The sequence below is a fragment of the Zea mays genome, chromosome 9 (assembly GCF_902167145.1).
Source record: "Zea mays cultivar B73 chromosome 9, Zm-B73-REFERENCE-NAM-5.0, whole genome shotgun sequence".
Lineage (NCBI taxonomy): Eukaryota > Viridiplantae > Streptophyta > Magnoliopsida > Poales > Poaceae > Zea > Zea mays.
This window is the reverse complement of record NC_050104.1, coordinates 22,063,502-22,206,991: the sequence shown is the minus strand read 5'-3', so window position 1 is coordinate 22,206,991 and position 143,490 is coordinate 22,063,502. Positions and strand designations below refer to the sequence as shown.

General features: G+C 46.5%; 4 protein-coding genes, 2 long non-coding RNA genes and 2 other non-coding genes across 12 annotated transcripts; 4 read left to right on the top strand and 4 right to left on the bottom strand.

Annotated features, from left to right (window-relative positions):
• Positions 1–21,060: 21,060 nt before the first annotated feature.
• sfp5 (sulfate transporter5) lies at positions 21,061–25,982 on the bottom strand. The gene is made up of 10 exons (NM_001154707.2): positions 25,423–25,982; positions 25,179–25,227; positions 24,823–25,030; positions 24,534–24,705; positions 24,338–24,403; positions 22,756–22,863; positions 22,554–22,670; positions 21,770–22,460; positions 21,601–21,677; positions 21,061–21,514 (listed from the first exon to the last, which is right to left on the bottom strand). The coding sequence occupies exons 1-10, from the start codon at positions 25,837–25,839 to the stop codon at positions 21,374–21,376; spliced, it is 2,046 nt and encodes a 681-aa protein (NP_001148179.1). The 5' UTR covers positions 25,840–25,982; the 3' UTR covers positions 21,061–21,373.
• Positions 25,983–50,827: 24,845 nt separating this feature from the next.
• On the bottom strand, positions 50,828–58,609 carry LOC100303788 (uncharacterized). 3 transcript variants are annotated; one of them, NM_001361384.1, is made up of 15 exons: positions 58,363–58,585; positions 57,326–57,383; positions 57,113–57,208; positions 56,021–56,051; positions 55,877–55,933; positions 55,305–55,400; positions 54,837–54,959; positions 54,622–54,726; positions 54,485–54,531; positions 53,429–53,554; positions 53,213–53,315; positions 53,049–53,111; positions 51,741–51,824; positions 51,573–51,636; positions 50,828–51,411 (listed from the first exon to the last, which is right to left on the bottom strand). In NM_001361384.1, the coding sequence occupies exons 1-15, from the start codon at positions 58,463–58,465 to the stop codon at positions 51,092–51,094; spliced, it is 1,476 nt and encodes a 491-aa protein (NP_001348313.1). In that variant the 5' UTR covers positions 58,466–58,585; the 3' UTR covers positions 50,828–51,091. The 3 variants fall into 3 exon arrangements, with proteins under 3 accessions (NP_001348313.1, NP_001158896.1, XP_035818192.1); NM_001165424.1 differs by having other exon boundaries at positions 54,622–54,694; XM_035962299.1 differs by having other exon boundaries at positions 50,836–51,411; positions 54,622–54,694; positions 56,021–56,074; positions 58,363–58,609.
• A 90-nt stretch (positions 58,610–58,699) lies between these two features.
• TRNAG-GCC (transfer RNA glycine (anticodon GCC)) lies at positions 58,700–58,770 on the top strand. The gene has a single exon. It is a non-coding gene; the product is annotated as a tRNA-Gly (tRNA).
• A 600-nt stretch (positions 58,771–59,370) lies between these two features.
• Positions 59,371–60,310, bottom strand: LOC118473288 (uncharacterized). The gene is made up of 3 exons (XR_004852578.1): positions 60,277–60,310; positions 59,564–60,184; positions 59,371–59,437 (listed from the first exon to the last, which is right to left on the bottom strand). It is a non-coding gene; the product is annotated as an uncharacterized lncRNA (long non-coding RNA).
• Positions 60,311–63,603: 3,293 nt separating this feature from the next.
• LOC103638093 (uncharacterized) lies at positions 63,604–67,487 on the top strand. Its single transcript, XR_002266003.3, has 6 exons — positions 63,604–63,738; positions 64,438–64,756; positions 65,234–65,280; positions 65,358–66,279; positions 66,996–67,177; positions 67,279–67,487. It is a non-coding gene; the product is annotated as an uncharacterized lncRNA (long non-coding RNA).
• A 9,553-nt stretch (positions 67,488–77,040) lies between these two features.
• LOC103639798 (uncharacterized) lies at positions 77,041–108,105 on the top strand. Its single transcript, XM_020546259.1, has 8 exons — positions 77,041–77,421; positions 77,654–77,927; positions 78,004–78,106; positions 78,227–78,357; positions 78,424–78,505; positions 78,599–78,722; positions 107,488–107,532; positions 108,055–108,105. The coding sequence occupies exons 1-8, from the start codon at positions 77,041–77,043 to the stop codon at positions 108,103–108,105; spliced, it is 1,191 nt and encodes a 396-aa protein (XP_020401848.1).
• An 18,293-nt stretch (positions 108,106–126,398) lies between these two features.
• On the top strand, positions 126,399–126,469 carry TRNAG-GCC (transfer RNA glycine (anticodon GCC)). The gene has a single exon. It is a non-coding gene; the product is annotated as a tRNA-Gly (tRNA).
• Positions 126,470–126,580: 111 nt separating this feature from the next.
• LOC103638092 (translation factor GUF1 homolog, mitochondrial) lies at positions 126,581–133,781 on the bottom strand. Of its 3 annotated transcripts, none has more exons than XM_008661079.3 (12): positions 133,364–133,781; positions 131,598–132,336; positions 131,253–131,409; positions 131,091–131,145; positions 130,588–130,655; positions 130,408–130,512; positions 130,237–130,308; positions 130,037–130,150; positions 129,060–129,200; positions 128,727–128,786; positions 127,079–127,354; positions 126,581–126,988 (listed from the first exon to the last, which is right to left on the bottom strand). In XM_008661079.3, the coding sequence occupies exons 1-11, from the start codon at positions 133,673–133,675 to the stop codon at positions 127,180–127,182; spliced, it is 1,998 nt and encodes a 665-aa protein (XP_008659301.1). In that variant the 5' UTR covers positions 133,676–133,781; the 3' UTR covers positions 126,581–126,988; positions 127,079–127,179. The 3 variants fall into 3 exon arrangements, with proteins under 3 accessions (XP_008659301.1, XP_008659302.1, XP_020401847.1); XM_008661080.4 differs by having other exon boundaries at positions 132,626–133,740; XM_020546258.2 differs by lacking the exons at positions 126,581–126,988; positions 127,079–127,354; positions 128,727–128,786 and having other exon boundaries at positions 129,079–129,200; positions 130,008–130,150.
• Between the last annotated feature and the right edge of the window lie 9,709 nt (positions 133,782–143,490).

Sequence of the window (143,490 nt, the reverse complement as noted above, 5' to 3'; positions counted from 1 at the left end):
GAATGGCAGGGTATTACCGCCGTTTTATCAAGGGATTCTCCAGCATAGCAAAGCCCTTGACCGAACTTCTCAAAAAGGACAATAAGTTTGTGTGGACTCCCAAGCGTGAAGAAAGTTTCCAAATCATTAAAGAGAAACTTACCACTGCACCAGTCCTGACTCTGCCAGACATACACCAGGATTTCGTCATCTTTTGTGATGCTTCCAAGCAAGGCTTGGGGTGTGTCTTAATGCAAAATGAGAAAGTCATTGCTTATGCATCTCGCTTACTCAAGCCGCACGAGCAGAACTATCCTACCCACGATCTGGAGTTGGCAGCCATAGTGCACGCCCTAAAAATTTGGAGGCATTATCTGATTGGGAACAAATGCCACATCTTCACTGATCACAAGAGTCTAAAGTACATTTTCACGCAGCCGGACCTCAACCTCCGTCAAAGAAGGTGGCTCGAATTGATCAAAGATTATGACCTCGAAATCCACTACCACCCCGGAAAGGCCAACGTGGTAGCTGACGCCCTCAGCAGAAAACCCTTTGGGATTAAGGGAGCAAACTTTCTGGAAGATTGGAAGAAAGAATCTGCTCAGCTAAATGCATGTCTGGGAGACAACAGTAGCCTGGAAGTCAAGCCCAATCTAGAAGATCTCATATGCAAGGCCCAACGCATGGACGCAGAAACAACCAAGCTTATGGAAAGAGCACGAAAGGAGCAACTTCCGGACCTCAGGGCAGATAATCAAGGAACCCTCTGGTTCAGGGATCGCCTGTGCGTGCCAGTGGGAGAAACACGAGAAACCCTGCTCAATGAAGCCCACAACTCAGCTTACTCTATCCACCCAGGGACCACCAAGATGTACCTAGACCTTAAGGCCAGATATTGGTGGAAAGGGATGAAGAGGGAAATAGCACAGTATGTGGCCCGATGTGACACCTGCCAGCGAACAAAGGCCGAACATCAGAAGCCTGCAGGCCTACTTCAACCCCTCCCAATACCCGAATGGAAGTGGGAAGAAATAGGCATGGATTTCGTAACCGGACTACCCAGATCGCAAAGAGGAAATGATTCCATATGGGTAATCATCGATCGTCTCACCAAGGTGGCCCATTTCATTCCAGTGAAGACCACTTTTGGAGGAGCAGCCCTTGCCCGATTATACCTCAAAGAGATAGTCAGGCTACATGGCATTCCACGGAAGATAGTATCAGATCGAGGAACGCAGTTCACTTCAAAATTTTGGAAGGGCCTTCAGCAAGCAATGGGCACCAAGCTAGATTTCAGCACTGCTTATCACCCCCAGTCAGATGGTCAAATAGAAAGAGTCAACAAAGTCCTCGAAGATTTACTCAGGGCCTGCGTGTTAGCCTTCGACAGAGATTGGGAGTCTAGTTTACCGTACGCCGAATTCTCATACAACAACAGCCATCAAGCCAGCATCAAAATGTCACCATTCGAAGCACTGTATGGAAGAAAATGCCAGACTCCCTTAATGTGGTCCAATGTAGGGGAGAGGACACTAGAAGGACCCGACTTTGTTAAAGAAGCCGAAGAAAAAGTTGCTTTGATCCGCAGAAGGTTACTTGAAGCTCAGAGTCGACAGAAGAGTTACGCAGACCATAGGCGAAGGGAACTCAGATTTGAGGAAGGAGATTTTGTTTATCTCAAGATTTCCCCAATGCGTGGTGTCAAGAGGTTTCAGATGAAAGGAAAGCTAGCACCCCGTTTCGTCGATCCTTACCCTATCATTTCCCGAATAGGACTCGTGGCATACCGTCTTGAGCTACCAGAATCCATGTCAGATATTCACAATGTGTTCCATGTGTCCCAACTCCGCAAATGCCTAAAAGTACCAGAAACCCGTATCGAGGCAGAAGCAATTCAGATTCAAAAAGATCTCCAGTACCGGGAAAAGCCAGTGAAGATTCTTGACTCAACAGTCAGAAGGACCCGCAATTCAGAAGTAAAGCTCTGTAAGGTTCAGTGGAGCAGAGATGGAGAAGAAGAAGCCACCTGGGAAAGTGAGGACTCTCTGAGGAGGGAATACCCTTACCTTTTCTCGAGCCCCGTCTGAATCTCGAGGGCGAGATTCCTTTAAGTGGGGTAGGTTTGTAGCATCCCAAAAATCCTAATCTAGGTTTGAAACCCTAATCCACCTTTTTCCCTCCCTTCACCCTCTAATTCTAAGCTCTTCACTAAGTTTTTCTTTCATCATATGCATACATTTTGTTTGATCACAAGCACCTCACTTAGATTCTATTTTCTAAACACTTAGAGTATCCACAAAATATTTCTTTTCAAAAGAAAAAGGGACAAAATGGGAAATAGAAATTAGAAAGTAAAAAGAAAAAGGGGAAAAGCTCTCTCCCCCCCTGCTGGACCGAATTCCGGCCCAAGCCCGCGACCCCCCCCTTTTCCCACGCGCCCGCGCTCCCCGCTTTCGGCCCAACTGCGGCCCGCCTCCGCGCGCGCGCCAGCCCGCTCCTCGCCCTCGCTCTCGCTGACAAGGCGTCCCCACCCGTCAGCCGCTCTCTCTCTCGCGCACTCGCTCCCTCTGACCAAGCGACCCCACAGGTCAGCTGCTTCGTCGTCCGTCCGCCGTCCCCTCGCCGAAGTCACCTCCGGCCGTCGCCTCCGTCCTCCCCTCTGCCATCCTGCCGCACAGGGAAGTTTGGCACCGCTCCGTCCTCCTCCCCTTGACCAGCGTCCTCGCCGGTACCACCTCGCCGTGGCGTCCCCTCGGCAGCGCTGTGCGCCATTTATGGCGGCACTGGGAAGCTCGCCGGAGTCAGGGAGCTCCACCGCCCCCCCTTCCCCCGCGCGCCTATAAAAGGCTCGCCCCGAGCCCCTCCTTCCTCGCACTAGCCCCGGCCATCCCTCTCCTCCTCTCCCCTGAGCACAATTCGCGAGGCGCCGACGTCGTTCTCCCCTCCGGTGAGTCCCTCCCCCTCTTCTCTCTTCCTCTCTGTTAGCCCAGCAAGCGATTGAGTTAGCCTAGCAGCTTCCTCACTTTACCGCAAACGCAATACACCACTCCCCCACCCCGATTGCTCGCCCGGAGCTCACCGACGGCAACCCCCGCCGCGAAGCTCCGCCACCTCCCCGCGGGCAGCCCCCTCCCGACCTCCTCTGACCAAATTGAACCCACCTCTAGGTCCGCCATCCCCTCCCCATGCTAAGCCACCTGCACATTGCCCAAGAACCGGGCCACCGGCGGCGAACCGCCACCGAGCCCACCGGCGGCCGAGTCCTCCCCGCGGACGGCCGGTTCACCCCCCCCGTCAACCGTAACGCCGTTCCCTCTCTTCCCCCCCCCCTCTCGCTGGCAAGTGGGCCCTATGCGACGCCGTCACCCCCTCCCGCGGCCGCGCCGTTCTCCCCGCTCGTGGGCCGCCCCTGGGCTGAAAGCGCCTCAGCGCGCGCGCTCGCGCCCGGGGTGGGCCAAAATCCTTGCCCCTGGCCCAGATAAGAGGGATTCCTTTCTCTTTTCTTTTTCCACCCCTTTTTCCCATTTAATTAGTATTCTTCAATATTTTATGCACCAAAAATTATCCAAAGAATTTCTAAAGATCTCATACAACATTGATATTAGAAAATGACACACTATAATTTGTAAATCCCTGTTGATGTATTGTTTTATTGCCTGTTTTCCTAGAAGAAGCAGGGATCGTTGATCCGGAACCCATAGCCCCGGAAGAGGGACCAGAGCCCGAACTTCCGGAAGTAGGTCTTCTGTGCCAGGAAAGCTTCGACGAAGGCAAGTCCATCCTTCCCTTGATGCATAAATTACCTATTCTCTCTACCACTGCCTAGGCCGGGAACTATGGGGGAATATTGCATTGTGAGTAAGAGATGGCCCGCATTAACATATTATTTCCGATTACGAAATGTGGATCTGGAAGTAGGGCAAAGTGTTTCTTCAAATAAAACCTCTTTCTGAAAAGTTATGCGATGAAGGGTACTCACCCTCATCACCTTGAGAGTGGGGTGATCAGGGACTCCCTGGTTTAGGGGAGGGCCTAAGGTGTTGGCTCAGCTGGTTTAGGCGTGAGCAGAAGGATCGTCCCCTCATATAAGGACCGGCTTGTCATTTTTTCACTACCTGTACTCCTTTATCGTACAACCACTCGAGACTGTGTGGGCAGTCACTCGATCCGAACTCGTACGGTCCAACCCCAGGGTTAAGAAGGCTGGGGAGCACCGGGAGGATAAGGAGGGGGAAAGTTTTGTCCGGTTTGGGCATGGTGGTGGCCTGACTCCTTCCGGATAACCGTTAAGGTTAGGACGTACGGGTAAGGAAAGAGATCCGGCATTCGGGTCTCGCGACGGTGAGATCGCAGAAACCGGGCTAGTGGGTAAAGTGTACCCCTCTGCGCAGAGTTGAAACCTATTCGAATAGTCCGTGTCCACTGGTATGGATGAGTCCGGTGTGGTATGACAATTAGAACTTTCTCTATGAATTTCAAGAAAAGGGGGAATGTGCGAGTGAATAAGTGTTAAGAAAGAACTAAGGCCACGGGAGCGGGAAGCTCAGTGGTGGTTGAGTTTTGGTTACTTTTAAAGACAATGGGTTAAACCTTCAAGCAACTTCCTTTCTCTAAGAAAATGATGAGTGACATCAACTCCACCAAATTGAGCATGTACATCACAGGTCTCTTTCTCTCTACGGGAGCGGGGTGGGCTTGCGGAATACCTAGTGTATTCACCCAGATTTATTTATGTTTTTCAGCAGCCGAGGACTTCTTTTCTGCTATGCTTGATTAAGAGGGTTGTGTCTGCACCCAGTTCTGCCTGTGGCTTGGGCTAGTGTATTTTCCTCCTGCGCTTCTCTATTTGGCTCTCTCGAGCTTGTACCCCGGTATTGTAATAAATTTATCTAAACTCTGTACTATTTGAAGTAAGGAATGTGTTTACTAGCCTCCTGGGACTAGTAATTGATTCACATTTGAGTCCCAAAGGATCGGGACGCTTCAGTGATGTCGTCGAACGTTCCTGCGTCGGTTCCTCCGTCGGCGGGATTCTCGTTGAGGTGGTTCTTCTCCAGGCGTGGTCGGTTCGTCGTCAGAGACGGCGGGCGACTCCACTCTCCCGATGAAGAGGACGTCGGGGTAGAATGGTGCTGCTGTCGTGGCGACTTTCTTTCCGTTCTCCTTTGAGGCCGGAGGAACGGAAAGAACGACTTGCCTTTCCCTGGTCTCCTTCTTCCTCGTGATCCGTGTCCATTCTTTTGTCGGGGAAGTAGACAGCGGAGTCTCCCGGGTCAGCGAGCTTCCAGCTCCAGCCTTTCCGGAGACGATCTTTTTCCGAAGAGCCGGAGGTTGCGTCTTTCCAGCATTTTCGGAGTTCGTTGGAGGGGACTTCTTTTCCGGTGGATCTGCGATGCGGTGTAGAATTCCCTCTTCATCCGCTACAGATGAGATTGTCCCGAAGCAGAATACAGATCCGGGACGCACGGTGATCTTGCTGTGGAAGGTGACGGCCATTGAGCTAGCTTGGATCGTCGACACACCCCCTACCTGGCGCGCCAGCTGTCGGTGTTTTGGGGTCCGACCGCACACCCGGGGTTGCCCCTCAAGGTGTTTTTAGGAGTAGGACGGTGTCAACGACTGTAGCAAAATGGTTCGTGCCGATCGCACGAGGGACATTGGACAAGATTTGCAGGTTCGGGCCGCTTAGAGATGCGTAACACCCTACGTCCTGGTGAGTATACGAGTGTGGTTACAAGAGGGCTCTCTGGATTGAAGGCACAGAGAGTTAATGAGGGTGGCTAAGTAAAAATAGGGTCCATCGATCTGAAGGGGTGCCCCCTAGGCCTTATATACTCGACCGTGGGGCAGTACACGTGGATATGATAACAACAAGTAGCTAAAAGGTAGTGAACCTCTTGAATTTATCCCTACGTAACCCTCGTCGACTTATCCTCGCATGGCTCTGTTGCATGGGGGCTTTAGCGCGGGAAAGTCGGGTCTCTGTTGCGATTTACTCGCTCGACGTTGTGGGCCGTCCGGGTTTGCATCAATCCGGTCTTACGTCTTCTCTGCTTTGTTGGTTGTTTTTCCTCAGGCCCACGAAGGAATGACCTTACGATTTATTGGGCCCTTGGGCCTTTCGTGAGGTCTTTTACTTCTTTAGTGGACCCGGGGGATATCCATCCCCCACACCCTTGGGTTTCAGACTTATCCTGCAAAAAGAATACCCAAGTGAAGCGAGAAAAATTATCAACTATAACAAGACCATACTTACTTCCTCCTATGCTTAGATAGGCGACGGGTCCAAAGAGATCCATATGAAGCAACTCCAGAGGTATTGATGTTGTCATCACATTTTTGGCATGATGAGAGCTTCCCACCTGTTTACCTGCTTGACAAGCTGCACAAGGTCTATCTTTTTCGAAAGTTACATTAGTTAGACCTATCACGTGTTCTCCCTTTAGAAGCTTGTGAAGGTTCTTCATCCCCACATGTGCTAAACGGCGATGCCACAGCCAGCCCATGCTAGTCTTAGCAATTAAGCATGCATCTAGACCAGCCTCCTCTTTTGCAAAATCAACTAAATAAAGTTTGCCATCTAGTACACCCTTAAAAGCTAATGAACCATCACTTCTTCTAAAGACAGACACATCTACATTTGTGAATAAACAGTTATATCCCATATTACAAAGTTGACTCACAGACAACAAGTTATATCCAAGCGACTCAACTAAGAACACATTAGAAATAGAGTGCTCAGATGAAATAGCAATTTTTCCTAACCCTTTCACCTTGCCTTGGTTCCCATCACCGAATATGATTGAATCTTGGGGATCCTTGTTCTTGACGTAGGAAGAGAACATCCTCTTTTCCCCCGTCATGTGGTTTGTGCATCCGCTGTCGATAATCCAGCTTGAGCCCCCGGATGCATAAACCTGCAAGGCAAATTTAGGCTTGGGTCTTAGGTACCCAACTCATGTTGGGTCCTACAAGGTTAGTTACAATAGTCTTAGGGACCCAAATGCAAGTCTTGTCTCCCTTACATTTGGCCCCTAATTTCCTAGCAATTACCTTCTTATCCTTTCTACAAATAGCAAAGGAAGCATTGCAAGCATAATAAATTGTAGAATGTTCATTCATTACTTTCCTAGGAACATGAACAATATTTCTTCTAGGCATATGATGAACAACATTTTTCCTAGCCAAATTTCTATCATGCATAATAGAAGAACTAGAAGCAATCATGGCATGAGAATCAAAAGCATCATAACTTCTATAAACGTTCCTAGAATGTCTCCTATCATGATACATGAAAGCATGGTTCTTTTGAGCACTACTAGCCATAGGGGCCTTCCCTTTCTCCTTGGCGGAGATGGAAGCCTTATGACTTGTTAAGTTCTTGACTTCCCTCTTGAAGCCAAGACCATCCTTAATTGAGGGGTGTCTACCAATCGTGTAGGCATCCCTTGCAAATTTTAGTTTGTCAAATTCACTCTTGCTAGTCTTAAGTTGGGCATTAAGACTAGCCACTTCATCATTCAATTTAGAAATTGAAACTAGGTGTTCACTACAAGCATCAACATTAAAATCTTTACACCTATTGCAAATTGCAACATGTTCTACACAAGATGTTGATTTATTAGCTATTTCTAACTTAGCATTAAAATCATCATTTATGCTCTTTAAGCTAGAAATAGAGTCATGACATGTAGACAATTCACAAGAAAGCATTTCATTCCGTTTAATTTCTAAAGCAAGAGATTTTTGTGCCTCTACAACCTTATCATGTTCTTCATACAAAAGATCCTCTTGCTTTTCTAATAACCTATTCTTATCATTCAATGCATCAATTAATTCATTAATCTTATCAACCTTAGTTCTATCTAGGCCCTTGAATAAACATGAATAGTCTATTTCATCATCGCTAGATTCTTCATCACTTGAGGAAGCGTAAGTACTAGTATTATGAGTGCTTACCTTCTTTTCCCTTGCCATGAGGCAGGTGTGATGCTCGTTGGGGAAGAGGGCCGACTTGTTGAAGGCGGTGGCGGCGAGTCCTTCGTTGTCGGAGTCGGACGACGAACAATCCGAGTCCCACTCCTTTCCAAGATGTGCCTCGCCCTTAGCCTTCTTGTAAGCCTTCTTCTTTTCCCTCTTGTTCCCTTGTTCCTGGTCACTATCATTATCGGGACAATTAGCGATAAAATGACCAATCTTACCACATTTGAAGCATGAGCGCTTCCCCTTCGTCTTAGTCTTGTTAGGATGCTCCTTGCGACCCCTTAGCGCCGTCTTGAAACGCTTAATGATGAGGGCCATCTCTTCCTCATTGAGTCCCGCTGCCTCAACTTGTGCCACCTTGCTAGGTAGCACTTCTTTGCTCCTCGTTGCTTTGAGAGCAACGGTTTGAGGCTCGTGGATTGGGCCGTTCAACGCATCGTCAATGTATCTTGCCTCCTTGATCATCATCCACCCGCTTACAAACTTTCCAAGTATCTCCTCGGGCGTCATCTTGGTGTACCTAGGATTCTCACGAATATTGTTCACAAGATGTGGATCAAGGACAGTAAAAGACCTTAGCATTAGGCGGACGACGTCCTGGTCCGTCCATCGCTTGCTTCCATAGCTCCTTATTTTGTTGACGAGGGTCATGAGCCGGTTGTACGTTTGGGTTGGATCCTCGCCCCTGATCATTGCGAATCTCCCAAGTTCGCCCTCCACCAACTCCATCTTGGTGAGCATGGTGACGTCGTTCCCCTCATGTGAGATTTTGAGGGTGTCCCAAATCTGCTTGGCGTTATCCAAGCCGCTCACCTTATGGTATTCATCCCTGCACAATGAAGCTAGAAGAACAGTAGTAGCTTGTGCATTTTTGTGAATTTGCTCATTAATGAACATGGGACTATCCGTACTATCAAAGTGCATTCCATTTTCTACTATCTCCCATATACTTGGATGGAGAGAGAACAAGTGGCTACGCATTTTGTGACTCCAAAATCTGTAGTCCTCTCCATCAAAGTGGGGGGGGGGGTTTACCGAGGGGAATGGAAAGCAAATGAGCATTGGAACTTTGCGGAATACGAGAATAATCAAAGGAAACGTTTGAATTAACCGTCTTCTTTTTCTCGTAGTCGTTGTCGTCGTCCTTTTGGGAAGAGGAAGATTCATCGCTGTCGTAGTAGACTATCTCCTTGATGCGCCTTGTTTTCTTCTTCCTCCCGTCTTTTCTTTTGTGGCCCAAGCCTGAGTCAGTAGGCTTGTCATCCTTTGGATCATTGACGAAGGACTCCTTCTCCTTATCATTGACCACCATCCCCTTGCCCTTAGGATCCATCTCTTCGGGCGATTAGTCCCTTTCTTGAAGAGAACGGCTCCGATACCAATTGAGAGCACCTAGAGGGGGGGGTGAATAGGTGATCATGTAAAAACTTGAACTTTAATGCCACAAAACTTTGTTAGGAGTTAGCACAATAAAGCCAAGTGGCTAGATAAGAGTTCTTGCAAGACACGATAACCACAAGAAGATCAACACAGATAGACACAGTGGTTTATCCCGTGGTTCGGCCAAGTCCAAAACTTGCCTACTCCACATTGTGGCGTCCCAACAGACGAGGGTTGCAATTAACCCCTCTCAAGCGGTCCAAAGACCCACTTGAATACCACGGTGTTTTGCTTTTTACTATATCCCGCTTGCGAGGAATCTCCACAACTTGGAGCCTCCCGCCCTTACAATATGATGTTCACAAAGAATCACGGAAGTAAGGCTGGGATGAGCAACGCACACAAGACACAAAATCAGAGCACAAATACACAGACAAGTCACAACTCGAGCTCACAACACAACCCAAAGAGTTCTCTACTCAAATGGAGCTCTAGTTGCTATCACAAAGAATCGAATGCGCGGAATGGGAGTCTTGGTGCTTAGGAATGCTTAGAGAATGCTTTGTGTGTTCTCCTCCATGCGCCTAGGGGTCCCTTTTATAGCCCCAAGGCAGCTAGGAGCCGTTGAGAGCATTCCAGGAAGGCAATTCTTGCCTTCTGTCGCCTGGCGCACCGGACAGTCCGGTGCATCACCGGACAGTCCGGTGCATCACCGGACACTGTCCGGTGTGGATTTATTTCCTTCTTTGGCGAAGCCGACCATTGGATATTCAGAGCCATTGGCGCACCGGACACTGTCCGGTGCACACCGGACAGTCCGGTGCCCCCTTCTGACCGTTGGCTCTGCCACGCGTCGCGCGCGGATTACACGGCCGACCGTTGGCTGGGCCGACTGTTGGCTTACCGGACAGTCCGGTGATTTATAGCCGTACACCGCCGTCGAAGTCCCGAGAGCAGCCAGTTGACAGACACCAGCCTGGCGCACCGGACACTGTCCGGTGCACTCAGACCGAGCAGCCTTTTGGCTGTACATAGCCGACTTCTCCATAATTGTTTCTCCTGTTTCTAGCACTTAGACACAATACATTAGTCTTCAAAACAATGTACTAAGTCTAGAAACATACCTTTAATCTTGATTTGCACTTCTTGAGTCCTTGGCACAATTTAACACTTAGGCACTTGTGTTGGACACTTAATCACCAAAATACTTAGAAATGGTCCAAGGGCACATTTCCCTTTTAGAAACATAAGTGTTAATTGAAGTTATTCAATGATCAAACAAACAATAGATGCGATCAAAAGAACAACATAGGCATTAGATTTTCAAACAAGCTTAAAACAGGAGAGTCTAGTAAATATGCTACTTTAACATTGAAAGTTACAATCCTTGATAAAGGTGACATTACTTTACCATGATGGATTGAAATGTAGAAGCATACTTCATGAGAACCTTATTCTCATACTTGAGACTATGTGAGATTACTAAGATGAAAAATTAGTCTTAATATAATCAAGATATAAAAATAGGTTCCCCCTAAAGATATGCATCAAAGTTTGAAAGAATTGGACATATGCACTCACTTTTAAAGACAAATAGGGAGAAGCATTATTCATCTTGATCAAGGCTTATAAGATTTGCAATAAACAACTTATGCCTAGTATTCTCACAATGAAAAAGATTTAGAATGCTTACAACCACACCATTGATTGTTTTGAAGATCTTATTATCCAAGTAGGTGTTGTTGTTCTTGATGTCTTCCTTTTTGATTTGAGTGTCCTCCCTTTGTAGTTGTCTCTTTTTCCTTCCAAACTTATTGAAAATACTCAAGAGAGATGTTAATAGCACAAGGGAGTATATGATGAAGGATGATTTCTTTTAGATAAGGAATATAAATAATTCATCATTCACAAGTCACACAGACATGAAGTAAAATCCTTAACATTAGTGCACATCATTGGAAAAGAGGAATATGCACCTTTTAAACATTTTGATCAATCATAGGAAATTTACTTCTTCATATTGAATTTATTATCATAATTTAAAAGCGTATCAATATGAGAACAGATATAACAAATGCATGAATTAGATTCTAATGGACAAGTGCATTTATGAACGAGATTGAATGCACATCTAGCTGATTTAAGTCCAATAAAGAATCTATTCTTCACATAGGTAGAATATGATAAATTAGAATAAACAACCATTGATGGGAACTATATTTGATTAAGAAGATGAGTTCCCATACCTTTGCTTTTACCTTTCTTCCTTTGGGTGAAGAGTAACCCTTAAGGCTTGTGGCTTGTACTTACTTTCTTATAGATTTTCATAAGTGAGCTCAAGAGATATGTCATTAGTAACACAAGCACTATTTTCCCTTTTTGTAATCATTTTTGACAAGGAATGAAAAGTAGATTACTAAAGCACGAAAACTTTATAATATGAACTAGATTATTCCATGATGTATGCTTAGTTTTAACTTATAAAACAAGCATAGTTAATTCCTTAAGATTATGGGAACAAATCTATTTCTTAACATGGAGAGCGATGAATGAAGAAGAATCATATCCAATTTAAGCAATAGACAAAACAACATAGATCATTGGATTGACTTTTCTTTTTATGTTAAATTACACATCTCCATAGAGAAACTTATTCTCTACATGTGAGACTACTTAGGTTATTTAGACAAAAAAACACTAGTCTCATGATTCTAGATATAAATAGAGATTCCCTTTATAAGTATTCTAAGGATTTGGACTACTTACATGACACCTTATTCGTTTAAGAACTTAGAATATCTCTCTATATCTAGAACATGGCTTTTATAGGATAATTAGTGTAAAACATGCCATGAGGTTTTTACAATAATTTCAAGCATGTAGATTGCCATAGTATAGAAATGATGAATACACAATCTATCATATGAGAGGAATTTCTTTTAAAGAATGGTGACATAATTTACAAACATTTGAACTCCTTCATTTTCTTATGTGACTACACAAGACACATAAGAAATGGTAATTTAAGATACTTGCACTTAAAAGCATAAATGTTACCATCCTTTGGCTTTCCTCCATGTTGTAGGCCTTGATTTTTCCGCACAGGATAATTCTTTATTTCCTACAACATCAATATCTTCCCCAAGATGATATGAGTTTTAGACATAATAATTTAAAACAACTTTGGATCAATCTTGGATATATAGATCATTGAAGATTGATAGCTTGAGTTAATAAGAATTGAATTTACTCTCTCAAGCACCCCAAAGCATCATATCATCTCCTTCTCCTTCAAAGCTTGTCAAGCATATTTTGGTACCCAACGCTTGATGGGTCCATCAAGGTTAGTCAACAAAGATCTAGGAACCCAAAAGTCCTTTGTGTTAGTACTTGGTAAACTCATTACCTTTCTAGCACAAGTTGCAATTTTGGGTTGCCTAGTTACATGTGAAATAATTGACAAGCTAGAAGTGGAGTAGTTACCAATGTGACAATCCTTGCATTGATGTCCCTTCTTTCGGCATATGTAGCAAAGGCGATCTTCAAGTCTTGAAGATTTCTTCTTTCCTTGTTTCTTGCTTGCTACATGGTTAGTTAATATTTTATTTTCTAACACTATGCCTTTTTGTTTCAAATAGGGACAAGACTTAATTAAGTGTCCCCTCTTTGAGCATTTAAAACAAAGTTTATCATCCTTGTTAGTAATCAAGTCATTTTTAATATAGGGACATGACCTAATCGAGTGTACCTTTTCAAAGCATTCACTACACTTCTTACTTCTCTTAGTGTGAAGTGTGACTTGATTATTACCTCGAATGTTACCTTGCATGGAGGCATGGTTGAGGCTTTTGGCAGAGGTATTGATTTTCTTCTTTTGTTCCTTCCTCTTGACAATCCTCAAGTCCTTGACATTTTCTTCAAGGAATTTAGTGCATGCCACGGTTGTTTCCGTCTCAAGCTTCTTCACCATGTGCTCACGGTTATCTTGAGAAGGTTGAGCAATGCACTTCCCTTTTAGTTGTGTCAAGCTTATCTTTAGCCTCTCATTTTCTTCTTTGAGCTTTTGATATATATCATCTTTTGTTCCTGCAAATTCTAGCTCAAAGGAAGATTTGCTTGTCGATGGACAACAAGCATTAGCACATGGTAATTTTGTTTCAATTTGAATACATGTGCATGAGTGAGGTTGTTGGGATTTTAAGTTTTCTATCACAACCTCATGAGCAATGTTTAACATGATATGATCATCCATAAGATTTTCATGAGAACATAGTAGCATATCATGTTTTTCTTGAAAAGCTAGATTTTCAACTTTTAGCTTTTCTACTTGGTCCTTAAGCAAGGCATTCCTATTTACTAATTGAGCGATGCAATATAAAGAGTTATCTTGCTCAATTGAAATAGTTTCATACCTTTGGACCAAATCAACATGAGAACGCTTTAGCTCCTCATGTTCTTTAGTCAACTCGTCAAAGCTTAGCATTTTTATGGAGAGAATATCTTCTAGCATTTGACGAGCTTCACTTTGCTCTCTCTTTCTTTTTAGAAGTTTGAGCATGACCGCCTTATCTTCTAGGCTTAGATGAGCGTAGAGTTGCATGGAGCTTCTTTCATTCATCTCATCCTCATTTGTGCTTCCACTATCATTTTCATTAGCCACACAACATATGTGGGAATTGAAATTGGAAGACAAACCTTTTGGAGAGGTGGATTCATCGTTTGGTCTCCATCGTTCATTTTCTTCTTCTTCCTTTAAAGTGTTAGTTTCACAAGAACTAGAAGTAGAAGTATCAAATGAACCATTATGTTTGGACTCATCAAATTTGATTTTAATTCTAGTCCAAATATCATGCACATCACAAATAGGTTCATCATATCTCATTATGAAGGCACGATAATCTTCTTTGCTAAGAGATTTACTTAAGATGTCATAAGCTAGATAGTTTAAGCGAATACATCTTAGATCTTCCTCGGAAGCATTTTTCCTATCATAGCCAGAAGGAATGACACTCTTGTCTAAAATTTGTTCTAATTGTGGATCTACTGTTCTAAAAGCATTTAGCACCCTAGTCGACCATGAATCATAATTAGAACAATCAGAAAGTAATATCTCAAGAGTTACCTCATTGTTTTCCTTCGGAGGTGTATTCTTGTTCTTTTGGGATCTTCTACGAGCCATCACTTCGAGTTGTTAGACTCAATATGAAGTGCCTAGCTCTGATACCAATTGAAATTCGCCTAGAGGGGGTGGATAGGCGAAACCTGAAAATTATAATTCTAAATCCAAACTAGATCCCTTGATTAGTGGTTAGAACAAGATGCACAATTATCGAAGTATAAAACTAAGTCCTTTGCTTGCAACGAGTATTGTTTTCAAAGAGCGCGGAATTTAATCAATAGCAATACTACTAGAAATGTTAGTGAAGAATAATGCAAGAGGGCTTAGATAAGAAGAGGATAAACACAAGTTGTTTCTTGCAAGGAGTTGCTTCTCTAAATGAGAATTTAACTTGAAGCAACACAAAATAATATTAGCAAAGAGTAGCGCAAGAGAACTTAGAAAGAGAGAGAACAAACAAATCATAAGCAATAAACACAAGAGACACGGGTGATTTATTTTACCGAGGTTCGGCCCTCGAAGGCCTAGTCCCCGTTGAGGAGTCCACTAAAGACGGGTCTCTTTCAACCCTTTCCCTCTCTCCACCGATCACCAAGACCGGCGAGCTCTTCTTCTTCTCAAGGATCACTTAAGATCCCGCAAGGATCACCACACACTTAGGTGTCTCTTGCTAGCTTTACAAGCCTCCAAAACTTTTGAGAAAGTTCAATGGGAGTCAAAACTCCACGCACAAATGAACACAAGATGTAGCACGCACTTTATCTCAATGAATCTCACAAGGCACTAGTGCTAAACTCACACGAGTAGCTCTCTTTTGCTTGCTCTCTCTTTTGTGGCACTTGTGTAGGTTAAAGTGGTATAAATCTTGTGTATAGGATGGATCAATGAATATAGGTGGTTGGGAGGGCTTGGATATGTCAACTATATGACTTGGAATGTTGCTTGGGCTCCCACACTATGAAGTGGCCGATTGGGGTGGTATTTATAGCCACCAACCAAATTGTAGCCGTTGGAGAATGCTACAGGCGATGGGCGCACCGGACAGTCTGGTGCGCCGCCACGTCACCCTGTCATTAGGGCTTGGAGCTGGTCGATCGTTGGAGGCTTTGTCCTCATGCGGCACCGGACAGTCCGGTGCCCCTCTGACCTTTTGCTCTGACTTCTGCCGCGTTACTGTGCTGAACTGTTCACTCGTCAGAGTCGACCGTTGCGCGCAGATAGCTGTTGCTCCGCTGGTGCACCAGACAATCCGGTGGCACACCGGACAGTCCGGTGAATTATAGCGGAGTTGCGCCTGGGAAACCCGAAGCTGAGGAGTTTGAGTTGATTCACCCTGGTGCACCGGACACTGTCCGGTGCGCCAGATCAGGGCACACTTCGGTTTCCTTTTTGCTCCTTTCTTTTGAAGCCTAACTTGTTCTTTTTGCTGGTTTGTGTTGAACCTTTGGCACCTGTAGAATGTATAATCTAGAGCAAACTAGTTAGTCCAGTTATTTGTGTTAGGCAATTCAACCACCAAAATTATTTAGGAAAAGGTTTGACCCTATTTCCCTTTCAGACAGCATCTAGGTTCAACGCACAATCAGTCTATGTCCCGCTCTATTTGTTACACCTTTCATCTTTTGGGTACCTTCTATACCTCGATGTCCTACCACGATGACACCCAATATTATCTAGTCCACGAGTGTTAAGACTGTCGACTATCCCAACAACATATCTTATGTATTGCAACAACACATCTTCATTGGAGGTTACCAGAAAATGGTATAGAACAGTATTGTCTCGATTCAAAGGTGCAAAATATCATTGCATCACTTCCTTTTTCTATGGATTTTTTGAAACCAATTTCTATACCATTGAAAGTTGATACAATAGGGACTAGAGTTTCTATACAACCATAGAAGAGGTGAATAAATGGACAAGGCCCATATTCCTTTTCACCTTAGGGTTTATTTGGATCCTTAATATCAAAACTCAATCCATATGTGTTGGGTGTGTTGATGTGAAATTTAAACTAACTTACACACCAATTTGCCCTAACACATGGGTTTAGATAGATGCATATGCATCCATACAAGGTCTTAGTTTGTTAGACTTAGATTGAGACATACCAAACTTCCAAGTGTCAACAGTTGACCTTAATTTAAGGATGAAACATAAATTTGGTATGTACTTTTAACACCAAATCTAGCTCTACTTATTGTACAAGTAGTTTTGCATCATCCACTTGAAATTGGAACGTGTGGTGAACATAAGTATATGTTAAATTTAGAACTTATTTGCATTGTCACAAAACAAAGTCACAATTAAAGGAGGATTTTAAATGGATATATGTTTTTTATTTTCACTGAGATTAGGAATTGATGGATTTTCATTAGGATCTATTTTACTGTAGGATTTATCACTACTTTATCTACTTGGCGGCTTGACTCGGAATTTGCAGTTATACTATTCACATATAGCGGTTAAATATGATTTTTATGGAACATTTTACCTTTTATCATGTGAGAGTCAGAATTACTTTCGGTTTACTGTCGTGGGAAAAGAGGCGACTGTGTTCAACTACTAATAAGCCTCTACTACTATAAAGCACCGGTTTTCAATGTCGTCATGCGTCAATACTTTAACAAAAATCCCTTATATTTCTTTGTAATCAACCCGTGGTCCCCACTCGCCTCTTTCTCTGGGATCTCCTTGCCTGCTGTAGGCTCGTACCTGTACGTGAGATCGGACGGCTGGCTAGAGAGCAGGTGAGGAGAGAGAGAGAGAGACAGAGGGAGGACAAACATAGACACATCCTCAACGCGAACGTTTTTTTCGACTTGTTGTCCCAATGTGCGGCTGACTGGCTGAGATGGTACGAATTCGTGAACTCAGTGGAAATGAGTAAGTACACAGAAGGTAGTAAAGATACAACTTTTTGTCCAAATAGATTGCTAGAGTCATTCATCAAATATTATATGTCGTCGCAACGCGCGAGCATTGTATTTGTTTATTTCATATATACTGTAGTGATATGATCTAAAAGAAAGTCACATAACTAGAGCCATCACAAAGATATAGGTGAGATGCATTTCATCACATAGTTTGTAAGTATTGCATGGTTGGGAAGTATTGCATGGCCAAAGGACACATTGTAGGTAACTCGACGACTACCTTTTCCAGTTTTCCCCAGCTACACCGAGGAAGGCAACGTTTATACCTAAATGGACATCACAAGATCGCAAGAAAGAGGATAACACACGTGACGGTCCAAATTTCATAAAAGGATCCCATGGACTTAGATTAGCACATTTGCTATTGCTATTTTTTGGTGCTCCTGTTCCATATGCACGCTTCTATCTATTTGAGGGTGAAATTGCTGGCCGACGGTTTCATGTTGCCTAATATCGCATCCCGACCAAAATTAGGGTTGACAACAGATACTATAAATACATGCATTTTAGTTACATGGTGTGGCTGCTAACTCTTTCTTGCTAATAGATTTCATTCTCGCTGCCAATATTAAAAAAAAAATCTCAAGATTTGTTAGAAAATTTAGGCATGCAGTACTTTTGGGACTTGGAAGGAAGGTACAACTGTCTTTTTTACTCCATGCATTGATATAGATGTAAGTTGCACTACTCCATATATGATTATGAATTATGATACAAGTGATATGCATGCCTTATCATCATTCAAATGTAGGTGTTGGTATCGTGGCTTCGCTTTGGGTACTCTTGCATGCCACAACTAATGGTTCAGAAGCTCTACCTTAACATGAGTCAAGAGAAAGTGCACTAATTATTTGCTTGCGTTTGCATTATTTTCCTAATCTTGAGATTAAGGCTAATAAGTTATTCTTATATTTTTCATGCTAGGATGTTTAAACAAAAGGAATACAATTCCTTCCGATTAAGTAGCACATATACATAATAGGGTGTATCTGTGGTCAAAATTTAAGAGTATTTAGCAAACACTACCGGAGAATAATGATTTCATCCGAGAACATTAGTATGGATTGCACTAAAATGATACTGATAAAATCATCAGTATCGATTTTAGTCGTCGCGTCCTCGTAGAGGATATTAGTATCGGCTGATGTTTCCAATCGGTACTGATATCAAGTCCTTAATATCTGTTGAAAACACCCATTGATACTCATCTACCTCAAGCTAACGCCAAAAGCTGAGAGTTCTTTAGTACATGTTCTAGCAAAGGATCGATAATAAATGTTTTTTCTCTGTTCGTGTCGAGAAGTTTTAGTTCCCAACCAAATGACTTTAATTTTGGTTCTAAAAGGGACCAATACTAAGTTTTTTTCTAGAGTATTTAGTACTGGTTCTTTATAAGAACCGGTACTAAATTGTCTCCACTTCCAGCCCAGAATTTTCAGCTCATACCCAAACTTTTCTACTACCACTGTTCGATGACAGAATTGATCTAAGCAAAACCTCATCCCGTAATCAATACAATTTTGGTTGCGTTTCTTTCCTGTTCTTGCTTGTGTTCTTGATTGCGCTTGCAGGGATAAGCCTTCGTGGCGAGGTCATTCGTGTGTCACGGGTGATAACCAACGGAGTCGTGGTGTAGTGATTGCGAGGAACCGTTCGCTCGGAGCCTTGGATCATCAACGTCGAGATCTCCACTCAATCAAGTTATCGTATCTCACGGATGATCGGACCGCGTCTACTATCAATTGGTATCGTTCTTTCTTAGAATCGTTACTAAAGTTTCTCCCCTATAAATTCATCTTTTCTCAAAACTTTCTCATCCGTGAGCTCGTCGAGCCCCATCTCATTGCATCAACATTGAATTTGAGCCCACCTTGCCATCGCTATTGATGGACACAATCACCCCCTATAAACCATCATGCTCTTACGAGTGATCAATATTCACCCCCTATATGTTAATTATGTCATTTCTTTGTGATATTAATCTTGTTTAAGCTATGCAACATGGTAACAATGTGTAGTATGGTGGTACAAATAGCTTATGATTTTTGTAAACTTCAAAAACTGCTGAGATATTAAATAACTGAGTTATAGTGTACATGAGGAGTTGATAGACGTCCTGTATGTGAGGAGAATATTTTTTAGGGAGATATAGTAAATACTTCCTCTGTTTTTTTATTTGTCGTGGTTTAGTTCAAAAATAAACTAGCGGGCGAAAAATATTCGAGAAAGTAGGTAATATAATAGAAAGTAAATATATATAGAGAAATATGGGAAGAATGGTTGGAGATAACAAACCCCTCTAAGGAAAGCAACTATAGACGGGGAACACTCCATATATATGCCCAGTACGTTAGTACGTACATGTGGCACACCCAACGCTTATTACCTGCAGTACTAAAATAGTAAAAGTTTGTTTCATGATAAATAATGTCTTGGCCTCTTGGGTATGCACACAAAGTAGTGAGCCTATGCTAATCATTCCTCAGCATGTTAATCTCATTATTAAATTTGGCCACCCCACTGATCACAAAAGGCCCAGGGAACCAAACCCCACCAAATGCATGACCGTATGAACCATGTATTCCAGAATCCAACACCCAAGGGGAGAAAAAATATGCACCTTCCACCGGGTATTCTTTTACATGGGTGATGAATCTGCATCTTGTGCTTCTTTTAGAAACTTGGGGCTAAGTGGATTCTTTGAAACAATTCCTATTAAATAAACTCGATATATAAAGGTAATATAGCCCTCAGACATTGTACAAAGGGCCATGTTGAGAAAACCCCTAAGAGCTAGTTTGACAACTCTATTTTCTCAAGGAATTTTCATTTAAAATAAACTAATTTCTCTTGAGAAAATAGAAATCCATTAGAAAGATAGAGTTGCCAAACTAGTCCCAAATCTATGTCCCACTCATGCACAATGATATTATAGCCTGTATCAACTACCACGGTCAGATCCAATCTTTAGTGCTAATTTGACAACACCATTTTGTAAGGGATTTCTATTTGTCCAAGGAAAAATAAACTAATTTCACTTAGAAAAATAGAAATCTTTTGGAAAAATGAGGTTGTCAAACTTGGGAACGTATCCTGTGCTCATGGAGCTCTTGTGCTCATATGAGCACTTTAAATCTGGTGCCTTCATTTCTCATCCAAGGGGTGAGGGCAGCAGTGGCACACAGAAGAGACAGGCGGCGCGGCGCAACAAGGGTGGCACACAGAAGAAACTAGGAAATGTCTATTCACACTTGGATGAGAAATGAAGGCACCAGATTTAAAGTGCTCATATGAGCACAAGAGCTCCATGAGCACAGGATATGTTCCCGTCAAACTTAGTCAGTAAGTCTTAGACTTGTAATTGTGTCGTGGGTTAAATGAGATTTTTTTTTTTGAAATCAGTTAAAGCATCTTTATGATCTTAGGAATACTACTCAGACCATCTAATTAAGCAACTCAGCTAGAAACCCCATTCACAAAATAGTTTCTAACAAAACATACTTGTTACAAGTTTGCATTAAGAAAAGAAGACGACAAGAAACCAGAATCCATAAAGGTTGAACTGAGAATCGTGTCTCCTTTTTCTTTTGTTTCAAGTTTATATGGAAGCTTCTTATTTTACTGGCAAGTAACTTGGTTCTAGTTAAAATAATCTCATCTGTACCAGCACTTATTTTTCCTTGATGCAAAAAGAAAAAACAGGCCTGAATTGCCACGCAGCAATTCTCGTTTCATTACTACGTACTTGACAACAACTACAACAGCAACTGGTCACATCCTTCAAAAACTCTTCTCCCCTCCCCTGCGTCGCACACTCGCATCGCATCGGAGTGGAGGAAGAGAGGCCATCACCATGTTATTCGTACGTCGTCCTGCCCTACTACCACTAGCAGCACCGGTAGTCTGTCTCTGACCCATCCTATTCCTATGCATGCTCCCGTGCGGCACCTCAGGGATCAGCCTGTCGTCGTCGTCAGGGCTGCGCCGCTTTGCACGCCCCCGCCGCGACGGCCTCCGCTACGCTGAAGAAGAGGCGGCCCGACCCGAAGCTCTCGCCCACCGCCGAGTTGAACATCCTCTCCGCCACCGACCCCACCGGGTTGGCAAGCACCAGCTGCAAAAATTCACCAAAGCTCATGCATGCATGTTACGAATGAACAGGAGTTGCAGCAACACCAACGCCAGCGGCGGCAGCTGTACCTCGATGTTTCTTTTGTCCAGGACTTTCTTGAGCTCGGACAGCGCGTCTAGACCGCTGGTGTCGATCGCCGCGACGGCTGCGGGAGAAACCAACAAGATCGATCAGCTAAAAGGTTCCTACTTGATCGATGGCATGGCCCATGGCGCAAGAAGCAGGCAGGCAGCTCACCGCCCATGTCGAGGACGACGCATCGGATGGAGGGGTGGTTGGACTTGAGCGCGCGCTCCTCCTCGTCGCGGAGGTAGCGCATGACCCGCTCCACCAGGTACATGGAGTTGGCGAAGTAGACGGCGGACTCGACGCCGACGACGAGGAAGCCCGGCACGCGGACGGCCTCGCGGTACTGCGCCACGCTGCGGTAGCTCTGCGTCCCCGGGACGAGGCCCTCCACCACGACGTTGGGGCGGGTGACCTGCAGCAGGACCTTGAAGAGCGAGATGCCGACGGCGACGCCCAGGCCCGTCTGCACGGACACCAGCAGCACGCCGAGGAACGCCGCCACGCACGCCAGGAAGTCCAGCTTGTCCACCTTCCACAGCCTGGCGGCGCCGCGCACGTCCACCAGCCCCACCACCGCCGTGATGATGATCGCCGCCAGGATCACGTTCGGGGTGTAGTGGAACAGCGGCATGAGGAACAGCAGCGTCACCAGCACCGCCGCCGCCATCACGACGTTGGACAACGCCGTCCTGCAGCCCGCGCTGTAGTTCACCGCCGACCGGGAGAAGGACCCCGTCGTCACGTAGCAGGAGGCGCAGGAGCCCGCCATGTTCATCAGCCCGATCGCCATCATCTCCTTGTTCCCGTCCACCTGGTAGTTGTTGATGGACGCAAAGGTCCTGCCCACTGCGATCCCTTCCTGCAAAAAATTTTTGTTCAGTTTTTTTACACATCTCTCGATCCTTCAGCTGCATGCAGGGTACTCAAAACCAAATCTTTTCATTTCTCTTACTGTTAAGGACAGGATGCCTGTCATGATCCCGGTTTTGATCGTCAGCGCCACGTAGGAGCCGCTGAAGCTGAGCATGTTCGCCGAAGGAGGGTTCACTCCCCTGGGGAGGATGCCGATCTGTGTTTACAAAAAAGTTTTTTTTTACAGAGATGAACTGACGAATAATGATTGGTGAGGTCTCAATGGAACTGAAGATGCTTACAACACTGATGCTGGGGGATTTCCAGATGAAGGAGAGGATGGTGGAGATGATCACCGACGCCAGGGGAGCACCTGCTGATACCCAGAAAAGCTTTGGATTCCTGGCGCTCTGAAAACAACAACAACAACAACAAAAAATGATTCATAAGTTTGTCTGTCATTCATTGGTTTGTCTGTCACTAATTCATTGCTTTTATAATCACAACAGGGCAAAATAGTTGGCTTTGCGTACTGTCAAACTAGAGATCCCGGAATTTCTTTGCAGAAGAATCGTGTAAAAAACAAAGGAGATGTAGATTTTGGCGCTCCTGATCTCTGAAGATTTCTCCGGCGTGGCCCCGGCCAGGCCCAGGCCCCAGCAGAGTGGAATCTCTCAGACTGACGCTTTTAACCATATCATACCAAGTGAGCAGGAGCGGCGTCGTTCTCAAGCGATTTTTATCTGCCGCTAGCTAAAGAGCGATGAAGCTATAGCCACTTGTCAGAACAGATTCTAAAGCCACGAACACATCGTCTTACTCCATCTGATCTGACCCATGTCGTTCAGTCATGTGAATGCTCTCTAACATTCTACCTACACATGCAGTTGCTACTTGCCAAGCTCACACAAGACGACTACAACTGCTCAAACAGAGCGTTGCCTTGTCTCAAAATATATGTGTGCTTCAGCAATATATGCTTGGTTCTTAGTTCTTACTACTCACTTGAAGAAGACAGTTGGAGGATTAAAGCAAAAGGGAAACTAATGGTGCTTTTAAACCGCTCCCAGTTTTTATAAACAACAAAACCTTAAAGAGGGACCACTTTCTGTTCTGCCGCCATGTGTTTCAGTCCATTGATAGCTACTAGCTTTGGAAGAAGATTAGGCACCTGCTGTTGGGCGAGGACAGCTTTCCTGGGCACACCAACTGTTTAGTCGATTCAAGTAGCTCTGAACCAAAGCCACGCTTTTTTGTTTTTGGTTATAGAAAACATTTCTTTTTACTAGGTCCCAAGAAGCAGGAGCTGGCTCTTAAGTCTTAACCACCCCCATGAATTGTTAGGCGTTTCTTAAACACCCCCCCATGAAGCTGTGGAGTCAAAAATTCCTCGTTAGTGGCAGGCACACTTTGGGGCCCTCCATGATGAACACGCCCCAGGGTTTGAATCGCCATCTCCTTCTACTTTTTTTTTTTGTTTTGCAGCCCCATCTTTCTTTCCTAGAAGCTAAGCTAGCCAACCAACCGTGGTCAGAGAAGTCGTAAAGAATTTTGCCGACTGGTGAGTGAGTGAGTAACCGGGTCTGTCAAGCTGCATCTGCGCTTTGGCAATTCTTTTCTGATGGGAGAACGAGAAAAAGTGACAGAGGTGAGATTCTCCCCGGTTTCACAAACGGTCCGCGCCACATTTTGTATGTGCGGCCATTGTTTTTCTTCAGCTTTATTTAACTTCTCTCCTGCTTATGATACGACTAATAGTAATTCGTAGTTGTTTAATCTCAACAGAAATTTTTTATAAAAAAATGGCCTTTGTTCTTTGATGGGGATGGTGATAATAATCAGATGGAAATGGAATCCGGTGCATGGTGAAGAGGTTGAGCTTACGATTTGGCGCGTGAGGAGGAGGATGGCGAGGAAGGCGGAGCCCATGACGATCGTCTGCCACTTCCACTGCATGCATCGATCGTCGGCGTCAGCGTCACGGGAAATTCTATTGCAGACGCAGACAGGATTGCTGCTCTGTCATTGCCGGCACCGGCGGGCGACGACAGAGCACAGAGCAGCACGGGCACGCACGTACCTCGTCGTGGCGGTTGACGACGGAGCGCATGACGTCGAGGAATCCCATGTGGGAGGTGAAGTGGGAGATGCCGAGCAGGCCCTTGAGCTGCTGCAGCGACACGATGACGGCGGCGCCGCCCATGAAGCCCGTCAGCGTCGCCTTGGACAGGAAGTCCACGATGAAGCCCAGCCTGCGATCATGGAAACGGACGGACGCGCATCCGTGAGCTCTGCTCTCTGCCGCCGCGTCGCGGGCGGCCGACCAATGGAACAAACAACAGTGATGCATGGTTCAGAATTAATGGCACCTGAGGAATCCCAGGGACGCCTGGAAGACGCCGGCGAAGAAGGTGGCGGTGAAGGCCAGCTGCAGGTAGAGGAGCGGCTGCTCGTCCGGCGACACGGCGTCCCGGAGCATGGACCCCATCACCAGCGACGCGATGGACACCGGCCCCACCGCCAGGTCCCGCGAGCTCCCCAGCAGCGCGTAGATGAGCGGCGGCACGAAGCTGGAATCTGCGTGCATGCGATGCGAGCACCGCCGGAGCGGCCCCCCCAACAAGATCCATCAGCCAACATGCGGCGGAGGTCGATTGAGATTACTTACTCCTACGATTTTGCTGGCAGGACGCAGGAGCAGGAAGGAAGGGAGGGAGGGACTCACATAGGCCAACGATTGGCGGCAGGTTGGCGAGCTTGGCGTAGCTGATTCCCTGCACGGCGACGGCAACGGCAACCAGTCAGTTATTGCGCGCCGCACGACGACGGCTGGCCGCTGGCCGGCCTGCCTGCCTGCCTATATTCTGGGCCGTGCCATAAAAAACCGTGCCAAAAGTAGCCAGGAATTGAATGAAGGCGAGAGGAAGCAGAGGAGGAGAGACGGGAACGGGGCACACGCGCGCACGTGCCTGCGGGATGGCGAGGCTGGCAATGGTGAGGCCGGCGACGAGGTCGGAGCGCAGGAGGCGCGGGCTGTAGGCGGACCCCCACTGGAAGATGGGGAAGAAGTAGTGCAGCGCCAGCACGAGGCGCCGCGCCGACGACTGGTTCTTGAACTGGTGCAGCGGGTCGTCCGGGAAGAACACCTCGGCCAGGCGCTGCCGCAGCGCCTTCGCCGTCGTCCGCCGCTCCGGCAGCGACACCTTGTGCAGCTCCAGCACCGACGCCGCGCCGCCTTCCCGCGTCACGGGCGCGTGGGTTGCCGGTGCCGGCGCCGGAGCTGGCGACGCCGGCGGTGGCGCTTGCCCCGCGGCGGCGCCGGCGGCAGAGGGCGGCGGCGCCTCGACGTCGTACGACAGGCTGTCCACCTTGTTGTTCACGACCATGCTGCCTGCCTGCTGGTCGGCAACGGCGGCGGCCGACGCGCGCGTGGGCGGCCTTGTCGGTTTGTGTGCCCTCGCTTGCTTCCTGCAACAACGGCAGGGAAGTGAAGAAGGAGGGAGGTGTTTGTTGTTGCCTTGTTGGCTCGCTGGATTCTTGCGGAGGGAGGAGGAGGAGGCCGCGGCGGCTTTTATAGGGGGAGTGAGGAGCGAGCGAGCGAGAGGGAGAGGCCACCCTGGTTTTGATCACATATTTCACACATTCACACGCTGAGATAGTGAGATGAGAAGAGAAGAGAGACTAGGGCGCCGTGTACAACCTCATTTCATAAGAGTTCTTGTATCTAAGGGGTTAATTAAAAAATACAAAATCGTGAAGAGCCCATCTCTACATGATTCTGCATACGCATTGTCTCTTAACTGCATTTATGATTTAGAGGCTCATGTTTATATCATACAATTTTTTTATTGTCTCTTATACTTAAAAAATTGTTCCACCTTCTCAGTGTTATACATACCCTAAGGTACTACTTATTACTGGTGCTTAATTTGGGTGCGCCTATTACTGGCGACATCATCTTGGAGGATTTGAGAAACATGGATGCATGAAGTTTAATGGAGCACATCTTTGGAGGATTTGTTTCATCACTTAATTCATATCATTAATTGATACAGATTGTACAAATCAACAAAGATATATGTTTGCTTTACCTTTTGGAGGCGTTTGCTTTTGAGAGGTTCAGATTCTATCTTTTAAAGGAATATTCCTTATAGATACGAGTCCAAACGATTACTACTTAAGATCGAGACCGAACCAACCGACTTCGGCGCATAGGTGTGCGTGGGTGATGACGGAGGCATCGTGTTGCAGGCTAGTATGAGCGTGGTGGGCATAGGCGAGGTGCTTTACTTAATTAGGTGGAGAAGTGTACATGTAAGCAAGCGAGTTGCGACATGGAACATTGGTAGATGAAGCGAGCTGGAACATGGGTGGCAGTGTCATAGAGTGATGTGCGGAAAAAAAGAAAAGCGTGCATGACGTGTGAGCCTTATTTGTCACATACCTCATTTAATCACCATAGTGTACCCACCCCCAAACAAAAAGCAAGAACAACTACAATCCCTCAACCCAAAAGACGATGGGTCAACCATAGTAGAAGAAAGGAACTGAGTTTTGTACAAACCCATTCCCATGTAGTCCCGAGACCAACCCATTCCCATGTTGTTACTTGGTTTTAACTATTTGTCCATAGTTCCACTGTCCGCAACTCCGCATCTATAAGAGCAAAGCATAATAAGCTGATGTATACGGCTGCAAGAATATCATATCAGATTTATGGTGATGTGGAAGAAAGAGAAGTGGGCAGAGAGAAAACGTGGGCTGCTCACTAGTAGGCAGTTGAGAGTGGGCTGCACACAGACTTCAAGACTCTCTCTATATGTGTGTGAGAGAGGTGGACTAAATTAAATGTACAATTTGTATCATGAGATGATTATTATTATATGGGTAAACTTTTAGTTGGCTATATATGACATGACAACATCATAAAATCCTCTGTAAGTTATATTGTTAAACACTTAAACTTGCTCTAAGGGAGGCATTAAGCAATCATAAAAAAATTGAGGGAATATTCTTATTGAATGAACATTGATTAGGGAAAGAGAGTTGATACACTACAATAATTATACTCTTTGACTACTTCGACAGTCAAATATTTTGAAATAGATTCTCCCGCGTCCTTGGACAAGCATGGTTTTGAAAGCAAACACCTCTCTTTTTTCCTCTCATGTGCTCTACAATTTAAGCTTAAGATAACTATTATTTTACCTCTCTTTTTTCTTAACACTAGTAGAAAATAGCTTAAAGCCTGTGATGGTGTTTAAAATTTTCAAGCGCCAGTAATATTATTTTTCTATCTTTGTTGAAATCCTATTTTTTCTAAAGAAAGGGACCGCCTAACATGCATGACTGTAGCACCCTTGGTTACTGATGAAAGAAATATTTAGTAAGCAAAGAAACAAAGCAAAAGTTGTAGTTATTTGAGGCATATATGGAAGAACACGAGTCTCAAATTAGAATAAGAAAAAAAAAGTGGTGCTCACAACTAACACAGCAACAAGGGCTGTTAGGGTGACATCCCGGCGGACTCAAAACCCTAAAACCTAAAATCCCTTAGGACATGCTGGTTCGGTTTTCAAAATACAATAGACAAATAAGACTGCATGATACAAGCTTGAGACTCTGGGTAATAAATATTGCTAAAGACAACATGTATAGAGAGTCGTGAAAAGCTCGTCTCTTGTATTTTTTCCACTTAGCCTCTTAAAGACCCCCTCAAGAGACTCCACTAACTGCCGCATTGGCCTAGAATCAAGCATAGCCTCTAGCTACCATTGAGGCATTGACTGTGCACTACATTGATCACTAGCGGTGGTAGGTAGAGAGGGCTAATAAGTAGCAGACCTACCTGCAAAATGACAAAGGCACAGCTAGCTACCCATTCCCAGCAAAAAATGGGTTTATCTTACAGTTGCCTCTCTCTCTCTCTCTCTGCTATGGAAGAGTCCTTCGCACACCATGAAACCACGTACTGTATTATGCCACAAAATCCAGAGTTTCTCCTACCCAATCTACTTGGAGAGTCCCCGTTAAATTTATTCTATAGACATAAAAAACCATGCATGACAGATCGTAGCATGCAGTAGACCACTGTGGAATTCCTGACCATTGTTGGTCGGCTTCTTTTTTAATATTTTCCTGATCAGCAGTCGATGAAAAAAAGGGCATCTCTCATTCTCTGCTTACTAGCAGGCAGTGAATCTGTCTCGAATCCAGTGCCACCCCTAGATAGTAAAAAAAGCAGCAGCAGCAGCAGATTCACCGCTCTTGTAAAAAAAAAGAAAGGGAGATGAGATACTCTGGTGGTGGAAGGTGAATACCTTTTAGGATTATTTGGCTCTTGGATGGATGCTTCAATGGCTGCCCGCAATTGGTGGGGTAAGTTCTCTTCTCCGCATCACTCCGCGTACCCAATTTTAACGGTCGTGTACTCGTGTATATCCAATCCATCTGGGAGTTTAGCTTTCTGTTTCTGCACATATTATATTAATATTAAATACTGGCTCCATTTTAGTTTATTTTAAAATTGAATCGTGATAAATAAAAAAGAACAGAGAAATAATATATATATATATAGTAAGACTCGACACGTGTACGGTTCGATGCAATCGCTACAAATACACGCCCGGTCAGATGTCTCCACGAGTTTAGTCCTGCACATATGCATGCACGTGTAGGGGAGCCAAACTTTCCATCTGGATGGCCATGGTTAATTATGAGCACAACCTTTGTTTAGTGATAAGATATATAATTGGCAGATCGATTATATTCACTCAAGGTAGCTCGATATCTATTCATTATGCTTACTCATCAGGAGTTCGATTTGTTTAGCCATATATGCTGTCAACCCATTATTATATATTTAACGTAAATCCCCCCTCCCCGTCCACCAAAAAAATTATTTGTTATTTGGCAGGGGGGGGAATCCTCATTAATCTTTGATACGGCATTGATGTGTGCACGACAAGTGTTTTTCTATACCATATAATGATAATGAGTAAGATCATCTTAAGTACAAACTATGGCAGCGGAATGCAAAGCAATGCTAGCATTTCCCTGTCGTCTCTACTATATAAAGCACTATTTTTTACCATGCGTCATCCTTCAGGCTTCACCTTCCTGTTGTATGTAAAAATAAAGTAAAGTTATACGTGCTGATTCGAACCTTGGTTGTAGGCTCCACATTCATACCCACTTAACCAACAGAACGCACGTTAAATTTATGTTTTATTATAATAAAGTCTATATATATATATATATATATATATATATATATATACCGTAGCAATGCACGTACATCTGACTAGCTAGTGATAACTTAAGCAAGCTGAACATCCCTCGCCACACCGGCGGAGAGTCGTAATTATCTGCTAATTACTTTGCTCTCTGTGCAAATGCTGCTACTTGTGTGACAGTACTTTCACATTTTTTAGAGACATCTATATATATTGAGCTACTGCCTTCTGAACCGTCGGTTGTGGCATGAGCACCAAGAGCCACCCATGATACCAACTGCTAACACTGCAATGACAAGGCACATCCATCCATCTATCTATCTATCACTCACCCCCCTCTCTCTCTCTCTGGAGTGGAACTCCCAATTACCCATCCTAGCTTGGAGTCAATAGGTAGCCTACACATGCAAATTGCAATGCCGTCGTCCCTCCAAAGGTACGGTGTCCTACGTGCCTACATTTTCCTGCAAATGTTGAGGAACATCTTGAACACGTAAGGGAACAAGGACGGTCACCAATTAATATATTAGCTAGTGGATGGTCATGTGAAATGCATAGGTATATATAGTGCCTATATATGCCCTAAAAATCATGGTGAGTGAGGGATGTGATATTAGAGGCCAATTTGGCAACATGGAACTGTCGGCCAGAGCAAATGCGCCCTCGATCGAAATGGGTACAAGAGTAGTAGCTAGTAGTGCGTGGAGCACCCGATTAGAACCGCAAAATTGATGGTAATTAATTTTATAGACCGCCGGTAGGCATGCATGCATTATATTCTCCATGATGTGTGCGCGTTGTGTTGCATTGCTTTGCTTGCTCAAATTCATCTCTTGTGCATTGTACCGTCGATCGGTCGTCATGCATGCATGTTCTAGTTAGACTGCAGCTTGCATATATATATGCCTAGCTTCTCAATTTTGGGGTTGTTCCTAGCTAGATATTGTGTAACAAAAAAACGTCCTCCGTCGAAGGTGACAGGCATATGTACGCACACGTACGTACGTGTACCTTTGCTATATATATATCTACTAGTAGTATGTACGGTTGATGCCCGTGGATGTAGCTAAACATTCCTCGTCGCCAAATTAATTTGATATATAGCATTGTGTGCTACTGCTGTAGCTAATAATAACATTGTTCCTCACCAAATTAAATATCACTAATTAACCTGCTCTCAGCTCTGTCGTCATGACTCACGTGCATCCTAGCTAGTTGCCTCGACATCTGCATGGTACGGTGTGCATCACGATTATCATATACTCCCTCCGGTTTCCTATTAGTTGTCGTTTAGGACAACGACACGGTCTCCAAAATATAACTTTGACCAATGTTTTTTGTTAAAATACAAATGAACTCTTAATACATTTATACTTTTATAAAAGTACTTTTTATGACAAATTGGTGCATATAAATATTAGGTTCCAAAACTAAATAACAAAATAGTTATTTGTAGTCAAAATTTTATAAGTTTAACTCGAACCTTATCCAAAACGACAACTAATAGGAAACCGGAGGGAGTATGTATAACACCCTATTTTAAATTTTCGCCGTTTAAACTATATATAATGGATGGATTATGCATGAGTACACAATAATTTTTTTTCATTATTAAGATAAAAACAAACATAAGAAGAAAAAAAATCGATTGATGTATATATACTTCCCTGCAATATCCTTTTGTTTGTGTGGTGAATTTTCAGATTTTCTGGAACTCGTTCTCTTTTATATCTGAAGTGTTTTTCTACTCATTGGAGGGTCTTTTCAGACCTTATCATGATCTCTATATATTTTATTTGAGTTTATTACATCAAAAAAAAATTAAAGTTTTTCCCAGATTTTTTGGAGGCTTCAGAATATTCTTTTGGGATTTAAATATGATTTTAGTATTTTCTTAATTTTTAGTTCTGAAAATAATAAAATATTTCATTTTTCCACCTAAAGCCCCATCAATATACACACACACATGAGAATTATATTATACAAAAGTTCTTTGACAGGAAAAGAATACTGATGAACATAATATACCAAAAACTTTTGTTCTACCTAATGATAATGGAGGGATTCGTTCTAAGAATATTGTACCGAGGAATCAACACATGAAAGTACATTTATTGATTAATCCAAGTTATTCACTCATATTAAATAATTGGATTTTTTTTGGATATTTCAATTCAAATTATTTCAAAATCTAATCATTTGAGGATTATTAAAAGAGATCCAAGATGTCATAGGAGGGCAGATGATCAGATCATAAGTAATAGCTACCATTATATAGAACATATGATATTATCTCACATCGAGAGTCAAACCTATCTAAATTCTTGTGTCTACTTGTGTATTTACCTTCAGTTAGTTCTTGGTCTCGTGACCTACACCGTAAATTCATTGCCAAAATAATCCTTGGCAATTTACACACCAGGTAGGGAAAGTCACCCTAATCATCAGAGATCTGATAGCAACCATATATGGGTTTCACGCAAGGGGACAAAATATTCTTTGGAACTCTCAGATTCATGTTGGATTCATTCGAGAATTTCGGGTTTGCCATGGATTGTTTGACGGTCCCTGTGTCCGTCGGACAAGCTTTCGATGATCCGATATACACCATGACAAAGTCAGGATGACCCAAATTCACCGCACTACTAACTCAAACTCGGGCTTCGCCCACCATCGACTCGAACCCTGATCTGACTCGGGTTTTGACTCTGACTCAGAACACTGCTTGTATGTCTTAGATGATTACTTCGTGTTTATGGCGGACTCTAGGCCCCAGGATGGTTACCAATCAGGTTATACCGACGACGAAGTTGATGCAGCGACAAACACAATGCTAGCTTGGAGTTTGGAGCTCTGTAAATCACTCGGACACGAATGCAGGACGACCACATGCTGCACGGTGCACCACCACTCGTGGTGAATGCAGGCCCTTGTTGCTTCCTTTTCACCATCTCTGCCTACCTAGCTAGCTAGCAAGCTCGCTCCTTCCCTGAACTGACGGGCAGCAGGTCAACCACGAGACATCGATCATGCATGCCCACACTTCCCCGTTGCTACAGCTAGCTCCAGAGCAGGATATATGAAATGGCCGGGTGAAACAACGACTCGAGCTTTCTGTGCCGGCGGTACGCGGTGCGCTAGCTCGATCATCTCCCCGCCGGCCACTACGGACGGACGAGGTGAACCGACGGCGGCGCGCGCTTGTGTGTGTGATGGAATGGATGGACGCAACGCAACGCAACGCAACGCGGCAGAGCTCGTAAAAAGCCTGCAATAACCCGGCCGGCTGGTGGTCTTGTCGTGTGCTTTTTGGTGGTAGCTATAGCTAGGTTAGGATTTGCATTGGTCACTGTCCACCACTATTCATGGTAGAGGCTCTAGCTCGAATGATTGGATCGGATCGGATCGGAGGAGCTAGCCACTCAGATCAGACACATGGTGAGCGATCGATCGATGCGTTATTAGTTCCTCGATCAGCTAGCTATATACTCCCTCCGTTTCTTTTTATTAGTCGCTGGATAGTACAAAATTGCACTATCCAGCGACTAATAAAAAGAAACGGAGGGAGTATGAATCATAATCACATCATCGATCGTTCAGGTTTCAGAGTCTCGCTGCGCGCTGGCACACTCTGCATATGCATGTGTGTGCTAGCTGCTAGCTCTGCTCGATCGTCCGGATCCACGTCGCCTCTATCTCTCAGCAGTAACAAATATGCTGGCAGCAGAAAGCAAGTGATGTACATGTACGTGTGCGAGAGTCGCCGTCCGGATCCATATCTCGATAGTCGCTATCTCTCCCTAGCTCGACGCTTGAGCTTAATTAAGCTGATCAAGCGTGAAGTGTCACGGGTGCACGCATGCTGCTAGCGGCCTGCAGATAGCCTTAGCCCCGGTCGTGATCAGTGCGAGATTGCACCTAGCTTGCACGCATCATCGTCTGCATCATCGTCTACCGCTCAATCAACGTAATATATATACTACTATTCCAGTAAGAATTCCTTTCGTCGTTGAGAACATGTATGTATGTATGTATGTATGTATTACATTACTTGTCAGCTGCTATCATCGCCCAAGAAGTCTTGCGTCTTGCGTGTACTGTACCAAGAAAGAATCCATCGACGACTGAGTGAGGAGTAACGGAACTGATGACTAAATGCTAGGCATATAATGTAATGAGGCACGAGCATGCATTAGCTCTGACTGACTGATCTGCAAGATCGATCGATCCATCCATCGGTCAACATCCGTTGAGATATCATCCGGAGAACGGCCGGAGGGAGTATAATAATGTACACGCGCGCGCGCGCGCGGCAGAGAACGAGAAAGATCGCCGTCGTCGATCGTGGATTGAGCCAGTAGTAGTAGCTACCGGCCGGCCGGTCTCGGTATGGCGAAAAGCAATGCTGGAGACTGGAGGCGGCCCAACGCGTTGACACATGGTGGGCGATCGAGCAAAGGAGAGAGAGAGAGAGAGAGAACGGATGCATCCGCCGTCGACGACGGATCGGAGAGCTAGCTAGCTCCGTCCACCGGATGTGACAGACCGAGCACTCCACCACCTCCACCAATAATGGCCGCCCGAATGGGGAATAATCAATCTCCTTTACTGTTCCAGTGCACAAGAATCGCCGGCCTCTCTTTTTCGGGGGAAGCGGCGAGTGGTAGGCGTAGACGACGACGCGGGCCGGCCTATCTTTTTTCCCCCGCGTTGGATTCCAGTCGTACTTGCCCGGCCTTTGCAAAGCTTTGTTCCGATCCCTCGGTTTCTCTCGTCTCAATCGATCGGCTGGCTAGCTAGCTGCTGTGCCCTTTCTTTCTCGGCAGATCATGGTCCTCGCGGCACCCCCCGTTGGAGGGAGAGGCATCTACAACCTAATAAGCATAGCATATATCGTAAAGCTATAGCTCCGATCCGTCGTTTTGAAAGAAGGGGACAGCTCTTATACTACTGTTGTATCATTGCCGCCGATCGATGTGCTGAATTTGTTCCCTCCGCTGCAGTGCGTGCGCGATTCCTTAGTTTGCAAATCTCTCTCTCTCTCTCTCTCTCTCTCTCTCTCTCTCTCTCTCTCTCTCTCTCTCTCTCTAGAAGTATGCATTTAAATGACTTGGTGTCGGTGGCACAAAATGCCTTTACGAAGAAGTTATGCAATCACCACAATGCTTGTCCTTTATGCTAAGAGACGCACAAGATTAAGAAACCTGTTCCTTTTTATTAGACTACAGGCTTTGAGCTTAAGTGGACATGTCGCTGCTATTGATATGCAAGGACGTACGGCTATTTTCACTACATCGTCATGTTTTTTTCTTCTTAAATTTGATCCCTTAATGAAGTAGTAACAACTCATTGATAATAGTGATATGGTGCGAGTATATTTTACCCACGGGTACACGGGTATGAGTAGTTGTTGGGGCGAAGGCAAAGACGCCACCCTTCTCTCGAGGCCTTCGCTGCAGCCGCTGGTCCGACGGAGGCAAAGCGGACAGGGACACCCTTCGCAGGACTCGGCACTTTGACGAAGGCCTGCGGCGACGTCCTCACACGGCGCGGCCTCGTTCAGCCCCAAGGCCCACGTGTGATCTGGCCCATTGTAACGGGCCCCGCGTGGCCGCCTCTGTATTACGGGCCCAACTTGTAAAGGCATACTTGTAATTACAGCTTGTAACCCTGCTTTATGGGAATATTCCGGGGATAAACTAGGCGTCTGAGGGCACATGCGTCCTTAACACAAGACGCTGGGCACTCAGACACCTATAAATACCCCCGCACAGTGCCCGTGAGAGGCTAGATGAACAGAGCTATTGCCCCCGTGCACGTAACCCTGTTGTCCCCATTGTTCACCCTCGTTGGCCTACTTGCAGCAGAGAGCAAGTTCCAACATTTGGCGCCCACCGTTCGTGCTACGACTAAACCACCCGCGATGGCACCCAAGAGAGCTAACCCCAAGGCTGACGAGGCTGCGAAGGCAGCACTGCTGGCCGCAAGAAAGGGCAAGGCCCTCGCCCTCACCCAATCCACCCACCAAGAGCCCATTGAAGACAATGTTCCCCACACCGGCGAAGACGACACCTTCCGCACCTGCGGAACCGAAGGACAGTCGCAGCCGCCCCCAGGCTTCGCCCCACTGGAAGGCGCCGACCTCACCGAGGACGGTGAGGCCCTCGGCGTCTCAACAGAAGAACAGCTGCAGCTGCGCGCCCTGCGCCTCAGGAACCGCAATCTCCAGAGGCAGAAAGAGATACTGGAGGCCAAGCGCCAGCGTGTTTCCGCATTAGCCAAAGTGCGGCAAATGATACGCGACGAGGAGCAGAAAGCCCAAGACCTCGAGCGCGAGATCGCGCTGATGCAGCGCGAAGGCCACCTCGGTTTACAGCAAGAGCCACCCCTCCAACAACGCGCTCAGCCGGAGGACATGCGCGAAGGCTACCTCGGCCGGCAGCATGGCCAACCCCTGCAGCACCGGGCGCAGCCGGAGAACCCGCGTTTCCCCCAGCATGACTACGCCCCCCAGCACGGCGCGCCATTCCAAGGGGTCAACTACCTCGACGAGCGAAGTCCCCTGGCGCCACACCTGCAGGTGACGCCTTGGCCAGCCAACTTTCGAGCAGGGGCATACCCCAAGTACAACGGCAGCACTGACCCGGCGCAATACATCATGAGTTACCAAGTCGCCATTGCATCAGCCGGAGGGGACGACGCCACAATGGCAAAGTCTTTCATCATCGCCCTAGAGGGCCCAGCACTCACCTGGTTCACCAGATTGCCCCCGCTGTCCATTGATTCGTGGAGAAGTCTCAGGGACAAGTTCCTCCTCAACTTTCAAGGGTACCGTCCAGACACCGACGCTTTGGCCGAGCTCTCGCTTTGCAAACAGCTGGAAAAGGAGACTCTGCGGGAATATTACCGCAAGTTCTTAACACTCAAGTCACAGCTGCCCTCTGTCGACGATCAGATCGCTATCCACTACGCCATCAATGGCCTTCGGGCCGGCGTCCTCTACAGCCATTGTATCAGAGATCCACCCAAGAGCTTGCAGGAGCTATATCAGCTCTTCGAAAAATATGCCAAATCCGAAGAGCTCCACCAGCGCAAGGTCGAGTCACAACGGAAACCCAACAGTCAGACTCCGCAGTCCAGCCGCACGTGGACAAGGACTTCGCAGCCAGACTCCAGTCGAGACGGCCGCAGTCAGCAGCAAGTCCACAACATCGTCAACCAACAGCCTGCTGCTGACCCCCCTCGCCGCCAGGAATATCCCCCCCAGGGCCGCGGAAATGGAACTCGCGGCAGGGGACGAGGGCGGGCGCCGCAGCCGCCGCGCCGGTTCTATTGCCTCTTCCACGGCGAAGACTGTGCCCACCAGACCAAAGACTGCCCCGAGACGAAGGCCACCAGAGACAGAATGGCAAGGGCGCAGCCAGCCGACAATCCCAGAATTGTCGCGCATAATTACCAGCCACCCCCTCCACCATACATCCACGCCCCCGCTCCGCATCCACCGCACCACGCTTACCAACATCATCAGGAAGTACAAATCGTACCTCCTCCACCCCCACCACCACACCAGCAACACCAAAACATTCCCCATGCCCCAAAGCAAGAAGACTTCGCCGATCAACCATATCGTGGAGTCATTCACATGATAACAGGGGGGTCGAGCACCGACTTCGACACCAAGCGGCAGAAGCGGGACCACTACCGCAGCATCAACCATGTCGCCGTCACTGGCCCAGTCGTGCAGACGAAGTGGTCCCACATACCGCTAACCTTCGACGCGCGAGACGTCGACCTGCGCAGCGCCCCCCACATCGACGCAATGGTCATCAACTGCAGCGTGGCAGGTTGGGACTTACACAAAGTCCTAGTCGACAACGGCAGTCAGGCGGACATCATCTTCCTCCACGCCTTCGACCGCATGGGTATAAGCCACAGCTTGCTGAAGCCTTCGGACAACCCGTTGTATGGTTTCGGCGGCAAGGGCACCTTTCCAGTTGGCAAGATAGAGTTGCCCCTCTCCTTCGGTGTAGCACCCAATGCCCGAAGTGAGCAAATAACCTTCGACATTGTCGACATGGTATATCCATACAACGCCATCATGGGCCGAGGCTCCATCAACAAATTCGAAGCCGCCATCCACGGGTTGTACCTATGTATGAAGATACCAGGCCCGCTGGGCGCCATCACAATCTACGGCAACCAGCAGACGGCGCGCAACATAGAGCGGGACTTCGTGCCCGGTCAAAGAAATGTACACTGTCTCACGACCCAGCGCGAAGTCCCTGCGCCGGCCAGCCCAACCGACAAGCAGCACGACAAGGCACAGTTGCAGTGCCAAGACGGGACCAAGACTGTCCCCCTCGATCAGGCCACGCCCAAGCAGACTGTAACTATCAGCGAAGACCTCACCTCACTTGAAGAAGAGAAACTTCTCTGCTGCCTGGCCAAGAATAAAGATGTCTTCGCCTGGTCTGCCCTCGATCTGGTCGGAGTCAGCCGAGCCATAATTGAACACAGCTTGGGGATTGACCCTTCGGTGCGACCCAAAAAGCAGAAGCTTCGCAAGATGTCAGACGAAAAGACAGAAGCCGCCAAGGCGGAGGTGCATCGCCTCCTGGAGGCTAAATTCATCGAGCCAGTGGCTTACCCCACGTGGCTCTCCAATGTTGTGATGGTGCAGAAGAAAAGCGGAAAATGGCGCATGTGCATAGACTTCACCAGTCTCAATAAGTCCTGCCCAAAGGACAATTTCCCGTTGCCACGGATCGACAAAATAGTCGATAGCGCGGCCGGATGCGAGGTCATGTCCCTCCTCGACTGCTTCTCCGGCTATCACCAGATATACATGAAGGAGGAAGACAAGGCTAGCACCAGCTTTATAACACCCTTCGGCACTTATTGCTTTGTCAGAATGCCGGAGGGTCTCAAGAATGCCGGGTCCACCTTCTCCAGACTCACCAAAACGGTGCTCGAAGGGCAGGTCGGCAGAAATGTATTCACATATGTGGACGACATCGTCGTCGCCAGCAAAAATAAGGAGGACCACCTCGCCGACCTGGCGGAAACATTCGCGAACATGCGAGATGCACGACTCCGCCTAAACCCGGAAAAGTGCGTTTTCGGTGTTCGCCAGGGCAAGATATTGGGCTACCTGGTGTCCCGCCGAGGCATCGAGGCCAACCCAACCAAGATCCAGGCCATCGTCGATATGTCGCCTCCGCAGTCCGCCAGGGACGTCCAGCGCCTGACAGGCAGGATGGCCGCCCTCAATAGATTCATCTCCAGGTCCGCCGAGCGAAGTCTCCCCTTCCTCAAAACACTCCGCGGCGCGAAGGACTTCGCTTGGGGACCGGAGCAAGCAGCGGCCTTCGCCTCATTAAAACAGTACCTGGCGGAGCTGGCCATCCTCACAAGCCCAGACTCCTCGCTCCCCTTATTGCTCTACGTCGCGGCTTCGCCGCACGCGGTCAGCGCGGCACTGGTACAGGAGCAGACAGTCGAAGGCGCAGTCAGACAGTGCCCTGTTTACTATGTCTCCGAAGTCCTAACACCATCCAAATGCAACATGACAGAGCTGGAGAAGATTGCTTACGCAGTTGTTATGTCCTCGCGCAAGCTGCGCCATTATTTTGAAGCATTCAAGGTCCGAGTCACCTCAGACAGGGGGCTCGGCGAGCTATTCAGGAACCCGGAGGCATCAGTGAGAATTGCCAAGTGGGCAGCCGAGCTCTCCGGCTACCACACTAGCTTCGAGCCCAGGACAGCCATCAAATCGCAAGTCCTGGCAGACTTCGTCGTCGACTGGACCGGGCCAGTAACACAGCCGGACCCATCCGCAGAAAAGGTCTGGTCTATCCATTGCGACGGTGCATGGTGTCATGCGGGGGCAGGCGTCGCTGCAGTAATCACCTCACCAGCCGGAGTCAAACACAGATATGCAGCACGCCTCAGCTTCGCTCTGGAATCCGACAAATGTACAAACAACATAGCAGAGTATGAAGCAGTCATCCTCGGCCTCCGCAAGCTAAGGGCCCTCGGAGTCACCACATGCATCATCAAAACAGACTCCAAGATAGTCGCCGGTCAGGTCGAAAAAGACTATGCAGCAAAAGACCCCGCGCTCATGCAATACCTTGCGGCTATCCGAAGTCTCGAGAGGCAGTTCAAGGGATTCACCCTACAGCATGTGGACAGGGCCAAGAATGAGGAGGCCGATGCATTAGCCAAGGCCGCCGCCAGGGGCGAGCCCTTGCCCTCCGACGTATTCTTTCACACCATCGGCACGCCAGCCGTCCGGAGCCCCGAAGGGCTCCAAATAACCAATGACAGCGAGGGCCACCGTATAGTCCACCTAATCATGACCGAAGACTGGCGGGCCCCAATAACCCTGTTTCTACAGGGATACTATCACCCAACCGACGTCAGTGAGGCGAAGCGCCTCGAACATCGAAGCCGGGACTTCGCACTAATCGAGGGCCAATTATACAAGAAGGGGGTCAGTCAGCCAATGCTTAAATGCGTCACCGAGACCGAAGGCATCCAAATCTTGCGCGAGGTCCACAGTGGCACGTGCGGCTCGCACGCGGGGCCAAGGGCCCTGGCTGCTAAGGTGATCCGACAAGGGTTTTACTGGCCTGCAATGATCTGCGCCGCAAATCGAGTCACAAGGTCCTGCGAAGCCTGCCAGAAGTTCTCTCCTCGGTCAGGCAACCCCTCGCAATACACAAAGCTGATCGCCCATACATGGCCTCTTCAGCGCTGGGGCCTGGACATTGTCGGGCCCTTGCCCACCGCTCAGGGGAACCTCAAGTTCGCCTTCGTAGCCGTCGAATACTTCACCAAGTGGATTGAAGCGAGGGCTGTGTCCACAATCACATCAAAGACTGCCCAAAAATTCTTTTGGCAGAACATTGTTTGCCGCTTCGGAGTACCGTCCGAGCTAACAGTTGACAACGGCAAGCAGTTTGACAATCAAGATTTCAAGGATTTCTGTTTTTCCATCGGCACCAAGCTTGCCTTCGCTTCAGTCTATCATCCGCAGTCCAACGGAGTCGTGGAGCGTGCCAATGGGAAAATCTTCACAGCCATCAAGAAGATGCTCCTCGACGAGAAAAAAGGCAGATGGACCGACTTATTACCGGAGGCAGTCTGGGCGCTAAACACAACCGAGTGCAGGGCGACCGGGTTCACTCCTTTCCGCCTTCTATACGGATCAGAGGCAATGACCCCGCAAGAAATAAAACATGGGTCTCCGCGCACAGCTCCGTCAGCCACCCCTGACGTGGATGAGCCAACCTCCAAAGATCTCATTGACGGAGACCGGGTCTTCGCCCTGCAGGCCTTAAACAAATACCAAGCCCAGACCAAAGCATGGCGCGACCGCGCAGTCATCCCAAAGGAGTTCAGCGCGGGGGACCTCGTACTCATCCGAACAGCTCGGACGGAGTCCAAGGGCAAGTTGGAGCCCAAATGGGAGGGCCCCTTCATAGTCAAAACAAAAGCTTCCCCCAGCGCTTACAGGCTCGCAACGCCAGATGGCGAGGACCTGGAGCACTCCTGGAACATTGACAACCTTCGTAAATTTTTTGTTTAATTCCTAGGGCTGAGTTCGCCCTTGTAATTCACCGCAAACAATCTTGTACCGGCCCGCACTCTTTTCCTCCCGGGGGGTGAGGTTTTTAACGAGGCGGAGCCATGTAATATATGTGAGAAAAATCCCCCGCAAAAGCATGTGTCGAAAAAAGACCGCGACAACGGTCTTCGGCATTCGACCAATTCGAAGTCACTGCGAGGCTAAGCACTAGCAACCCTCGCGTGCGACCAATCCGCGCAGAAGTCGCCTAAGGGTGCAGCCGGACTTAGCACAACAAGTGCGCAAAAATCAAAGTCTATCGCGAAGACTATCCGCGCAGAAGTCGCCTAAGGGTGCAGCCGGACTTAGCACAACAAGTGCGCAAAAATCAAAGTCTATCGCGAAGACTATCCGCGCAGAAGTCGCCTAAGGGTGCAGCCGGACTTAGCACAACAAGTGCGCAAAAATCAAAGTCTATCGCGAAGACTATCCGCGCAGAAGTCGCCTAAGGGTGCAGCCGGACTTAGCACAACAAGTGCGGAAAAAATCCGAAGTCTATCGCGAAGACTATCCGCGCAGAAGTCGCCTAAGGGTGCAGCCGGACTTAGCACAACAAGTGCGCAAAAATCAAAGTCTATCGCGAAGACTATCCGCGCAGAAGTCGCCTAAGGGTGCAGCCGGACTTAGCACAACAAGTGCGGAAAAAATCCGAAGTCTATCGCGAAGACTATCCGCGCAGAAGTCGCCTAAGGGTGCAGCCGGACTTAGCACAACAAGTGCGCAAGAATCGAAGTCTATCGCGAAGACTAACCACGCAGAAGTCGCCCAAGGGTGCAGCCGGACTTAGCACCACAAGTGCGCAAAAATCAAAGTCTATCACGAAGGCTTTTCGCGCAGAAGTCGCCTAAAAGGCGCAGCCGGAGCCTATCGCAAAAACCGCCCAAGGGCGCAGCCGACCCAGTATGGCAAAAGCAGAAACGACAGCAAGACCAATTATAATCACACTGGCACACCACAATCAATCACACCAGTCAAAGTACACAGCGCCCTCGCAGGCACAAGCACGCGAGGGCACACTACTCCATTTTACAAACCCTTGCACATACACAAGCGAGGGCACCACGCCCTACATCGGCTCAACCTTAGGAATAATCCCCATCTCTCTATAATTAAATAACATTATCCTAAGCTCCTCACCCGCAAAAAGGCTTCGCAGCTCCCCTTCCCCCACACCCGAGACGGCCGGCAAAGACAGCAGCTCCTGCCGACCAACCCTACTAACGCGAAGCCGAGCCCCTTCCTCCGCACTAATCCTACGCTTCGCAACCGCCCTTCGTCGTCGGTGCCCGGTGCTAGGACCGGGCACGCCTGGCGCGTCCGCAGCATGTAGCGCAGCCTCCGCCGCAGCCACGTCCAGGGCCGCAAAATAGTCCAAGTCCTCCTCCGACGACTCCTCGGTCCATTCAACCGAGCTCCCAGAGTCAGTAAAATCAAAAAACTCAGAAACAGACCCACCACATTCATTTCCACCTTCCGCGGTCGAAGCCGCCAAAAACCCAGTAGTAGCGGTTGCGTGCGCAGGCCCAAAATCTTGAACATGCGCAGCAACCAAAATTCAGTACATCATCCAAAAATCCCTCAACCCTAAACACCACCTACGCCACCTGCGAAGGCCCTGCTGCTGCGGGAGCCTCCGCCGCCGCCTCCGCCGTTGCCTCCGCTGGATCTTCAGCGCCCGGCACAGCAGCTGCGGGGGCATCAGACGCGCCTTCGGCCACCCTTGGGAGAAGGCCTTCGCCGGCCGCAGCAGGTACAAGGGCGCCTGGTGCATCTTCCGCGGTCACCGGGGTCAGTCCCGGGGCGACTCCAGTGGCGGCCTCCGCAGGGGTGGTCTCCGGCTCAGGCGGCGCGCTGTTCAGCGCCCCAAAATCGTCCACCCGCTCGCCGCGCTCCGCCTAAGACAAAACGCACAAAAATTCAGCAAACACACGCACAGACCGCATCCAGCAAGCACCGAGTAAACGACAACGTTACCTGAGCCCTCGCAGCCTCGGCCCGCGCCCGGACCACCTCTCGACCGTATGAACCCCACATCCGGTCATAGAGGGCCCCGGCGGACTCCTTCACCACGGGGTCTTCGACCTCAAAGATATCTCGCCCAAAATCCTCATCCACCTGGTCGAGGGCCTCAAAGTGCCGGCAGCCTTCGCGAGAGAGCGCGTTCATCGCTGCCTCGCAGGTGACCAGGGAGGTGAACGACATCAACCCCGCCAAGACAGTGGGGAGCTCCTGCAGTTCCTCCTGCACCCACTCCAGACAGCGAAGTCCGGCCTCTTGCTCCGGCACCTCGAAGTCGCCCGTCCGCACACCCAGCTCGCGATATGAAGTCATGAGCTGCGTGCGCGTCCGTTCGGCCTCCGCTCGCGCCGCGGCCTCGGCCCCCTCCGCGCGGCTCTCGAAGGCAGCAAGCCGCCGCTGCAGCTCCCCGGCGAGCTCCTTGGCGATATTGCCCTCCGCCCGCGCCAGCCTGGCCTCCGCCTGCGCAGACTGCTCCTTGGCGATGGCTTCGTTGGCCTCCCTTCTCTCCTCCATCAGCTGGCGCCGGAGGTCTGCCTTCTCCTTCTCAAGGGCGGCCACCTTCTCCGCCAGCTTGCGGCACTTGCTGTCGGAGGCCGACTTCTCACGGACAGCGTCCGCATGTTGCGTCCGAAGTCTCTCGACCTCGGCAGACAACGCCGCCGTAAGGGCCCCCGACGCAGTACGGCTGGTGAAGTCAGCCACCTGCAGAACACACATAAGGCCCGTGTTAAAAAAAAAAGTATAGCTCGGCAGACCTGACTCAGCGCCTCCATCGCTCCTTTCAGCCGGCGGGTCGCCGCGTCCGCCTCGTCTCTGACCAGCGCGAGGGCAGTCACCTCGCCTCCAGCGCCAAGGGTCTCTACCCCCGCCTTCGGCGCTGGCGCAGCCGTCGCGACCGCCGCGCCAGGCACAACTAGAGCAAGCGGGCCCTCGTCCAACCCTGCAACGCATCAACAGATTTAAAAAAAAAAGTGTGTATACATATAGACTCACCCCCAAGATAATCCTCCACGTCAATCTCGGTGCCGAAGTCGGCAACGCGTTTGCCGGGCGGCGGTAGCGATCGGGCCGCCTTCGCAGCCTCCGCCACTCCGCTGGCGGACGGCACCACCTTCGACAGCTTGGGGCCTCCGGCGCCCACCGTCGCCTCCGGCGCCTTGCCAGGCGCGGAGGCGCCCGCCTTCGCCGGCAATGGCGGCTTGCCTCCGCCGGAGGCCTCAGCCTTCGATGCTCCCCGCTGCCTTTTCGGCCGGGCTTCGTGAACCCTCACGGTCGCCTGGCGTTTCCGCGCCGCCACTTGGCGATCCTTGTCCATCACTGCCCACACAACATGACCGATATTTCGCCCATAAGGAAAAACTTTCCACCGACGAGCCATACGAGATGTAAAACAGTCCTCTTCATCCCAGGGGATAGGAATGCTTTTAGGCCAACAACCCCCGGTAACCCTCAGCATCCGAGCCGAAGACTCCCGGAGCTCGGGCGAAGACATCCTCTCCCCCGGGGCCGCACACGTCCTCATTAACTCTCTAGCGAAACTATCAGACACCCCAAGCCCTCCCATCGCAGTACCTAATTTTCTCTTTTTCGAAGAGGTGGCGGCCGCCGGCGCAGGGTCGCCTCCGGCCTCCACCGCCGGTTTCTTCCCGCGGCGGTCTGCTTCGTCCTGACCAGGGTAGCCGTCGTACGGCAGTTGATTTAATTCAAAGACCCTGTTCAAGCGATCGTTTGACCCACGGATATCAAAACTGCGCTGGCCCTCCGTCTTCGGCACGTAGCGCCCCACGAGTCGCACCGCCAAGTCTTCTGCATCACGCACAAAGGCGGCCGGGTCACGGTTCCGCAAACTCAGTGCGAAGGCAGGACTTCGCACCTCCCTTCCTCCGTGAAAGGGCATCTGGCGAGGGCATACTTCGCCCAGCGCCCAGCCGTGCGCCAAGGGCCAGACCCCGTACGCCGCAAACTCCTCAACCAAATCACGCCCGCTGCTCTGACCGGCGGCGTACCGAAGGGCCCCTTCGTCTGTATCCTCTTCTGCCACTTCGAAAGGCGGATACGCAGAGTAATAGTGAGAGCACATTTCGGACACGGGGAGCCCTTGATGGCCTTCGACAGTAGCCTCAGCAACATAAAACCAAAACTCATTCCAACTGCCCCACTTGTTGCGGGCGCACGGGACCAACTCCACTACTGGCATCGTGGTCTTGCCGGTCTTCGGCGTGAAAGTGCACGACCCGAACTGCGCAACTCCGCCCTCAACCACCCTTTTCTGCCAATGCAAGCAATAATTCTTCGCGAAAACTTCAACCGACGGCTGCCCGCCGTACGAAGTCGTCGCCCAGACATACTTCGCCAGCGCCACTATGGCGTTCGGTGTAAGCTGATGTATTTGAACGCTGAATCTGCGCAGGACTTCGCCGACAAACCGGTGCGCAGGCAAGCGGAGTCCGGCGGCGAAGAACGCCTCGAAAACAACCAACTCGCCCTCCGGCTCGGGGACTTCCTCCGTCCCCGGAGCACGAGCGACTCCGCCGCCAAAGTAGCCTAATCGCTGCATATCTTCAATACGGCCTGACGTCATCCGTGACACACCGAATTCAACAGAGTCGCCGGCGCAACTCTTCCACCATCACGTTACTCAACGTCTCCTCAGACGAGGCGGCGGCCGGCGGCGTGGCGGTGGCGGAAGAAGAAGAGGATGGCATTGCTACGTACCGTCGGCGGCGGCGGGCGGTTTGCTTCACTCGAGCCAGAACGACGGCGAGCAAAGGGAGCAGCGGAGGAAAAGGAGCAGCAAGACGGCGGGCGGCTAGGGTTTTACGGAGCGCGGAAAGCAGAATTCAAACAGCGCCGCCCCCGCCCCCTTTTATAGGCAGGGCGCGGCTCCTCGGGAAACCCACAACCCGACAGGCCGCGACGCTTCGGGAAACCCGCAATCCAACAGTACGCCGTCCATCAACGGTCACATCAAAAACCCCCGCGGAACCACTTCGAGCGAGGGCAGCGTCTCCGCCATCTAGCGACGTCTTCGGCACCAGGTGACTTTGTCGAACTGGTCCCTCGGAGGGCAAATGTTGGGGCGAAGGCAAAGACGCCACCCTTCTCTCGAGGCCTTCGCTGCAGCCGCTGGTCCGACGGAGGCAAAGCGGACAGGGACACCCTTCGCAGGACTCGGCACTTTGACGAAGGCCTGCGGCGACGTCCTCACACGGCGCGGCCTCGTTCAGCCCCAAGGCCCACGTGTGATCTGGCCCATTGTAACGGGCCCCGCGTGGCCGCCTCTGTATTACGGGCCCAACTTGTAAAGGCATACTTGTAATTACAGCTTGTAACCCTGCTTTATGGGAATATTCCGGGGATAAACTAGGCGTCTGAGGGCACATGCGTCCTTAACACAAGACGCTGGGCACTCAGACACCTATAAATACCCCCGCACAGTGCCCGTGAGAGGCTAGATGAACAGAGCTATTGCCCCCGTGCACGTAACCCTGTTGTCCCCATTGTTCACCCTCGTTGGCCTACTTGCAGCAGAGAGCAAGTTCCAACAGTAGTACCCAGCTATACCTGTTTATCCAACAGGTAGATATTCTTGCACACTAACGTACCCGCGGGTAGGGAAATCATCTCACACTCGCCTTCATATCGGGTAAAATCCGTCGGGTTTTCGGGTTTCGAGTACCCATCGGGTTTCTCTATTCTCAATTTACGTGCAACTTTTATCAAGATAGTTTGCATGCATATAGGTGATATGTCTAGTAGATTGGATGTGCTTTTGCTTTTGTTATAGCACATAATTAATGAAATGAATGAGATAGCTGTCGGTATAGTCGTACAACTTGTTTACTCCTACCGGGTGGAATCACCAGCGACACATATATAAGATCAGTTTGCTTTCTCTCTGGAACACTCGCACAACTTATCTCTTCCTATTGAAATCACACCACTCAGACTATAATAGTGCATGTACACTTATCATTCAAAACCTCATGCGACCGTCAATATGATTTGTAGTGAAAATAGACATTTGGAATGTCTCAGGGTCGGCTTGATATGATCAATTCAACGAGATTTTATAGATATGGTTGATGGAATTTCGAGAAAGACATGGAATATTTGATCAATATTGATCAATATGATTTTGTCAAGAAGTCACGAGCTCACGACAATGTGTCCTTTATGCTAAGAGGGTCATCTAACAATTCCACAAGATTAAAGCCAGTTGTTCGGACTGCTGCATTTACAATCTTAGAGACAAAACACTGTAGAAGTAGTAGAAGCTTCTATCTCTATGATGTTAAAGGGAGCCGCAACCATCACGTGTTGTTGCGTCTTCAATCAAGGCGTATTCAGTTAGGATATGTTAGAATAGGATATGTTAGGATAGACTAAAGACCGTCTGAGTCTCTGAGATCAACCCAACATCTCTATCGTCTCTCTCAACAATTAATAACAACAAATATGCTGCCAAAAAGAAAGTGATGCACATGTGTGTGTGCGAGAGAGAGAGAGTCGCCGTCGTAGATAAAGGGAACATCCGCCAGCTAGCTAGCTAGCTCTCGATCGATCGACGACGCTTGAGCTTAAGCATGAAGTGTGACGGGTGTTGTATCGTTTTCCTACGTTCAGAGAATACGGTTCTCTTGCATATGTATGCCAGCGGCCAGCCTAGCACGTACAAATGCATGCACAAGAGACCTGTGTTTCAATTCCCTCACGCCCATGCACACGCTAGCTACCTCCACAAAAATATACTATTCCTTCCGTGGAGAACATGTACATTATTACTTGTCATCAATCATCGCCTAGCTTGCACTTTACCAACAAAAAAAAAGAATCCATCAATTGATCGATGAGGGAGTAACGGAACTGATGACTGTATGTGTTAGGCATAATAAGGCGCATGGGCATTAACTCTGATCTGTACCCTTTGAACGGCAGAGAAAACGACCTTTGCTAGCTAGCATGCATGATCCCACGAGTCACCTCTCTCTATCGAAGATTCCGAGAGCGATCCAGCGTTGAACTGTCGATTTTGGGAGCGTGTCGTTCTTGCCATCGTCCCAAGACTTCATCAAAAAGTCATGAGCGCGTAGGCCTGCTGGACACAAAGGAAGAACAAGCTATATGCATGTACAAGGCCATTAGGGCAACATCCTTTCTATATGTTAAACATTTTTTTTGTAGATATTGTTTTTATTCTTTGTATACATTTATGATTTTCTTCGCCTTAATTAGGTGATGGTACGTCACACATGCTAGAATGACAACAATCAATGAAGATTCGCTAGATCATTCCAAAGTTGTTTGTTGATCATCTCGACATAATAAGGTGACGAGTAACGCTGCTATATATAGTATATGTTATTTGTGTGATAAACACACGTGATCGAGGAGGATCTGGACGAGATCGGCTGGACCGGCCGGGCCGTCGTCGGCCAGCTGGGCCCAGGCCACGCGCGGTACCTGAGCGGCCGGCCGCGGCGGCGGTGTACGTGTAAGTGCAGGTGCAGCCACTAGCTATATATAGTGCGTGCAGGCAGAGGTCAAAGGACGCGGAGGATCGGAGCGCGTGGCGCCACGTCACGCCGGCCGGCGCCAGTGCCTGGCTGCCTGCCTGCATCGGCAGGCACTCATGCCGACTGCCATCGATCGATCGTCTCCGCGTCGTCAGTGCCTGTGCTCGCCTTCCACTAGCTCCTAGTAGCCCTTTTCGGCGGCCGGCCGGCGCTTCAATTCGCTTCTGGATCGGCGCGCGGCCGGCGGATAGCTAACAAGAGTCAAAGGCTGCAGGCAGGTTCCCGCCCCGGGCGCTAGGCGTACGTACGTACGTGTCGAACAAATTAATGGCGCGTTTTCGTGCGAGATCAGATCGATCGAGTCGCGGAGGACGCAAGCGGCGCGGCCGGTGCGGGTGCGGTGCGTCATCAATGGCGCGCGTTGCCATGCAAATAAAGCACACGCATGCCGATCTGTCGTCGAGTCCAAGTGTCCAAGTCCAACAAACAGATCGAAGCATGCATGCCGCTCGCTATAGTAGCAGCTGGAGCGCGAGCGGATATTCGGGGGCATAAACCCGCGCACTTGCTCCGACACCGCATCATGCAGCACGTACGCCGCCGCCCCTCCCGACCCTCCGTTTCGTGCCTTTTGCCCGGCCCTTTACCCTTTGCCGCTCGGTCTCGATCGATCGCCGTTCACTCACCCCGGCCCGCCGATCCACCACCAGACCCGTCCACTCCACCCCCATGAGCATGACGATGACCTAAACCAGCAGCTACTACTATTTACCAATGCTCAACCTATAGCTAGCTTCGTCTCCGTCGCCCCTATGCACGTTTTGACCGCCGCCATCATGTATGCTAAACTATAGTATATATATGTGTTGCAGTAAGCAAGAGGAATAATCTATTCTTCTTCTTTTTTTGCCTTTTGACCTCTGCTACGCCGCAGCATTATATATGACTCCTGGCCCTTCATCTGTGTTTCTCTTTTTGACAAGGAGAAGCAGCAGTAATATAGCCACGCATATGCGTGACAACATCACTATAGTCTGTTGGGGGCCTTTGGCTTCCGAAGGTCCTTAAAAACGTAACTTAACTATGTTTTCCAAGAGAAATATGTGAATAGGTACCTTCGAAGTCAGATTGCGAGTATACAAGAACATGGTTAAGACGAAGCTTGACTGGGACGGCGATCACGACGAAGGATAAGACGATCACGAAGCTATGTGCAGAAGAGCTTCGGCATAACGACAGGAAGAGGAAACCGACTTAAAGATGAAAAGCCAGACCTCGAAGAATTACTATAGAGTTATTGATAAATGTAAAGGGCATTAATGTAATTTTGCATGGGCTGCGACCCGTGTCTATAAATAGGTGAACAGTATTCCCGTACTGTTCACGCTGACTTGGCATTTACTTTTGCGTCACGCCTGTATTCTCATTCCTTCAAGCCGAAGGTACATTTGTAATTCGCTATTGTTTACACAAGTAAAATGAGATAGAAATAAATCAATAATAATGTTTAAGATAATTATGTTATTCTCTCTATTTCATGCATAAATCCTTTCTTCTCTCTTATTATGATTATGAAGGTATGACCTTCACAACCTTCGTCCGAAACTCATTATACCTAAGGGGAAATAATGTTTCGAAGGACGAGGGTTTTGATATTTAATATTCTATGTTGTCTTGTTTTTAATTCATAGCATTTGAGAACAAGTCCCCAACATAGTCTAAAAAAAGTAGAGAACGACCAAGATAGAGATTACCAACTGGCTAAGGCTAACTGATGATGATCGTCTAGTTATTAGGCGTAGTACGTGTTCCAGGAGGTAACAACAGTGAGCATATGTGGCTAGTAGCTAGCCCCACCATCAGGGTCTGCACTTTCAGTTTTGTGACGTGTCGCTGCCTCCTCGGTGGGTAAATTAAGGCAAAGTGGAAAGTGACGCGTATTTCTTGTTGCTCATGTCATGATACCGCATTTCCTTGTCATCAACGCAACATGTATTTCATTGATTCAAAAAAAATGTCATTTCCATGGTACATTACCCATCCTTCAACTTATACAGCAACCGACCGTTTTGGCAAAGAGAAGACTAACTTCAGTTGCTCCTTCCCTCCGTTCTTTTCTATTTGTCACATTTTAGTATAAAAATGAACTAGCTATAAAAATTAACTAGCGGACAACAACTATTCGAGAACAGAGGTAGTACAAAACTATCCGCCTAGACCACAAAATTAGTTCCTCTTATACAGCAACAGGCCGTCTGAGTGACGATGAGTGTCTATACGCCAGCAGCCTCGGCACCGTTTTCCTCTTGAAGACTACGTAGAGGGCCAGGAGAACGGACACGATAAGGAGGTACAACCAGAGGTGAGCTTCGTGGACATGGAACGGCTTGGCGGCGTTGTCGTTGTCGCAGCGGCAGCCCCGGTCGTTACTACGGGGCAGCAGCTTCGTCTGCCCATCGGCTCCATCCGGGTCCAGGATGAAATCCAGGCTGACGGCTTCCTGCTCCAGCCTGATGCGTGTAGATTTTTGCCGGAAGCCTCGCATCGATGCCACCACTGCAGCCGAATCACGGGCAGAAATGTCGTTATGTAAAGTGAACAGACATGCCGGTCTTAGGTTTACTACTCTCTTCTGTTAACTGCAGGTGATATAACCATATATACAAATGATGTGTTGCATATGAGACAAAGACAATAAAGTAATGAAAAGGATTTACCTTCATATGTCTCACCAGGCGCAACAATTCGATGGTAATCTCCAAAAGTGCTGCTCGCGCTTACCTATAGCAAGGAGAGAGAGAGAAACTCATGTCAACAATCTATATTCGTTTTTTCAGTTAATCCGTTTTAGCACAACATAATTAATGCAGCCAAAATGAGCTCACCTTGGAATCAATGCCCTTTATCATCACTGAGCCGGGTACAGGCCTGCCCGTATCTGCTGCAAATATCCTTCCATGAACCCCTGACTAAAACTAGAGTCAATATGGGACAGCCAGATGCACCCTGGTAACTCTTGTGGATAGAACAAAAAGGGTAAAATCCCAGAAACAGATATGGGAACCACAAGAAGGTTTCTCAAAATACTTGACATAACTTTGAGAGGCAAGTAAATTTGTAGGGCTAAGAATGGACTGTGGCACCAGGGGGGCACCCGCACCCCTACGAATGATCATACATATCACAATAACATTAAACCAACCTAACCTTTGGAGGGTCACAAGTAACGACTTAACAGAATTCCTCCAGTCCAAATAGAATACCATTTTTTCGTTTAAAGAAAATAATAAGGATATCTTCTAGTGCAATTGGAATAGCTGCACTATTTATTTATTTTATTTCTTTTGACGGCAAAAGGCTGTAGAGGATACCCCTACAACACGATTTTATTAAAACAAAAAAAACAGATTTTACAAAGGAGACGGAAACAAACAAGGTAAAGGGGAAAGACTAGCGAGAGTTCAGCCATAATGAAATTCTGAAATTTAGAACGGAGCTAAATCTAAGCATTTGAAGCTTCAACGTGTCATTGAAGCGGTTCCGCCAAGAGGAAAACGAGGGAGCCAAATTCCTGAAGATCAAAGCATTTCTTTGTTTCCAAATGCCCCAAACAACTAAAGCCATTATTTCCATGAAAAATCCGAGCTGCACTATAACTTGATAAACTCCGTTGTTACCAAATAAGAAGAAATGCATCCCATGGCAGTCGAGAAGGTCTTTGGGTTATAGAACCTCAAAAACATACTGATCAGAACCAGAGACAGTAGTGGCGAAAACAGAGTCTCAATTAGAAAAAACAGTTATCCATCACAAACAGTGAAAGGTTTGTTGGAAAGGAAAGCAGGATAAGCTTCCTAGTGCTCAAGCCATTGCAATGACAGTGAATGCAATGAGAAACTCTAAGAAAAATTGGTTGGGCTTGTTCAGAACTCAGAGCAACTAGGCAACTAGCCAAAATGGGGTGCCCTGAACCAGCTTGCTTTCTAAAAAACTGGTTACCCAGCATTTTTACTTATAGGAAATAACTGGATAGCTACAAACATTATATGAAGCAGTTACAGTACATGATCCAGACTCTAGTCTAAACATAAGCGACCAAGTGCCTCAATTCACTAACCAACACCATTTCATTTCAATTAGTGCAAAAATCACCCTTTGCAGTGCATAAAGAGGCTACTGTGGAAACATATTACCTTTATTAGGCTTGCTAGAAGATTGAGCATACTCATCCTATTGTGTTCCCAGATGATAGGAAGCTGTAGCAAAATGTTAGGATAAACAACATTACAGAAGAATAATTATAAAATGGTCTGGGTCTGCAACAGTAGAAGTGGAACCTAACTCGATGCAAAGGTACCTCATCTGCTTTTGGCCACTTTGTGTCACTAATCTCCAGAGTTAACTCAAAGCAGCCTCCATGTATATAGTTCCAGTCCTGCATACCACCATATATTGGGTACCTGGACCACAAGCAATGATGTTGTTTGATTCAAAGCCAACACATACACAACCTACCTAGTACCTAGATAAAGGAAATCTCATATGAAGTATGAACTTGCTATTGTTCGTTTACCAGAATGCTCCATTTGTTATCCCTCCTTCAAATTCTTTGCTCAAAGACATGTTATAGTGAGACCGACTATACACAGATGCCATGTGCTGGAATGTCTTATCGTCAGGACATCCGTAGTAGTGTTTGCTGTAAGAAGTAAAATCATTGTTGAGGATGTTACAATGTGAAACAAAGTCATATTGGGCCCTAAAAACCAGTGGTGACAATCAGCAAATTAAAGAAAGCGACCACAAATAGAATTCAGAAACAGGCTTATTATGAGAGAGGGAGAGGGAGACTTGGAGGAGCGGGCGAGATACTGTGTGTAAATCCGGTTGTTTGTGACAAAACAGAATAACTCAAACTCTACATCATTAATGGTTCACTTCAGCCACAGCAGTTCGTTAACCAATTGCTTAAGACTACGTCAGGCATGAAGCAAATGGTAGTCTGTCCTGAAACTTGGCAGCCCCCCCCCCCCCCCCCCCCCCCCGAAAAATCTCGACTGTCGCCCAACTCAAACTCTTCAAATACTAGTAAAAACACCACCTAATGAAACTTGAATATTGTAACTTTGTTGCTGCCATAATGAAATTCAGTGTTACCGTGGTGAGAAAAAAGTCACCACCTAATGATTTGTCTTCGCCGTGTACATGTTCTGTTGCTGGTGCAAATTTGCAAAATGATAGATGCCAACAGACCTTATGATACAAAAGTATATCAGTATTTGAACATGGAGAAGGAAATAGAATATTTTCATTAGGGGGTGAACTGGCCCAGATTAAATAGTTTGGGAGAGCAAAATGAGTCAAAAATTTGTTTACGTGTCAAGAGGGCAGTGATAGTAAAACAGACCATTTTCATATAAAGAATAAAAATGCAACTAAGAGTGGAACGTGGAAATATCTTATTAATACATATTAAGGCACCTACTTGCAATCCAAACTTCAAATAACCATTAGAACCATGGGAAGATAGTTTTTGGGCAATACTTCATGAGAAGTTTTAGAGAGCAACACTATTAATTGAGAAACTTGAAAAAATGAATGCAAGTGATTAAGTAGAAGAAGAAATCACCTTGTGTCTCTAGTTCCATCCCATGGATAGTTGGCAACAAGAGCCCCCTGAAGAACAAAATCAAATAAGAGAAAACTATAGGATCTCATTTCAACAAGATAGGTGATATTATAGCTACAGTAGGTGAGAATAGTTACCCCATGCAAGCTAGCAGAAGCCGTGAAGTGTTCTTGCTTTACCCAATTCATAATGGCTCTAGTTTCAGGCTGTCTGTAGTCAATATCGTTGTTAACGGGGAAGAACTGTCAATTTTGGCTCGTGTCAATTTAATGGCTACAAGAAAAAAGGGGTACAAAAAGGGAAGTAGAAGCTTCCATAAGGAAAAGAGGTGTAATGTAAAGAAGTAACTCACTTGGTCAGGAAAATCCCTGTTGAGATCAATATTGTTTGCATTACCACGCCATCTAAGAGCAAACCCATCAGGGTTCATCGTCGGAAGTATATGAAGGTGCATGTTCTCAACAATGAGAGTTGCCTACAAAAATTAGTTCAGCCGCTGACCTTTCCCATATACAGTTAACCATTTTAACAGATTAATGAAAATATGTTGTGCTATACATCATAGTTACATGGAACACCATATCTTAATGTTGAACAATATATTGGAAACTAAGTAAAAACAGCGTCCTTTAGAATTTCATTTCATATTTCAAATAACTTTCACGTGTTATTGTATTTGTAGCAAAAGTATGGTATCATCAGAACAACAACTCAATAAAAACTGAAAGTAGTTATTGCAAAGCTAAAAATTACAAGAGATTGGCTATTGGTAAACTGCAGGGTGACCAAAGAGCAAGTAACAAAGAGGAATGTTGATTACCAGTGAATCTTTCAGATAGTTATCACACAGCCAATTTGCAAGATGCATAAGAACCTCTCTTCCAACAGGCTCATCACCATGAACATTTCCAATGAACTGCATGTGTACAACAACAACAACAAAGTCTTTTAGTCCCAAGCAAGTTGGTGTAGGCTAGAATTGAAACCCAACAGAAACAACAAATCAAGGTTCAGGCACGTGGATAGTTGTTTTCCATTCGGTCCTATTCAACACTAAATCTTTGGGCATATTACATCCTTTCAAAAAATATGTGTTTAGTAACTGCCAATATGGCATTACATGATTGCATGTTTGCCACTGCAGAAATATGTGTTAAGTGTGAGCCTACGCTACTCCGTGCTCTAGATGTGGCATCATGGAAGTTGAATTCAAGAAAATGATGTAAAGGCATTGCATTGCCATTGAACATAACTACCCTTTTAGACAAGGGTTAAACAAAAAAAAATAGAAGATCGTCACAGGAAATCTCCAACCAAGAGTTTATTTCCACTGTCGAAATTACGAAAAAGAAAAGCCACACTCAATAGCGTTAAGAAAATATCACCACAAACCTTGAATGCTGGTTCAGATTCCCTTTGCCTGGGCTTGTCTGATATTTCAATCACCCACTACAAGAATAATCAGAAGTGTTCCCCAGTGTGTAAATTTGATACTAAGAAAAACATACAAAAATGTAACCCAATTAAGTTACATACCAATGGAAAATGATTCACACTCTTTCCAATGCTGATAGCAGGTTTGTGTTATCCCTCAAAGAGAGAAGAAATAAAATGTAAGTGAAGTGTGGACATATGAGAAAACAGGAGGGCACAAAATAAAGAAAGAAGCAGTGCACTTAAAAAATGAGATATCCAAGGACAGTACAGAAGTTGTATAACAAACCAACAGAATAAAGAGATTGAAACCAAAATATTCTGTTACTCAGGAAATGCTTAAAATTGCTAATCATGACCAATGAACATGGAACATTTCAACAATCTGAAGTAAAACCTACATTTTTCTCCTCAAAAAACAATCTGAAGTAAAACAGAATTAATACATGTACCTTATGGATATAATTATGCTATAAGGCCTTGTTCGGTTATTCACATTATACATGGATTGGATGGGATTGGAAAAAATTTAGAAGAACTTTGACTTGCTTGGGATTTAAACCCACCCAATCTCACTCTAACCGAACAAGCCCTAAGTTGGCGCTTCATGATTGGTTTTCTTTTCAAAAAGATACATGTTTCATTTTATCCATTTGCTGTTACGGTGTTACCCATCAACATGACTGCATGCAATGTTGTTTCTCTCATGGTTGATAATGATTTTAAATCCTTTTTTTCCTCGGAAGCACAGGAGAGCTGCGCGTCATTATATTAAGAAGAAAGTGGTTAAGGTCCAAGCCGGCCGTTACAAGATAAAACCACTTACGATGGCCAAAAACAAGAATACAAAAAAGGGGGGGTCATACCTCATACGACTAAACAAATAATGGTGACCACATCGCTACTAAGGGGGCCCTACAACCCTGGAGTCGGAGCCATAAGGAGAGACATGCTCTTAGCTCCAGCCTCCAGCCATCTCCCAAAGCTCCCTCTCCTCTCTCGCTCTCATGACGATGCTGTCCATGCTGGGCCTTTGTCTGTCAAAGACGCAGTCGCTCCTGACCTTATATTACTACGGTACTACCCACCAATGACACAGTCATTTACATGTCCTTAAAAACTGATGGTCTTAAAAGTTTGTTTAGAAGCTCCAAATGTAATTATCACAGAAGTAAAACATTATACATCGTGTACCTGTACACCCTGGAGATATTGGAACAACGACTTCCAAAGGCATGTACAGCAGTCTCAAGCTCAGTGTTGCTCATATATCCACGGACCATTTCTTCTCTAAATGTATTTCAAAATCATACACAGCATAGTCAACCAATAACATCATCAGACTGAGACACACATTGTTTTCATTTTATACATTAAAAAACTTAAAAGTTCTAATTCTAAACATACGTGATCTGAGGCTTATCTTCAAGAAGTTTACGTGAAAATGGCCCGTGGGCTCCATCATCTGCACAGGGCCGACAAACAAAATTACAGATACCTCGGTAACTCCATAATGAAAATAGGCATGTATAAGCAAAATTGGAGAAACATACATCAATTTATTATGGAATATGAGTAATGAAACAGATAGACACTGAGGTTAGTCAAGAACTCAAGATAAGAATAGCCTGATCAGATTAGAGAAGGGCATGGGTATGAATCTGTTTTGGATGGAGCATGGACAAAATAAGCCACTACAAAACTCCAGCTTAATGATTAATCAAGCCATTATAAAAAAGATACCATTATTTTAATAAGCTAAATGCATGATGGGCTGTAGTCTTCAACAGTCAACACACGCATCATGTATTGAAGAAATTCTAGCTCATCCCTGGCATCACCTCAATCAGCGATCCAAGGCACCGGACAATTCCATCTCTTATTTGAATCTGTGAATCCCTTCTTCGATTTGATTACGTCCGGTCTGCTTTGGCCCAGTAGTTCCGTATTACATCTTACTATAGCATGTTTTACTATCTGTGTTTGTGTGTAAGTTGCGTATCCGATTGATGTAAATTGGTTGTTTATTATTGAGAATGATCATTTGGATTGCATGAACAGTTATCTGTTTGTTTCTTGCTGTTCTATTTTTTGTTTGTATGCATGTTTTATTTGGTTCCCCTCTGCAACCTTCCAATTTGGCTTCCATAGAAATAATTTGGTTATTTTTTTCTATCTGATATGAGAATTGAGCGTTCCATAGCCTATAAACACTCGATTCTGTTAGTGTTTTAAAGCCATCTGACAGTCGGGTGCCTATAGACCCACACCAGACAAGCTGCCGGATGCGCAGTGCCCCAGTCTCCCAAGTGGGACACCCACACCACCGCTTTCACACGGATGGGGGACGGTTATGAGTTCCAACCGCACCATCACGCCCCCCATTGCAATGCATATCCAACCCCGACATCACAGACACAGACGGAAAGTAGAGGGAGAGAAACCTGACGGATCGTGGCCGCCTCTCGCGGCGGCCTGCGTGGGAAGCGACGCGAGAGCCCGGAGCATGAGGAGGAGGAGGACGGGCTGGAGGTGCGAGATCCCCATGGGCGCGGGAGGACGCCGCCCACAGGAGAGGGACTGAGGTGGGGGTGGTCAGGCCCTGGCCGTTTAGGGGAGGTGGGCGGGGCTCCGGCGCTCCGCCTCCGGAGCGAGGCTGCGACTGCGAGGCCGGTGTGTGTTTGACTGGTTCGTTCGGGAGAGGGATCGACATCGACTAAACCGCACGGTCGGCATCGGGCAGTGGGTTTGTAAATAATCACACAAACTAAATACATGATTGCACCAGTGGTCTAGTGGTAGAATAGTACCCTGCCACGGTACAGACCCGGGTTCGATTCCCGGCTGGTGCATTTTTTTTATATTTTTGTTGCTCTTATTAATTTTACTAGGTGGGTGCCCGTGCGTTGCAACGGAAACATATCGTCAGTATAGGAAACGCGACTCCTATCAATCTGGTATCAAAGATCTCGATGATCATGAGCTCTGCCGCTGCCCCCAAGCAGCAGCCGCCGCCAGCATCAGGTGACCCCCAGCAACGACGTCCAGCGCGCTGGTCGCAGCCCCTGCTTCGTCAGGAGCCATGATGCTTCGCCAATACTCCCCTACTTCGTCGGGAGCCATGATACTTCGCCAATACTCCCCTAAATACCCAGCCTTCTTGCCGGGCAGCGCCACTGAGGGCATGCGGTCCCGTAGCCAATGGTATGTTGTACGGCGTGGTAGACGAGCTGCTCTCCCAAGAGCGCAGCAGCCTGCTGCCTCACGTAAATGGACAAACAAAAAAAATATTGTTACAAACTTATGATAAGCTAGACAAAAAACAATGTAAATGATATATAAAGTTGTTATTATGAGTAAGTTAGAAAACGCTACAACAATACGACAACCCATGAGGCCATGATGCACAATAACAGAGATTCAATATACATAAAACTCACAAGTGAACAACACCTGTGATGAATCTTCTACTGACGCTAGAGCTGTCAATGCTCTCCCGTGCACCATTTGCTTGCCATTCTAGAATATGAACATGAGCAGTTAGCATTGTTTACTAACCATGATAACAAATATATTTGAAGCAACATGAAACCTAATTCAACACAAGTAATTGCGTACCTAAAGAAGAACAAGTAATTTATTCACGATTTCATCCAGTTAAGGCGTCAAAAATTCTGGTGTACAATTCTCACTAAAATTCAAAATCGCTGAAACAACATGTGCCTATAAATAAGAAGAGCAATACAAGTGAAAATAGATTGCCAGGTCCTAAAATGTATGACATGAACATGTAATCTGGTATAGTAGAATATAGGCATACAAATTGTATAAACTTAATATCTCAATGCACACAAAAGATTTAAACAACATTCAGTTCAGAGGTCTGGCATACATAAAGTTAGTAGTTGCTTGGTAATCAAATTACTTTTTTATCGAAGAAACTTGTAAGCTCAAAGATCAAAAGGGATTTGTTTGACATTTAGATGTGTTAGCTGCCCACATATATTTATATTTAAAACATGTAAACCACACACAAACCATATTGGTCTACATCAACCTATTTATTGATGCAACCTCAATTAAAAAATGTGATGTCTTACAATTTTTAATAATAGGCAAATATGTCGACAACCGTACATTAATCTAATCCTTTTTAGCGATATTGATAAGTCTTTGTTGTATGTTAGCAGGGATGGCATAGCGGCATGAATTATCCTCGTAACTTAACAGATCAATTAAAAAGTTCCTTCCAAGAATCTTTGCATCCTACACACAAAGACATAAGAGAACAAAACGTCAAATTTATATTATGTAACTGAAATATATGTTTGAACATGAAACAAACGTACTCCACTCACCCTATCAAATTCCATTCGTTTAGCACTCCCCCACATGACCATAGTTTGTAGAACGAAGTAGCTAGTATTAACCCTATAGAATAATGTTTGGCCAACTATATCATATACAATGGTTATCATAGAGAAAATTTAAACTGTTGAGAACATGGTATTGAGAAAATACCCTTTTAAGTCAATTAAAACACCAGACCGAATTGTATGTTCCCACTTAAAAATATCATCTGCCCATCCAGAACGTTTCTTATTGTAGGCAATCTTATATTTCTTTGTCTAATGATATTGCTAGAGATGTCTGTGAATGGTTTGCGACCGGCATTATGTCCCATATGATCTATAACAAGAACAGTGCCCGAGAAAACATGAGCATAAAAATAATACTGCAAGAACAAGTGTGAAATGACCTGACTGCAATAAATCAAGTGAATAGAAGATCAAAAAAGATGCCCTTGGTAATAGAGGTTATAGAAACAAGCATCATAACCGAGAGTAAAGAGATAAGACCTAGAGAGAGGTGATAGGAGAACGATTTTGGTGTCCGTATAAGATACTAAAATTATATTCCAAGCTTGAACTGCATAGATGGATATGGGTGACGCGATAAGTAATTGTTTTCATAACTTTGGTGATGTGGAATATCTTCCAGGAGCACACCTAGCTCCTGTAGATGGGCTTCGGTATACCGAATGTACATTAAATTTGTTCCGGATTCGATTTGTATATTTGACATAATTTCACGAGCGAAGTTACGATTTCAATGTCAAACATGACACAACATTAAACCAATAGTGTTCTAAATGGAAAATGTACGGGCTAAACGATTTGATGTTCCACTTATTCATTGATATTTCCCAGTAGAACAAAATGTTTTACAAATCTTGACACATGTAAGTTGCATCAATAACAGTACATGTATTCCATCATAAAATTCAGTTTTGCAAAAGTTATAGACTCTATCTACGCCTTTGGTCGTCAAGATATCTAACAGCAAACTGACGATCGTTCCGCACCACCAAAGCCTTTTGAATTGCTGCAATGAATGCAACATTTAATCACATGTATACTCAGTTCACAATATAATGAAAAAGTACATAATGTTGATGTAGGTAATCTTATAAAAATACTTACGTTCAAAATAATGGGTGTTGTGATAGAACAGTTTGAAGTGTATTGTTGTATGGTCAATTGATTCGAGACTCTCTAGAATAGCATATTTAAATATTCATTACGAATCATTATAAAGGAAAAATTAGTGAATAATGTGTTTGCAAGGCGTAAACATATGTTGTACCTTGCAAGGCATAAACACTTATTTTGGACTGTAGGTGTGACTGTGATTAAGGCTTGTAGTTCACGAGTCTGCAGCTCATGCAGAGGTGGATGGCATGCATGTTTGCATCTAACGGATTTGTATTGCCCAGTTGGTGCTCAAGTACGGCGTCTGCAGCTCATACTAAATACCTTTGATGACACAATGTCTAAAACCTTACTGGCAGTTGAAAAGAACAGACCTAATACAGTGGTGCGTTTTCAGCCATTCCAAACAAACCAAACAAGGTAGATTGGCAATTTTCTAACTTCATGATGACTTCTGGATCATCAGTCCAGTGAACACATATACGTTGTATTCTGAATTTTATTGATGCGGAAATTTGTTAGTTAGATGGTGTTTTCTATTTGAGCAGTAAATAGTGTTTGTTCTTGTATTTAATGGCAGATCCAAAAAAGAAGGAAGAGAATCATGTGAGAAAGAGAATTGTGAACGGATGCAAATCACCGTACACAAATCATACTATTAGCTAAGCCTTCCCACTATCATTAGATAAATAGCATCAACCTCTATATACAGGAAGCATGCATATAAACTTTACACTAACCCAATAAATACCTGAAATACACACAAGTTTGGAATATTATAATAATTACTAAGTACTGTGTCAATTGATACTCGACCAATCAAGTGTTTCTAAATATTGCCGCTACTTAAAAACAAACACATTTGACCATTTATTAAAGGATCACCAATATTATATCACTAAGCAAAACTTAAAAATGACTGAATCGATAGAAGTTGATATATTTGGGAGCGAAAGAAGCATACTTTAAAAGGAAAGAAGTAGCAACAAACCTCAACAAGTACAAAATATATGTCAACTCTTTTGGGGTAAAATGATTGTTGGACCAAAGATCAATGCGAACTGCAAAACAAGAACAACAAACATGGAATTCATTTGATATAGATGGCATCTTTATAGAAATGTGAAATGCAAAACAAGAACAAAAAACATGAAATGCATCCACAAGGCAACAGATAACGGTTCCCTGGCTGGCCTCTCGCTCTGCACCTCGCGGGATAGTTCTTTGTTTGCTGAACACTCCATGAATCGGCCAACAATGTTTTTTTACATCAAACAGCTATGCTTATTTGGTGGTCTGAGTTTAGGGAACCACAGTTTTGTTTATTATTATGGTATTACATTTGTTCGCTCTGTTTCTGAAATGAACATGTGCCCTAAAAAGATAGAGATTATATGATTACGTTTAATTACACATGATATCTAGTCCTTAACCACGACATCATGTAGTGCTAGCTGACAGGTGAGGACATGATTGCAGCCAGCTCACACTGCAGCTACAAACCCAGCGATTCAGTCGAACTATGGCTTGTTTGGATTTCAGTCTAAAGTTTAATTAGCTAAAATAAAGTATTATAATTTTAGATCAGTTTAATTTACATATCGGATAAACTTGGGTTTTTTGTTTGAAATCTAAGAGCTCAAGTAATCTAAAATTATTGGGTACGTATACTTTGTTCCTCTAGTCACACTCCTAAATTTTAAGATTAAACTTTAGTCCCTCCAAATTCCAATTTGAAAGATGTATTTTAGTCACCCGTTTAGTATTTAGGGACTATCACTAAAGTTTAGGAGATGTGAATCAAACACCCTTTTAGTTAAAAAAATAGATCATGGAGTTTAGGCTCGGCTGCAGTTTTACCTGTGGTCATTGCCTCAATTTTGCCCGGTTCAGCAATCGCAGTCCGCCAGTCCCACACGGCGGCGATGGACGGCGGTGGGGTCGACATGTCTGTCTGTTAACTGCCAATCTCCAGCAAGAACAAGAGAGCAGAAATAGCAGAGAACAAGAGAGAATGGGCGAAGTGGTTGAGTATTTTCGTAGGGAAACAAAATTCTGTTACAATTGATACCCTTCTTCTCCACGCTTTCCTCTTTTTAACTAAGCCATTACATGACTCAACCACTCACACATACAACCTTTCTGTTGGTGACCTGACCAGACTTCTACGCCCTTACCCACTCCGGACCACCCACGCGCACGTTTGGTTTACGGATCCTGACCACCTTCTTGAGCTCGCCATCTTCAGCTTCACCACTTGCACGGCTCATGTCTTCGACATCATCTCTGGACGCCTGGTTGCTGACACTGTCTTCAAGGCGTTGGCTGGTCAGTATCACTGTCTCAGTCCCTCCATTTCCCCATCGACTGATGAATAAAGTTCTCGTTGTGTAACGCCTTCAACTGCGAGTATAAATTGACGTGGCTAAATACTCTACCAACAAAGTCTTGGAGTTGCTACAAAGTTAACGAAAATTAGCGTGGTCTGTGGACGACTACAGAATTGAGTGATCACTTGCGTGATTCGAGTCAGAGGTGGTTTTGGGACCTGAAAGCGTGGAGGTAAAAGATCTTTGTAGGTTTATACTGTGTGTGTGAAGATCTTGTGTTTCCAATGGAGTAGCCACTCTGAATGCTGTCATCCGGTTGACAAAAATCTTTTACCTTCACGCTTAGTTGACACTTCCAGTTGTGACAGCGTAAAGTGATGAAGGATCATGTTTAGGGAACTGTGTCAAAAAGAACTCAACAGTCCTAGTTGAGCATAGTATTCTGCAAGAAAATAAATATAACTAATAAAAATAAGAGCTACTCCGCTATATGATCTCAGGTTCTTTTAGTTGAGAGCATTTTGGTTGTTGATAATTACAAGGTAAATTGTGATACCTTGCAGTTGTCTATATAGTGTTCATTCTGTGTTGGTTAATTTTATTTCTGTGATTTCCTTAAATAAAATTCGTTTTGGTTATTATGAGTACTATGAGTGGAACAAATAAATAAATAGACTTGTTTCTTTGTCATATTCAGAGCCGGGACTATCTGTTTGTAAAGGGAATTGGTTTGTTGCATTTATAGCAAGTGTATTGCTCAAGCTCAAATGCTGCAAGCAATAAGAGAGCTTGGACATGGAAATTATCCTGGGTGGAGTAGCTTCTATCAGCAATGAGATCTCTTGGTTCAAGAATGAAGGTAACAGGTGGTGAAGCTGCGACCACCTTGGAGCAAACAGATGGTGAAACCGAAGAGCCGACCATTGTAGCACCTGCTAATGAATATACAGAGCAGGAGGCTGCTCCTCAGCAGAAGTGTGCAAAGATACACGACTTTTGCCTAGGGATACCTTTTGGTATGATTCCAACTTTGCAGCTAGCAAACTTTTTGGTGAATACAATTAAGTAGAAGTTGTTTTTATTGCTTCGGTACCACTGATATAGCAGCATGGTTTGTTTCTATGTCTTCTCTATTTCCACCCCCCCCTGACTAAATCTTTAGATAGGGGTTTAGGGAGCTTCTAAGCATTTTATCAATATCTCAACCTTTTTTTATAGCTTCTCAGTTTCTCCAATACTATGCTATCCATTCAACATTTTCTCTAAAGTATCAGGGAAAAAAACATACCGTCTTGGTAGGTTTTGTTGGACCAGGGCTTAGAGTTTGGATGCAGGCTGATATTCTCTGGATCTCATTAAAGTGCATTCTGAACAGGCAAACTATAGTGTCTGAAAAATGTTTGGCCCTGTTAACCAGCTGTCATAAGCTGAACTGAAATTCTGCACGTGGATGAAACCTCTGGTGATTAATATGCTACGCTCGTTGTTTGTAGGCATTGCCGCTGCTGTAGCATGGAAGCACGGCCAGGCGTACACCACTGTAAGTCAGACTGTAATTCGTTTTATCGAGGACCACTTGGGCTAGCTTTCTGATCAACCTCTACTCTTTCGTCACAGACGATGAAGCTGCTTCCGTGGGGATTCTACGTCACACATGCAGAGGAAATGCTGCTTCGACTTTGCACGACTTGTGTAGTAAAACACAACACACTGAATAATAATAGTTCTCTGAAAATAAAACGTTTTGCAATTTTATAGCCTTTCCGCTTTTTATAGATACGAACCGCAATATGCATGATATTACATTGGCTGGAATATGCATGATATTACATTGGCTGGATTTAGTTTTCTTGATGAGAGTTATTCAGACTACGGATATTATTTTCTAACATTGGTTGATTGGATAATTGGACAGATACTGCAAGTGATGGCCGATACCCGGCTGATTCCTCAGGCTCCACCTCTAGCCCTTCAATTACAAGGAGGAACTCATGGCCGACTAACAGGCAGCCCCAACCGGATGGATCGAACAATGCCATCAACAGAAAAGGCAGCCCTCCTTCAATCGTGGCTAAGAAAAATCTGCCTCCTTCACGCCGCAGCACAGATCAATTCAAGAAATCTGAGGACAGGGTTGTTGTTACTATGGCTCCAGACGCAACGCCAATCAAAATGGTGGCTGAGGAGAAGCTGCTGAAAGAAGGCAATGTTAAGGAGAGGCTTGAAGCGCGGCGGGTGCTGTTTCATAAGACTGGTGACAAAGGTTACAAGAAGGTGGCTGGTCCCAAGTCAGGATCCAGAGTTGTTCCATACAGTTAGGAAGGGGATGGTGACTCGGAAGAGACGGCTGAGACTGAGGACGCGCGCGAAGAATTTCAGTCAGCTCACGAAGATGAGGACCTGTTGAAGATCAGGATGCAGCTCGTTCAGATTGAGAATCAGCAGGCCAGTTTGCTTAATCTTCTCCAGGTAGTTATGCCTTTTTACAAGAATTCTGGAAGCAGAGAAGAACTCTGCTCTATCGTCAGATTTAACTAAGGTAAATTTATTTTGTTGAACCTAAGTGTTTGTATTTTTTTTGGTTCTCCTACTTCTGGATCATTTTATTTTTGCATCTTGACTTTGGAAATAAGATTCATAGAAGGTAGCAGGCAGAAGCACCGACTCATCTTTATTGTTCTGTAGATCAATGCCATGTATTCATGATAGGATTAGTGTTTTTTATTTCTTGCATGCTTATTGCTATTGTTTGAAGGAGTTAAACTTAGGCTCTGCCTGGCTCAGTAGTAGCCTTTTGAAAGTACCTTTTTTGTGCTATTGTATTGGAGCCATGACTGTAAGACATTCTAAACTGCTTCACGTGACATGAACCCCAAACTGGCTCTCAACTTCTAGCTTCTGACAGCACTATCTGATTCATTCTGGCTACTAATTATTGCATCTTAAACTTCATCAGTCAAACCATTGCCCTGCCACAAAACTACTTGTGTATAAACCTTATTAATTTTGCTTCAATACTGCTGTGCAAGAGACATGACAATCACATACGTACCATTAAGCTGCTACAATGATATTGAGCTTAATTATGCTTAGTGGATCGAGCAGGACATGTCTATTCTGCACTTCAGAGTTCATTACTATCGATATTCTTATATTATCTGATTGGTGATGACATTGATTTTCGGAAAGAGGTATAATGTATACAACTTGGCACCATGCATTATTTTAGTTTTGGTTTGTGTTCATGTGAAACAGGCTGTGGAAATTCACAAAAGAGTAGGAGCCTTTGCCATGGCTCTTCAGACAATAAACAAGTGCATGTCTGATGCAGTCTGTGCCATGGCACGGAGTATGTTAGATGGCGAGAGTCGTGCTGCTGCCCTAATTCATTCTGGCAATGAAATTTTGGAGACAGCTAGATACTCTTCTGAAGCCAGGTTATTTTCCTCTCCTATTCTGGCACTGGTAGAATGCTGGTTATTTTGCTGATTGAATCTGTTTTAATTTGTCTTGTCAAAACTTGCTTGCAACATTCAAGAGAAGGATCTCATTTCTGAGCAACAAACTGTGCTGAGACAGCTTGAAGCTATTCTCCATATTTATAGGCTAGTTCGAGCTGGGCAAACTGTAGATGCTTTGAGGGAAACCATCAGGCTACCCTTCCTTCATCTGGACCCTAAGGCTCCAAATGTGACTGTAGTGTAGTGTTCTGTAAATTTCCTCGATCAAAGATGCTTGGTTGCATAATTACAACCTTGCTTTGTTTGATTCTATTTTTTTCTTATCCTACGTAAAACATGTCATATATCAATGCATCAACTTGCAGCAGTAGAAAGCTGCCAATTTATGTGGTATGTTTCATTTCTATTATAATTACTGAATATATTGCTTCAGTGTTCTCGAGCCGCTAGGAATTAGGATAATGACTCCATAGTTCTAGCTTGCCTGCATATAACTCATCTAACGTTTCCTTTATGTCACCACCTATCAGATACCACAAAGACTTAAAAAACTTCACTGTAAATCCATCATGACAAGGAGCAGTGTTACTCTTCATGCAGTTTACTTTTTTTCCTTTTGAAACAAAGTTTCCAAATATTTTTTAAGCTACTTTGGTTCTCATTCAGTTAGCAGACATCAAGGTTTGGTACAAAAGCTGATTGATAGATTACTTCTGTTGAATTGCTAACCTACTAAAATGCACCACATATGCTAATCAAACTGATTTCCTTATGGTACCCTGACAAAAAGCGTGCTAATTTTTAGAAAATAAATGTTAACATGTTAACTGGTCTGATAGGTCCTAGGATAATTTTAGGTGAAAGGAACTAATCAAAACACCAAGGACCAAAAACTCTAAATCCTTCATGCATTACAGAGCAGGAGCTGTGTCAATTAGGGCCATATAGTAACCAAATAAGTCATGCATATATGTGAAAGAGGATTGCGACCAAATCCTACACCAACAAGCCAAAACTTCAAACTAATCAAACTAAAATTTACAATAGCATAATGTTGTGTGAACTGCGAGCACTTTAATGCTTAACACATGTTTAAATTAGTGAACAGTGAACATATCAATGTATTACGTATTCATATTAATGAAAGCACTAAAAACTCAATCAATAAAATTAAAACAAAGCCAACCAGCAGACAGTTTCAACAGCAGAGGCTAGGAAACAGCTTGATACCTTCACCGCAAGGGGACTTGTGAGTGGTGATGTGGAGAACCTTAATAGGGATCCTGACAGGTCCCTTAACCCTCAAATGCTTGTCCTTGGCTCCCTTTACCAAATCCGCACAAACTGAAATGTACCAGAAATCGCACACATTTGTCACTTCAATAATTCATTGAAAATAACTCTGCAACGACAGTCCAATATTCTGGTGTAGCTTGCATAATAGCCAATGAACAAATGCAGATTAATCAGCCTAATGATAGAAGGTAGTAAGTATATACAAAAGGAGATGAGTGCAAAACTTCGATTCTCAATTCCTTCCTTCAATACCATCCAACAGAACAAACAAAGCACTTAGGCACTGCACCACCGCTTGTGCATAGGCAAATAGCAAATCGAATCGCGCATAGAAAATGGGTTCGCACATCCAGTCATTGTAATCCACGACTAACTGTCTCAGAGATAGATTTGTACATGTTCTCTGAAATCTGGAAAGAAATCTGGAAGTTTTGGGCTGCACATCCAATGCAGGTTTTTCATTTGGTTAGCTGCTCTAAATTAGTGTTGGACTGCAGTCAGGTTAGCTCACTGGGGACTTGAGCATCATGAGAGCTGTCCATTGTGTGATCAAGAAGAGGAGAACATACAACATTTGCTCACATCCTGTGTATTTGTAAGGACTATGTGGTACTATGACCTAAAGAAAATGAAGGGTGGTTACCAGTTATAGTACACAGGAGGTGAATCTGGCATCTCCATTGCTAAGAAACTAAGAATCCACAGCAAAGGAAGACCACTACGTGTGGCTGATGTTATTGGCTTCTTTTCGGACATCACAGAGGTTTTTTCTGGATATTATTTATCTAGTGCAGTTTCTGGGTTCCAGGTGGTCAAACACTCTATTAACTGGCCGGTTTCGTGATCCAGCTTGGTATATGTCCAGGATCAAATTTGTTGTTTAATTTGAGAATGTTTTATCAAGCTTCTCAGTTAGTGAAGATGGATCATTGTCTTCCATGGTTCAAGATTTCGAGCTACAGTAAATGAACTGTGTAATCCAATGAATCTTGGGCCAAAATGATTCATTGCCCCCCAAAAATATCACTCAGACATATCCACCATTTTTACAAATCAATCAGAAAAGAGTGGGATGTCAAAGATTGGAGAGACTATAGTAGTAACTCTTGTTGCTCATGCCAAACACATGATTGAAAGATGCAATTTGTCAGAGGTAGTGTGCTACAGTGACTGGATCAATGCAAAAGGTCTAACGTCAATGAAGAGAACTGATAACTACTGCTATTACATACCCAACCATGAGGAAGGTCTATCATCAAAGGACTACTCATAGAAGGGAAGATATGCTTAGGCAATGAGAAGTACACAAGTGAATGCAACCCAACAAGGAGAATAGTTATTTTAGAAACATCTGAGCATTATCTAACTACTGATGTGATCTAGTTAGAACCAAGAGTTGACAATTGAACTGACCGATTTTGGGCTGTCTAAGGCTAAGAGCGAGTTAGATAAAAAATATGGCAACTAATCCTGCTAAAACCGATTCAAGCATCACAAAACAAAGATCCAAAATGGAACCATGGCGACAAAGCATCCATGTTTTCTCAGCCATAAATGCTTTGCCAACTTATAGGAATTAAATGTATGACTTTCATACACTACGTATGAATTATGTTCCTTCATTACATATTCAATATACGTAATGTATTGCTAATAGGAGTTTTACAGCTTCCACAGGGGTACTTGGATGTTTTTCTCTTATGTCACAGTTCAAGATTTCCATGAATCATTTACTGTTCATTACAGCATATTGTCTTACTGATAATTTCACAGCGTTGGTAGGTCAAACAAGCAGAGTATATATGAAAAGTAAATGAACATTCACAGATAGTTGGCATTTGAATGAGGTTTAGCAGATATCATAATACTAAGAAAATCCAGACACAAAGAAACAGGGAAAAGAAAAAGGAAGCAGACCTTACAGAGGGAACTCGAGCGATCCTCTTTGGAGATATGCAAATTTATCCAGGAGAATGTCCACCCCGACCACTATATTGCACTCCGCGCACGGGAACACAGCGAGGCGGGCAGATTTTGCAGATTGGTCGCGGCTTGGTTTGCGGGGTTTGCGGCAGTCAGGCGCGGGGTTTGCCGGGCGTCGGTTGTGGACTTTGTGGGGCGGGTGCGAGGCACGCGCAGAGAGCCGACAGAGAGGAGGCGTAGCGGGCGCGGGGCATGCGGCCGCCGGTGCGGAAGGCATTGCAGGCTTGAGGTCGGGCGCGGGGATTAGGATTTGAGCGCGTACCAAACTTATCTGCTGGCTTTCGCGCTTGCGACGGATCCGCCGCGAGCTCCGCCAGCCCGATTGCGGCGGGTGCTCGGGATTGTTGGGGACGCGGCGCAATTCGCGGAAGGATTGGGAGGGGGCGAGCGTGGCCGGGTGGGCGGAGGCGGGGGCGAGGATCCCGGAGGTCGGGTGGGCGGAGGCGGGGGCGGGGGCAGTCTACGTTCTGCGCTTAATAGTTAGTAGAGATTTTATACGTTCCTCAACTTTCTCTCGTGTTATACATTTCCATCCATTTCATTTCGTGTGATTCATCTATTTTTATGCTATTTGTTGTGTCTTGTGTTCCTCAACTTCCTCTCATGTTATACATTTCTACGTGAAAACGTCTCCTTGTGTAGTTGTGTTCAGCCAAATGATCCTCTCGGCCTACACTCGCTTCATTTTACGCATGTACCGCAATAATCGTTTCAGTGGTGTATGACCCTCGTTTTAGCTTAGATTATCTAAAACAAAATGAGGTGTACAGACACTCAAAACAGTCTAGCCCCTCGATCGCTCGATGACACTTAGACGCTAATGGTCATCTACAACCCTGAGATCCTTAAGTACTTGTGCGGATTAATTGATCACGTTCTTTGTTTGGTTGGAGGGATGGGACAGAGGACATGAGGAATAAATGTACTTGTGCGAGATTAGGTATGTCAACGGGTACAAACCCGACGGATTTTGCCATCCAAACTCGTACCTGTGAAATATATTTATACCCATTAAAAAATCCATACCCATGACGGGTTTGAGATTTTTGCCAAAAACCTGTAACTATCGGGTAGTGGTACTCACGAGTTACCCGCAGGTTTCATCTACAATATGCTAGTTCTTATCAGAATCAATAAGTATCGTAATAATTAATGAGATCACGATCCAAAATTTATGTGACTAGTTAGTTGTCTGTGCTAACGCTACAATCTAATTTGATGATGCTAATTAAATACCTGGTATCAGGTTCCTTAAAACCCAAAGCCTTTTCGAGCTCCCCCCGCGTTTCACGGTCTATCGGCCTCGCGTGCGCGGACGCGTGCCCAGGCCCCGGAGCGGCGGCCTCACGCCCACGTTTCACGCGCCTTGTGTCCCTTCGCTCGCCCTGAACACGCGCATCTCAGCTCCCTAGGGACACCGTCTGTCGCCGCACGAGGTATGGCCGTCCCTGCCCCTCCGGTGAGGGACATCTCATGCATTAGTAGCTCTGGACCAAACATCTATAACTAATGGCCTGATGCTTGGAGATGCAGAACCATATGTAGCAACAAGGAAAGTTGGCAGCATTATTTTTCCATAAATAAGACTATCAATAAGGTAATCCAGAACCAAAAAATGTGTAGAGCTGCGAGACCCTTGAACGGGTACAGCAACACAAGTTACAGCTACCTAACTCAATGTTATAAATTAAAGATCTGGTTACCTGAGATTCATCCATAGGGGTATCAATGATATCAGTCTTTTCATTTGATGGTTCAGTTTCATTTGAAGATGGATTTCCGTCATTAGCCTTGTTCTCACTGTCAGATTTGGTAGATTCTTGTGTTTGCTCGTCCATTAAATAAACCTGTAATATTAAGGTATTTGGTAAATATGCGTTGACAAGATATAAATAAAAGTGAAAAAGTCGTCTGTTCCAAAAAGAAGTATTGCACAAAAAGTGAGCCTATCAATCGTAGATAGTTTGGATTTTGATAAAAAGACACTCTAACCTTGTTGGTTTAGCAAGTTTTATCAATATTAAGAAATCACAAATTTGAAAGGCACACTATAATAATGAATGATTAACTATGCAATGAGTGTAGACTGTACAGCTTATATATGACAGATGTAAGAGGTAGATAGTCTACTGACAGCCATGTAAAGTAGTAATCTGATGTTGCTAGGAAGCTGATGGACCATTTAAACCCTTCTATATCTCTTCTTTCCTTTAGTTAAACCACCATTCTGCGTACCAACTGAAGCAGTCTTTAGTTGCTGGAAAGCTGATGGACCATTTAAACCCTTTGGAGAGCGTCCACCTTATTGCAATGCGGCATGCATTTCTAGCCTTGTTCTGTGTAGAAGAGAGAGGATGTGATAGTGAAGGCCCCGAAACAGAGGGTGCCATTAGTATTTGAACTTAATAAGAAAATTAAATAACAGAAATGCCAACCAGAAGGTAACCTAGGCTAGCCAGGGCCATACAGCACATTAGAAGTCAGAAGGAACCGAGGACTTGGGATTCCCCTGCCACTGCAGATCAGATGCCGCCTCTGCACACTAATTACCTCCAAGTGTACAAATTCAACAATTACAACCTCACAGTCACAGTGCTCATTATGTTAGCAATCAAAAAGGCAGCGGGCAAATGTGTTATTGAAATGAACACCAGCACAAGCAAGGTCTGCCTTGCATCATTTGCAGAAAGTAAAAATACAGCTGCAATAGGAAACTAAGTAATTTGTTAACCCTTGAACGCACCGGATGACACTTCCCCACGTCGTTTGCGGAGAAAATTTAAATAGAAGATCCTTTCATATGGCGTAACAAAACTGCCAATTTGAAAGAGAGCATGTTCACAGAATTTGATGCAATGATGCAAAAAGAACTCCATGCCAACACCACGACCTCTAATTTATGGTAGCTTATAAAGGGGTGGGGATGTGTGTTTGTGTCGCTGACTATTGGGGAAATGCGTATCCACTTTGTTTTGTGAAGTTGTTTACCTAGAACAGGTGCTATTTACAGAAACAAAATACATGTAGTCATCGTTTGTAGCGAGTTTTTTTAATGGCAAATTCAGCTTAACACTCAACTCTGATGAAGAGTACATTTACCCTTGCATCTTATTCGTTGCATGCAGTGTTATACCATCTAATTGATTTGGTGCCTTTGTTCCTTCCTGCGCAGATAGCTTTTGACAGAGTTCACAGAAGGCTGCTCGTCGCTGATTCCTTTTGGGAGGTTAGTTCCTTGCCGTGCCTTTCCACTTCTCCCTCGTGGTTTGTAGACGGTTGTGACTTCTCTTGCTACACACACTGCACTCAGATTATGTCAGTGATATACTTGTTTTCAGTGGCATAGTATTCTGTTTATGTTCTTCTACACGCCGCACATAGGGTGTGTTGGTGTTGTGCTTCTGTCGTTCCGGTGCATTATTGTGTTTTCCTTGAAATGGTGGAGTCAAAACTGTGAAGTGTATTGAACTCAAATCCCATGTGTGGCTTCTTTTGGGTACCTTCACATAACTATTTTTAATTAAGTGAACTCCGTTATCCACATGTTGATCACATTTCCTTGGCTTCCTACTCGGATATTTCAGGAACTTCAGTTTTTTTATGCTTATGTGCAGTTAGGTGCTGGGTGGTAGCCTCTGATTTAGGTTCGCTGCCAGTTTCCTAGCCTGCTTAGAGTTTTGTAGTTTTTGGTACGATCTAAATATTTTGTAAATAAATTCTGAATTGTATTATCGCGTATTTTCTAGGGTTTGTTACTTAGCGTTTTTTACATGTTCTTGCTTCGTGAATTTTATGCGTATGTGGCTAATTGTTTGCCTAAGTTTGCTATATGTTTTAGTATGTATATGATACAGTTAACCATTGATTCATTTTCCTTGCGTTTGTTTGAAAGCCGTATGGTACATGTTTTTTTATGTGGGAGCTTCTCTATTACAGTTCGCGTGCGCGCTATTCATGTTCTACAAGTGCTAGGTGTGTGTGTCACGTGGTACATGTCGCGGTGTGCCCATGGCTGATGCTCTGTATGCACGTGTTGCCCATTCGTATGAAACAAGGCGACGCAGGCGCCTTGCAAGCGCACGTGGTATGTCGTCTTATTTGTGTTACATTATTTGGTCGACTTGCCGGCACACGCCGACCGGAATTGCGTTGCTGCTTTTAAATATATATTAGCAATAATACCCGTCCCAAAGCAGGCAACATATCCATAATGGACTTCCCTTCATCGTTCGCCGCATCGAATAGACACCGCCTCCGCAGTAGGCTGCACTACAGGCGCTCTGCACAACACACACATATCACAATTCGTCTCGAAAAAACATACATTGATGCCCTAAGAGGTATGTGCTTCCCTTCCTTGGCTAGCTGTTTCTTGTGTTTCACTGCTTAATATCCATCATTCTTATCTGTTCTTCGTTCTGTAGACGCCTACCCGAATAGATCATACTATGGTGGCCCTGAGCACACCTGCCGATACTGTGGCGCGGTTTTTTGGTTCCAGGAGCGTGTAAAAAGCGATTCATCTATATCACAACGAAGACTTGCATACAATCTCTGTTGCAAGGGGGGAAGATCAATTTGGAGCCTTACAAAAGGCCGCCATCTGTGCTTGCTGATCTCTTGTCATTTGATGGCGATGCGCGCTCGAAAAGATTTTTGAGGCTTATTCGCGCGTACAATTCACTCTTTGCCTTCACCTCCTTTGGTGCCGCTATAGACAAAACGATAAACAATGGTACTGCACCTTATGTTTTCAAGATAAATGGAATAGTACATCATCGTATCGGCACCTTGCTTCCACGCCGTGGAGCGATGCCTAAATTTGCCCAATTGTATATTCATGATACAAATCACGAGACACAGAACAGGCTAAACATGTTCGAGGTTGATGATGGTGTCGCTGAACAACCTGAACGTGAAATAACTATGGCTTTGTTGGCCATGTTAAATGACAATAACAAACTTGTCAAAGTGTTTCGATATGCAAGGGAGCGATTGGAACAAGCGGGTAACCAGAGGATAACACTCAGGCTGTTAGGCTGTGATGCTATACAAGATGTCCAATACAATCTTCCCTCCAGCAGCGAAGTCGCTGCCATCATTGTCGGCGACTACACCGCCGATGAATACACATATGATGTCCTTGTGCACGATAGAAATTGCGGGCTACGACATGTCTCATGCTTGCATCCGTCCTACATGGCTTTGCAGTACCCTCTGTTGTTTCCGTATGGTGAAAATGGTTACCATCCTGGCATTCGTATTGCGATGATGAAGACAGTGTTGGGACCAAACGAAAATACGTAACAATGCTTGAATTTGTAAGAAGACATTTACATTACAGATTACACGAGTCAAACCCATACACGTGTTATGGTAGGTTAAGTGCTCAGGTCATTGTCGACGCATATTCAACTATCGAGGGCTCCAGGTTACAATTCATAGCCGACCATCAAAAAGACCTGCGGTCTAAATCAGTACAAGGAATAGCTGATGCCGTTGACAGAGGGCGAATTAGTGCAGACGCTGTTGGCGGTAAAGTGATCGTGCCTGCGAGTTTCACTGGCAGTAGGTGATACCATGTTATGAATTACCAAGACGCGATGGCTATTTGCAGAGTGTACGGCCCACCAGATCTTTTTTTGACTTTCACATGCAACCCCAAATGGAGGGAAATTGCGGATGCGTTGCGCTTCGAACCGGGTCAGCAACCATGCGATCATTCAGACTTAGTTGTACGAGTCTTCCATATGAAAGTCGATGAGTTCATAACTGATATAAGGCAGGGCGTGACATTCGGACCAGTTCTCGCGGTCTTGTATACTGTTGAGTTCCAAAAACGAGGCTTGCCACATATACATTGCCTTGTGTGGTTGGCTGCTGGCGCAAAGGAGTTTGATGCTTCTGTTGTCGACAATTTTATATGCGCTGAGATCCTGGATGTGAACACTGACCCGCTTGGTTATGCTTTAGTCGACGAATTCATGATACACGGGCCATGTGGTGAAAGCAACAGGAATTGCCCATGTATGAAAAACAACAAATGCTCAAAAAATTTTCCAAAAGATTTTCAAGATGAGACCACCATAGACGACTTTGGTTTTGCGCTCTACATGCGTAGAGACGATGACAGACATGTCATCAAACGTGGCGTTCGACTAGACAATAGAAGTGTTGTACCATACACCATGCATCTTCTGAAAAAATACAATGCACACATAAACGTTGAATGGTGCAACAAGTCTAACATGATCAAGTATCTATTCGAATATGTTACAAAAGGAATTGATAGAGCAAAAGTATATTTTGAGTCCGCTACACAAACGCAAAACCATTCGCCCGGTTCTCATCTTGCCCCACCAAATGAGATCCAAGAATACATTGATGCAAGATACCTATCTACGTGTGAGGCTCTGTGGCGTGCATTTGAGTACGACATTCACTTTAGAGTGCCTTCTGTTGAACGATTGGTTGTACACCTTCCTGGCCTGAACCATGTGTGTTATGAACCTGGAACAAATTTAGAGGACCTAATATCCAGCCCTTTAGCGAAAAGTACGATGTTAACTGAATGGTTCGAGGCTAATTTGAGACATGAAGAGGCCAGACACCTCACATACTGCGATTTCCCCAAGGAGTGGACATGGGATGCCTCAAACCGATTATGGAGGAAAAGGTCACGTTGCGCTAAGGTTGGTCGTATGTACTATGTGCACCCTGCATCGGGAGAACTGTATTACCTGCGCATGCTCCTGATGATTGTCAAGGGGGCCACAAACTATGCTGACGTCAGGACATTTAACGGACATGTGTACTGTACATTTCGTGCTGCATGTGAGGCTTGTGGTTTACTTGAAGGTGATAATGAATGGATCCTTTTGTTCGACGAGGCGATTGTGTCCGCATCTGCGTACCAACTTAGACAGTTGTTCGTCACTGTGGTTTTGTACTGTTCCGTTGGAAACGTACGTGCACTGTTCGACTCTTACTAATGTGCCTTTTTTACTAGCTGAATTGTTTCTACTCTTACTAAAGTTGAATCTACATCCTCACCAGTTTGCTTCAGTGGTGTTTTCCCCTTAATATGATAATAAAGAGCCTAATGCGCCTTCTTTTTATTAGCTAAATTGTTTCTACTCTTACTAAAGTTGAATCTACATCTTCTATATCCAGGGAAATAGCATACATGCTACGGTATACCCACCCTTCATAGAGAAATTCAGGCCACTCATAAAAGAAGGCAGCGTGTACAACATGACATACTTTCGAGTTCGAGCATCGAACAACTTGTACAAGCCAGTTCCAAATGATATCATGATTACCTTCACGAATTGGACAAAGTTAGAGCAGGTTATTGAGATTCCTCCTGCATTTCCTACACTTACCTACTCCCTCACTCACATAGAGCAGATCCATTCGCGCATCGACCATAAAGACTACTATACAGGTAAATGTTGTTACCTATATACTTACGACGCCTGTTTTTCTTTGCTAATATTGATATACTGCTCGTTTGAAAGCAGATGCCATTGGGATAGTTACTTCAGTCTCGAATGTTTCGCCACATCGCTCCAAAGGACAACAAGCTTCCAACTTGAAGAGGAACATTTCCATATGCAGTGCAAGGTTTGAGCTACATGGTTGTTCTTACCTTGTGTTCTGCTAGATGTATGGTATGTATTTTGGTGTTGTCTTACATATACATTGTTTGTGACTCATGTTCCATGCTCGAACTGGAAACAACAGAGGTGCTTCGGTCAATGTCGTGTTGTGGGGTGCCCAAGCCACCCTATTCCCAGGAGAGCGCATATATGAAGATGGGCAGAATTCCCCACAAATTGTGCTATTTGTTGGCACACTCGTCAAAAAATATGCAGGTATATTGATGTAACACTTAGTCTTTTTCTGACTCCCATACATTTATACCTTCTACCCTTTTTTAGATGGGCTTTGTCTGACTGGAGGCTCACCATGTAAGTGGTACATCAATCCATCCATTCCTAAGGCAGAACCCCTTATGTCCAGGTAATTCTATCCTCTTGTTATCAAATATATGCACATGTTGCCTGCTCTTGCCTTTTTCTAACGGAATGCTTCTACAAATACAATGCAAACCAGCGCACGAGGTGATCATAAACCAGTGAAGTGGAATGCAACTGTTACTTCGAGCCAGCTTATATCTCCTGTTGCTGAGGAGCAAAAGGTGTCGTACATCAAGTATCTCCATCCCTTTGAAAACAAGGTACACGACATACCCAGTACCTATTCTATTCTGCCGTCAATAGCTTCCAAATATACACATAATGCATAAGATTACTTCATACTTGGTGCTCCAGATTTCTAGTCAATATAAATTAGTTGTGTGGATAATGTTTTACTGCTGTTCCTTATTTTATTTCTATGACCTACGACACTGAATATCATTGGGTGGCATGTGTTCGCAACTTGTAGCCCAAAAGAAATCATGGTATATCATATAACAACAACTTCAAATATCAGGAGAGCATATCTAATAAATCTAAATCATGAGGGATTGACGTCATAGGATCAATTAACGACTGACATCTCCAGTCACCAACTAAAAAACAATGGTCCAATGCAAATTATGTGACGTACAAAAGAAGTTGCTCACACGAGCAATAATCATGTCTGTCCTACGACACTCAGATGGAAAAAGACAGCAATGCACCAACTCTTCAATTGCTTATAACCCAAGTATTTTCAATTGAAGTAAGGCAACTCTAATTTTCAACTCAAGCAGCTATGCAAACTATTTGCCCACTTGGATTCTTACCGCTACAAACATTTATCTCTCCAAAAATGCCATTGAACCCGCAGTTTTCTATTAGAGGCAGACTGGAGTTACAAACTGTCGGGTACCATAATTAGGGGTACCCCCAACACTCCTAAACTCGGCTGGTAATCACCATCAGCGCAAGCCGCAGAGACTGATGGGCATGATTCAGGTCAAAGCTTCGTCCACTCAAGGGACACGATCTTGCCTCGCCCGAGCCCAGCCTCGGGCAGGAACAGTACTCCTAGACGAATTCACGCCTCGCCCGAAGACCTCCTCAAGCAACGGGCGCACCCTCGACTCGCCCGAGGCCCAGCTCGGGCAGGCTTCGCAGTGAAGCAACCTTGGCCAGATCGTCTCGCCAACCGACCGTATCGCAGGAGCATTCAATGCGAGGATCGCCTGACACCTTATCCTGACGCGCGTTCCTCAGTCGACAGGGCCGAAGTGACCTCAGTCACTTCGCCCTTCCACTGACCGACCTGACAGGAAAACAATGCCGCCTGCCTCGCTCTGACTACTGTGCCACCCGCCAGGGTGAGGCTGACAACAGCTAACTCCAGCCTCAGACGCAACAGGAAACTCCGCCTCGCCTGACCTCAGGGCTCGGCCTCAACCTCAGCCTCGGAAGGTGGTCTCCGCCTCGCCCGACCCCAGGGCTCGGCCTCAACCTCAGCCTCGGAAGGTGGTCTCCGCCTCGCCCGACCCCAGGACTCGGCCTCAACCTAGGCCTCGGAAGACGGTCTCCGCCTCGTCCGACCCCAGGGCTCGGCCTCAACCTCGACCTCGGAAGGAATCGCGTCCTCACCTGACCCCGGCCTCGTCCTCAAGAGGAGTCTCCGCCTCGCCCGACCTTGGGCTCGGACTGACCACGCCACAGGGGGTACATCATTGCCCTACCCCTAGCTAGCTCAGGCTACGGGGAACAAGACCGGCGTCCCATCTGGCTTGCCCCGGTGAACAAGTAATGATGGCACCCCGCGTGTATCCATGACGACGACGGTTCTCAAACCCCCTACGGAAGCAAGGAGACGTCAGCAAGGTCCCGGCAGCCCCGACAGCTGTGCTTCTATAGGGCTCAAGCGCTCCTCCGATGGCCACGACACCGCGTGCATAGGGCTCTAGCACCTCTCCGACAGCCACGTTGGCATGTACATAGGGCTCTGGCTCCTCTCTGCCGGACACGTTAGCACATAGCTACACCCCCATTGTACACCTGGACCCTCTCCTTGCATCTATAAAAGGAAGGTCCAGGGCCCTCATATGAGAGGGTGGTCGCGCGGGAGGACGGGCTGACGAACCGGCTCACACACTCTCTCTCTCCCTCGTGAACACTTGTAACCCCTACTGCAAGCGCACCCACTCTGGCGCAGGATAACATGAGCCACGGTTTTCCCCCTTGTGTTCCATCTCGTGCCAACCCATCTAGGCTGGGGCACGCAGCGACAATTTTACTCGTCGGTCCAGGGACCCCCCGGGGTCGAAACGCCGACAGTTGGCGCACCAGGTAGGGGCCTGCTGCGTGTTGACGAACAACTTCCCATTGAGTTCTAGATGGGTAGTCTCCAGCAACCTCTTCAGCCTGGGGCACTGCTCCGTTTCCGGAGTCTCGAGTTCATGTCCCTCGACGGCAGCTACGACATGGTACTCCTTCCTCCGCAGCGCGGCAGCGACAACGGCGGCCGTCAGCCCGCCCGGCGGCGGCGGACTCGACGACGTTTTCCCCCCGTGGCGGAAGAGCAGCATCCGGGTCTGTCTCACCACCTTCTCGCCGTAGGAGGAGGAGGCGGGGCAACCGTGGCCAAGCAGGAGGCGGCACCTCGTCGACTGTCGAGCGAGTCGATGACGCTGGCACCCCAGCGGGGGACATGTCGGGCGTTGACATCGCGCCTGAGACAACGGCGAGTGTTGTTTCCCCGCAACGTGCCAACCCCAAGCGGACAGATGACACCAGCACTCTCGCGGAGGACTTGCTGGGCGTTTGCCTCATGCCTGAGATAACGGTGCAGTCCGTCCCCGACGCGACTTCGTCACCGTCCATCGATCGAGAGGTACCGTCCGTTTTCCACCCTGTTCCTTTTAGATTCAGCTTCGATCCACCAAGCGACCCCGCTTCAGTGAGCGCTTTCATAAAGGCATATCCTAACCTTCCGGGGTACCATATGTGGTCAACCTGGGACCGACTGATGGCCGTCTCGACCTAAGGGCCCCCGGGTTCCGAGGAAGACGACGAGCCCGACTCTGGTTGGGATTTCTCCGGGCTCGGTAATCCTAGTGCCATGCAAGACTTCATGACCGCATATGACTACTGCCTCTCCGATTGCTCCGATGATGGCCAGAGCCTTGACAACGAGGGTTGTGGCCCAAGTCGTGAATGTTTCCACGTCGATCTAGGGGGTCACGACGAAGGCAACCACCTTGGTATGCCGGAGGACGATGATCCCCCTGGGCCTGCGCCTCACGTTGACATCCTGCGGGAGCTAGCTGTGGTCCCAGTCCCTACGGGGGTCAGGACACACAGCTCGAGCAAATCCGCGAGATGTAGGCCAAGCTCGACAAGGAAGCAGGACAACTTGTGCAGCTCCGGCAAAACATCGAGCAGGAGTGGGCAGGCTGAGCACTAGCCGGAGAAGCGCGTCATCAGGCCCAGGACGTCCAGCGCTGTATCTCTGACGATGCCAGGGCAAGGCTGCCCCCGGCTTCCTGTGGGGTCGGCCAGAACCTGGCTGCAGCGGCAATATTACTCCGAGCGATGCCGGAGCCATCCACCACCGAGGGGCGGCGTATCTAGGGAGAACTCAAGAATCTCTTGGAGGATGCCGCGGTCCGACGGACCGAGAGCTCTGCCTCCTGAAGGCAAGGATACCCCCCGGAGCATCGCGTCGCGACTTCCCGATTCATGCGGGAAGCCTCGGTCCACACCGGGCGCACGCGGGACGCAACGCCTGCAGCCCCGGGTCGCCTCGGCAACGAGCACCACTGCCACGACCGTCGAGCCCGCCTCGACGAGAAGGTGTGCCGAGGCTACCACCCCAGGCGTGGGGGACGCTACGATAGCGGGGAGGATCGGAGCCCCTTGCCCGAACCGCCCAGTCCGCAAGCTTTCAGTCGGGCCATACGACGGGCCCCATTCCTGACCCGGTTCCGAGCCCCGACTACCATCACTAAGTACCTGGGGGAAACGAGGCCGGAACTGTGGCTTGCGGACTACCGGCTGGCCTACCAGCTGGGTGGAACGGATGATGACAACCTCATCATCCGCAACCTCCCCCTGTTCCTCTCCGACGCCACCTGGGCCTGGCTGGAGCATCTGCCTCCTGCGCAGGTCTCCAACTGGGACGACCTGGTCAAGGCCTTCGCTGGAAACTTCCAGGGCACATACGTGTGCCTTGGGAACTCCTGGGATCTCCGAAGCTGCCACCAGCAGCCAGGGGAATCCGTGCGGGAGTATATCCGGCGATTTTCGAAGCAGCGCACCGAGCTGCCTAATGTCACCGACTCGGATGTCATCGGAGCGTTCCTTGCCGGCACCACTTGCCACGACCTAGTGAGCAAACTGGGTCACAAGACTCCCACCAGGGCGAGCGAGTTGATGGACATTGCCACCAAGTTCGCCTCTGGTCAGGAGGCGGTCGAGGCCATCTTCCGGAAGGAGAAGCAGCCTCAGGGACGACAGCAGGAAGACGTCCCCGAGGCGTCCGCCCAGCGCGGCACGAAGAAGAAGGCCAAGAAGAAGTCGCAAGCAAAGCGCGATGTCGCCGACGCAGATCTTGTCGCTGCCACCGAGCACAGGAACCCTCGAAAGCCTCCCGGAGGGGCCAACCTGTTCGACAAGATGCTCAAGGAGTCGTGCCCCTATCACCAGGGCCCCGTCAAGCACACCCTTGAGGAATGCGTCATGCTTCGGCGCTACTTCCATAAGGCCGGGCCCCCGGAGGAAGGTGGCAACGGCCAAGACAACAACAAGAAGGAGGGCAACAAGGCAGAGGAGTTCCCCGAGGTCCACGACTATTTCATGATCTACTGTGGGCAAGTGGCAAACACCTCGGCTCGGCACCGCAAGCAGGAGCGCCGGGAGGTCTGCTCGGTAAAGGTAGCAACACCAGTCTACCTAGACTGGTCCGACAAGCCCATCACCTTCGACCAAGGCGACCACCCCGACCGCGTGCCGAGCCCAGGAAAGTACCCGCTCGTTGTCGACCCCGTCATCGGCAACGTCAGGCTCACCAAGGTCCTCATGGACGGAGGCAGCAGCCTCAACATCATCTATGCCGAGACCCTCGGGCTCTTGCAAATCGATCTGTCCATGATCCGGGCTGGTGCGGCGCCCTTTCACGGGATCATCCCCGGGAAGTGCGTCCAGCCCCTTGGACAACTCGATCTGCCCGTCTTCTTCGGGACTCCCTCCAACTTCCGAAAGGAAGCCCTCACGTTTGAGGTGGTCGGGTTCCGAGGAACCTACCACGCGGTGCTGGGGAGACCGTGCTACGCCAAGTTCATGGTCGTCCCCAACTACACCTACCTCAAGCTCAAGATGCCCGGTCCCAACGGGGTCATCACCGTTGGGTCCACGTACCGACACGCGTAAGAATGTGACGCGGAGTGTGTGGAGTACGCTGAGGCCCTCGCCGAGTCCGAGGCCCTCATCACCGACCTGGAATGCCTCTCCAAGGAGGTGCCAGATGCAAAGCGCCACGCCGGCAACTTCGAGCCAGCAGAGGCGAATAAGTCCGTCCCTCTCGACCCTAGCAACGACGCCTGCAAGCAAGTCCGGATCGGCTCTGAGCTCGACCCCAAATTGGAAGTAGTGCTCGTCGACTTTCTCCGCGAACGCCGAGGTTTTTGCGTGGAGTCCCTCGGACATGCTTGGCATACCGAGGGATGTCGCCGAGCACTCACTGGATATCCGAGCTAGAGCTCGACCCGTGAAGCAGCCTCTGCGCTGTTTCGATGAAGAAAAGTGCAGAGCCATAGGCGAGGAGATCCACAAGCTGATGGCTGCAGGGTTCATCAAAGAGGTATTCCATCCCGAATGGCTAGCCAACCCTGTGCTTGTGAAAAAGAAAGGTGGGAAATGGAGGATGTGTGTAGACTACACTGGTCTAAACAAAGCATGTCCGAAGGTTCCCTACCCCCTGCCTCGCATCGATCAAATCGTGGATTCCACTGCTGGGTGCGAAACCCTGTCATTCCTCGATGCCTACTCAGGTTATCACCAAATCAAGATGAAAGAGTCCGACCAGCTCGCGACTTCTTTCATCACACCTTTTGGCATGTACTGCTATATTACTATGCCATTTGGTTTGAGGAATGCAGGTGCGACATACCAAAGGTGCATGAACCACGTGTTCGGAGAGCACATCGGTCGAACAGTCGAGGCTTACGTCGATGACATCGTAGTCAAGACGAGGAAAGCCTCCAACCTCCTCTCTGACCTTGAAACGACATTCAAGTGTCTGAGGGCGAAGGGCGTGAAACTCAATCCCGAGAAGTGTGTCTTCGGAGTCCCCCGAGGCATGCTCCTGGGGTTCATCGTCTCCGAGCGAGGCATCAAGGCCAACCCGGAGAAAATCGCAGCCATCACCAACATGGGGCCTATCAAAGACTTGAAAGGAGTACAAAGGGTCATGGGATGTCTTGTGGCTCTGAGCCGCTTCATCTCGCGCCTCGGCGAAAAAGGCCTACCCTTGTACCACCTCTTAAGGAAGACCGAGCGCTTCACTTGGACCCCTGATGCCGAGGAAGCCCTCAGAAACTTAAAGGCGCTCCTTTCAAACGCGCTCATCTTGGTGCCCCCCGCTGCAGGAGAAGCCCTCTTGATCTACGTAGCCGCAACCACTCAGGTGGTCAGCGCCGCGATCGTAGTCGAGAGACGAGAAGAAGGGCATGCACTGCTCATCTAGAGGCTGGTCTACTTCATCAGTGAAGTGTTGTCCGAGACTAAGATTCGCTACCCGCAAATTCAGAAGCTACTGTACGCAGTAATTCTGACACGGCGAAAGTTGCGACACTATTTCGAGTCTCATCCGGTGACTGTGGTGTCATCCTTCCCCCTGGGGGAGATCATCCAGTGCCAAGAGGCCTCGGGTAGGATAGGAAAGTGGGCGGTGGAGATCATGGGCGAGACAATCTCGTTCACTCCTTGGAAGGCCATCAAGTCCTAAGTCTTGGCAGACTTCGTGGCTGAATGGGTCGACACCCAGCTACCAACAGCTCTGATCCAACTGGAACTCTGGACCATGTACTTCAATGGGTCGCTGATGAAAATAGGGGCAGGTGCGGGCCTGCTCTTCATCTCACCCCTCGGGAAGCGCCTCCGCTACGTGCTGCGCCTCCATTTCCCGGCGTCAAACAACGTGGCCGAGTACGAGGCTCTGGTTAACGGGTTGCGCATCGCCATCGAGCTAGGGGTTCGGTGCCTCTACGCTCATGGCGACTCGTAGCTTGTCATCGACCAAGTCATGAAGAACTCCCACTGCCGCGACCAGAAGATGGAGGCCTACTGCGACGAGGTTCGGCGCCTGGAAGACAAGTTCTATGGGCTCGAGCTCAACCACGTCGCTCGATGGTACAACGAGACTGCGGATGAGCTGGCTAAAATAGCCTCGGGGCGGACAACGGTTCCCCTGGATGTCTTCTCCAGAGACATACATCAACCCTCTGTCAAGACCGACGACACACCCGAGCCCGAGGAGGCCTTGGCCTAGCCCGAGGCACCCTCGGCCGCCGAAGGTGAGGCACTGCGTGTCGAGGAAGAGCGGAATGGGGTCATGCCTAATCGAAACTGGCAGACCCCATACCTGCAATATCTCCACCAAGGAGAGCTACCCCTCGACAAAGCCGAAGCTCGGCGACTGGCGCGGCGCGCCAAGTGGTTCGTCTTACTGGGTGATGAAAAGGAGCTCTACCACCATAGCCCCTCAGGCATTCTCCAACGATGCATATCCATCGCCGAAGGGCAGGAGCTATTGCAAGAGATACACTCAGGGGCTTGTGGTCACCACGCAGCACCCCGAGTCGTCGGGAACGCCTTCCGACAAGGCTTCTACTGGCCGACCGCGGTGGCCGACGCCACTAGGATTGTACGCTCCTGCCAGGGGTGTCAATTCTACACGAGACAGATGCACTTGCCCGCTCAGGCCCTGCAGACGATACCCATCACTTGGTCGTTTGCTGTGTGGGGTCTAGACCTCGTCGGTCCCTTACAGAAGGCACCCGGGGGCTTCTCGCACTTGTTGGTCGCCATCGACAAATTCTCCAAGTGGATCGAGGTCCGGTCCCTAACCAGCATCAGGTCTGAGCAGACGGTGGCTTTCTTCACCAACATCATCCATTGCTTCGGGGTCCCGAACTCCATCATAACCGACAATGGCACCCAGTTCACTGGCAAGAAGTTCCTGGACTTCTGTGAGGATCACCACATCCGTGTGAACTAGGTTGTCGTGGCTCACTCCATGACGAATGGGCAGGTGGAGCGTGCCAACGGCATGATTCTGTAGGGACTTAAACCGAGGATCTACAATGACCTCAACAAGTTCGGCAAGCGGTGGATGAAGGAACTACCCTCGGTGGTCTGGAGTCTGAGGACGACACCAAGCCGGGCCACGGGTTTCTCGCCGTTCTTTCTAGTCTATGGGGCCGAGGCTATCTTGCCCACAGACTTAGAATACGGTTCCCCGAGGACAAAGGCGTACGATGACCAAAGCAACCAGACCAGCCGAGAAGACTCGCTGGACCAGCTAGAAGAGGCTCGGGACGTGGCCTTGCTACACTCGGCGCGATATCAGTAGTCTCTGCGACGCTACCACGCCCGAGGGGTTCGGCCCCGAGACCTCCAAGTGGGAGACTTGGTGCTTTGGCTGCGGCAAGACGCCCGAGGGCGCCACAAGCTTACTCCTCCCTAGGAGGGGCCATTCATCGTCGCCAAGATCTTGAAGCCCGGAACATACAAGCTGGCCAACAATCAAGGCGAGGTCTACAGCAACGCTTGGAACATCCGACAGCTACGTCGCTTTTACCCTTAAGATGTTTTCAAGTCGTTCATATACCTCGTTTTCTATACATACACAAATAAAGTCTAATCGTCAAGGAAGGGTCAGCCTCGCCTCGGCAAAGCCCGACCCTCCCTCGGGGGCTAGAAGGGGAGGACCCCCTCTACGTCAAAATTTTCCTCGGAAAAAGTCTTTCTGCCAGAACATCTTTCGCGCTTTTCGACTGCTTCGATAGCGGGATCCTGAAAACGATGGAGTACACGTAAGCGGCAAGGCCGACCGAGCCAAGGGACTCCTACGCCTCCGGGATACGGATACCTCACTCATCACCTTCCGCGATAAGTAACTCACGCTCGGATAAGCGATTCTGCTGCCGAACGAGTCTCAACGCTCGAAAACTTTTCTGCCAGAACGATTTTCGTGCCTTCTCGATTATATCGATAACAGGATCCTGCGGACAAGTAAGATTACACGTAAGCAGCAAGGCCGATCGAGCCGAGGGACTCCTACGCCTCCGGGATACAGATACCTCACTCATCACCTTCCGCGATAAGTAACTCTCGCTTGGATAAACGATTCTGCTACCGACGAACAAGTCCTGATACTCGAAACAAAAGGAAAGGAAACATAGCTTTACAACACGAAAATAATATGTTTAGGCCTCGGCGGCCGCGAAAAACATACGCACACTACAGACAAACTCTCCCTGCAGGTTCAGACATCAACAGAGGGAACAACAGCACCCTCGGCGTTGTTCCCACCTTCGGCGGGATCTGGCCCGGCCTCGGACGGCGACACGGGCGGAAGGATCTCCACCTCGAAGGAAGATGTCAGCACCGTGCTTGGGCCATCATAGCCAAGGTCTCCTCCGCAAGGGTCCCGGCCCGGGCAGACACCTCGACCGGCCGCTCCGTAGCCTCAGCCAGCTGTCCCCCGAGGACATCAGCCTGGCTCACGGCCTCGGCAGCGCGACTCCAGGGTTGGTCTCGCTAGCGGACGACCTGGCCAAGCTCCAGCTGCCACTGCTGCACCTCCTCGGCCAGGGAGGCCACGTGCTCCCGGGCCGACGAAGCTTCTTCTCGAGCCGACTCCGCCTCTGTCCACGCTGACACCGCTGCCTCCGGCTCCGGCTCATCGCAGAGCAGCCAAGGGTTCTATAACTGAGTAAGAGAAGCCTTGGGTGGCAAGGCCGACCGAGCCGAGGGACTCCTACGCCTCCGGGATACGGATACCTCACTCGTCACCTTTCGCACAGGGCAACTCACACTCGGTTAAGCGGGTCAGCTAGCCGACAGGCGAGTCCTAATGCTCGAAATGTGGAAGAAACACGGTATTACACTAAAATACCTAGATGTTCAGGCCTCGACAGCCATAATGAACAAACACCGGCACTCAAGGTGCCATTACAAACGGAACTCCGGTTCCACTCCCGTGGGTATGAACAACCTCCACATCGGAGGGCCTGCGGGACGACAAACTCTAGGTGGCTCGCTGCCGACCGCTGCGCCAACAGAGCGGCAACGACCTTCGCCTCGGATGGCAAAACAGCAGCAGCAATGGCCCCAGGGCGAACGCTACCACTGGAAAGCCCTTGTTCACGTCCCCTCACGAGGGACAAGAACCAGCCATTAAAGCCAAAGAGCCGGAGGCCCGGAGCGCAGGTGGCACTGACGGTGCCGTCGACGGAGAAACCTTCTCCGGCTGCCACCACCTCAGCACCGACGACAGCGGCCACCTGTCCACCAACACCGCACCAGCGAGCGGCGGCCGCCCCAAAGCGCACCGGCAGGTCCTCACTCCCGTCCTCGCCGCAAAAACAAGAACGGGACCGTCCCAGAATATGAGTACCGCCCTCGCGGCGTACGACGTGTTGCGCGACCCCCCGGTGCAGCCGGCCACAGTCGCCCGGACGGAGGACGGAATGCTACACCCTGGCCAGGCAGCAGCAGTTCGCCTTCCCCCGCATGGCTGGAGGACGCCTCCTCCGCAGAGTTGGAGGATGGTTTCCACCCCCAGATGCCGGAGGAAGAAGCGGGTCGCCAGCCCACGCGAAGGCAGGTCCTGTCGGTGTTTTGGGTCCGACCGCACACCCGGGGTTGCCCCTCAAGGTGTTTTTAGGAGTAGGACGGTGTCGACGACTATAGCAAAATGGTTCGTGCCGATCGCACGAGGGACAATGGACAAGATTTACAGGTTCGGGCCGCTTAGAAACGCGTAACACCCTACGTCCTGGTGAGTATATGAGCGTGGTTACAAGAGGATTCTCTGGATAGAGGGCGCAGAGAGTTTTTGTGGGTGGCTAAGTGGAGCAGAGTCGATTGATCTGAAGGGGTGCCCCCTAGGCCTTATATACTCGGTCGTGGAGCATTACATGTGTTACGATAACAACAAGTAGCTGAAAGATAGTGAACCTCTTGAGTTTATCCTTACGTAACCTCCGCCGACTTATCCTCGCATGGCCCCGTTGCGTGGGGGCTCCAGCGCGGGAAAGTCGGGTCTCTGTTTGTGATTCATTCGTTCGACGTTGTGGGCCGCCTGTGCTTGCACTAATTAGTCCCACGTCTTCTTTATTTTATCGGCTGTCTTTCCCTAGGCCCACGAAAGAATGACCTTACGAATTATTGGGCCCTTGGGCCTTTCGTGAGGCCTTTTACTTCTTTAGTGGACCCAGGGGATATCTATCCCCCACAAGCCCCCGATCTTTGGGTTGATTTAGAGGTAATCAACTTAAAGATCCAAGGTCCAAGAATGACTCCCTGCTGTTTTCTCTTGCTCTGATCACTTGTTCGACCAAAGTTTAGTTTCGTGCCTGTGCCTTAGAAATCGGCGTTTTGGATTATAAGATTCTGGACTTCCTTGGGTGCACCGAAGGTGCACCCAATGGGTGTAGCCCCCGACCTTTGAGTAGATTTTAGAAGATAATCTACTCGAAGGTCTCCTCCGAAGATTTTCTCCATTCGCGCTCCTGCATCTCAGTTGAGGATTGATCTTTCCAATCTTGTTCTTCGCCTTAGAGGTCGGCACTATATTGATTTAGAATGATAATCCATGGGGTGCACCGAAGGTGCACCCAATGGGTGTAGCCCCCGACCTTCAAGTGGATTTTTGAGGATAATCCACTCGAAGGTCTTCCTTCTGTGTCCTTTTGCTGAAAATTATCCTTTCTGCTTGTAAAAAATTGGCATGATGTCATCCGCGCTATGTCATCAATTTTATGCTTCAGAGGTCAGCATGTATTTTGTCTTTTGCAGCCGAGTTCGCAATCCATCCATATCTCGCTAGGTAGTGTAATTTATTTGCTCTGTGACTGATTGGACATTTGATGGACGTTCTCTGTCTAGTCTTCAAGTCATTTCTGTCGACCATATTTTGCACTCTACTGGCTATATTTGGCTTCCCTCTAACTCTTGTTGATATCTCATTTTTGTCTTGAGGTATTTACTGCATGCCCTGCACGGATGTGACCGTTTGAAAAATATACTGATAATTCCTGGGCGTCCCCCCCCAATGGGTGTGGGCAAGGGACGGCTTGGTACGCTGAGTGTTTTAGCCTGGTTGCCTCTGAGTAGTAATGCGATGGGACGGCTAGTGTAATCATATCCTTTGCGCTGTTGACTGGAGTCCCAATGGGTGTAGAGTTGCATGAAACGGCGTCCGCTGTCTGACGTGTCCTCGGGTGGGTCGAAGTGCTTATTGAATGCCTTTCGACTGTTCAGTGACCGCGGTTAGAAGTGAGCGGTTGCCTTTCCCTTCTATAAATAACCCCTTTGCTTCTCTGGTTTCTTCACATCTCTTCGCTGCTCCTTACTGCCTCTTCCCTTTCTTCTCTCCCAAAACTTTAACCATGGGCAAGAACAACAAGCGCAAGCGTGAGCCGACTCCTCCATCGGAGGAGTTTGGTGACTCAGAATACTCGGAGGAGGAGTTCTCCTCCGAGCCTGAGGGGTCTCCGGCTCCCGTCTCTCCCCCGGCGTCGTCCGATGACTCGGACGACTCCCAGGGGATAGCCGCGGAGGTCTGGACATATATCCGGGCCGTCGAGCGCGCCGGGCTCGAAGGCTCGGATGAGTCGGAGTGCTCCTCGGATGAGGAGGACTCGGACGGCGGCGACGAGGGTGAAGACGACGACGACGACGACGACGACGACGACGACGGCTGGGGTGGCGGCAACGGCAGCGGGGACAGCACCAAGGGCAGCAGCAGGGGCAGCACCAAGGGCGGCGGCGGCGGCAGCAGGGACAGCACCAAGGGCAGCAGCAGGGGCAGCACCAAGGGCGGCGGCGGCGGCAGCAGGGACAGCACCAAGGGCAGCAGCAGGGGCAGGGGCAGGGCCAGTGGCTAGACGCCACTGGTCTTCTTAGATATTAGTATAGTTTAGTATAGCTAAAATAATGTAGTAGTAATTAGTGTAGTTTAGTAGTAGTGGTAATGTAGAGTAGTATATTGTAGTTTAGCAGTAGTAGCAATGTAAAGTAGAATTAGGGAAGTACCAACTCATAAAGAGTTGGTTTGTAAGTTCGTCAACTTCCCTTTAATGAAGTATATCGTTCTATCCCCTCTTTTTGATGACTTGCCACTGCTTTTGCTGAATGCTGAACTGGTTCTTTTGATATAGTAGAAACAGCGCCGAGCGATGTGAAGATTGACATCAGCGTTTTAGAGGTAGCACTGAGCAATCGAACACAAGACCAGCGTTTTAGAGGCAATGCCGAATGATAGAAGGTCGGCATCGGCATTTTAGAAGTAATGCCGAGCGATTGAACACATGGTCGGCGTTTTAGAGGCAGCGCGGAGTGATTGAAGGTCAGCGTCGGTATTTTAGAAGTAATGCCGAGCGATTGAACACGTGGTCGGTGTTTTAGAGGCAGCGCCGAGTGATTGAAGGTCGGCGTCGGCATTTTAGAAGTAACGCCGCGCGATTGAACACGTGGTCGGCGTTTTAGAGGCAGCGCCGAGTGATTGAAGGTCAGCGTCGGCATTTTAGAAGTAATGCCGAGCGATTGAACACGTGGTCGGCGTTTTAGAGGCAGCGCCGAGTGATTGAAGGTCGGCGTCGGCATTTTAGAAGTAATGCCGAGCGATTGAACACATGGTCGGCGTTTTAGAGGCAGCGCCGAGTGATTGAAGGTCAGCGTCGGTATTTTAGAAGTAATGCCGAGCGATTGAACACGTGGTCGGCGTTTTAGAGGCAGCGCCGAGTGATTGAAGGTCGGCGTCGGCATTTTAGAAGTAATGCCGAGCGATCGAACACATGGGCGCCGTTTTTTAGAAGCGGCGCCGAGTGATAGCCAGCTTCTTCAAGTTTCTTTGAGGAAAATGGCCGAGTGATGAGGTGGCACATCGGCTTTCTTGGAAATAACTGTTAGATATCCACGTGGCATGCTGGGATTTCGGAGATGACCGCCAGGTGATGACTGGGCACTTTTGAAAAGGTATCTGGCTCAAGAATATCCCTTAAGTGTCGCGCTTTCAGCCGCCTTTGCTTTCCGTGCCCTAGTTCTTGCATTTCCGCATCTGAGTCTTCTCTGCCACTCGCCTCCTGCTCTGTTTCGCCAGCGAGAGGCAAGATGGCGCCCAAGAGGAAGACCGCGAACTCGTCTGCTGCAGTGATCCCCGCCATCGATCCCAACAGTCAGTTACCCTTCGCAGGTAACCATATGTCTGTGATTTCTGAAGTTGAGCTTCTCCGCCTTGTTTCCATCGGGGTTCTCCCTCCACGGGAACTCTGTTCTTGGCGCTCTTGCCATGGGACTACTGTCCCAACCGAAGATACCCACGAATCAGTGGTTTACACTCCTTTCCTTCTTCGCGGCCTCGGCCTTCCCATATCTCCTTTTTTCCGTGGCATCCTTGATTTTTATCACATCAACCTGACTCACTTGAACCCTAACTCCATTCTCCAAATCTCTATTTTCGTTCACCTTTGCGAAGCTTATCTTGGCGTGCTGCCGCATTTTGGCTTATGGAAGTATCTGTATCACTGCCGTCCTGGGATGGCCGGGGGGCAACATCAATTGGTCGGAGGTGCCAGCTTAGAGATGCGTCGGGGGCGGAAGACTGAGTATCTCGAGATACCCCTTAAAGACAGCATTAAAGGTTGGCGTCTGGAGTGGTTTATAATGGATAATTATGGAAATTCTCTCCCTTCCCGCTCGGGAAGACAGGCAGACGTTCGTACTCCGAGTTGGACTGAATCTCCCACGGACCAAGAAGTAGCCGAAGCGGGCGTGTTGCTTACTGAAGTTGGATTACTGAAAGAGAGAGGTCTGACTGCCGAAGCCGTGGTCACAGATTTTGTTTTCAAGAACATTCAGCCGCTGAAGGACAGGGCCTATCCGGCATATCTTTACCGAGGGCTGGCCGACTCAACCCGAGTTACGAATAGGAGAATTCCTTCTGTTGATTTGGTGAGCCGACTCGAGATGATCCTCAGGGGTAAAGTTTCAAACGTTGGAGCTCCAGTGGCATACTCGGCTTGGAACCTACCTTCTTATCAAGATTTCACTCTTTTTGTGTCCAATCCGCCCGTGACAGATAGCAATTTGGGTCTTAGAGTGCGACCCTCTGCTGAAGAGGTCCGTTCTTTAGTTGCTTCGCTCGGGGAGATACCTGATGATGAACGGCAGATTTATTTTGAAGTGCCTCTGAACCCTAGTGATGCAGACATAAATGACATGCTCGATCTGCTAGCTGAGGATTCATCTGATACTGCTCCTGATGGTACATTGGCAGTGGTGCCCCTTCCAGAGGTTGATGCGACCTTGGACGCCTCGAAACCTGTCAGTACTCGCCCGAGGCGCCCTAGCCGAACCAGTCAGCCTGAGCCTTCTGCTGATGAGCAGAAGAAGAAAAGGAGACGCCTCCGGCGAGTGTCCAGTTTTGACGAGGATACCAGCACCTTAGCTCCTGCTATCGAAGAAATGTCTGCAACTGGCCTAGCTGACATTGATCCCAATGGGTGTGCTCCGCCTGCTGCTGACCCCAATGAGGGTGTTGTTTGTGCTGTTGCTGTGGAAGACGAGGAGGAAGAGAATGAAACTCCATTGACTCGGAAAAACAGTCGGCAGTTCGTCGCTAGCGGCGGTAGTAGTGGGGTTCCTTCTCCTGCCTTGTCTGCTCTTATTGGTCTGCAAGAACTGTCTATGGCCAATTTTGATCAAGCTCTAGAGGATATGGTCCCTGAGAACTTGTTGCTGGAACCTGCAGACGTTGATGCAACAGAAACTTGTGCGGGCGTGCCAGATGCTGGGTTGAGGTCGTCCCGTGCCTCGTCGACCTTAGAGCATGATCTCGAGGGCCGAAATGATGACTTGGATCGTCCTGATCCTGCGGAGGTAGCTGAAGGCCCGTCGACCTTAGAGGTGGTCACGGCAGAGAGCTTGGATCCTTTGAATAGTGCTGACATGTGCCCAGCCCCCGAGGGTGTCGCCGGGGAGGACTCAGCTCGGGTGAGGAGCGTAGGCCACTACCCAGCCCCCGAGGGTGTTGCCGGGGGTGACCCGGCTCAAGTGGGCAGTGCCAACCTTGACCCAGCCCCCGAGGGTGCCCGAGCAGGGTCTCCTTCCTGCACTTCTATGGACGTTCACGTGGGTTCACCTCCACACTCTGGCGGCATGGTGGTGGCTCAAACTCCAGATCAGGGGGTCGTTTTAGAGGGCAGCATCCCCACTGGTCTGGTGTTAGGCTCTGCTGAATGTACTGAGCTCGTTCCTGCTGGTCTACTGCAAGCTGCTTCGGGTGGTGGTCTGACACCTGATTATCAGCTGATTTCTCCTGACTTGGGGATCCCTTCGTTCTTTTCCAACCTCCAGGTGCTGTGCCGTGCTTTAATTTGATTTCTATGTTGCATGAATTGCTGTCATTATGCTCATCTGTTCTTCTCGTCAGGCTTTGGTGAATGGATTGGCCAGTCAACTGAAATCACAGGGTGCTTCTACCCCAGAAGTGGCGTCATCTCTCGAGCGTTGGAATCCAGTGTTGCTTCATCGTCGTGTATCTGAGTTGGAGGCCACCAATGCTGGTCAGTGTCCTTTCTTCTTCTTCTTTATTCTTGCCCGTAGGTTGTTTTACCTTCTGACCTCATTTTGTTTGAATACTTCTTGATAGGGATGACTCGGCAGATCACAGTTCTTGAAGAAAAACATTCTCAAGATCAAGCTGAAATGACTCGACGATGCGCTGACTTCGAGGAGAAGTATTCTCAAAGTCAGATCGAGTTGAGTCAGGTCTCTGCGGCTTTGGATGATGCTAACGCTCTGAGTTCTTCTCTTCATGTCCAGCTTAACTCTGAGAAGGTAGCTTACGAACCTGTGCCTCGCCTTATCATGCTCTTGGATTCTGAATGAGTTTGATTTTTGCTTGTAGGAAGAAAAACGTATCCTTGCTGCTTCTCGCGACAACTTGGACAGATTGTACCGGGATTCCAGTAGCTCGCTGACCATCTTGGAGAGGAGCCACCGCTTTACGATGGAGGAGCTTGACAATCAGCGCCGTCAACTGCAAGAATCTTCGGACGAAGTGGCCCGCCTTACACAGTTGCTATCAGCAAAGGATGCCACCATCAAGGAACTCCGAGCTTCCAAGAAAACCATTGCCCGGGAGTTAGAAACTGCTCAGCAGGCTGTTAAAGTTGCTGAAGAAGCTGCTGTCACTTTCAAAGCTCAGCGCGATAAGGCCCTGGACAAGGCCATTCGGGCGGGACGAATCTTGATGAGAAGACCTGGCGTGGTTGTCCCCGAGGATATAAGAGCCGACGTGGTTGCTGCCCCTGATTCCTCGAATCGCCCTTCTTCGTCAGTCGTTCCTGAGAGAGACATTGGAAAATAAAGAAACAGTTCGCGTGCTCTGAGCGCGCAGTTAGCATGAGCAAGCATTCATTTAGAGGACATCAGCTTATCATTCGAATGCTATGATTTCTTTCTTATCGTATCAGAATTTATTAGTTTGCAAATTTGTGGTAATGCTACATGATAATTATGAAGTTTGTTTGTGGGATATGGAAGTCATCCCCTGAACTTCATAAGCGCGAGTATGCTATACCGGTTTAAGCCGTCAATGACTTTTAGCCGGTAACTTCCGTTGGTAGGGTTTAGTGATCGCCCTAGGTAAAGTAAGCGTAAGCATGTTGCACCGCCTTAAGTCGTTGCCGACTTAAGTCGATTGCTCCGTTTGTAGGGCATAGTGGTCACCCCGAGTTAAGTAAGCGTGAGCATGTTGCACCGCCTTAAGTCGTTGCCGACTTAAGTCGATTGCTCCGTTTGTAGGGCATAGTGGTCACCCCGAGTTAAGTAAGCGTGAGCATGTTGCACCGCCTTAAGTCGTTGCCGACTTAAGTCGATTGCTCCGTTTGTAGGGCATAGTGGTCACCCCGAGTTAAGTAAGCGTGAGCATGTTGCACCGCCTTAAGTCGTTGCCGACTTAAGTCGATTGCTCCGTTTGTAGGGCATAGTGGTCACCCCGAGTTAAGTAAGCGTGAGCATGTTGCACCGCCTTAAGTCGTTGCCGACTTAAGTCGATTGCTCCGTTTGTAGGGCATAGTGGTCACCCCGAGTTAAGTAAGCGTGAGCATGTTGCACCGCCTTAAGTCGTTGCCGACTTAAGTCGATTGCTCCGTTTGTAGGGCATAGTGGTCACCCCGAGTTAAGTAAGCGTGAGCATGTTGCACCGCCTTAAGTCGTTGCCGACTTAAGTCGATTGCTCCGTTTGTAGGGCATAGTGGTCACCCCGAGTTAAGTAAGCGTGAGCATGTTGCACCGCCTTAAGTCGTTGCCGACTTAAGTCGATTGCTCCGTTTGTAGGGCATAGTGGTCACCCCGAGTTAAGTAAGAATGCAAGTCAATCATAAACGAACCGAGTATCCTTGAAATCTATCTTTATTGATGACATATTTCCACTTTACAGAGTACATGGCCGCCCCGGCTGTTTTGAAGTACAGCTAGGGGTAAAACTTTCTGAGGTGCTCTATGTTCCAAGAGTTCCCGACTTCTGTACCATCCGTCTGGGTGAGGCGATACGATCCGGGCCGAGTGACCTCTGCTACTATGAAGGGTCCTTCCCATAAAGGTGATAGCTTGTGCCGTCCCTCCCCCGTTAGAATTCGGCGGAGGACGAGGTCCCCTACTGAAAAGAACCTTTGCCGCACAGCCTTATCGTGATAGCGCCTTAGAGTCTGCTGGTATCGTGCTGATTGTATTACTGCATTCAGTCGTTCTTCCTCAAGTATATCAATATCCTCCAGCCTGGTGGCCTCAGCTTCCGCTATGCTTTCGAAGATCAACCTTGGTGCCCCAAACTTGAGGTCAGCAGGTATCACTGCCTCCGACCCATAGACCATGAAGAAAGGAGTGTTTCCATGCAGGGCTCGGCTAGGTTGGGTTCTCAAGCTCCAAACAACATAAGGCAATTCTCTTATCCATTTTCCTGCGAATTTTTCATTTTTATCAAAGACTCTTTTTCTAAGTGCCTCCAATATCATTCCGTTGGCTCGCTCAACCTGCCCGTTGGCTCTCGGATGGGCTACAGATGCATACTTGATCTGAATGCTTTTTTGCTCGCAGAAGTCAAAGAATTCTGAACTGGTAAAGTTGGATCCCAAGTCAGTGATGATACTGTTTGGTATCCCAAATCTGAATATTATGCTTTGTATGAATTCCACGGCTTTAGCAGAGGTCAAAGAGGCAATGGGCTGGAACTCTATCCACTTAGTGAATTTGTCAATTGCCACCAATACATGGGTGTATCCTCCTTGAGCCTTCTTGAAAGGTCCAATCATATCCAATCCCCAGCATGCGAAAGGCCAAGTTACTGGTATGGTTTGTAGCTGCTGCGCTGGCATGTGCTGTTGCTTCGACAGGTATTGGCAAGCTTCGCATCTCTGAACTAACTCGGCTGCATCATTCTTCGCCGTCGGCCAATAGAATCCTGACCTGAAAACCTTCCCGACTAATGTTCTGGATGCTGCATGTATTCCGCACTGCCCTGCATGGACTTCCTCCAGAAGTTGCTTCCCAGTGGACGGGAGAACGCACTTCATGAGGACGCCTGACGCGCCCCTCCGGTATAATACCTCCCCAATGAGTGTATAGTGAGCCGACTGCCTGGCAATGCGCTCTGCTGAGTTCTTGTCGTCCGGCTCTTCTTCGTTCTTTATGTACTTAATGATCGGCCTCCTCCAGTCATCAGAGTCTGACCCGGGTTGATCTACAATGTTGCACTCTTCTGTTTGGTCTATCGAGATACTCGGCCGTGTAATTTCCTGCACGAAAATTCCGGGTGGGACCTGAGTTCGACCGGATCCGAGCTTGGATAGTGTATCAGCTGCTGTGTTACGATCCCTTTCCACATGATGAAATTCCAGACCCTCGAACTTATCTTCCAGCTTTCGAACGGCAGCGCAATATCTTCCCATTGAATCACTTGAACAATCCCATTCTTTGTTTATCTGGCTAACGACTACCAGAGAGTCTCCATATACCATCAATCTCTTGACGCCCAGTGATATGGCGATGTTTAATCCGTGTATCAAGGCTTCATACTCGGCTGCGTTGTTAGAGGCCGGGAATAGTAGCTGGAGAGCATACTTAAGGTGCTCGCCTCCAGGTGCAGTGAAGAGAATTCCTGCTCCTGCTCCTTGCAGCTTCAGCGAGCCATCAAAATACATTCGCCATACTTCTGCGGTTTCTGGATTATCCGGAACTTGCTGTTCTGTCCACTCTGATACGAAATCGACCAGTGCCTGAGTTTTGATGGCAGTGCGAGGTCGGAACTCGATATCATGGGATCCCAACTCGCAAGCCCATTTGGCTATTCGGCCAATGGCTTCCTTGTTGCGAAGAATGTCCCCTATTGGAAAACCAGTAACTACTATGACTTTGTGATCGTCAAAGTAGTGGCGCAGCTTGCGGGCAGTTAGAAGTACTGCATATAATAGCTTCTGAACTTGAGGATATTTTTTCTTCGATAGGCCTAGAACTTCACTGATGAAGTAGACAGGATGTTGTACCGGGTGAGCATGCCCTTCTTCCACTCGCTCGACTACCAACGCAGTGCTTACCACGTGAGTCGTGCAAGAGATATATAGCAGCAAATCTTCAGCCGGCTGAGTCGGCGTGGCTCGCTGGGGCGGTTTCAATACTGGCGGTGTTGTCAGGAATTTTTTCAGTGCGTCTAGAGCTTCTTGTGCCTCTGAAGTCCATTGAAACTTATCCACCTTTTTCAACAGTTTATAAAATGGCAGACCTTTTTCTCCCAGTCTGGATATGAATCTGCTCAGGGCTGCCATACATCCTGTGAGTCGCTGAACCTTCTTTTGTGATCGAGGAGCTTCCATTTTCATGATAGCTTCAATCTTATCTGGATTAGCCTCAATTCCCCGGTGGCTGACGATAAATCCGAGCAACTTTCCTGCTGGTACCCCGAAAACGCATTTTTCAGGATTGAGCTTCCATCTATATCTTCTCAAGCTGTTGAAAACCAGCTGTAAATCTTCGATGAAGTTTTCTGGATTCTCAGTTTTGATCACCACGTCGTCTACGTAAGCCTCCACACGCTTGCCCCAGTGATCGGCTAAGCATGTTTGAATAGCCCTCTGATAAGTCGCTCCAGCGTTTTTGAGGCTGAACGGCATGGAGGTATAACAGAAAGCACCAAACGGGGTGATGAACGCCATTTTTTCCTCGTCTTCTTTTGCCAAACTAATCTGATGATACCCGGAATAGCAATCTAAGAAAGACAGCATCGAACATCCAGCGGTGGAATCCACCACCTGATCTATCCTCGGGAGCCCGAAGGGATCCTTCGGACAGTGTTTGTTGAGATCAGTATAGTCGACGCACATGCGCCAATCCACTTTATTCTTTTTGAGTACAAGAACAGGGTTGGCTAACCACTCGGGGTGCAATACTTCTCTAATAAATCCGGCCGCGACCAAGCGGGCTAACTCGGCACGAATGGCTTCTCTCTTGTCGGGCGTGAAACGACGCAGCTTTTGCCGGATCGGCCTCGCCTAGGGATAGACCTTCAATTTATGCTCGGCCAGTTCTCTTGGGACTCCCGGCATATCCGCAGGTTGCCATGCGAATACGTCTCGGTTATCTTGCAGGAACTGGACGAGCGCGCTTTCCTATTTGTCACTCAAACTGGAGCTGATGATGGCCGTCTTGCGCTCATCAGCGAACCCCAGGTTGATCCGCTTGGTGTCTTCAGTCGGCCGCATAGAGGTCGCGGCCTGAGCTTCGTTTGCTGGCACGGCGAGGTCTTCATCAGGCTTAGAGTTCGCCGGTGTAGAAGGAATCGCTGATGGCTTGGTGGTGAGGGCTGCTTGGATGGCCACTCGGAAACATTCTGCGGTGCCTTGGAAGTCAGCGCGCACAGTTATGATTCCTTGTGGTCCTGGCATCTTCAGTATCATGTACGTGTAGTGTGGGATGGCCATGAACTTGGCCAGCCCTGGCCTCCCGATGATGGCGTTGTACCCGCAGTCGAAGTTCGCCACCTCGAACCTCAGGAACTCGGTTCTGTAATTATCCGGAGTCCCGAAGGTGACCGGCATGTAGATGTGGCCCAGCGGATACTCCCCTTCCGTCGGCACGATGCCGAAGAAAGGAGTGTCTGACTCGTGGAGCTCTTTGAGGTGAACTCCCAAGCCTTGAAGCGTACGGGGGAAGGTGACGTTGATGCTGCTCCCCCCGTCCACTAGCACCTTCTTCACCCGACTCTCTCGGATCACCGGATCGACGAGGAGCGGGTATTTGCCTGGGTGGTCGAAGTTGAGCCATTGATCCTTCCGAGTGAACGTGATTGGGTGCTCCGACCACCGGTACGGGGCGGGAGGGCCGGTGGTCGCCACCAGTATCTGGCGGTCGTTGAGCTTTTGTTGTCTCTTGTTCTCCTGCGACCCATGTCCGCCGAAGATGACGTTGACCTCCCTGTCAACGCGTGGGAAAGCTCCTCCTCCCCCCTCCTCCGGCTGATGGGGCTGTCGTGGTTCATCTGGTCCTCCTCTCGGCGGAGGAGGTGGTAGAGGTTGGAAGGGTCGGCCATGCCCGACGGAGTGCTTGAAGTCCCGGCAGTTGCGGAGAGTGTGGCGCATATCCTTGTGGTACGGGCACTGGGCGTCGAGGATGTCGTCCAGCGTGCGTTCGCCTCTACGAGGTCCTCCTCGGGCGCGAGAGGCGGGTGGTCCGGCGGCGTGTACCTCTTCGCGAGGCCTCTTCTCCCAGCGCTTGTCGGGCGGCTGGTTCGCGTCGCGTCGTGGTACCGCCGGTGCGGGCTTTGCTCCTCCGATGAGGTCCTGGGCCCGCTCGTCAGCGGTGATGTAGAGGTCGGCTTCCCGGAACAGCTCCTCGGAGGTAGTCGGCGCCTTTTGCAGTATGGCTCGGACGAAAGCCGAGTCGTTAGATCCTCTGTAGAAGTCCTCGATTACGGCCGCCTCCGTGACCTCGGGGATGCGGTTTCTCATGGTCTGGAACCTTTTAAGGTATGACCTGAGAGTCTCATCCCCCCGGCGCTTGATGGATTTGAGGTCCCATGGTTGCGCTGGCTTGTCGGAGAGAGACTGGAAGTTGGCGGTGAAACGTCGACTGAAGTCTCCCCAGTCGTCGATGCAGTGTCGGGGTAGATGTCGTAGCCACTGCAGCGCGTCTTGCCCGAGGACGATGGGCAGATACGCAGTCATGACGTCCTCGGACGCCCCAGCGGCCCGAGCAGCGGTGGTGTAGACGGCTAACCAGCCCCCCGGATCCTGCTTAGGTTCATATTTGTCGACATTGGATACCTTGAAGTTGGGAGGCCATTGGATGGCCCTAAGGCGCGGAGTAAGGGCGGATACTCCGCACGTGTCCTCCTGTCGTCGAGGATGTCGTCTGTCCCGGGGAGGGGAGTGGCGGTGGTGGCTCCTCGACCGTCCCCGGGTGGTTCCACCAGTTGAAGCTGTTGCCGACTCAGTTCGGGTGGCCTGGCTTTGGGTCGGGAAGCCATGATCTCGATCATACTCCTCTCGACGGCGAATTTCGTTCTCGTGCCGCCGTTCGCGCGAAGCATTAATAGAGCTTCGCGTGTCTCGGCGACTGTTGATGGCGTGTCGCAGATCGTTCGGCGGATGAGCGAGCGGTAGAAGATGGTTGGCTGCCTGAGTGAACAGGCGCCGGTATCCCTCGGCGTCGGGGGTCCGAGGAAGTCCGTCAGCTATCCGGGCCAGAACGCCTCCGACTTCGCTCGGCGTATTCATGGCTCGGGCGAAGTCGGGGTTCAGGTTGCGCCCGAAGAGCGGATTCTCGCGTCGTTGCCTTGCATCTTGCTCGGCTTGCTCCTGAGTTCGACGGCGATCTCGTCGTCGGGAGTTCCTTCGTTCCCTGAAGACGCGTTCTTCCGGAGTTTCTCCTATCTCTGAGACCTCGTCTCGCGAGACAGGTTGCTCCGGATCCCGTTCTCCAGCTGCATGATGTCGTCGAACGTTCCTGCGCCGATTCCTTCGTCGGCGGGATTCTCGCTGAGGCGGTTCTTCTCCAGGCGCGGTCGGTTCATCGTCGGAGACGGCGGGTGATTCTGCTCTCCCGATGAAGAGGACGTCGGGGTAGAACGGTATTGCTGCCACGGCGGCTTTCTTTCCGTTCTCCTTTGAGGTCGGAGGAACGGGAAGAACGACTGGCCTCTCCCTGGTCTCCTTCTTTCTCACGACCCGTGTCCATTCTTTCGTTGGAGAAGTAGACAGCGGAGTCTTCCGGGTCAGCGAGCTTCTCGCTCCAGCCTCCCCGGAGACGATCTTTTCCCGAAGAGCCGGAAGTAGCGTCTTTCCAGCATTTTCGGAGTTTGTTGGTGGAGACTTCTGTTCCGGCAGATCCGCGAGGCGGTGTAGAATTCCTTCTTCGTCCGCCACGGAGGAGATTGTCCCGAAGCAGAATGTGGATCCGGGACGCATGGTGATCTTGCTGTGGAAGGTGACGGCCATTGAGCTAGCTTGGATCGTCGACACACCCCCTACCTGGCGCGCCAGCTGTCGGTGTTTTGGGTCCGACCGCACACCCGGGGTTGCCCCTCAAGGTGTTTTTAGGAGTAGGACGGTGTCGACGACTGTAGCAAAATGGTTCGTGCCGATCGCACGAGGGACAATGGACAAGATTTACAGGTTCGGGCCGCTTAGAAACGCGTAACACCCTACGTCCTGGTGAGTATATGAGCGTGGTTACAAGAGGATTCTCTGGATAGAGGGCGCAGAGAGTTTTTGTGGGTGGCTAAGTGGAGCAGAGTCGATTGATCTGAAGGGGTGCCCCCTAGGCCTTATATACTCGACCGTGGAGCATTACATGTGTTACGATAACAACAAGTAGCTGAAAGATAGTGAACCTCTTGAGTTTATCCTTACGTAACCTCCGCCGACTTATCCTCGCATGGCCCCGTTGCGTGGGGGCTCCAGCGCGGGAAAGTCGGGTCTCTGTTTGTGATTCATTCGTTCGACGTTGTGGGCCGCCTGTGCTTGCACTAATTAGTCCCACGTCTTCTTTATTTTATCGGCTGTCTTTCCCTAGGCCCACGAAAGAATGACCTTACGAATTATTGGGCCCTTGGGCCTTTCGTGAGGCCTTTTACTTCTTTAGTGGACCCAGGGGATATCTATCCCCCACAGGTCCCGGCTCGCCTCGCCCTCCTCCCCAGCAAGGATGATGAAGATCCTTGAAGCTGAGGGCGGGGCAGAGGCCGCAGCATGGCTTGCTTCTCCCCACCATCGAACTGGTGGTCACCATCCTGGGTGACCATTGGTGAGGGAATGCAGCCGGGCTGCCTGATGAAAATCCTTGAAGCCGAGCGATGGCTGAAGGGTGCCAACCTCCGCGAGGTCGCGCTCCTCCAACAGCAGCAAGACGAAAGCAACGCGGGCGCTCCCCATCCGGGGGCTCGGAAGGAGGAAGGGCGCAATGCATGAGGAGAGTGCGAAGGCATGGCTACCGCCCGGGGGATCGATCCCTTTTTAAAGGCGGCTCTCTCCACTCGCGTCCTCAGGCTTCGCGGGCTAAGTCTTCACCAACGTGCTCCAGGGTCCTCCCCCTACGACACGGGGGCTGGGCCCCACACGTCATGAAAGCTGGCCCAGAATAGAAGAAGCCAAACTGTCGCGCGTGGAGCGTGTAACCGCCCCGCGGTTACAAGCACTCCTCCACCCTCACCGAAACCAGCGGTTGAAAGGGCGGACCGCCATGCAGGTGGCGTGCAACCGCACCACGGGGACGCACCCCTTCGACTTCAACGCATCCAGCATGGAGGCCCAGGCCCACACGTCATGTAACCGGTGCGCCGGTTACTACGTGCGAAAAACTGCACCGCCACTTGCGCCAATGTCGCGCCTTCTCGACTGCTGAACCAGTGCCGCGACTCGAGGCAACCCTGCGCATGGCCCAACAGTGTCAACCGAGCACATCGATCATGGGTCAGTTAGCCGCGGGAGGAGGCGCGACGGTCGATATGGCTAAAAGTGGGCCGGCAGTAATGGCGGCAGCAAACGGGCGGAAACGGCGGTCAAATCGTCTGCAGGCTCACGTCCCCTCCTGGAGCGGCAGGGGAGCCCTCTCCCACGACGTGAAGACGACGCGCCCGTGTTCCGTCCCTCGAACGGCTCGCGCAACGGCCGCCCCGCGAACCACCCGTCCCGTCGCATTAACTCCGCGGCAGGGCAAGCGACACCTTTGGCAGGCGAAGCGGGTGTCGCTTCACCTCCGCCATGATGACCACGTCAAAAAAGGTGTGCCACACCATTCAAATTCATATCCTTTTCTTCTTCCCCTTTCTCTCTCTTGCTACAGGGACCGGGAAAGGGGACATTTCGAAAGGGATCCTTCTCCGCGAAGGAAGCGAGCCCCAAGCCCTCCTACTGATCAGAGGTTCGAAGGCTGGCCCCTCGGAAGGGTTCAACAGCCGCCTCAGAGCACTCGGGCTCCACGCCCAATACTGATCAGGGGTTCGAAGGCTGGCCCCTCGAAGGGTTCGACAGCCGCCCCAGAGCACGCAGAGCGAGGGATGACTCTGGGTACGTCCGATACATGGCCGAGGCTCGGGCTACGCTCTCGAGGTACCCTAGGACATTTCGGAGACCAGCAGGAGCGATTTTGTAACGGAATCCCACCAGAGGGAGGCATCGAGCCCTCGAACCCTATCGAATGGGACCGGGTCCGGCAAATCACCTGCAGGTACTTTTGGAGCGCGCCTCTGGGCCACTAGCCGACCCTTATCGAACGGGGCACGGGCGTCCACTCGGATCACCCGTTAGCAACTCACTGGAAACACCATGTTCGGCGCCCTCCGAGGGCAACATGGCGCTTCCCCCCCTCCTCCTTGCGGAAAGGCGACGAAGGGGCGTATGATAAAAGTCGAGTCAGTCCTTGATCGTCCTCTCGCTCCGTGCAGAGGCTCGAGGGCTGCTCTCGCAAACCCGGCTACGACCAAACTGTTGACAGCGTCAACAAACCATCCTGAAAACTCGGAACCTGACCATGCACCCGGACTACCATCAGATCGCATGAGGGAACAACCAGACCGGCCGAGGCATCACGAAAGGCATTAAGACCTCAGAGGAGTCAAACCACTCCTCTGAGGCCTCGGGGGCTACACCCGGCGGGTGCGCTCGCGCGCACCCACCAGAACAAAATGTAACCGAGAAAGGCCGATCCCCTTGCAAAAAAGTGCGACAAAGCCTCCAAGCGAGTACCAACACTCCCTTTGAGGCTCGGGGGCTACTGTCGGGTACCATAATTAGGGGTACCCCCAACACTCCTAAACTCGGCTGGTAATCACCATCAGCGCAAGCCACAGAGACTGATGGGCATGATTCAGGTCAAAGCTTCGTCCACTCAAGGGACATGATCTCGCCTCGCCCGAGCCCAGCCTCGGGCAGGAACAATACTCCTAGACGAATTCACGCCTCGCCCGAGGACCTCCTCAAGCAACGGGTGCACCCTTGACTCGCCCGAGGCCCAGCTCGGGCAGTCTTCGCAGTGAAGCAACCTTGACCAGATTGCCTCGCCAACCGACCGTATCGCAGGAGCATTCAATGCGAGGATCGCCTGACACCTTATCCTGACGCGCGTTCCTCAGTCGACAGGGCCGAAGTGACCGCAGTCACTTCGCCCTTCCACTGACCGACCTAACAGGAAAACAGCGTCGCCTGCCCCGCTCCAACTACTGTGCCACCCGCCAGGGTGAGGCTGACAACAGCTAAGTCCAGCCTCAGACGCAACAGGAAACTCCGCCTCGCCCGACCTCAGGGCTCGGCCTCAACCTCGGCCTCGGAAGGTGGTCTCCGCCTCGCCCGCCCCCAGGGCTCGGCCTCAACCTCGGCCTCGGAAGGTGGTCTCCGCCTCGCTCGACCCCAGGACTCGGCCTCAACCTCGACCTCGGAAGACGGTCTCCGCCTCGTCCGACCCCAGGGCTCAGCCTCAACCTTGACCTCAGAAGGAATCGCGTCCTCGCCCGACCCCGGCCTCGGCCTCAGGAGGAGTCTCCGCCTCGCCCGACCTTGGGCTCGGACCGACCACGCCACAGGGGGTACATCATTGCCCTACCCCTAGCTAGCTCAGGCTACGGGGAACAAGACCGGCGTCCCATCTGGCTTGCCCCGGTGAACAAGTAATGATAACAAGTAATGATGGCACCCCGCGTGTATCCATGACGACGGCGGTTCTCAAACCCCCTACGGAAGCAAGGAGACGTCAGCAAGGTCTCGGCAGCCCCGACAGTTGTGCTTCTACAGGGCTCAAGCGCTCCTCCGACGGCCACGACACCGCGTGCACAGGGCTCTAGCACCTCTCCGACAGCCACGTTGACATGTACATAGGGCTCTGGCTCCTCTCTGTCGGACACGTTAGCATATAGCTACACCCCCATTGTACACCTGGACCCTCTCCTTGCATCTATAAAAGGAAGGTCCAGGGCCCTCATACGAGAGGGTGGTCGCGCGGGAGGACGGGCTGACGAACCGGCTCACACACACTCTCTCTCCCTCGCGAACGCTTGTAACCCCTACTGCAAGCGCACCTACTCTGGCGCAGGATAACACGAGCCGCGGTTTTCTCCCCTTGTGTTCCATCTCGCGCCAACCCATCTGGGCTGGGGCACACAGCGACAATTTTTACTCGTCGGTCCAGGGACCCCCCGGGGTCGAAACACCGACACAATTATTTAGGTTTCAGCATAACACATTTATTTGAGATTGCCTCTTTTTCTTATTTTCCATGCAGGGAAAGGAATTCTTGGTTACAGTCACTATAAGGAAAATTGATAATGTTGGGGACTTGTTCTCAAATGCTATGAATTAAGAATAAGACAACATAAAATGTTAAATATCAATGCCCTTCGTCCGCCGAAACATTATCTCCACAAGGATTTAATGAACTTCGGACGAAGGTCACGAGCATAAATATTACGAAGGTTTTACCTTCGTAATTAAACATATAAAGATAATACAAAGTGAAGTTAGAACATGAAACATTAAAGGTATGTATATTAAAAACAAATGACCCCATTCACATATTTTATTATATGAATTTAAGATATTTGAATACAACGGTTAAGTACATTTATACCTTTGTCTTGACAAATAATTCCCGAGTGATGCGTTAGCAATTACAGGAATGCGTAAACAGTAAAGGAATACTGTTCACTATTTATAGGCACAGGACACAGCCTGTGAGAAATTATAATCATGCCCCTCATAAAAATTTACAACAATGACTCAGACCCTTATGGACTAAAAGGTCATTCTATCTTTAAGTCGGTTCGACCCTTTATCTTCGGATATGCTGTAGTACCGAAGCTTCATGAATGTTGCCTTCGTCGTCACGTACGAGCAGCTTTAGCTGAAGCTGTCTCTTTCTGCAGGACCTTCGGCGACGAAGCATGGTCCCAACAGTAGCCCCTTCGCGGTGCTAGATCGTTTTTCGTAACGAGCTTGATCCGTGAAAAAAGTCTCTTAGGCTTCAGGAAGCCGAAGGTCCGAAAAACACCTTCCCCGAGCTCGTTGTCGAGAAACGATACAACTTTCGAGCGTGTAGTGGTCCCACCATGCAGGTTCACTGTTCTGATTTTTGCGGCCCACCGTTCAGCGGGTGCGAGCAACTGTTTGCCTGGTGTAAAAATCCTGACGATTCACCTTCTTACCTGCAGCACTATATAAACAGACGGGTAGGTGTGAAGTTACCACAACATTCATTGCTATTGCACTGTTTTGCTGCCAAAATTTCTAACCATAGCCGAAGCTTGATTTTCGCATTCAAACGAAGCTCCAATTTGGTGTTTGCTTCGTCAGAAAAATAGCTTCGGAAGAGAAGGTTATTATTTTCCAAGAAATTTTTCAAGAAATTCAAAATTAAATGGCCAGAGTGCGCTCTACTGCCAGAGTTGAGCGCGAGGGGGACGAAGCCGAAGGTGCGGAAACTGTTCCTATCTCTGAAGCAATGAAGCGATCTGGATTGATGACATCAGAAGATACCCCTGCTGCTGAAGCAGAACAAGCAGATATTGAGGAGGCTGGTACTGACGATGATTACAATATCGCAGTACCGAGCAAGCCTAGTCATCTGGACTTCGGGAAGTCGACTATCTCGAAGGCTGATTTCCCAAAGATGGTGAAGTCGGGCTACTTCAGCGAAGATGAGAAGAAGATGATTCGCTTTGGTGGAGAAGAGATTACCCCGAAGCCACAAAAAAGATGAAATAGTGATTTTTAAGAGTTTCCTCAAAGCTGGTTTGAGATTTCCTTTGAATAGGATGATTGCCGATGTGCTGAAGAAATTTGGGATCTATTTTCACCAACTAACTCCTAACGCTATTGTTAGGCTTAGTGTTTATATTTGGGCTCTCCGAAGCCAAGCAGTGGAGCCATTTGCCAAAGGTTTCTGCCGAGTACACGAGCTACACTACCAAACTAAGGCCAGAAAGGATGGGCTACATGAAAATTTTGGTTGTTACAACTTTGCATATCGGAAAACTACAAAATTTCCTGTGATCAGCTATCGAAGCAAGTGGCCGGCAGGCTAGAAATCGGAATGGTTCTACGTCAAAGTTGATGACGACAAGGAGAAGCTTGTACAGAGCCCGCTTGAACTAATCTTCGGAGAAACCCGACCCCAGTGCCGCATGACACCAGACGGTCCAACCCAAACGGCGTTGGCTGAATTCAGAATTATTGCGGAGCACATTGGCACTAGGGATTTGGTGCAAGAATTTCTGGCTTTCAAAGTATTTCCCACCATGAAAGAATGGGCTATGCCGAAGCTTAAAGGAGAGAAGAAAGAGGGGGAGCTTATCCGACTGCCCTATCATTATAAATTCAAGAAATATTTCAAGGCACCCTGCCAAGAATGGCTCGAAACAATCGAAATAATGAGTACTGAAATTCTTGGAAATTACTCTAAAAAAGCGGACCAATTGATGACAGCAGCCTTCGGCACCCGACCGAAACGAAGGCTAAACAGAGTACTTGATGCTATAGGCTTTGAATATCCTGATTATGGGCGACTGGGCGGAGATGCTGGAGGCCCGAAGAGAAAAAGAATTGCCAGCGCCGTTGACGAAGAGAGCACCAAAGTGACAAAAAAGAAAAAGGAGATTTCTGAAAAGCTGAGCCCTGAAAAGTTGAGCCCTGAGCCAAAGGTGGTTGCTGCAAGAAAAAGGAAAACTGCATCCCAGAACCAAAAACGTTGGTTCAAGAAGAAGACACTCCTGCGACACCTTCTGCTGCCGAAGTAGAAGAGATACTGAAGGTAATGACTGAACCCTTGCCTGTCAAGCTAAGTCCGCTGGCGCCGGAACTGACGAAGTTTTTTCAGAAGGACAAAGAAGCTTCGGCAGCAGAAAGTCCTGCACTGCCGAAAAAACGAAGAATTATTCAAATAGCAGATGTGATTCTTCAGACGTCGCCACCGGCGACAGTGTCAAAAATTGTTTTTGCCGAGACCGCAGAAGCCGAAGGCGCCGCAGTCGAAGCTTCCAGAGTGGAAACCGCCGAAGCTGAAATCGGCGAAGCCGAAGCTGCTGGGGCCGAAGTCGGGACCACGGAAGGTTCGAATCTGGAAACCACTCTTGATGTTATTGACAATATTCTACTGAAAATGGCTGAAGAAGAAGCTGCTGTGGCTGCGGTAAACATGGCAACTGAAAAGGGAAAAGAGCAGATCGATGTCATTTTAGAAGAAGAAAATTTTAACTTTCAAGATTTGCTTGGACAAGAGCTAACAGGCGCCGAAAAAGAAGAGCTGAAAAAATATGCCATATCTTGCGGGTATAAGCCAGGGGCTACACTATTTGGTGGGTCAACGAAGGGAAGCTAAGATGCCTTCGGAACCGCACCGAGGCCAAAGTTGTTAGAACCCTCTCCAAAAGTGTTGGCCTACCGAAACTAGAAGCTAACCTCTGCAGATATCAACGACACCATATCGCCAGAAGCCTGCTCTATGCTAATTTTAAGGTAACAAATTTTATTATTATTGTTTTATTTATTTTTTAGGTCATTTACTGACGAAGATTGTTTTGGCGGAGTATACTATTAAGTAAGGTTCTGAAAATGCAACAAGATCTCGAAGAGGAGAAGAACAAAACTATCATCAAAGATTTGGAAGAAAAAGTTGAAAATTACGAAGCTGTTCTGAAAAAGAAGGACTTCGCCATCCAGGACCTTGAAATCATGGTTAAAGAACATGAAGGTGCATTAGAGAAGAAAGACTTTGTTATTCAGTCTATGGAAGGCTCCTTGGCTAAGGTCCAAGCCGAGAATAACAGTTTAAAGAATGAATTGCTCAAACAATCAGAAAAATCTGAGCAGGAAAAGAAACACCTTGAAGCAAGTCTTAAAACTAAGATGGAGAAGAATTCAAATTTGCAAAAATCCTTGAAGGAGCTTCAAGATAAATGCCTAGGCTTCGGCAGTCGATGCGTGCAACGGCTGAAGGATGTATTTCATTCTATCGGAGCCAGCTCTGAAAAATTTACACCTTCAGCTGAAAACCTGCCCAGCACATTAGAATATATTGAAGGCGAGGTTGACGCTCTTGACGAAGTTATTGGTGGCCATGCTGACTTATGCGCCCTGGTAGCTTCTCGGGGCACAGCTACCGCTTTTCTCAAGGCTGGTTGCACGCATGGAAAAATTGTGAATAGACCAAACTTCAGCTTATCATCATCAGATCTGATAGATATTCCAAGCCTAGCCCGAAGTATCGGAAATAGATTTATGACCCAGATTTGGGTAAATGGCGGGCGGAAAATGGCGGGTGGCGAAGCTCGAAGTCATCTTAAGCCGGTAAGAAACTTATATTTATTACTTTTACCTTCTCCTTAAAATTTGCACCTTATTCTGTTCTTCAATATACGTAGGATGACGAAGCTGAAGTATGACGAAGCTGAAGTGTGACAAATCTGAAATATGACGACCTGAAGCTTGATAGTTGCTACAATATTCTTTCCTGCAAAAATTCTGGAGAGACTTTTGTAATATCATTATGGAAAAACTTATGTAAATTTGTACATACCTTGTAATATATTTTATTCCCGCTAACTGTGTACAATCCGCTTTGCTGTGGACGAAACTTCTTTTTTGAGCCGAAGGCGAAAAACACCTTCCCTTCTTTTCGTACACAACGAAGCATAAAAATTCCCTTCTTCAAAGTCTTTCCTCATTGCCGAAGCACCTATCTTTTTGTGTGGTATGATGATGATTCTATATATGTCTAAATGAATGTTTATGAATGCAAATGACATGATGAAATGCATTGTGTAAATGAATATGAGGACACATGCTCGAAAACCATAATCATAGTCCTTCATCCCCTTGGGAATGATTCAAATCTTTTTACTTTTCAACTTCATCATTTACTTTTTGATATATCAGCGTTGACTTTTCGCTGTAAGCCTCCCTTAGGAGCTTCTTCGCCTTTTACTTTCAGCGGAATCAGCGTTGACTTTTCGCTGTAAGCCTCCCTTAGGAGCTTCTTCGCCTTTTACTTTCAGCGGAATCAGCGTTGACTTTTCGCTGTAAGCTCTGCATTCCCTTAGGAACGACTTCTGAGCTTCTTCCTGTTTTCTTTTCTTTTCCCTTGGCATTTACATTTACATTTTTTAGGGATATCACTTTTATAGAATGGAAATAAGGAAAATTACATGTTGTGGCCCCATTAAAAACCTTTCTCCCCCTTTGGAAAGGAAAAGGGTGCCACAAAAAGAATAGGAAAAATTACATCAAACTAAACATAATATCGCCGAAGCTCATCCGCATTCCATGATCTAGGAATGTCGTTGTCGTCCATATCCTTCAATCTATAGGAACCGGGTCTTGACGAAGATACTACCAAAAAGGGTCCTTCCCACTTCAGCTGTAATTTGCCTACTGTTTCAGGGTTGGCTACTCTTCGAAGCACCAGATGTCCTGGTTCAATGTTCTTCAGCTTAACCTTTCTATCACGCCATTTTATTGTTTCGGCTTGATATTTATTGATGTTTTCCACAGCCTGAAGTCTGATCCCTTCTATAGCATCTTTTTCCACAGAGCAATCAGCTTCGTCTTCACCTTCTGCCGAAGTTACCGTTCTTATTGATCCTGCTTTGGCTTCTTCCGGGGTTATTGCTTCATCCCAAAACAATAGTTTGAAAGGCGTAAAACCTGTTGATCTTGACATGGTTGTGTTATGGCTCCAGACCACTTTGATTAACTCATCTGGCCACTTTCCCCTGGGCTGATTGAAGATTGACTTCATTATTCCTGTCATTATGATCCTGTTAGCTCGTTCGACAAGTCCGTTTGACTCTGGATGTCGAACTGATGCAAAATGGATCTTCGTGCCAATTTGATCACAAAATTCTCTGAAAGCTTCAGAATCAAACTGTGTCCCATTATCCACAGTAATGGCCTTCGGCACTCCGAAGCGACAAACAATATTTTGCCAAAAGAACTTTTGAATAGTAACCGAAGTTATTGTGGCTAGCGGTTTTGCCTCAATCCACTTGGAAAAATATTCCACTGCCACTACAACGTATCTTAAGTTTCCCTATGCTGGTGGTAATGGACCTAGTAAATCAAGGCCCCACCTTTGCAACGGCCAAGTAGGTTGTATTAATTGAGTTAAAGTCGAAGGTTGTTTTTGATCTCTTGCACATTTCTGACAACCTTCGCACTTTTGGACTAAATCCGCTGCATCCGAAGCTGCCTTTGGCCAATAAAATCCTTGACGAAAAACTTTCCCAAGCAAAGGCCTAGATCCAATGTGAAATCCACACAGGCCTGCGTGTATTTCCTTCATTAATTCTATACCTTCGGATCTGGATAAGCACTTGAGCAACGGGGAACAGACCCCACGCTTGTACAACTCCCCTTCTATTATGACATATGGTCGAGCTCTTGCTTCTATTCTTTTGTTGTAAGCTTCGTCGTCTGAAAGAAAATTACCCTGAAGGAAAGAGATAATTTCAGTTCTCCAATCTTCACTATAGACAGGGGATATATTGAGGACCGCTCTTTCAAGAAGCTCGACCGAAGGTGCTTTTATTGTTTTGAAAAATACTTCCGAAGGTAAAGGCAGCCCCTGTGCTGCTGACTTGGCCAATAGATCAGCATATTCATTTTCTCCACGAGGAATATTTTTAACAGAGAATCCTTCAAAGGAAGCCTCGATCCTTCGGACTGTATCTAGATATTTTTCAAGCTTCGGATCTCTTGCTTTATAGCTCTTGTCAACATGACCAGAAATAACTTGGGAATCAGTTTTAAGAATGACCCTTCTGATCCCCATTGCCTTTAACTTCCGAAGACCCAAGAGTAGAGCTTCGTATTCAGCAATATTGTTTGTACAACTGAAATCAAGTCTTGCCGCATAACAAGTTTTAACTTTGGAAGGTGAAACCAACACAGCAGCTGCTCCTGCTCCGAAGGTTCCCCAAGACCCATCGCAAAACACTGTCGATGCTTCGACATCTTTGTTCATTTCTTCCTCCTGAGCCCCTGGCGTCCAGTCAGCAATGAAGTCTGCCAACGCTTGGGACTGAATCGAAGATCTATGGACATAATCAATACAAAATTCATTGAGCTCTGCAGCCCATTTTCCAATCCTTCCAGTAGCTTCTCGGTTTCTCATAATATCCTTCAAAGGTTGTGAAGAAGGAACAATTATGTTATAAGCTTGAAAATAATGCCGAAGCTTCCTGGAGGCCATCAAAACAGCATACAGTACTTTCTCCAATTTTGTATAATTTTTCTTTGATAAACTAAGAACTTCAGATACAAAATATATTGGGGTCTGCTTCTTGACTTGGCCTTCAAGCTTCTCCTGGACAAGTGCTGCACTTACCGCTGAGTGCGAAGCTGCCACATATAATAACAAAGGAGCCCCTGGCGTTGGTGGAGTTAATGTTGTTAGATCTATCAAATATTGCTTCAGTTCTTCGAAGGCTTTCTGCTGGACTGGTCCCCATTGAAAAACTTCGGCTGACTTCAGCACTTCGAAAAATGGTAAATTTCTCTCTTCTGATCTAGATATGAATCTGTTGAGAGATGCCAGCCTTCCTGTCAATCTTTGAGCCCCCTTCTTTGTACTTGGTGGTTCCATTCGAAGTATAGCTTCGATTTTGCTTGGATTAGCCTCAATTCCCTTTGTTGAAACTAGGCAACCAAGAAATTTCCCCTTCTTCACTCCGAAGACACATTTTTCCGGATTCAGCTTTAAACCAGCCTGTCTAAAATTAGCGAAGGTCTCCTGCAGATCAGCAATGTGATTATCTTGCTTCGTGCTTTTTACAATGATATCATCAACATAAGTTAGCACATTCCTGCCTATCTCAGAATGAAGGACCTTCGTTGTCATTCTGCTGAAACTTCCTCCGGCATTCTTAACCCCCTCAGGCATCCGAAGGTAACAATATGTTCCACTGGGGGTTATGAAGCTGGTTTTCGGTTCATCCTCCTTCTTCATCCAGATTTGGTGATAGCCTGAATAGCAATCCAGCAGACTCATAAGCTCTGATGAAGCTGCTGCATCGACTAAGGAATCTATCCTTGGCAATGGAAACTCGTCCTTCGGACAGGCCTTGTTGAGATCGGTAAAATCGATACACATTCTCCATTTACCATTGGCCTTCTTTACCATAACAGTGTTAGCCAACCATTCTGGATATTTTACTTCTCTGATAACTCCGGCACTGAGGAGTCTTTTCACTTTGTTCCGAGCACCTTCGGCCTTGTCATCAGACATCTTCCGAAGCCTTTGCTTTCTTGGTCTGAAGGATGGATCAACATTGAGCGAGTGCTCAATAACATCCCTGTTAACTCCGCAAAGATCATTAGCTGACCAAGCAAAAACATCTTTGTTGTTGAACAAAAACCTTATCAAGGTTTTCTCCTGTTCTTCGGACAGTTGAGATCCCAATAGCACCTTCTGCTCTGCTATGTCCTCACATAAGAGCATGGGCTTCGGCTGATCAGCCGAAGCAGCTTTTTCCCTTCTGAACTTGTATTGCTCACAAGCTTCAGCTCCATCTATATTATGGATTGCTTTTGAGTCTGTCCAATTTCCTTCAGCCCTTCTGGCAGCTTCCTGACTTCCATGAATAGCAATGGGCCCTTGGTCCGAAGGTATCTTCATGCAAAGATAAGCTGGATGAAGAATTGCTTCGAAGGCATTGAGAGTGCCTCGACCAATGATTGCATTGTAAGGGTATTCCATGTCAACAATATCAAACACAACTTGTTCAGTCCTTGTGTTGTTGACAAATCCGAAGGTCACTGGCATTGTGATTTTGCCGAGTGCTACAATCTGCCTCCCTCCGAAGCCACAAAGGGGATGCGTGGCATCATGAATTTTGTCTTTGGGCTCTTGCATTTGTCTGAAGGCCTTAGCAAATATAATATCAGCTGCGCTGCCTATATCAACCAAAACATTATGGACCAGGAATCCTTTGATCACACAAGAGATAACCATAGCATCGTTGTGTGGGTAATCCTTGAGTTGAAGATCCTCTTGAGAGAAGGTAATTGGAATGTGAGACCATCTTGACTTGATGAAGGGTCCCTGCACCCCGACATGTTGTACCCTTCTCTGTGCATCCTTCTTCTGTTTCTTGTTGGCTGGCTCTGAGCATGAACCGCCTGTTATCGGGAGTACCAGCTTCGGAGCCGAAGCAGCTCCAACTTGAATGTTGAACGAAGCCATTAGCTCAAAAAAGTGGAAGTGAGTTCACCGGAGGTGGGCTCCAATGTTGGGGACTTGTTCTCAAATGCTATGAATTAAGAACAAGGCACCATAAAATGTTAAATATCAATGCCCTTCGTCCGCCGAAACATTATCTCCACAAGGATTTAATGAACTTCGGACGAAGGTCACGAGCATAAATATTACGAAGGTTTTACCTTCGTAATTAAACATATAAAGATAATACAAAGTGAAGTTAGAACATGAAACATTAAAGGTAAGTATATTAAAAACAAATGACCCCATTCGCATATTTTATTATATGAATTTAAGATATTTGAATACAACGGTTAAGTACATTTATACCTTTGTCTTGACAAATAATTCCCGAGTGATGCGTTAGCAATTACAGGAATGCGTAAACAGTAAAGGAATATTGTTCACTATTTATAGGCACATGACACAGCCTGTGAGAAATTACAATCATGCCCCTCATAAAAATTTACAACAATGACTCAGACCCTTATGGACTAAAAGGTCATTCTATCTTTAAGTCGGTTCGACCCTTCATCTTCGGATATGCTGTAGTATCGAAGCTTCATGAATGTTGCCTTCGTCGTCACGTACGAGCAGCTTCAGCCGAAGCTGTCTCTTTCTGCAGGACCTTCGGCGACGAAGCATGGTCCCAACAGATAGCAAGTGGTGGTATAACTCGTGCAGAAAATGCGCCTGCACAGCTGTCACTCACAGAGACTCTTACAAATGCATAAACCGTGATTGTGCTAACATTGCTATGCCCATCCAAAGGTTAGATGACGTGTCCTCGGGTTGAGCAACACTCTTCCCTTCGTCAACTCAATGTACCAGTTTTGTGTGCATCAAACATGACATGAATCTATACAACAAGTTCATATACTATATTCTCTATCACCACTCAGCCCCCCAACAGCACAAAAATGTTCTACCTTCTTTACGTCAATATTTTCCTGTTTACATATTAATTCCTTTGGGACTTACAAGCCTACTATGTTAACCACACTAAGTCATTGACATCTCTTATTTCAGGTATAAAATACTTGTCACTGCAAGAGACGAGACAACTGATACAGACTTCATTCTCTTTGGGCGCATGGCTCAAAGAATTGTCAAAAGGTCTTGTGATATGCTCATAGCGAACACTCCATCAGGCTTCATTCCAGATGCAATCACAAAGCTGCTTGAAAGGACGTTCATTTGGAACGTTAGCTTCTCTGGGCACACAATTAACTCTGGAAACGTCTGCTTCCAGGTCAATGCTACTGTAAAGGAACTAGGCAATCAAAATGTTGACATTTCAACATCAACCACAGGGACACACCAGTCTTCGCTTATGTTCTCACAAGGTGCAAGCAGCAGCATGGAAGACACTCCTCACAAGATAGACACCTTGCCTTCACCTCTGACACCTTTGACGCCCCAGGGTAGCGTTGCCACTACAAAGTATTTGGCACGTGTTCCAACTGCCTACATAAATGGTATGCTGCAGCATGTGTGGTTTATTCTCTACCTTGATGCAGGAAACCGTTGACGCTGGAGATGCTGAGCATGTGACTACTCAGTCCTCAACAACTAGGAAGAGGTGAGTCTCGATATTAAAAGTTGTGCTTCCTTCTTGCGCATATTGTGTGTTACTACAACTTTGATTGAATCCACTAAAACTTGTAGATCATGCTCTTCGCCTGGCAAATCAATAGCGAAAAAATTGTTCGTTGCTGACGATGAGGAAGGAAGCATTAGTCAATCCAGTGGAGGTGGTGTTGGTGGATCCAGGTCAGGTTGTTTGAGCTCTGATTATTGCAACTCATGAGTTTCCATGAGCTTTGTTACATTTTGTTTGAAATTCATGAGCTTTTAGCTAGGCTTAAATAGCCTCTAAAAATATAGTGCTGATAGCTACTGCAGACAGTTGCAGTTCTTCCTTAGGATCGTACATATATGAAGAAACGCATGACACTTGTTGTCTTTTCCTTCTTTATATCCAAGTACCGGCAAGGTTTTTCATCATTGATAACTGGGATTCAAAATATTTCCTAGCAATGCAAAAACCTGGGCAATCATTTGTTTAAGTGAACTGAATACTGAAACATAATCTCTATGTGGAGCAGCTATGTTATTGGAACTAACAGACTACTCTGATACGTAGTCTTCAAATATGCGCAGTCAATAAACCAGACAAAACACTCAGTAGTCAAGACAATTGTTCCATATGAAAAGTGTCCCAAATTAGCAATGAGCTAGCCTTCATTCTTTGCCAACCGTCTCTTCTAACAATTCAATATGCATCTGATGGTCCATGTGGGCATTTTGATGAGCTAATTCAAATAAATATGAAAATTTTGAATCTGACAAAACAATAGGCCATACAAGTATGCTGGCTGTATAGGAAAGGCGGATATTCATATGCCTATATGAATTTGAGATGTCAACTAACAAAAAATGGACATCTTAAAGTGAGATATAATAATAATAAATTTGGAAAAGAGAGCACCAATGTAAAGTTACATGTCAGTACTCAACTGGACATGTTATTTACCTTAGATTAAGCTTAGAAGGCACTTTTGGACTGTGCATAAACTATTTCTAGCCGTAGCTAATGGCACTGAATTCGTCTTGTCTATAGTTTACATGTTGGGGCTTGAGGTTTTCCATTTTTTTATAATTTGATATATCAAACATATATGCATCACTACACGACGGTTGATCTTTAGCGACTCTTATTAGGTACCAACTGTTGGTTGCTAAAGGTTAGAGATCGACAGTCAGTCGCTAAATCCTTTTGTAGCAACGGTCGGTTGGTCGCTAAAAGTCTAGAAATTTAACAACTTATGGTTGGTCGCTATAGATGTCGTCGGGGACTAGCGGTGGGTCGCTATAGAGCAATGATCACTACCAAATCTTATAGCCTGAACGTACCTGTAGATGTTAGTGACTAAAAATTAATTAAAACAAGTAAACATTGATCGCCAAATTGTGTGGTGATTTATTTCTTTTTAATATTGCTTGTATGTTTATTTCATGATTTATTTATGTATGGACATGACTATAGTATGCAATTGTGTTCTTTGTGCTTATATGATATTAGATTCGAGTTAAAAGTCGTTTCAAATATTTATTATTTATTTGCATTTATAACAATTTATTCAAATGTTTATTATTTATTTGGTAAATTTTTATGAATTTTTGAGTAATTTAAAAATGCATTTCGAAATAAATAAAAAAAGAAAACCCTCCCTAACCCTAAGGCCCACTAGGGGCCCATCTACCTAACTCTCCCTCCCACGCCGTCCCTGTCTCCACCCTCTCCCTGGCATCTTCCCACCGCCGCCCCTCTCATCTCCCTCACGCCCTCTCTCTGGTGCTGCAGCTCGCCCCCCCTGCTCACCATCTCCTCCCTGGTTCCCATGGCGCCCTCCCCTTCTTGGTGGCCGACGCCCCTCCCTCCATGGAGCTCGCCTCTGCCATGGCCGCCCTCTGCCCCCTCCCTTGCTGTTCTTATGGCAGCCCCTCTCCATGCCAAGCTCGCCCTCCTTCTGTGCCCAGCCCTAGCTCGCCCCAGCCCCTCTCCCTGGCTGTCATAAGTCTCGGACTATGGTCGTCACACCGAGGATGGTGGTCCCTGCTCGCGTCTCGGACGACGGCCGTCGTGTTCATAACGGTGACCCCTACTCGCGCGAAGGACGCGCTGCACGCCGCCGAACCCCAACGTGAAGCCACGCGAGCACCGCACGACACGCTCACCTGGTGTTCGACCAAATGCATCAAAGGTAAACATGTTTTTAAACGAAGGTGGAGCTGCAAGTGTTTGCTGCAATATGAACCTATTCCATTTCATTTGTTTACATCAGTGCTTGATGCCCAGCTTGAAGAAACTACAAGTGTTTGCTTCCATTAATTGGTTCTAATCCACATATGCACACTAATAGATCGTTCTAGTGCCTTGTAATCATAAGACAAAAGTCTATAGTCTATATCCATTATGATGTGGTAGCAGTTCTGCCATTATAGTTCCAATACCTTCTACTAGCAGTATGCTGCTCCTATCGGTTTGCCCATAAACAGCACGGTAGTGGCCACCAAAGTTGTTGTAAGTTGCTCAGTATTAGTCCACATTTGCTGTATAGCAAGTATGCTTTCAAGTTTCTAAAATGATGTAGTCTTATTTTATTTGAAACTTCTTGTGTTGCTGATAAATTACTTGCTTTATCTAGAATTATGGATTTGGCTTTGGATCAGGCTAACAAGGAGACAATACTCCCTGTTATTCAATGAAGTGTGACAATAGCAAGCCGAACTACAAAAGAACTTATCCTGAAGGTTACTTTCTGATCTGCTTTGGTTTAAAATGTTAGTTTGATGATATCGTTGACGTACATATTTTTTTTGACGGATTATACAATGGATTGGTAGTTGGTAGCTGAACGTGAGATTGCATGACTAGTGTTTAAAGTGTTAATGATAATTAGAAACTGCTAGTGATATATTTTTCTAGGCTCATATAGCCATAGTGTTGGATTGGTAGTCGGTAAAAATACATATATCTCATTAGATAGTGTGTCGGTATATGTTCTAACAGATTCCCAACAATCTTATGCCCTATGTTCAGCAAATTGCGGTTGGTAGGAGGCCAACTCTGACAGTTTTAGGAAATGACTATGCAACAAGAGACGGGACTGGGGTAATTCTGTTGCATATGATGTGCTTAATTGTGTTTTTTTGGTATACCATTCAAATTGATTAATCCGATGCATTTGAAGCTGGGTATTCCAAATAAAACTGTTGTCAATTTTCTGTCAGAATTTAATAATCTGTGGTAGGTATAGTACTAACAAGAGTTATGACAACTGTCATCTCTTCCTTAAAAAACTTGACTAGGTCTGTTTATATGACTTGCTGCCTAGTGTATTGACCCAGCTCGTTGAAGTTGATCTTTAACTACACAGGACTTCCTATAATTTACTTTTATTTCATATATTGGCTATGTTGCATAGTTTTCACCTTTTTCTTTCTCTTCTTTGACACCCTGCTGTTTATATCTCTATAGTGGCACCTTTTTTTCTTTCTCTTTATGATTTGTGTATAAAAATCTGTGATTTGTGGTGCTTAATTAAATGTATATTATTATTAATAACAACTGTAAAAAGGGCGACTTTCTGTTGGTTGCTAAATGTATAGTATGACGACTTACGGTTGGTTGCTAAATCTATAGTATAGCAACCCACGGTTGGTCGCTAAATATACAATATTAGCAACGGACGGTCGATCGCTAAAAAGATGCCGGTCGCTAAAACCTTTAGCGACGGCACTTACAGCGACCATCCTTATGGGTCGCTAAAAGTTTTTAGCGACCAACCGTAGGTCGCTGAAGGTCGTTTTAGCAACCAACCGTAGGTCACTGTAAGTGAACCGTCGTGTAGTGCATGTTGATGTTTGACTACAATTGTGTCTGCTCTCTTTTCAGTGATGACAAAGATAATTAGGTGCTGGTGTAGGAACGTGGAACTTTTGCCTTCACAGTTGCAGCCATGTGTAATTCAGGGTTATCATCTATTTTTACTTTTCTCAAGTTATTGTATATGTTAGTTGGATGGGGAAGATGTGGTACATACTTTTGTCCGCAACATCGCTAACGGTTTGCCTACACAAACCTACCAAGGTACATGTCTTTTATCTTATATCAAAACAGTTATTGACTGTGACCTATGATGCCCACTACTATTTTGCTCTCTTTTTTTACAAAAAAATGTTGTTTCAAAATAGTCCTTCACAATTGTACATGTTCAATGAGTTATTAATTTTTTGGTTCGATGTTGGCTTCTTCCTAATCACAGTAACAAAGATCAATTCCATATTTCACAGGGGATTGTACATTGTTAGTTTCCTACTTACAAGGATGCGCCTATTGGCTAATAGAGTTTTATCAGTATTTTGTATAGTTTTTTACTCTGTGTATTCTTTTGGTAATATTGTTCACATGTATTTCAGGTTACCTTTGATCAGGATGCTACGTCTATCACGCTTTTGATATGCTGGTGGCCAACGTGAATCCATCTCACTTACAATCGTGCATGTTACCTTTCCTCCCCTGATGTTCATCCTCAGTGACTTGTACTGTGTAGTGGCAGAAGAAAAACCTACTCTTTTGTATATATCAACTGCCTGTTGTTAAACCTTTTGGCAACCCAGAAATGCATTTTATTCCATGACTCACTTATATGCTACCAATGCCGTATTTTTTGTTTTGTACTATGGAACTTATAACATGCGTGTTTTTGTCCCATCACAAGGATGAACGGGTGGGACACGTGTGTGTGTTTTTTTGCCGTGTGTGTATGTAACAGACTGTGTGCCGTTCCCCTCGTTTCAAATAGACGGCAAGTATAGCGCCCGATAGGGCGCTACCTTTTCTAGTATTATAATTGGCCATCGTGTTACCATGACCAGCACCCTCATCATGTGTTGGTACGGGCATTCTGTGTTCATAAAAAGTTTAAATTAATGCCTTCTGCGGTATTCTTTTCTTTGAGCCATGGTTTTGTGCATAGATACAAACGAACTCAAGTTGCAAATGCAGGTAATGTGCTATAAAGAACAATTCTAGACAATAAAAAGGAAATTTTATAACTTCTAAAAAGGATTAACAGATTGGAATGATTTTAAATACAAATCATGACATATATTACGCCAAGGGGTGAAAGTTGAAACAAGATAGTATGGAACTAAAATCCTTCAAAGCTTCCTCAAGCACAGCTTCTTCTATGACCTTGTCATTGGGTGGTCCACGGGATAATTAGCTCATGAAGTTGATGGAAAGTTCAAATTTCATTGCTTTCACAACAAGAGAAAAATGAAATATTTTTGCATGCAAAGAGATGTCATGAGCGCACACATCCTTAACTGGTCTTCTCGTAAGCATATAACACGAGAAAAAAGACTAGGCATGCTCCTTCAGGTCCCATTGTAAACTTAGCAAGTAATCTCTACACCTTAAACCCATGATTTAAACTAAACTAAGCACACCCGATAAGCCATTCCACACACTCATGTCCCTACTAAATCCACCCAGCGTTTTAACCCCGGACAAATAAAGGATTTTCTTTTTTTAATAAGGCTGAAAGGCATGTTTCCGTAGCAGCAGACCAACAATCCAGTTGACTCAATATATTTGCCACACTTTAGGAGGCAAGAAGGCAATTAGACAACACTCATTTTGATTTCAATTTTCATGTTGTGAATTTGCAAACATGTTCTCAAATGCACCTCCCTAACATGCAAATCAACAAATGATCAGCTGAAGGCGCAACTCCACTTTGAAACTTCATTAGACGTTTCAGTATAACTGGAACTGAAGATCAAAAACAGCCAGGCTTCAGATTAAAGCCGGCTGTTGGACTGTTGCAGCTGCAATCTATAGAGACAAAAACACTATAGAATTAGTAAAAGCCGGTACAGATTAAAGCCATACGAATTGACATAGGATACAGTGAACGAATAAGACGATGAGACCGTCTTTTTTACATTTTAGCCCTTTTGGGGTTTTATTTTCATAAATATGCCATTTTCAGTTTCATTTCAAAAAATGGACCCTTACCTCGGCGCCATCACTATTGGCGCCGAGGTACAACGTGTCGGCGCCAATTAGTTTGGCGTGTATATTTAAGAGCTGACGCCTACGTGGATCTGATGTGGCGCCGACCTCGGCGCCGTGGATCTCAGCGCCGACCACAAATTTATAGTACCTACTCGCGAGAACACAAATTCAGCTGGACTAGTCCTGCAAGGATGAGTGTAAATAACTCAGCTCAAACGTGCAATTCGTTATCCATTGATCCAAAAACATCCTTTTATAATATACAAGGAAATCATGCACCAATTAAGTAACGGACTGCAATGCCATGTTGTTGCAAGAACATTAAGATGCATACTATGGCTTGATATGACTGAAGATGGGATAGTGGTTTGGTGCCTGACATTAACTGCTGATCATAACATAATATGACACCTGAGAAATATGACATGCATCCCCCGCGACAAGACGCTTGGCGCTCACAAAAACACTCCAACCACTTTGCAGGAGATGTCTCCGTGGCTAACCTGATGTAAATCAAATGCTAAGTTGTAAATTTTAACGGGTATAAGATCATCAACTATCCAAGTTATAATTTAGGTCACCAACAACAGAACACAAATTTATAAACCAAATAAACTAAGTATGAAGAAGAATCATTGATAAAATGACTGCTATTATCTAAAAATCAAAAAAACGACAGCCGGAGTGGTATATTTATATACATGGAGGTCGGCGCCGAGATCCATGGCGCCGACCACGGCGACGAGATCGACGGTGACGAGATACTGCCACATCAGATCCACGTAGACGTCGGCTCTTATATGTACACGCCAAACTAATTGGCGCCAACATGTTGTAGCTCGGCGCCAATAGTGATGGCGCCGAGGTGAGGATCCATTTTTTGAAATAAAACTGAAAATGGTATATTTGTGAAAATAAAACTCTAAAAGGATTAAAATGCAAAAAAAAAGACGGACGATGAGACAAGGATACAATGTCAACCAATTGTTTTAAGTAGATTAACCATGAGTACAGTGCTATTTCCATCATATCAGATTGCTTCTCGGCCAATCCCATTTCACGCTGTGACGTAAGACTAATCTATAGGCTATAACAACACAATCAAATAGAGTGGCAAAAGAGCGAGCGAAGCAAAACATGAATCAAGAAGGGAATAATTATGTGCAAATAGAAGGGATAAGATCTGCCTAGACGGATGGATTAGAGTGCGGAGAGCACTTACAACCTAGACGAGAACAAATCCAGGAAGGCACATACAAGCAACGCGAGACGCTCGTGTCCTGTTTCAATGCATCAACGACTGGGATTTATAGATGGCCAAACGGGCCGGCACGGCCCGACCCGGCACGGCCCGTCAGGCCCGGCTACGAAGCATGCCGTGCCTAGATGGGCCGGCGTGCCGCTGCCGCGGCCCAGGCATGGCCCGTGAACCTGTTAGTCGTGCCGGGCCGGCCCGGTGGCACTATGGTCCATCTAAGTAATTGTAGAATTTAGCAAAAAATATGTAGTTATGGGGGGCTTGAACTCACAACCTAGTGCATCTAACCAGTGCAGCTACAGTTTTATTGCATTATATGTTGAATTCTTATACTTAATATATGTAAATTATTATTTTTAAAATAAAAAATGTAACTGTGTCGTGCCCGTGCCAGCACTACGGGTTGAGATAGTGGCCCAGGCACGGCACTATAGCCGTGTCATGCCAGGCACTAGCACTATACTAACCGGACCGAGTCGTGACTAGACCGTGCTTTTTCGTGCCGTGTCTGGGCTGACCCATAGTGTTAGTGCCAAATGGCCATCTATACCGGGATTTGGCCGTCATGGGTGCCCCCATTCGCGGCCTGTGTGCTTTGCCCGGATCTGACCAGGCAAGTAGCAAAGGAGGATGAGGCGGCGACAGCGTGGATGACGAGGAGGATATGGAACGAGCGGTGGAGATGTCGGTGGCGGCAGTAGGCGGTGATGACCTCCGTATTGGGACGCGGGCTCCGCCTAGAGCATGTAGGCGGTGACGACCTCCGCGTCGGGATGATGTTTTGGCGACGACAACGGCTACAGCGTGCACCTCGTCATCGATGAAGCACAACCTCGGGGCCTCCTAGGGGTGGAAGTCGCCACGTACGTCTCCTCCTTCGCGGGGGCGGTGGCCGCCACCGCCACCATGGCTCACAGGCGAGCGCCACCACCATGGGGGAGGGAGGTGGGGGCTGCGGTCCTGCGAAGCGAGCCAGCGGGCAAGGCCACCGGACTGGACACTGGTTCGTTCGGGGGAGGGACGGGGACCGACCAAACCGCACGAGTCCAGAACCCGGGATTACTAAAATGATTCACGTAAAACAAAAACACGAAAGCACCAGTGGTCTAGTGGTAGAATAGTACCCTGCCACGGTACAGACCCGGGTTCGATTCCCGGCTGGTGCATTCTTTTTTTTTATTTTTTGTGTTTATTTATCAACTTCTGTGTTCGAAGCCAAACGATACTCTCGGCTTAGAAGAGGGGTTCATTTCAGGATGAAAAGGAGATAGCCCGCAAACTCCAAAAACGTGATACTACTATGTCTTTATTCAATGCAGCTCCTCTTATTACATGTACCACATTGTTTCAGTGACCAATTAATGTGTATATGACCTATTATTTTTGCTCAAAACCGTTATCTAACACAAAAAATAGAGTGTAACGTGACAAGTCAGGTCAGCAGAGAAAACTGGGTTCAGCAAGTGCTCAAAGGATGGTTTTCCATCAATCAATCAACAAATACAAAGATGGTGGCTCTACTGAAATCCGTCTGCGGCCAGCTGAGAAGACTTGTGTGTATATCAATCACCACAGGATGGATGACAGGACTACAGGAGGAGCAACTTCCAGCACAAGTTGGCTCGTCTGACAAGGCGCAGGAGAGGCCATTATGTACTCAATGGAATCGATCATTCTGTCAAGATCTGTGACAGGAGATTAACTCATGAGACTCGAGACTCTAGAAACTACTAAAGGTTTAACATAATGATTTGCAGAATGGATATGTTACTCACCTGTCAGAAGATGACTAGAAAAGGTTGCTGCTACTCATCACCACACAGCTACTTATAAAATTTGGACAGCTACAGAAACTAAATTTGCAGTGGATCACCATCTATTTTGAATTGGAGACCTTCAGTAGCTCATGGAAGGCTTCCTGAGGAATGTCGACAGATCCCACACGTTTCATGCGCTTCTTGCCTTCCTTTTGCTTCTCTAGCAACTTCTTCTTCCGAGTAATATCACCGCCATAGCACTTGGCCAGGACATTCTTCCTCATTGCGGACAGGCTGAAAATGGAAGAAGAGAGCATATAAGCAAAAACTATGTGACTAGAGTGTTATGCAACTCTTGTACCTCCTATCTATATGGCTTTTCACATACGTTAGTTAACCTGATAGAGGTTTATTGAACAATGTGCTTAGTTATTCATACTGTGCCAAAGAACAATGCCGCTAAAAGCCTAAAACTAGGACAGCTTCCTACAGGTTGAAACTTAAACCTTTCAGACATGCTGCAACCAGACAGAGCAAGACTGTAGATGATTTTCCAAGGCTTTATTTTTCTCAAACGTGAGATTTCCCCAGGCTCATTGGTAGTAATTTTTTATATTAACTGAACATGTGCGTCTTTTAGGCCAACAGACAGGTTTAATTGGAAAGTTTTTGAAACACTTTCCACCTGTTGTAATCAGGCCCAGTTTGGATCCACAGACTAACAACTAGTTAACTATTTTTTTTGTCTCTAAGGATCCAAACAGAAAGACTAATTGTCAGTCCACTAGTCATGGACTAGTTGTTAGTCCATCAGTCCATAGATAGGAGCTAATAGGACTGTTCTTAGTCATAATCCATCCAAACAGGGCCTTTTCACAAATTTAGTGCATAAGGATCCAAACAGGTGAGCCAATGAGTGGAACTAAACTTTAGTGAAGGCCACAAGTAGTTGTTAGTCCACTAGTTGGTAAAACCAAGCTAATTGGGGCATAAAGGTCTTTGGGTAGTAATAGTACCATCCATTAGTCCTAGGATCCAAACAGCATAGGACTAAAAAACTCGGCCGGAGAGGGAAAGACCGCTCTCCCGGTATTATATTAAAAAGAGACCGAAACATGGTCCCGGTCAAGAAAATCCCCGAACCCTAGCCCCCAATCACTAGCGGGTTGTCACCGCCCACTCTACAACGTCCTAGCTGGAGGGTGGCGCACAGGCGCAGGGCACAACCCGGAAGCAGGCGGGACACAGCGAAGGGATTTTTTTAACCAAGCCTGAAATTCGCCCCCGAGGGGGATCGAACCGAGACCTGGAGGTGCTACTCTGAAGCCTTAACCATTACGCTAGAGGCCCTTTGCCCCTTTGGCAAACAGCACAGGACTAACTTTTAGCCAGCTAAGTATTAACCAACTAACAACTAGGTTTAGTCCTAGTTGATCCAAACAGGACCTTAGTTGCTAGAAATTTAGTTAGTTTATTACAGAAAATTGCTCAAGACTACTGTCTTAAATGGTCTGAACGAATGGATAGCAGTGCTGTCGTAAATTCAGTTAAACATACATAATAACTTCAAAGCAGTTTGATACAAAGAATAATCTTCAACCAAACAGCAATGCCAAAATTGGTAGAATATACTTCAGAAAACTAATAGCAGCGTCGAAGATCGTACGTTTCCCTTGCAATAACTTTTGAACCAATTGCTGCTTGTATGGTGATCTCAAACATTTGCCTGCATGAAAACAGTGAAAAATTATGTTAGGCGGCACAAATGTAAATCATGTCGCAATTCAACGTGAGCCCATAGCAAAATTCTGCTCTAAGCCTTGCAAAAAGTCACCAAAAAACTGCTCTAATGTTTTATTCTCATTTACAAGTCCATTTCCCTTTGCAGCCAATTCACTTTTGTAGTGTAATTAATATTGACCCAAAAATAATGTACTCAAACAGATGCTCATATCTCAAGCACAGTACACATGTTCAAGAAGAGGAGGTTGATGAATACCTTTCTATAAATTTCTTGAGCTTCTCCACTAAATCCTTTCCAACCCGCTGAGCCTTCTGGTTATGCACTATAGTTGCCATAGCATCAACAGGTTGACCATTGAGAAGGATATCCATCTTAACTAGATCAGCTTGTTGGTATCTGTCAAAGAGAAAAGGGGAATAAATAAATGATAAACCACATACATTTCTGGTATATTTCTCTCCTCGTATCATCTATTATACTCTGGAACAGATTTTTGTAAACCACTTAAAGAGTAATTTTCACAAAATTGATGATGGATGCATGACTTAATAAGTCAAACAATCCCAGATCTGATCAAAAAAATGTTTCCAAAACCTTATATTGTATACACTGATACACAAGACAAGTGCTCTCGTGTATGTAATCACTAGTCATCGGCTAGATTTGAAAAAGAAACTCCATTCAGAAAGGTGTACTAAGGCTGTCCGGCTGTCCGCACTGACCGACTGGATACGCTACCCTAGCCGAGATAGCGTTACCTTACACCAGAAATCTGCTGCAGACACATACTCTATGACCGACTCCATCATACCGTAGGAATGTTGGAGCAATACATGTAGCGTGTGTACGGCAACAACTCTATTCACTGCTTGGTCACCTATTTTATGGATTATAGTTGGAAAGAAATGATAAAATATATGATTGTTGGTATAGAGTTGAGATATAGAGTAAATATGAGTATATGACTGCAGATGATCGTAGTATAAGGGTAAAGAATTTTGCTGACAAGGATAGAATATTCCTTTTAGGGTGGAAATTTAGAGTTGTATGAGTGCGGACAGCCTTAACACCTTCAGAATATAAAGGATTGGAAATAAATAATAACAATAATGGCGAAAGCATACGAGGAAGTGAAATAACAAACATGATATTTTTCTCATTTGTAAATTCCAGAAATAAAAAAAAAGTTTAGCCAGACCATGCCTTGTTATTGCATTCACAACAGGGCTTACTCTGAATCTTCGTAGTCAAAAGTAGCATAGCCAGACGTAATGCCCTTCAACTCATTGTAGAAGTCCACAATTATCTCCTTCAATGGTAATCGGTACTTCAACAGAGCCCTTTGGCTGCATCAAAATAAGCCATATGAATAAAAAGCAAAGAATAGATGAGCACTTAACAAAACTGAGAATTAAAAGCAAGAAAGGTTTACGCATCGATAAATGTATATTCTAGCTGTTCGCCCCTTCTTTCTGAACAAAGCATAATGACAGGCCCAACATACCTGAAAAAGTGATTGAGCATGATAACAAACTTCTATTTGTAATGCTCAAATATTGAAAAAAAATTGTAGAGAACAGGTGAGAAAGGAAGAGGGTCTTACTCACTAGGAATAATGATTGTTGCAATAACTGTGGGCTCCCAACAGGCTGCTACACGCTTTCCAGGATTCGAAGCCAAAGCAGCAGGGTTCTCAACTTGCACCTTGCTGATAAAAATAACCTAAAAAGTTTTAGTATCCTACCAGAAAACCGAGGTAGCAAATACAATAGTGAGTGCAGACCTTCCATCACCGTATTCAAAAATATAAGGTACGGTTGGTATGGTCGATATGACTTGAGCTCCATATTCCTAAATAAACGCAGTGACAATCAGAACCTCAAGGCAATTTAAAGGTCACACAAATTATTTACACTATATCACATATTATAACTTCCTCTTTTTTGCCATCGTATTTCGTATTCCAGTCACCCCCCCCCCCCTATGGGCCCTATATGTTCAAATGAATGGAAGAGTTTCAAGGATGACACAGGTAACCAATATACTTTAAAATAGTAAAATATATAGGACCATTAACCTTATGAAGAAAGATATTCTCTACTTTTTTCTGCTAAAAAGATTTAATCCTTCTAAAGGCAGCACCTCAAAGTTACAAATTCCCTTGAAATACTAGCATAATAATTAGGAATGAAGCTCTTTAATTAATTTTTGAACATCAATTGATGTATTGTGTTGAAATTATGCAACAAAAAACCAACATATCAAATTTATGCGAAAAAACTATACTTGCTCAAGCCGTTGATGGAACACATCCATGTGTAGCAATCCTAGGAAGCCACATCTGTAAAGCAGACATAAAAAAACAGATTGCTGCAAGTCCCATACTCAGTGTAATGAAAACAACAGAAACGAACTAGTTCACATGTAGGAAATCGGGTACAGTGGTACCTGAATCCCATGCCAAGTGCATTACTTGTCTCCTTTGTAACAGAGACACTGGCATCATTACATGTTAGTTTCTCAATCGCATGGCTAAGAGCTTCAAAGTCGGAACCATCGGCAGGATAGAGACCAGAGAAGACCATGTGTTTTACAGGCTTGAAACCTGAAAGACTATTCTGTATGATGCCGCATGCAACCAAAAACTAAAGAAAGGGGATACGAAATAATGCTATAGGAGTATGGGACTGCAATAGATCATGTGTGTTCTTTTCAGTCTAAATCATACAAAATAAAAGAAGGAAAAAAATACAGACAAGACCATAAAAATGTTCCGAGAATGGGATGCCATACCAGGAAGTGGCTCAACAGTACTCTTTGCCTGGTGAAGGGTATCACCGATGCGTGCTTCTTTAGTTGAACGCATTCCACTAATAACATATCCAACTTGTCCAGTGTAGAGAACTCCAGTAGGTGTAAGCTCAGGGTGCATAATGCCAACGTCAAGAACTTCATATGCACGGCTAGTTGCAGCCGAAGCAATCTTATCACCTTTACGCAGAGCACCATCAACAACAGCAACATGGCAAATCACTCCTCTGTATTCATCATAGTAGGAATCCAAAAGCAACATCCGTACAGGTGCATCACATTTCCCGGGCGGGGAAGGTATGCGTTCAATAACAGCAGGCAATACCTGTTCAAGGCCTCTACCAGTCTTGGCAGAAGTAAGCAGAGCTTCACTTGGATCAATATCAAATAACCTCTTCAATTGATCCTTTACATTATCTGGATCAGCAGTCGGTTGATCAATCTTGTTAATCACAGGAATGATGCTCAAATTTGATTCAAATGCAAGGTAAAAGTTCGCTATTGTTTGAGCTTGTACTCCTTGTGCTGCGTCAACTACTAAAAGAGCACCCTGGCAAGCCGCAAGGGACCTGGATACCTCATAGCTGAAATCCACATGGCCTGGTGTATCAATCAGATTAAGCAAATATCTTGGCATATCTGAGTCCTGAGATGCAGTAATGTGCCTGTAGAACATGGTTGCTGTTTGTGCTTTGACAGTAATCCCCCTTTCTCTCTCAACCTGGTCCCCACATAGATAAATGTTACAACAGAAGACACACAATATCAAACTAAACATCAAAGACTGATCCAATATCAAAGCAGTTTTCTGAAAGTAATTCCCAAATCAGGGTATAAGGAAAAGGAGTTGAGGTTGTGAAAATAAACACTCTTAATTAAATGTAGTTGAATCACATAATATTACACCCCAAGAAGTTGTACTATCTCAAATTCTGAAAGAAAATGAATACAGCAACTCTATTTGCATCCTTTGGAATGAAAAAAAAAATAGATCTATTCATTTTTGGGACCTGGTAACCCTCAGATGATCTGGCAGCTAGTGGCTTCTCATAACAACTGTTATACTCCCTCGGGTCATAAATACTTGACACATTTGACTTTTCATGGTCTTCACTCTTCAATGTGTATCTTTGACCCCTAAATTCTTATAGAATATACTCCTAAAATCCTGCAATAGAAGAGATTTTGCCAACTATTTCGGAAACAAGTTGACCAAATCTTGTCAAATGTAGAAGATATCTGGCATTTAACTTGCACACTTCCACACTAAATAATGTAATAGTAATTGATGTTTGCGGTTTTAAATATTTGACCAATCTTGTTCTAAACAATAATTTCTTTGACTGGAAGTAGTAAGAGTTTATATTGTAGGTAAGATAAATACAGTAACTACAAGATACAAACTCATAGAATGTGGATACAAATTGTAGAAGTTTCAGTCATGAAACTAGTAGCAGTATAGTCATCAACTGATATGGAATTAGCGTAACATTGTGCCCACAAATAGACCTTGAAACTGGCAGTGCAATGGTAAAAGCTCAAAATGCCAAAATGTAACAACTATTTATAAAACTAATGCAGACATCAATGCAGTTCCGGAATCTGATCATGAAAACATAATACGGAAATGATGGCCTAACTGACTGATCACCTCTCACCATCTGATAGTTGATCGGTAAGGGCCAACATTTGCTTGTTTCTCTAAGTTATCGAACAAGGAGAGTGAGCGGGAAGAATTAGCACCGCACTTGCAGTTTGTCGAGGTACTGGGGCTGCCCATGGCCCTTCTGGATGGTGCCGGTGAGCTCCAGCAGCCGGTCAGCCAGCGTCGACTTGCCGTGGTCTACGTGCGCGATGATCGAGAAGTTCCGAACCCGCTCCGGCGGGTACAGCGCCAGCTCCGACCCGGACACCGCGCCGCGCGCGCCGTGCTCCGGCGACGACTGCGACGATAGGAGGCGCTCGGGATGTTGGAGCCCACTGCGAGAGAACGCGGGGGCAGCGGCGAGGTGCCGGAAAATCCGGCGAGAAGATTGCCGGAGCGCGGCGGCGCCGGTCATTCCTAGCCGCGGGAGGGGGCGGCCGGCGGCGGGAGGTAGGGTTCTGGTAGGGCTTTGACGGAAGAGCCAGATTGGTGGCCTGTACTAGTCGCCTGTGCATTTCAACGTAAATTATCCAAAAAAAATCTCAAGATTTTTTAATAATTATCTCTACTGTTCGATATTTTTTTTATTTAGCTAACTAATATTGTTGTTTACTCTATCCAATATGTCTTGATACAACATGATTAATTAAGTGAGCGATTAGAATAAAGTCCACAACGACTGACTGAACGAACAGAGATTATAGAATGACATAATTCCACCATACAGCGACCAAATAAGAGGAAGTTTGTGAGCTCAAGTTTCTAAAATAAGTCACACGAACTCACACTTATAACAAAGATAGATCAAAATATGAAGTGATTGCTAAAGTCAGACATCAATAAAAATTAGATGTGCTCCATACAAATTATGGTAGTTCGTAGCAATTACTAACGTTTAAAACCAACAAATAATATTTCCTTTACTGTTAGCGTGACAAATCATTGCTGCTCAATCCAATTTAGCAACCTCAAACACTATAGAGTCCATTGCGCCAATGTAGTTTAAGAAACGACCTAATGCATGCAAGAGCCAAGAACATAAGGGACAAGCATCATATGGTAGTGCCTGCATAGATCTCCAAAATCTAACACATATTTTATAGGATTCATGAGTCATCTGAAAATCGCCTAGAGGGGAGTGAATAGGCGAAACCTGAAAATTATAAACTTTGAACACGTACTATGCCTGGGATTAGTGTTAGAAATAAATCGGAGTGCGGAAGATAGTTCTCCTTGCCAAGAGTTGCTCAATCAATGCGGATAACCTTAGAAGCAAACTCAAATCAATATGAGCAAGGGAACTTTTAAAAAGAGAAAAGAAGGGGAAACAAATCAAGTAGAGATCAACACAAATGAACACGGTGATTTATTTACCGAGATTCAGTTCCAAAGAACATATTCCCCGTTGAGGAGGCCACAAAGGCCGGTCTATTCCAACCCTTTCCCTCTCTCAATCGATCACACAGACCGATCGAGGTTTCTCCTTAATCACTTGGCTCACTAAGACCCCGCAAGGATCACCACACACTTAGGTGTCTTTTGCTAGCTTTACAAAGCACTTAGATAAATTAGAATGGGAAGGAGAAAGCAATTCAATCAACAAGAGCAACAAAGAGAACACAAAAACACCCTCTCTCAAGTCACTAAGCAATTGAGTTGATTTTGAGGCTTGGAGAGGATTTGATCTTTTGATTGTGTCTTGGAGTGTATGCTTTTGCTCTTGTATTGAATGTGGAGTTGAGAAAACTTGGATGACTTGAATGGAGGTGGTTGGGGGGTATTTATAGACTCCAACCACTTCCTAGTCGTTGGCTGACTTTGCTGTCGACGGGCACACCGGACAGTCCGGTGGTGCAACGGATATGACACTGTTCATTGTCCGGTGCGTGCCACATCAGCAGACCGTTGGGGTTTGGAGCGGTTGACCATTGAAGTTATTTGTTCTCTTGTGGCACCGGACAGTCCGGTGCGTTATGACTTCGCAACTCTGACTTCTGACTTCTGCGCAGCGCACTGTACACTGTTCACCACAGTCGATCGTTGGGCGCAGTTGACCGTTGCTCCGTTGGCTCACCGGACATGTCTGGTCATCTGGTGCACACCGGATAGTCTGGTGAATTATAGCGGAGCGACCCTAGGAAAAACCCGAGAGTGGTCACTTTGTGGGGTGCTCGGCCTAGACACCGGACAGTGACCGGTGCGCCACTGGCAGCACCAATGCTTGTCTTTGCTCCAAACTTTGTAGAGTTTCTAACTCAATTTCTTTATTGGTTTATGTTGAACTTTATGCACCTGAGATAAATGACAGCTAGGCAGACTAGTTAGTCCACGTGGTTTGTGATGGACGTCAAACACCAAAATCGATTATAAGAAATGATTAAGCCCATTTCCCTTTCAATCTCCCCCTTTTTGGCGATTGATGCTAACACAAACTAAAGCAAATATAAAGTGTAAGAATGTAACTAGTTTGCAATTTTGACATATGTGCATAAGTTATTTTGAATTTAAACCTACTAAAAGTATTTCTAAGAATATATGATTGCTTTCTTGTAGTTTAACATTTTGGACCACATTTGCACCACTTAGGTTGTTTTTGCAAATCTTTTGGAAAAGTCTTTTCAAATCCTTTTGCAAATAGTCAATGGTATAAGAATATGATTTTAAAAAGCATTTTCAATATTTTGAAAATTTTTCCCCCTGTTTCAAATGATTTTCCTTTGGCTAAATAAATGCTCCCCTGAAGAAGTTCTCCCCTTAGCTGTCAAGGGGTTTTTGCAATTGAAGTAATTTCTATTTTCTTCCCCTTTGTGAAATAGTTTTTGAAAATTTGAAAATAGGTGCTGGTGCGGTCCTTTTACTTTGGGCATATTAATTCTCCCTCTTTGGCATTAATCACCAAAAACGAAGAATCTTGAGAGACCTAATAATTCTCCTTCATTGAATATGAATGAAAGTTTATGAGGAGGGCAAAGGATAAATGATACCGACAGAGTTGAGTGAAAGCCTTGCCTTTGCCAAATCCTCCATTTCCCTTTCAATCTAAGACTAATAATAGAAATACACTTGAAAGCACATTAGTATTAGCCTTGACACAAGAAGAATAAGAAGTATGCGTTTGTACCGAGTGAAAAGAACATGATCAAAGGTATATAAATTAGGTATGTGCAATATTTCAATCAAAGTTCCGAGAATCTAGAACATTTAGCTCATTCCTAAGCTTGCTAAAAGTCTTTTCATCTAGGGGTTGGTAAAGATATCGGCTAATTGGTTGTGGGTGTTAACATAAGCAATTTCGATATCCCCTTTTGTTGGTGATATCTTAAAAAGTGATACCGGATGTCTATGTGCTTAGTGCGGCTGTGTTCAACGGGATTATCCGCCATGCGGATTGCACTCTCATTATCACATAGGAGAGGGACTTTGCTCAACTTGTAGCCATAGTCCCTAAGGGTTTGTCTCATCCAGATTAATTGTGCACAACAATGTCCTGCAGCAATATACTCGGCTTCGGCGGTGGATAGAGCTACTGAGTTTTGTTTCTTTGAAGCCCAAGACACCAGGGATCTTCCTAGAAACTGACAAGTCTCTGATGTGCTCTTCCTATCAATTTTACAGCTGGCATAATCAGCATCGGAATACCCAATTAGATCAAAGGTAGATCCCTCGGGGTACCATAACCCAAACTTATGAGTGTAAATTAAATATCTCATGATTCTTTTCACGGCCCTAAGGTGAACTTCCTTAGGATTTGCTTGGAACCTTGCACACATGCATATTGAAAGCATTATATCCGGTCGTGAAGCACATAAATAGAGTAATGATCCTATCATCGACCAGTATACCTTTTGATCTACGGATTTACCTCCCGTGTCGAGGTCGAGATGCCCATTGGTTCCCATGGGAGTCTTGATGGGTTTGGCATTCTTCATTCCAAACTTCTTGAGTATATCTTGAATGTACTTAGTTTGGCAGATGAAGGTACCTTCTTGGATTTGCTTGATTTGAAACCCAAGGAAATACTTTAACTCCCCCATCAGACATCATGAATTTCTGTATCATAATCCTACTAAACTCTTCACAAGATGACTTGTTAGTAGACCCAAATATAATATCATCAACATAAATTTGGCATATAAACAAGTCTTTAGCAATAGTTTTAGTGAAGAGAGTAGGGTCAGCTTTACCAACTTTAAAGCCATTAGTGATAAGAAAGTCTCGCAGGCATTCATATCATGCTCTTGGAGCTTGCTTGAGCCCATAAAGCGCCTTTGAGAGCTTATACACATATGAAGGTTACTCACTATCTTCAAAGACAGGAGGTTTCTCAACATATACCTCTTCCTTGATAGAGCCATTGAGGAAGGCACTCTTTACATCCATTTGATATAGCTTAAAGCCATGGTAAGTAGCATAGGCAGGTAATATACGAATTGACCCGAGCCTATCTACGGGTGCATAGGTTTCATCAAAATCCAAACCTTTGACTTGTGAATATCCCTTGGCAACAAGTCGGGCTTTGTTCCTAGTCACCACACCATGCTCATCTTGCTTGTTGCGGAATACCCACTTGGTACCTACAACATTTTGGTTCGGACGTGGAACTAAATGTCATACCTCATTCCTCGTGAAGTTGTTGAGCTCCTCTTGCATTGCCACCACCCAATCTGGATCTCGTAGTGCATCCTCTATCATGTATGGCTCAATAGAAGACACAAAAGAGTAATGTTCACAAAAGTGAGCAACTCGAGATCTAGTGGTTACCCCCTTGTGGATGTCACCAAGTATGGAGTTGACGGGGTGATCTCTTTGAATTGCTTGGTGGAATCTTGGGTGCGGTGTTCTTTGATCCCGAATCTCTTGATCATCTTCCTTGTCTTGCTCATCTTCATCTCCCCCTTGATCAATGTCCTCTTGAGGTAGCTCATCGTCTTGATCTTGATCCTCTTCTTCTTGAGCTTTTTCCTCATCTTGAGTTGATGGAGATGCTTGTATGGAAGATGATGGTTGATCTTGTGCTAGTGGAGACTCTTCAGATTCATTTGGACACACATCCCCAATGTACATGTTCCTTAGCGCGACGCACGGAGCCTCTTCATCATCTAGTTCATCAAGATCAACTTGCTCCACTTGGGAGCCATTAGTCTCATCAAACATAATGTCACAAGAAACTTCAACTGATCCAGTGGACTTGTTGAAGACTCTATATGCCCTTGTGTTGAGTCATAATCAAGTAAAAAGCATTCTAATGCTTTAGGAGCAAATTTAGAATTTCTACTTCTTTTAATAAGAATAAAGCATTTGCTCCAAAAAACTCTAAAATAAGAAACATTGGGTTTTTTACCGGTTAGGAGTTCGTATGATGTTTTCTTGAGGATTCGATGAAGGTAGAGTCAGATGATGGAGTAGCAAGCGGTGTTAATCGTCTCTACCCAAAACTGATCTGATGTATTGTATTCATCAAGCATGGTCCTTGTCATATCCAAAATAGTTCTATTCTTCCTCTCTACTACACCATTTTGTTGAGGTGTGTAAGGAGAAGAGAACTCATGCTTGATGCCCTCCTCAAGAAATCCTTCAATTTGAGAGTTCTTGAACTCCGTTCCAATGTCGCTTCTAATCTTTTTGATTCTCAATCCGAACTCATTTTGAGCTCGTCTTAAGAATCTCTTTAAGATCTCTTGGGTTTGAGATTTTTCCTGCAAAAAGAATACTCAAGTGAAGCGAGAATAATCATCCACAATAACAAGACAGTACTTACTCCTGTCGATGTTAATATAAGCGATCGGGCCAAATAGATCCATGTGGAGTAGCTCAAGTGGCATGTCGGTCGTCATGATGTTCTTGTGTGGATGATGAACTCCAACTTGCTTCCCTACTTGACATGTGCTACAAATCTTGTCTTTGTCAAAATGAACATTTGTTAGTCCTAAAATGTGTTCTCCCTTTAGAAGCTTGTGAAGATTCTTCATCCCAACATGGGCAAGTCGGTGATGCCAGAGCCAGCCCATGTTAGTCTTAGCAATTAAGCAAGTGACTAGCTCAGCATTGTTATCATTAAAATCAACTAAATATAGTTGACCATCTAACACTCTCTTAAAAGCTATTGAATCATCACTTCTTCTAAAGACAGTAACACCAACATCAATAAAGAGACAGTTGTAGCCCATTTTACATAATTGAGAAACTGAAAGCAAGTTGTAATCTAAAGAATCTACAAGAAAAACATTATAAATGGAATGGTTAGGGGATATAACAATTTTACCCAAACCTTTGACCAAACCTTAATTTTACATCCCCAAATGTAATCGCTCTTTGGGGATCTTCATTTTCTCATATGAGGAGAACATCCTTTTCTCCCCTGTCATATGGTTTGTGCACTCGCTATCAATTATCCAACTTGTCCCACCGGATGCATAAACCTACAAAACAAATTTAGGCCTTGTTTTTAGGTACCCAAATGGTATTGGGTCCTTTGACATTAGAAACAAGCACCTTGGGTACCCAAACATAAATCTTGGGACTCTTGTGTTTGCCCCCAACATATTTGGCAACTACTTTGCCTGATTTTGTTAGTGAGCACAAAAGATGCATCAAAGGTCTTAAATGAAATGCTATGTTCATTTGATGCATTGACAGTTTTCTTTTTAGTCATTTTGATATGAGTTGAATGCCTAGAGCTAGAAGCCTCATTACTATACATATAAGCATGATGAGAAACAGTATGAGGTTTCCTACCATGAATTTTCCTAATTTTGTGCTCACGATAGTTCTCAGGATATAAAATGTAACCCTCTCTATCCTGAACCATGAGAGTCTTACCCTTAACAAAATTAGATAGTCTGTTCTTGGGGGCATTAAGTTTGATGTTACTCTGCTCTCTTGTTGGAAGCCAATGCCATCCTTAATGCCAGATCGTATCCCATTATAAAGCATGCTACGAGCAAATTTAAAATTTTCATTTTCTAACTCATGCTCGACATTTTTTGCATTTAATTTAGCTATGTGATCATTTTGTTCTTTAACCATAGCAAGATGATCATCCATAGCATCAATATTAACATCTCTACATCTAGTGCAAATGTTGACATGCTCAACAGTAGATGTAGAAACATTGCAAGCATTCAATTCTTCGATTTTAGCATTTAAACTATCATTCTCAGTTCTAAGACAAGAAATTGAATCATTGCAAATATCAAGCTCTTTAGATAAATTTTCACAATTTTCTATCTAGAGCATAAGCATTTTTTAACTTAAGAAATTTTTTATTTTCCTTAACGAGGAAGTCCTCTTGGCATTCCAAGAGATCATCCTTCTCGTTAATGGTTTCTATCGATTCATTTATCTTTTTCTTTTAGTCCTTAGTAAGGTTAGCAAAAAGAGAAGTTAAATCATCATTATCATCACTAGAGCTACCATTATCGTCAGAAGTAGTGTATTTGGGGGTATCTCTAGAATGTATAGGAATAAAGTGACCGGACTTAACACACATATAGCACACCCTCTTGGAATGGGGTTTGTAGTCCTTCCCTTTCCTTTGTTTGAGGATTTGCCAAAATCTCTTAATGATAAGAGCCATCTCCTTGTTGTTGGTCTTGGAGGCGTCGATAGGGAGTCTACTTGGTGTAGACTCTTCCTTCTTCTCTTCTGTTGCTTTGAATGCAATGGGTTGCACCTCGGGTGTGGAGGTGGCGCCTTACTCCAAGTTGACAATGTGTTTGTAGTCTTTGATCATAAGTTTAAAGCTCACAAACTTGCCATGACTTCCTCGGGAGACATCTGTTTATATCTAGGATCTCCACGGATTAGTTGCACTTGAGTAGGATTACGAAAAACAAGAGATCTTAGAATAACCTTGACCATTTCATGGTCATCCCATTTGGTGCTCCCGAGGTTGCACACTTGGTTGACCATTGTTTTGAGCCGGTTGTACATAGAGATGGCAATGGGTACCCGAAACCTGGAACCCGATGGGTTTTTACCCCATTAGGGTACGAGTTTGGGTCAATTCTCATACCCATGGTTTTGTTAATGGGCATAAATCTATACCCGACAGGTTTATGGGTACAGGTTTGTTCCTATAGTACCCAAACCCGTGAACCCGTGGGTTTTTTAAACCCGACCAAACCTAGTGCATATTGTCATTTTATTTTATAAACAAACAACAAACTTGTTATTCCTTATTTACTTCCTAATTTTTATCAACTGGTGAATGTATCAGTAGTCGGTGAGAGTGTTACTTGCTTGCTATTATAGTTTTTACTAGTGTTATATATATGTGGTGGATGGATAACTTAGTGCAAGGTCACTTAATTATACAACTTATTATTTGTATTTCATTCTCTCTACTAATAATTTTTATACCAAATCATGAACTCGTTGTTCATTACATAAATTTTGGATCATGATCTCATTAATCATTACGATACTTATTGGTTATGATAAGAACAAGTATATTGGAGATGAAACTCGTGGGTAACCCATGGGTACCCGCTAACCCGATGGGTACGGGTTTGGGCAAAATCTCAAACCCGTCATGGGTACAAGTTTTTTAATGGACATAGATATTTTTCACGGGTACGGGTTTGGGATGGAAAAACCCAGTGGGTTGTACCCATTGCCATCTCTAGTTGAACATTGCTTGTGGCTCCTGTCCTTTGTTGAGGACGAATCGACTGAGTTCTCCCTCGATCATTTCTCACTTGGTGATTTTAGTCACCTTGTCCCCTTCATGCGCCGTCTTGAGGACATCCCAAATTTCTTTGGCATTTTTTAACCCTTGCACCTTATTATACTCCTCTCGACACAAGGAGGCAAGGAGTATAGAAGTTGCTTGGGAGTTAAAATGTCTTATTTGGGCGGCCTCATCGGAGTCGTAATCCTCGTCGCCCACCTGTGGTGCTTGCGCTCCAAACTCAACAATATCACATATGCTTTCGTGGAGTGAGGTTAGATGGTGCTTCATTTTATCACTCCACATACAATAATCTTCACCATCAAAATATGGTGGTTTGCCTAGGGTTACGGAAAGTAGAGGAGCGCACTTTGAAATGCAAGGATAGCGTAGAGGCATCTTACTATACTTCTTGCGCTCTTGGCGCTTCGAAGTGGTAGACTCGGCGCCGGATATGGAAGGTGATGAAGAGTTGGTCTCATAGTAGACCACCTTCTTCATTTTTTTCTTGTCACCCTTCCTATGTGACTTGATGGAGGAAGCAGATTCCTCCTTGTGCTTGTCGGCCTCCTTTGACGGAGTCTGTTCGTCGTTCTTTCTTCCCGAGGCTTCGGGATTATTGCCGATGACCATCTCCCTCTTGGCGTGTTCTCCCGACATCACTTCGAGTTATTAGACTCTAATGAAGCACCGGCTCTGATACCAATTGAAAGTCGCCTAGAGGGGGGGTGAATAGGCGAAACCTGAAAATTATAAACTTTGAACACACTATGCTCGGGATTAGTGTTAGAAATAAATTGGAGTGCGGAAGATAGTTCTTCTTGCCAAGAGTTGCTCAATCAATGCGGATAACCTTGGGAGCAAACTCAAATCAATATGAGCAAGGGAACTTTTAGAGAGAGGAAAGAAGGTAAACCAAATCAAGTGGAGATCAACACAAATGAACACGGTGATTTGTTTACCGAAGTTCGGTTCCAAAGAACCTAGTCCCTATTGAGGAGGCCATAAAGGACGGGTCTATTCCAACCCTTTCCCTCTCTCAATCGATCACATAGACTGGTCGAGGCTTCTCCTTAATCACTTGGGCCAGTAAGACCCCGCAAGGATCACCACACACTTAGGTGTCTCTTGCTAGCTTTACAAAGAACTTAGATGAATCAGAATGGGAAGGAGAAAGCAATCCAAGCAACAAAAGCAACAAAGAGAACACAAAACACCCTCTCTCAAGTCACTAAGCAATTGAGTTGGTTTTGAGGCTTAGAGAGGATTTGATCTTTTGATTGTGTCTTGGAGTGTATGCTTTTGCTCTTGTATTTAATGTGGAGTTCATAAAACTTGGACGACTTGAATGGAGGTGGTTGGGGGTATTTATAGCCTCCAACCACTTACTAGCCATTGGCTGACTTTGTTGTCGACGGGCACACCGGACAGTCCGGTGGTGCACCGGACATGGCACTGTTCATTGTCTAGTGCGTACCACGTCAGCAGACCGTTGGGGTTTGGAGCGGTTGACCGTTGAAGTCTTTTGTCGTCTTGCGTCACCGGACAGTCGGGTGGTA

Coding starts and splice junctions, on each gene's coding strand:
- sfp5 (NM_001154707.2), bottom strand. CDS start 25,839: ATGGTCGTGAACAACAAGGTGGACAGCCTGTCGTACGACGTCGAGGCG. Junction 25,031..25,178: donor GCCGCCAATCGTTGGCCTAT/GTGAGTCCCTCC, acceptor GCATGCACGCAG/ATTCCAGCTTCGTGCCGCCG. Junction 21,515..21,600: donor TGGACAAAAGAAACATCGAG/GTACAGCTGCCG, acceptor GAATTTTTGCAG/CTGGTGCTTGCCAACCCGGT.
- LOC103638092 (XM_008661079.3), bottom strand. CDS start 133,675: ATGACCGGCGCCGCCGCGCTCCGGCAATCTTCTCGCCGGATTTTCCGG. Junction 130,656..131,090: donor TCCATCAACGGCTTGAGCAA/GTATAGTTTTTT, acceptor GCGTTTATTTAG/GAATATGGAGCTCAAGTCAT. Junction 128,787..129,059: donor CTCAAGAAATTTATAGAAAG/GTATTCATCAAC, acceptor GTTTTCATGCAG/GCAAATGTTTGAGATCACCA.
- LOC100303788 (NM_001361384.1), bottom strand. CDS start 58,465: ATGGGGATCTCGCACCTCCAGCCCGTCCTCCTCCTCCTCATGCTCCGG. Junction 54,960..55,304: donor ACTATCTGAAAGATTCACTG/GTAATCAACATT, acceptor TAATTTTTGTAG/GCAACTCTCATTGTTGAGAA. Junction 54,532..54,621: donor CTTCTGCTAGCTTGCATGGG/GTAACTATTCTC, acceptor TTTGTTCTTCAG/GGGGCTCTTGTTGCCAACTA.
- LOC103639798 (XM_020546259.1), top strand. CDS start 77,041: ATGTTAACTGAATGGTTCGAGGCTAATTTGAGACATGAAGAGGCCAGA. Junction 77,422..77,653: donor GACAGTTGTTCGTCACTGTG/GTTTTGTACTGT, acceptor TTCTATATCCAG/GGAAATAGCATACATGCTAC. Junction 78,723..107,487: donor TCCATCCCTTTGAAAACAAG/GTACACGACATA, acceptor TTTTCCATGCAG/GGAAAGGAATTCTTGGTTAC.